At 39.9% G+C, this 144,179-nt stretch overlaps 4 protein-coding genes and 3 long non-coding RNA genes across 7 annotated transcripts in view; 3 read left to right on the plus strand and 4 right to left on the minus strand.

Annotated features, from left to right (window-relative positions):
- The first annotated feature begins 6,135 nt into the window (after positions 1–6,135).
- Positions 6,136–25,038, plus strand: LOC148350153 (guanine nucleotide-binding protein subunit alpha-14-like). The gene is made up of 7 exons (XM_088320114.1): positions 6,136–6,317; positions 12,760–12,944; positions 15,387–15,541; positions 15,621–15,749; positions 18,181–18,310; positions 20,347–20,500; positions 24,253–25,038. Exons 1-7 carry the CDS (start codon positions 6,185–6,187, stop codon positions 24,444–24,446), a joined length of 1,080 nt encoding a protein of 359 aa, XP_088176240.1. The 5' UTR covers positions 6,136–6,184; the 3' UTR covers positions 24,447–25,038.
- Positions 25,039–32,009: 6,971 nt separating this feature from the next.
- On the plus strand, positions 32,010–55,265 carry prune2 (prune homolog 2 with BCH domain). Its single transcript, XM_088320132.1, has 11 exons — positions 32,010–32,177; positions 32,314–32,348; positions 39,628–39,828; positions 41,304–41,441; positions 41,522–41,624; positions 44,710–44,841; positions 44,918–45,004; positions 46,474–46,572; positions 46,637–46,675; positions 48,993–49,028; positions 51,757–55,265. The coding sequence occupies exons 2-11, from the start codon at positions 32,318–32,320 to the stop codon at positions 51,785–51,787; spliced, it is 897 nt and encodes a 298-aa protein (XP_088176258.1). The 5' UTR covers positions 32,010–32,177; positions 32,314–32,317; the 3' UTR covers positions 51,788–55,265.
- On the plus strand, positions 33,787–35,260 carry LOC148350155 (uncharacterized). Its single transcript, XR_015847116.1, has 2 exons — positions 33,787–34,167; positions 34,885–35,260. It is a non-coding gene; the product is annotated as an uncharacterized LOC148350155 (long non-coding RNA).
- On the minus strand, positions 35,344–36,757 carry LOC148350156 (uncharacterized). Its single transcript, XR_015847115.1, has 2 exons — positions 36,521–36,757; positions 35,344–35,811 (listed from the first exon to the last, which is right to left on the minus strand). It is a non-coding gene; the product is annotated as an uncharacterized LOC148350156 (long non-coding RNA).
- Positions 55,266–55,986: 721 nt separating the features above from the next.
- Positions 55,987–91,331, minus strand: LOC148350157 (proprotein convertase subtilisin/kexin type 5-like). Its single transcript, XM_088319993.1, has 8 exons — positions 91,235–91,331; positions 90,934–91,176; positions 89,489–89,569; positions 87,764–87,917; positions 67,623–67,852; positions 65,052–65,149; positions 59,037–59,214; positions 55,987–56,648 (listed from the first exon to the last, which is right to left on the minus strand). Exons 1-8 carry the CDS (start codon positions 91,329–91,331, stop codon positions 56,233–56,235), a joined length of 1,497 nt encoding a protein of 498 aa, XP_088176119.1. The 3' UTR covers positions 55,987–56,232.
- A 1,664-nt stretch (positions 91,332–92,995) lies between these two features.
- LOC148350158 (uncharacterized) lies at positions 92,996–99,214 on the minus strand. Its single transcript, XR_015847117.1, has 3 exons — positions 99,025–99,214; positions 98,235–98,318; positions 92,996–93,172 (listed from the first exon to the last, which is right to left on the minus strand). It is a non-coding gene; the product is annotated as an uncharacterized LOC148350158 (long non-coding RNA).
- A 358-nt stretch (positions 99,215–99,572) lies between these two features.
- Positions 99,573–144,179, minus strand: part of LOC148350159 (proprotein convertase subtilisin/kexin type 5-like) — a 75,207-nt gene continuing 30,600 nt past the window's right edge. Inside the window, exons 9-28 of the mRNA XM_088319994.1 lie at positions 141,601–141,721; positions 135,118–135,309; positions 134,569–134,672; positions 131,765–132,042; positions 131,576–131,663; positions 129,607–129,729; positions 124,597–124,699; positions 123,443–123,633; positions 119,750–119,834; positions 117,091–117,194; positions 113,840–113,972; positions 111,592–111,707; positions 108,997–109,099; positions 107,031–107,167; positions 104,876–105,076; positions 104,730–104,798; positions 101,510–101,552; positions 101,295–101,437; positions 101,107–101,183; positions 99,573–99,602 (exon numbers count right to left, since the gene is read on the minus strand). Of these exons, the coding sequence (XP_088176120.1) occupies positions 99,573–99,602; positions 101,107–101,183; positions 101,295–101,437; positions 101,510–101,552; positions 104,730–104,798; positions 104,876–105,076; positions 107,031–107,167; positions 108,997–109,099; positions 111,592–111,707; positions 113,840–113,972; positions 117,091–117,194; positions 119,750–119,834; positions 123,443–123,633; positions 124,597–124,699; positions 129,607–129,729; positions 131,576–131,663; positions 131,765–132,042; positions 134,569–134,672; positions 135,118–135,309; positions 141,601–141,721 (2,441 nt within the window). The remainder of the gene's footprint in view (positions 99,603–101,106; positions 101,184–101,294; positions 101,438–101,509; positions 101,553–104,729; positions 104,799–104,875; positions 105,077–107,030; positions 107,168–108,996; positions 109,100–111,591; positions 111,708–113,839; positions 113,973–117,090; positions 117,195–119,749; positions 119,835–123,442; positions 123,634–124,596; positions 124,700–129,606; positions 129,730–131,575; positions 131,664–131,764; positions 132,043–134,568; positions 134,673–135,117; positions 135,310–141,600; positions 141,722–144,179) is intronic.

Raw genomic sequence — 144,179 nt, forward strand, 5'->3', positions numbered from 1 at the left:
TTATATGTGATCTGGGATAATGGATTGCAGCCGCATGAGTGCAGTTCACTTTTAGGTAGACAGAACTCCCCCAAAATGCCACGAGGCCTGACAAAGGGGCTGTTTTCTGGTCCTCTCTTGCAGCCATATGCGAACGGGGAAATGGATCGCGGCCGCACAGGTGCAGTTCAGTTTTTTTAAAAGGCCGAAATATCGGTCAGGAAAGCCGCCAGGCCCATAAAACGTGCGATCTGCCAGTCCCTCTAGAAGTTACATGTAATCTGGGATAATGGATTGCGGCCGCACAGGTGCAGTTCACTTTTTGGTGCACATAACTCCAAATTAGAGCTATCAAAGCTAATAGGTAAAGCACTCTACTGGCCCCTCCTCGCAGCGATATGCACTCTGGGATAATGGACTGCAGAATATTATTTTCATCATGCGCAGAGAGCGAAGTCGTGAGGGATTACAGTATTATCACACGGTTATTTTGAAACTACTATACTTTTTTATAATCCGTTTTTGTGTTTCATTTTTTGGTCTCAACTTTGACATATATTCCCGTGAAACGGGGTGGCCAATCTTTTTGGTTTGCGAGCTACATTTAAAATTTGGGCAGAGGCGCGAGGAGGGAAAAAATATTTGATTGATTTTATTGTATTTAGGGTCAGTTCGGGTGCATGAAACTCTTGAAAAGTGCTTGATTTTCGGGTGAAGTGCTTGTAAATGCTTGAAATCGTTGCCATGTTTCTCAACAAAGCTACTAAAAAAAAATGTCACTGACACTGCTCTCTGGTGGTTTCGTCTGCCATTGTGTTTCTTGCCTTGTGATTAACTGCAGCTGGCATTAGTTTGTACGGTATTGTCCTGTGAAGCATCATCGCTTCCTTACGGGGACAGGTGTATACTCCACTTAAATAAATTTGACATTTGTTATGGGCCATGCCAAAAATGAACGTAGCGTTTCCCAGTGCTAAATGGTAATAGATATATGATTTGCAATTTACATAACAGCTAAAAATCATCTCTTCATAAATGCAAACTTAACAATCGCATATGTAAATCGCAGAAACGTTGAAACAAAATGAATTGGAACATTTTCAGAAACAGAATAAAAAAAAAAATCACACTAAGAATAAGCCTACTAGAATATTTTCTGCACTATAACGCGCACTAGGTTATAAGGCAAACCCCTAAAATAGTGTTTCATGTATTTTCCGTACATAAGGCGCACCAGACTATAAGGTGCTACAGGAGGAACTTCAACAAAAATCAGATAAGTCAGTCAAACTTTATTAACCCCTTAATGTTGAGAAGTAAATAGGTTTCTCAGACACTTACAAATACGAAGCTCAAACTCTTGGGGTTCAAGATATGCTGACCATCTAAAAATATATTCACAGAATCACTACGATCTGTCTGATAGTTTGCCATTGAAGCCATTGCATTCGATGATGATCCTCAACCATGGTGAGTACAGTGAATCCAACTGTGTAAAATATTGACCTAATCCAAAGTACGCAATAATGCCGACAAAGTTAAAAAAAAATCCGCCAAAAAGCATCTCTGCATCAATGGAGGTTGATTGTTGCGAGCTGTCTGTTAAACCCCATAATTCTGGACTAGTAAAATTATTTTCTTTCGGCCGTAGACTGAACTAACTTGTGATCCACAGTTTTTTTCGTCCAATCGCAGGCTTTTTTTTTTTTTTTAACCCGCTTTAGCCTATTATAAGAGCCTGTAAATGCAAATAATGACCGGCTTTTTTTTTTACCTCCAATAGTGACCAATTCAAATGACGATTGGCACATTGGTTTGGACAGGGGTGTCAAACTCTATTTAACTCGGGGGCCACACAATAGAACAAACATTCTGTTGGGGGCCGGACTAGTAGATTGAAGAGAAATAAAGAAATAAGGGAAAGAGGGAGGGAAAGGGAGAGAGGGCGGGACAAAGACAGAAAAAGAGGGAGAGAGCTTGAGAAACAAAAGATAAAAAGTCGTGAGAGAGGGGGAAAAAGGGAGAGGAAGACAGAAATCCAAAGAGAAATAGAAAGACAGGAGAGAAAAGAAAAGCAAGCATGAAGGGTAGAAAGAGAGAAAGAGAAAAGAGAGAAAAGGAAAAAATGAAGTTAGGGCAAAATAAGTTGAAAAGACACAGAGAAAGAGACAAAGAGCAACAAAGGAAGAGAAAAAGAGACACAGAAAGTGACTGAGACAGAGAGTGGGAGAGAAGGTGAGAGAGGATGGAAAAGAAAGAGAGAGGGTGTAAAAAAGTAAGAGAGAGAGGGTGGAAAAGAAAGAGAGAGGGAGGGTGGAAAAGAAAGAGAGCGAGTGAGAAAAGGGATGGAAAATAGAGAGAGAGAGAAAGAGAAAAGGGGTGGAAAAGAAAGAAAGAGAGAGAGAGAGAGAGAGTAAATTTGATTCTGATATTTTGTGAGTTCACATTTCCAACTCAAGGCGAATTCTATGTGATCTCCTGTGGCTTCTATGCATCTCCTGTGTGAACACCAGACACTCATTGTTTGCGGAAGTACTCATGGATGCTAACGGCATAGCAATTTGAAAGTTATTGTGCTAGCAGTCTGCACCGAATATTAAAAATGTACTTCTATAAAACGCGTTTCAAAGGGAATCTTGTAACATGCGCATTTCTCTTTTTTTTTCTTTTTGTTTTTCTTTTTTTGTGTTTGGTAATAAAAAGCTAATTGGAGCAGATCGGCGGCGCCGCCTCTCGTCTTCTTATTAAAAATGCTCGAATTTCATGACCTTGTAATTCACGTTTTATGCGGCGTACGTGAGAGTGTGCTCCAGGTATGAATAAAGTAAAAAAATAAGAAAAAAAACCAAAGTTGTTCACCATTTGTGCCTTTTTTGTGGTTGCGAGGTTTAGCCTGCAGGGGGTGACGATGCGCAAGGATGGATTTAATGCCTTGGATGGATTTATTTTTATTTTCGTCACTCAAAATGGACATCACCCTTTTTTTTTTCTACCATCGTTTCCTTCTCTAGCCACTCATGTAAGCCACTTCGCTGGAGACTATGGCTCGCCACTAGGGATTATTATTGGTCACCAGAAGCAGGATTTTATCATTTATTAATAAGGGGGGGAAAAACGGTTTTGTGTATTTTCATGTTTTTACAATAGTAGTTTAATTTCATAATCATATTTTTGTTGTACCTGAAATTAAGGTAAAATTGAGTTAAAAAAAAAATAAAATAAATATATATATATATATATATATATATATATATATATATATTTATTTATTTATTTTCTGCTCAGCAATTTGTTAAGTTGGCAAACACACATTATATCTGTTTGAAATGGACCTGACCTTTTTCTTTCACTGTTTCCCTCTCAAGCCACCTGCCTGCAGGCTTGCCACTGCGCAGTATTGTTATCACCATGAGCAGGATTCTATCGGTTATCGGTTAGGAAAACGATAAAAACGTTTTTGTGCATCCCTTAAAGGTATTTTCATGTTTTGAAAATAGTTGATAACTTTTGTGATAGATTTTTTTTTGAACCCGGAATTTAGATACATTTATCGTGTTTTTTTTTTTTTTTTTTTTTTTTGACATATTTTTGATGCTCCAAAATTTAAGATGGCGTCAGTTTTTTTGCAGCACCAATGATCTCTGTTTGAAATGGACAGGACCTTCTTCTTCCACTGTTTCCTTCTCAAGCCACTCGCCTGCAGGATTGCCACTACGCAGTACTATTATCCGTCACCATAAGCAGGATTTTATCGGTTAACAGGTAGGAAAAATACACAAAATTTTTGTGCATCACTAAAAAGGTATTTCGATGTTTTTAAAACAGAAATTTGAATAAAGTATAGAAAAAGATTGTTTGTTTGTAAGCTTCAACTTTTCTTGATTTTTGTGCACTGAAGTTTAGCCTGCAGGAGGCGCCGATGCGCAAGGACGGATTTAATGCCGGGGATAGAATTCCAAACCCTCCACGCCCGCTTGGGATTGTTTGCCTTGCAGGCGACTAATCCTGCCGCATGAGTAGGTAGGGACACGGCAGAGGTATTTCACGATTTGCTTCTAAACAGAAAGGATTGCATTTTGTGTTTTGAAAACTGCAATTAAATGGGGAAAAAAACTCTTGTTAAGTACTTTAAACAGGCACATAGTATATGACAGTATTTTTAATTTGGAAAAGAAAAATAAATACTACACTATCCAAATCATACAATAGAAATACTACAGTAATAGTACAGAAATACAGCAGAAAACTAAATATCAAATGAATTAAAATAGCAACTTGATATATTATTTTGCTTTAATCTGAGTGTCTCAAAACCGATACTAATCCATCTAAAACAAATATTAAAAATAAATAAAACACGTAGATGTATGTATGTACTGTAAATTATTTCTCGACGCAAATGAGAAAAATTGGATATACCGTGCAGTAGTCACTCGCTGTATCGCGGTTTCGAAACTTAGCCGATTTTCATCATTGTGCATTGTGTTGTGCAGCAGACAACATACAGCGCATGCTACCACAGGGGCAGGTTGTATATTATTTCTCAACGCAAATTAGAAAAATTGGATATACAGTACAGTAGTCACTCACTGTATCGCGGTTTCGATACTTAGCTGATTTTCATTATTGTGCATTGTGTTGTGCAGCAGACAACACACAGCACATGCTACCACGAGGGCAGGTTGTATATTATTTCTCAACGTAAATGAGGAAAATTGGATATACAGTGCAGTAATCAGTCGCTGTATCGCGGGTTTTGATACTTAGCCGACTGTCATCGTTGTGCATTGTGTTGTGCAGCAGACAACACACAGCAAATGCTACCACGAGGTCAGGTTGTATATTAATTCCCAACGCAAATGAGGGAAATTGCAAATACAGGACAAAAGTCACTCGCTGCATCGCGGTTTTCGATACTTAGCCGATTGTCATCATTGTGTTGTGCAGCAGACAACACACAGCAAATGCTACCACGGGGGCAGGTTGTATATTATTTCTCAAGGCAAATAAGAAAAATTGGATAGACAGGACGGTAATCACTCGCTGTATCGCAGTTTCGATACTTAGCTGATTTTCATTATTGTGCATTGTGTTGTGCAGCAGACAACACACATCAAATGCTACCACAGGGGCAGGTTGTATATTATTTCTCAACGCAAATTAGAAAAATTGGATATACAGTACAGTAGTCACTCACTGTATCGCAGTTTCGATACTTAGCTGATTTTCATTATTGTGCATTGTGTTTTGCAGCAGACAACACACAGCAAATGCTACCACGAGGGCAGGTTGTATATTATTTCTTTACGCAAATAAGAAAAATTGGATATACAGTGCAGTAATCACTCGCTGTATCGCGGGTTTTGATACTTAGCCGACTGTCATCGTTGTGCAGCAGACAACACACAGCAAATGCTACCACGAGGTCAGGTTGTATATTAATTCCCAACGCAAATGAGGGAAATTGCAAATACAGGACAAAAGTCACTCGCTGCATCGCGGTTTTCGATACTTAGCCGATTGTCATCATTGTGTTGTGCAGCAGACAACACACAGCAAATGCTACCACGAGGGCAGGTTGTATATTCATTCTCAACGCAAATGAGAAAAATTGGATGTACAGGACCGCTGCGCGCGCATTGTTAAAGCAGATTGGCAGAGTTCAGTCAGTTTATAGCAGCCTTTTCACACAAAAAGATGGGAACAGCTTGAAAAAGCATGAAGTATGCCCTAGCAGCAACATAACTTCATTTTAGTCATCAAAGTCGTTCTTTTTATCGGCACTGGATTTCTTCCTTTGAAGGTACTGTAAAAATTGGCAAATTGGTCTTGAAATTACTTGAAAAGTGCTTGAATTTGGGAAAGGTGTGCGAACCCCTGTTATTTGTTTTTATAGCAAAGTATTTTACCGATTTCTAAGAAGCGTTTCTACTTTGAGTTTGGACTGTACTTTATATAATGTCCCATTTTTTTTCAAATAATAAGGTACTACAAGGATTTCTTCCTCCTGCGTACCAACAATGAGGAAGTAGTGCCAGGAAAATGAGAGTAAACGGGCCCCACCCTTGGCCACGCCTCCTGCATTCTCCAGGAAGCCCCTGTTCCTGGAGGCGGGCCAATCACCAAGCAGCGCCTTAAATACAAACCTTCCGACAGCCCGGTGGATTCGGGGTCCCTCCCGGAGCTGTAATCGGGCCCCTTCGACATGGACCGCTGCCCTTGTCCCTGCTTCCTCAGCCCCGAAGAGGCCGAAAGCCGGCGGATCAACCAGGCCATCGATCGGCAACTGGAACTCGACCGGAGACAGTACTCTAAATCCATCAAGCTCCTCTTTTTAGGTCAGTAGTTTTTTAATTAGGGTTCGTACGGGTGCTTGAAATCCTTAAACGCTTCGATTTTCAAAATCGTTTCAAAATGTTTTTGCTTCTTTAATGCCGTCGATCGGCAACTGGAACTCGACAAGAGACGGTACTCTAAATCCATCGAGCTCCTCTTTTTAGGTCAGTAGTTTTTCAATTAGGGTTCGTACGGGTGCTTGAAATCCTTAAACGCTTCGATTTTCAAAATCGTTTCAAAATGTTTTTGCTTCTTTAATGCCGTCGATCGGGAACTGGAACTCGACAAGAGACAGTACTCTAAATCCATCGAGCTCCTCTTTTTAGGTCAGTAGTTTTTCAATTAGGGTTCGTACGGGTGCTTGAAATCCTTAAACGCTTCGATTTTCAAAATCGTTTCAAAATGTTTTTGCTTCTTTAATGCCGTCGATCGGCAACTGGAACTCGACAAGAGACAGTACTCTAAATCCATCAAGCTCCTCTTTTTAGGTCAGTAGTTTTTTAATTAGGGTTCGTACGGGTGCTTGAAATCCTCAAACGCTTCCATTTTCAAAATCGTTTCAAAATGTTTTTGCTTCTTTAATGCCGTCGATCGGCAACTGGAACTCGACAAGAGACAGTACTTTAAATCCATCGAGCTCCTCTTTTTAGGTCAGTAGTTCTTCAATTAGGGTTCGTATGGGTGCTTGAAATCCTTAAACGCTTCGATTTTCAAAAAGTGCTTTCGACTGTTTGACTCTATAATGCTGCCAAGATGCCTGCTGTAGATAATTTTTAGAAAAGAATATACCTTTATTGTCATTGTTACACAATGGGTTGAACATATTGTGACCAATGTTCCCTCTAAGCTGCGTGTGCGCGTAATCGCGCACTACCCAGAGCTTTTCCGCGCATGAGAAAAATCTAGCCGGCTCCAAATTGTTAATTAAGAAGCGAATTAAGTCAAAGTTACAGTGCGTGAAGGTAAAAATACACGGGTTTCCCTGACGCTGTGTTTTAAATGCGGTATTTTGAAGTCGAGTCGAAGTAGAACGAAGTTGAGTAAAGTCAGTAGAGTTTTTCGAGAACCGGCTTCTTCGGCTCGGCTCACTAAAAGGAACTGGCTCTTTCGGGTCCTAAACGGCTCTTCAGGTTATTTTTGCTTCTTTCATCCCTATATGACCAAATATTATGTAAAATTATGCACAAAATGACTTAAAGGAAGGGAGGGAAATAGAACAAAAAAAAAATGAAAAAGTACTGAAACGCTGAGAAAAAAAGAAACAAAAGGAAGAGAAAAAAGAAGGAAAAATGTAGAAAAAAAAGCCAGAAAAAAAGAAAAGAAAGAAAAATGTAGGAAAAAAAGTAAATAGAGAACAAAAATAAAAAAGTTACAGCTAGGAAAAATAAACACAATGAGATTTTTTTTAAAGGAATGAGAAAAATTGGAAAAAAAACAGGGAAAAAGAAGAAAAAGTTTGTGTTGCATTCAAATAATTTCCAATAATTCCAAGTCAATCTTGTTGCTAACATTCTACTTCCACTAGAAATGTGATTAAATACAGTTCTCTATCGTTGCCATACTTGGGATTTCCGTTGCTCACTGTTGTTTCAAGCGTTGCTCCCCGACTTTGTGTGAGCGCTCAGACCCGTGGAAAATTACAGGCAACATTGATTGTGACAACGAAATTGGACGTGGCACTCCAGTTTCACATTTCACAGTGAGGATAAAAGAAAACAAAGAAGATGTTTGTATTGTCAAGTGGTTCATGTTTTTTCGGGTTTTAAGTCTTCTTATTTTCTTCATGCTGAGGTTTGAGTTTTTCCTTGCCCGCATGTTGGTTTTAGATCAGTGGATAGTTGCAATGTCAAGAACTAGAACAGAAACAGGACCCAATCGCGTGACGTTCTCACACATGCCTTTTATTTTACGGGAATTGGAGTCATGCATTTAGGAAGCCGGTCTGACTCGGAAGGACAGGAAGCCAGAGACCGACGATACCGATTCCAATTGCCCGAGTTGATATCGGACCGATGGGATCGATACCGGACAGGAAGGGACAGACGGGATTGACAACAAATCAGGATATCGATAACAGAAACCGAAGTAACAAACAAACAGGACAAAAACAGACGGAAACAAAACTGGAACCCGAAATTAAACGGTACAAAAATAAACTGGAACAATACCGGACTGGAGATATCACAGGAAAACAGAACCGAGACAGGCGGGGCCAATTGGGCACCATGGCAACCGTGACACACACGGGCGGGGCCAATTGATAACCATGACATGTAACCTGTGCAGTCAAATAATGGGGTTTGACTTCAGGGATTTTTTTTTTTTAATAACCTTCCCAAAATAAATGTAATTGCACCTCCAGTACTGTAGGGGGAAGTGTCGTTCTTTGTTTACATTTAGCCTCCACGCAGTTCATATAGCGTACAGCAGGGGTGTCAAACTCATTTTAACCCGGGGGCCACACGATAGAACAAACATTCTCTCAGGGGCCAGACTAGTAGATTAAAGAGAAAAAAAAGGGAGAAAGACATAAGAGAAAAATAGGGAGGGAGAGAGAAGTAGAGAGGGCAGGACAAAAAAAAGAGAAAGGGAGAAAGAGAGAGAGAGAGAAAAGAGAGAGAAAGAGGGAAAGAGAGAGAGAGAAAGAGGGAAAGAGAGAAACAAAATAGATGAAATGAGAAATAGAGAAGGGGTTAAAAGAGAGAAAGTATGAAATCCAAAGAGAAATACAAAGAGAGAAGAAGAAAAAGAGAAAGAGAGAAGGAGAAAGCAAGTGAGATGGAAAGAGAGAAAAATGAAAAAGGAAGAGAACAAAAGAAGGTAAAAAGACACAGAGAGGAAGAGGAACAAAGAAAGAGAAAAAGAGAGACAGCGAGAGTGAAAGAGAGATAGAGAGTGAGAGAAAAAGGAAGGAAGAGAGAGGGTGAGAGAAATCCAAGTACAGCGTTTTTGGCAACATGTGGATATATTTCAACCTGCGGCTCGTTTTTCTCTTGTGCTTCTCTAAGCGCTGTCTCGCGGGCCGGATTCAATCCCTTAGCGGGCCTGATTTGGCCCGCGGGCCGCCTGTTTGACAACTGTGGCGTACAGGCATGAGTATGAAGCGTAGACACAAAGTTCAAATGAAAAAAATATTTCACATGGATTCAGATACAGGCGACGAAAGATAGGGTAAAGAAATAAACAAAAGTCTCCTTCCGTCGCTCTTCACTGCGACCTTGAAGGGATACGAGCCTAATGTTGGCAGCGGACAGCATGAGGCCAAATGAATTAAGCATTACATTACAACCCAATCACGCTGAGGAAGAGGATTTCTTCTTCTGAGTGGGGACAGAAAATAACTGGTACTGTTGGTGGGATCACTGATAATGATAATGAATCGGTAATTATTATTCATTCGTTTTTATTGAACTGGAGAAATTGGAAAATTGGCATTGAAAGTCCTTGGAAAAGTGCTTGAATTTGGCCATATCAATATAAATGATCCAAGTTTACATTTTTTTTTACATCTACAAGCAAAAATGCATTTATTTTTTGTGTATAACTCACATTTTTAAAAAACAAATTAAAAAGTACTCGAATTTTGGGTGCATGTTATTTTAGTGTAAAATATCACTGACCTCAATCGCAAAACACCGGACGCAATGGGAATCGAGCCCGGGTTGCAGCTGCGAAAGTGCTGATGATCAAACACTAGACAGTTTGTGATATAAATGACGTATGAAAAGGCATTACTTTTATCTCAGTTATCACACTATTTTTATGCATGGTACCAGATACAACTGTTAGCAAATGGAGAACACATTTCTTTTCATCTCTTTTGTTTCTTATGTTTGTTTCTCTTTCTCTTTTTCTTTTTTTTCTCTTTCTCTCTCTTTCTCTTTCTCTTTGTTTTTTCTCTTTCTCTTTCTTTTTTCTCTTTCTCTTTATTTTTTCTCTATTTTCTCTCTTTTATTGTTCCACCCTCTACTTTTATTCTTTCTCTTTTTCTCTTTCTCTCTCTCTCTCTCTCTCTCTCTTTCCTTTTCTCTTTTTTTCTCTCTCTTTTCCTCCCTCACTATTTCTCTTTCATCTCTTTTGTTTCTTATGTTTTTTTCTTTCTCTTTCTCTTTTCTTTTCTCTCTCTCTCTTTTCTCTCTTTCTTAGTCCCACCCCCTACTTTTATCTCTTTCTCTCTCTCTCTCTCTCTCTCTCTCTCTCTCTCTTTCCTTTTCTCTTTTTCTCCCTCACTATTTCTCTTTCATCTCTTTTGTTTCTTATGTTTTTTTCTCTTTCTCTTTTTTTTTCTCTCTTTGCACTCTTTCTTTGTCCCACCCTCTCTTTCTCTTTTTTCTTTCTCCCTTTTTTCTTTCTCTCTAATCTACTAGTCCGGCCCCCGAAAGAATGTTTGTTCTATCATTTGGTCCCCGAGTTGAAATGAGTTTGACACCCCTGGTTTACGTTGCTAACATAATATATAGATATGTATATAGACATAGATGTGTAGATATATAGATAAATGTGTATACATACATAGATGTGTATATATAGATATATAGATGCTAATAGATCTATATAGATATAGGAATGCAATATCTCCTAAAGGAACTCAATTGTTGTCGTTTTTCAGGTAATTTCAGGTCCATTTCTAACTGGAAACGGTGGTTCAAATCATATTATTTCGTATGATTTTTCCGCCATACTGATTTAATGACTTCCCTGTTTTAGGAGCCCTAAACAAACACCGACGCGCCGCTTTCGTTTTCATCCCTCTCCAGAACTTTCTGGAAGGTCCTCCTCCGCTTTTCCAGCGCCAAACCGGTTGAAGCGGTTCCCAAAAAGAAAGAATTTGTTTCGCCGCCTCGGCTAATTAGTCCGTAACGAAAGTAGGGCGTGGACCGGGGCTGTCAAACGGGCGGCCAGACAACGCTCGGAGAAGCGCAAGAGAAAAACGAGCTGCAGCTTGAAATATATCCACTTGATGTTGCCAAAGCCAGGTGCCTCTCACTTAGACACTGTACTTGTATTTATTTATTTATTTATTCTCCTCTCTTTCTTTTGCTCTTTCTTTCTCTTTCTTTCTTTCTCTCTTTCTTTCTCTTTCTTTCTTTCTCACTTCCTTTCTCTTTCTCTTTCTCTCTTTCTCTCTTTCTTTGTCTTTCTTTCTCTTTCGCTCTTTTTTCTCTTTTGCTCTTTCGCTCTTTCTTTCTCTTTTGCTCTTTCTTTCTCTTTCGCTCTTTCTTTATCTTTCTTTCTCTCTTTTTTTCTCTTTCTTTCTCTCTTTCTTTCTTTCTTTCGCTCTGTCTTTCGCTCTTTCTTTCGCTCTTTCTTTCTCTCTTTCTTTCTCCCTTTCTTTCTTTCTCTCTTTCTTTCTTTCTTTCTTTCTCTTTCGCTCTTTTTTCTCTTTTGCTCTTTCGCTCTTTTGCTCTTTCTTTCTCTTTCGCTCTTTCTTTATCTTTCTTTCTCTCTTTCTTTCTTTCTTTCGCTCTTTCTTTCTTTCTTTCGCTCTTTCTTTCTTTCTCTCTTTCTTTTGCTCTTTCTTTCTCTTTCGCTCTTTCTTTTTTGCTCTTTCTTTCTTTCTCTATTTCTTTCTCTCTCTTTCTTTTGCTCTTTCTTTCTCTTTTGCTCTTTCTTTCTTTCTCTTTCTTTCTTTCTCTATTTCTTTCTCTTTCTTTCTTTCTCACTTCCTTTCTCTTTCTTTCTTTCTCTCTTTCTTTGTCTTTCTTTCTCTTTCGCTCTTTTTTCTCTTTTGCTCTTTCGCTCTTTCTTTCTCTTTTGCTCTTTCTTTCTTTCTCTCTTTCTTTCGCTCTTTCTTTCTTTCTCTCTTTCTTTCTCTCTTTCTTTCTTTCTCTCTTTCTCTCTTTGTCTTTCTTTCTCTTTCGCTCTTTTTTCTCTTTTGCTCTTTCGCTCTTTCTTTCTCTTTTGCTCTTTCTTTCTCTTTCGCTCTTTCTTTCTCTTTCTTTCTCTCTTTCTTTTTCTTTCTCTCTTTCTTTCTTTCTTTCGCTCTTTCTTTCTTTCTCTTTCTTTTGCTCTTTCTTTCTTTCTCTTTTGCTCTTTCTTTCTCTTTTGCTCTTTCTTTCTCTTTCTTTCTCTTTCGCTCTTTCTCTCTTTCTTTCTTTCTCTTTCTCTCTTTCTTTCGCTCTTTCTCTCTTTCTTTCGCTCTTTCTTTCTCTTTTGCTCTTTCTTTCTCTTTCGCTCTTTCTCTCTTTCTCTTTCTTTCTCTTTTTCTCTTTCTTTCTTTCTTTCTCTCTTTCTTTCTCTCTATCTTTCTTTCTTGCTCTTTCTTTCTCTCTTTCTCTCTAATCTAACAGTCCGGCCCCCGACAGAATGTTTGTTCTCTCGTGTGGCCCCCGGGTTAAAATGAGTTTGACACCCCTGGCGTTGACAAAACCGGCGTTGACAAAAACCGGCCTATCCACTCCTAAAGAGGTTTCTTTGTGTGTGTGTTCCCCTCCCGGCCACTAGGGACAGCGGAGAGCGGCAAGAGTACCTTCCTCAAGCAGATCCGCATCCTGCACGGCAACGGTTACTCGGAGGCTCAGCGAAAGACCTTCGTCCGGTTGGTGTGCCAGAATACCGTGACCTTCATTCAGACCCTGATCCAGGCCATGACGGTCCTCAAGGTCAACTACGAAAACAGCGGGAACATTGTGAGTTATATGCCACCGGTGGAATATTCAGGCTCAGATGCAGCCGAGCCTCTCTCCCCCTTTCTTACGTCCCTCTGTCCCAAACACTACCCACCTCGCACCTTCTGATTGGATAACCAGGTTCTGCAGGTTGTATACAATTTTAAAAAAAATGGATATACAGAAAAGTAATCACTTGCTGAATCGTGGTTTTGATACCTAGCCGACTGTCATCATTGTGTTGTGCAGCAGACAACACGCAGGAAATGCTACCATGGGGGCAGGTTGTAAATTATTTCTCAACGCAAATGAGAAAAATTGGATATACAAGGAAAACTAAGCCTAGTTCGATACTTCTGGCCGGTTTAATTTGTCACTTTTTTCCTTCTCTAGCCACTTTTATCAGCCAGTTGGTTGCAGTTTAAGGCTCGCTGCTACAGTGATTTTTAGCTGCTTCCTTTTCTTTCTTTAGTGTCACCCGCATTTTACGGCTGGTAAGTTATTTTTAGAGCTGCTTTTCTTTTTGTTTAGTGTTACTCGACTTTTACAGCTTGTCATGTAAGCGAACGAAGCCAAGTCCGATGATTTCGGCCTGTTTAATTGTTTCCACTTTTTCCTTCTCTAGCCACCTGTATCAGCCAGTTGGTTGCAATTAAGGCTCGCTGCTACAGTGATTTTTAGCTGCTTCCTTTTTATTCTTTGGTGTCACTCGCCTTTTACAGTTGGACATGTAAGCGAATTTAGCTTAGTCCAATGATTCCGGCCTGTTTAATTTTTTCCACTTTTTCCTTCTCTAGCCACCTATATTAGCCAGTTGGTTGCAGTTTAAGGCTCGCTGCTAGTTATTTTTAGCTGCTTCCTTTTTATTCTTTGGTGTCACTCGCCTTTTACAGTTGGTCATGTAAGCGAATTTAGCTTAGTCCAATGATTTCGGCCTGTTTAATTTTTTCCACTTTTTCCTTCTCTAGCCACCTATATCAGCCAGTTGGTTGCAGTTTAAGGCTCGCTGCTAGTTATTTTTAGCTGCTTTTCTTTTTGTTTAGTGTCACTCGCCTTTTACAGTTGGTCATGTAAGCGAATTTAGCTTAGTCCAATGATTCCGGCCTGTTTAATTTTTTCCACTTTTTCCTTCTCTAGCCACCTATATCAGCCAGTTGGTTGCAGTTTAAGGCTCGCTGCTAGTTATTTTTAGCTGCTTTTCTTTTTGTTTAGTGTCACTCGCCTTTTACAGTTGGTCATGTAAGCGAATTTAGCTTAGTCCAATGATTCCGGCCTGTTTAATTTTTTCCACTTTTTCCTTCTCTAGCCACCTATATCAGCCAGTTGGTTGCAGTTTAAGGCTCGCTGCTAGTTATTTTTAGCTGCTTTTCTTTTTGTTTAGTGTCACTCGCCTTTTACAGTTGGTCATGTAAGCGAATTTAGCTTAGTCCAATGATTCCGGCCTGTTTAATTTTTTCCACTTTTTCCTTCTCTAGCCACCTATATCAGCCAGTTGGTTGCAGTTTAAGGCTCGCTGCTAGTTATTTTTAGCTGCTTTTCTTTTTGTTTAGTGTCACTCGCCTTTTACAGTTGGTCATGTAAGCGAATTTAGCTTAGTCCAATGATTTCGGCCTGTTTAATTTTTTCCACTTTTTCCTTCTCTAGCCACCTATATCAGCCAGTTGGTTGCAGTTTAAGGCTCGCTGCTAGTTATTTTTAGCTGCTTTTCTTTTTGTTTAGTGTCACTCGCCTTTTACAGTTGGTCATGTAAGCGAATTTAGCTTAGTCCAATGATTCCTGCCTGTTTATTTTTTTCCACTTTTTCCTTCTCTAGCCACCTATATCAACCAGTTGGTTGCAGTTTAAGGCTCGCTGCTAGTTATTTTTAGCTGCCACCTTTTTGTCCTTTAGTGTCACTCGCCTTTTACAGATGGTCATGTAAGCGAATTTAGCTCACTCCAATGATTCTGGCCTGTTTCATTTTTTTTCCACCTTTTCCTTCTCTAGCCACCTATTTGGTTGCAGTTTAAGGCTCGCTGCTACAGTTATTTTTAGCTGCTTTTCTTTTTGTTCTTTAGTATCACTCGCCTTTTACAGCTGGTCATGTAAGCAAACTAAGCCTAGTCTGATAACTCCGTCTGGTTAAATTTTTCACGTTTTCCTTCTCTAGCCACCTATATCAGCCAGTCTGTTGCAATTAAGGCTCGCTGCTTCCTTTTTATTCTTTGGTGTCACTCGCCTTTTACAGTTGGTCATGTAAGTGAACGAAGCCAAGTCCGATGATTTCGGCCTGTTTAATTGTTTCCACTTTTTCCTTCTCTAGCCACCTGTACCAGCCAGTCGGTTGCAGTTTAAGGCTCGCCGCCACAGTTGTTTTTAGCCGCTATTCGAAACCGTAAAGTGAAAACTCGGCGAGGCGGGTGGCACGGTATCCCAGAGGTCTCCTGTAAAGTTAACACTAGCGCCCCCTTGTGGCCGTTACAGGATCTGGCCGAGCGCATCAGCCAAGTGGAGGCGGAGAAGGTCAACAGGTTGGAGGGATGGCAAGTCAAAGCCATCAAACTTCTGTGGAGCGATCGAGGCCTTCAGAGATGCTACGAGCGAAGACGGGAGTTCCATCTCTCCGACTCTGCAAACTAGTAGGGTTTTTATTTTGGGGCGTAAAAAAAAAAAAGAAATAAAAACCAAAAGTGCTTATTGACTCCACCGCCGTTTCAGTTTCTTGGATGACGTGGACCGGATCAGCGCCCAGAGTTACGTCCCCAGCTTGCAGGACATCTTGAGGGTCCGCGTCCCCACCACGGGGATCATCGAGTACCCCTTTCGAATCAAGGGAGCCCAATTCAGGTGAATCTTCAGAGATTTTTGTTTTGTTCTAGGGCTTTTTCATATTCCACCTTTTTATTTAAACATCGAGTGAATTTTCATTCATCGAACCAAAAACGGATTTTCCTATTTCTCCATTTTTATTTTACGCTTTGAGACACGTTTCGAATTTTTTACTCGTCATTTATTATATTTTGGCGGGAAAATATGACGACAAAATTAAATTGACTGTTTATTCTATCTATCTATCTCTCTATCTCTAGATCTATCTATGTATATATATCTACCTATATATCTATCTATATATGTATCTCTATCTATCTATATATCTATCTCTATCTATATATCTATCTATATCCATCTATAAATCTATCTATATATCTATCTCTATCTGTATGTCTCATCTCATCTCATTAGCTGCACCGCTTATCCTCAGTAGGGTCGCAGGGGTGCTGGAGCCCATCCCAGCAATCATCGGGCAGTGGGCAGGGGACATATATAATATCTATATCTATATCTCTATCTATCTATCTCTATCTATATATCTTCTATCTATGTCTATCTCTAAATCTGGCTATCGCGATATCTATATCAGTCTATTGCTATCTCTATCTCTATGTATCTATCACTATATCTATCTTTATTTATGTCTATCTCTATATCTGTCTATCGCTATCTCTATATCTATCTCTATCTCTATCTTTCTGTATCTATCTATGTCTATATCTGCCTATCTTTATCTCTATATCTGTCTATTGCTTTCTCTATTTCTACCTATGTATCTGTCTCTATATCTATCTCTATACATATCTATATCTCTTTTGCTTTATCTATATCTGTCTATCGCTTTCGCTATATCTGTCTATCGCTATCTCTATATCTATCTCTATATATACATATTTCTATATCTATATCTATTTCAATATCTATCTAACTCTATCTATATCTATCTCTATATATATCTATGGCTATCTCTATATCTTTCTATGGCTATGTCTATTTCTATATCTATCTATCTCTATCTCTATATCAATCTATCTCTATCAATATTGGTCTGCCTGTCTCCCCCCTCTCACACTATCTATCTATCTCTATCTATCTATCTAGACGTCTATCTATCTAACTATCTAGACGTCTATCTAACTAGACATCTATCCATCTATCTATCTAGACAACTATCTCTATCTAGACGTCTATCTAGATTTCTATCTGTCTATCTAGACGTCTAAGTATCTATCTAGACGTCTATCTATCAATCTCTATCTATCTAGACGTCTATCTAGACGTCTATCTAACTAGACATCTATCCATCTATCTATCTAGACGTCTATCTATCTAGACGTCTATCAATCTCTATCTATCTAGACGTCTATCTATCTCTATCTATCTAGACGTCTATCTAACTAGACATCTATCCATCTATCTATCTAGACGTCTATCTCTATCTAGACGTCTATCTCTATCTAGACGTCTATCTAGATTTCTATCTGTCTATCTAGACGTCTATCTATCAAACTCTATCTTTCTAGACGTCTATCTATCTCTATCTAGACGTCTATCTAGACGTCTATCTAACTAGACATCTATCTATCTAGACGTCTATATCTAGACGTCTATCTAGATTTCTATCTGTCTATCTAGACGTCTAAGTATCTATCTAGACGTCTATCTATCAATCTCTATCTATCTAGACGTCTATCTCTATCTAGACGTCTATCTAGATTTCTATCTGTCTATCTAGACGTCTATCTATCAATCTCTATCTTTCTAGACGTCTATCTATCTCTATCTAGACGTCTATCTAGACGTCTATCTAACTAGACATCTATCCATCTATCTATCTAGACGTCTATATCTAGACGTCTATCTAGATTTCTATCTGTCTATCTAGACGTCTAAGTATCTATCTAGACGTCTATCTATCAATCTCTATCTATCTAGACGTCTATCTAGACGTCTATCTAACTAGACATCTATCCATCTATCTATCTAGACGTCTATATCTAGACGTCTATCTAGATTTCTATCTGTCTATCTAGACGTCTAAGTATCTATCTATCTATCTAAGAAAGCCCTTTTAGAAAGAATCTCATAAAAGGCCTGTTCGGCATTTGCGAAAAGCCACAAATAGCAAGTGGAACAAGGTGGTCTGGTCAGATGAGACCAACATCGAAATTTTTGGGCTGAATGCAAAGTTTGGCATACGGGTAACACCGCACATCTCCCTGAAAACACAGTCCCCACTGTCAAGCATGGTGGTGGCAGCATCGTGCTCTAGGGTGGGCTTTCTTCACGGGGACTGGGAAGATGCTTAGAGGTGATAGGAAGATGTACGGAGCTAAAAACAGGGCGGTTCTGGCAGAATATCTGTTGGGAGTCTGCAAGAGAGTGGCTAGAAAATGAAACCGTGGTAAGTGAGTTCATTCTTTTAACATGTGCCTTGTAAAAACAGGATGGTGGACGTGGGCGGTCAACGCGCGGAAAGGAGGAAGTGGATCCACTGCATGGACAACGTGGTCTCCATCATCTTCCTGGCCGCCCTCAACGAGTACGACAGCGTCATGCTCGATAACCCGGACCATGTAAGCCAGGGGTGTCCGACTCGTTTGAACTCGGGGGGCCACACCATAGAACAAACATTCTGTCGGGGGCCGGACTAGAAGATCAAAGAGAAGGAAAAAGAGAGATAAAGAAATTAGAAAAAGAGGGAGGGAAGAGAAGAAACAAGAGAGAAAACAAAAGAGATTAAAAGAGAAGTCGTGAGAGAGGGGGAAAGAAAGGGAGAGGAAGAAAGAAATCCAAAGAGAAAAAGAAAGACAGAAGGAGATAAAAGAGCAAAGAAAGTGTGAAGGGTAGGGAGAGAAAGAGAGTGAGAGAGGAGAGAGAGAGAGAAAATAAGTGTGTGAGAGAGAGAGAGAGAGACAGAGAGAGAAAATAAGTGTGAGAGAGAGACAGAGAGAGAAAAAAAATAAGTGTGAGAGAGAGAGAAAATAAATGTGTGTGAGAGAGAGAAAATAAATGTGTGTGAGAGAGAGAGAGAGAGAGAGAAAATAAGTGTGTGAGAGAGAGGGAGAAAATAAGTGTGTGAGAGAGAGAGAGAGAGAAAATAAGTGTGAAAGAGAGAGAGGGAGAAAATAAGTGTGTGAGAGAGAGGGAGAAAATAAGTGTGAAAGAGAGAGAGAGAGAGAAAATAAGTGTGTGAGAGAGAGGGAGAAAATAAGTGTGAAAGAGAGAGAGAGAGAGAAAATAAGTATGTGAAAGAGAGAGAAAATAAGTGTGTGAGAGAGAGAGAGAGAGCAATTAAGTGTGTGAGAGAGAAAATAAGTGTGTGAGAAAGAGAAAATAAGTGTGTGAGAGAGCGCAAATAAGTGTGTGAGAGGGAGAGAGTGAGAAAATAAGTGTGTGAGAGAGAGAGAGAAAATAAGTGTGTGAGAGAGAGAGAAAATAAGTGTGTGAGAGAGAGAGAGAGAGAGAGAAAAAAAGTGTGTGAGAGAGAGGGAGAAAATAAGTGTGAAAGAGAGAGAGAGAGAGAAAATAAGTATGTGAAAGAGAGAAAATAAGTGTGTGAGAGAGAGAGAGAGAGAGAGAGAGAGAGAGAGAGAAAATAAGTATGTGAAAGAGAGAGAAAATAAGTGTGTGAGAGAGAGAGAGCAATTAAGTGTGTGAGAGAGCGCAAATAAGTGTGTGAGAGGGAGAGAGGGAGAAAATAAGTGTGTGAGAGAGAGAGAGAGAGAGAAAATAAGTGAGTGAGAGAGAGAGAGATTTGAAAGTCCTTAAAACGTTGGATTTGGCTGTGAAAAAGGTGTACAAACCCTGACTTAAATCCATTGTCTCCACCCACCCTTTGCATCCGCTCGTTACTCCACTGAACCAGCTCAAGTCACATCACACCATAATTCAATACAAATTTCATTTCCCCTTACTGTATATGACACATAAGTAGTACTTTGTATTTTGTTCTTTTACTGTCTTGGGGTGCTGAGGGTTCAGAACGCATAGCCAAAAGATGGAGAAGAGACCGGCATTTCCACACGGGGGCAGATTTCATTTCTTCAATAATTTAGCGAAGTGAACCGCATCGAATATATAGCCGAATTAGTGTCGCTCGAGTCTGTCAAGCCTCCTCTCTCGATCTTCTGCTTTCATCTACAAGTTTTTTTCCCGCAAGCCGGTGTGCCGGCTCCTCCCATGGGCGTGCCAGGAAAGCCCCCACGTGGGGTCCACTCCCTCGCCTCGATGTCTGGAGAAACTCAAAACAGCAGAGCGTTTATCAAAAACAATGCCTGCCGTCCTTCGTCAGAGTCCTGTTATCAAAATTCCCCAGCCAAAACATTTTGCATTTGGACCTGAAGCCCACTCCGTGAAAATCTTCATTGCGCTCGATAAATGTAACTTGTATTTCATCGTATAAAATCCTTTATAGTCAAATCCTTCAGCAGGGGAACATGAAAAAGACAAGCAACGATCCGACGGCTTTTGCTGGTGGCACTGTCCTTAATCACCCCTCTCCTAATTAGCGACGCTATCCCTCACTATACAACAATTCACGTCGTATCCCGGGGTTCTATCGTACGTTTTATGATTGAATCCTGAAAATTATTTTTCTTGTTTTCTTCAGAACCGCTTACAAGAAAGCCTGGCTATGTTCGAGATTATTGTCAAGTACCCGTGGTTTAGCCAGACCTCCTTCATCCTCTTCCTGAACAAGAAAGATCTCCTGGAGGAGAAGGTCCAGCGTTCCAACGTGGCCGATTACTTCCCCGAGTACAAGGGTACGTGAGCCTTTCTGCTTTGTACCGTCAATTCCGCACCTGATTATAAGCCGCACCCACCACATTTGAAGAGGATAACCGCTTTTTGTACTTACACAAGCCGCGCCTGTATACAAGCCGCATGCGCCCACATGAAAACACAATCACAAAATTAACCCAAACCCGACTTTGAGTCCCGCGATTGTAACTGAATATAAAGTACACAGTCCAAAAACCGCAGCCGGCAAAATGAACGGAAAATGATACCGGTACTTAAGGTTTGAGGCAGACCTGCAGAGTCTGGGTTGAATGTTGTGTTTTCAAGGACAAAAGATACTTAAATTGCACTCTATATCTCTCTCTCTATCTCTCTCTATCTACATCTACCTTTCTCTATCTACATCTCTATACCTCTATCTCTATCTACCTCTCTCTATCTCTGTCTCTTTCTCTACCTCTCTCTCTCTCTCTCTATCTCTCTATCTCTCTATCTATCTATCTATCTATCTACATCTACCTCTTTCTATCTACATCTACATCTTTATCTCTCTAGCTCTCTATCTCTCTCTATCTACATCTCTATCTCTCTAGCTCTCTATCTCTCTCTATCTACATCTCTATCTCTCTAGCTCTCTATCTCTCTCTATCTACATCTCTATCTCTCTAGCTCTCTATCTCTCTCTATCTACATCTCTATCTCTCTAGCTCTCTATCTCTCTCTATCTACATCTCTATCTCTCTAGCTCTCTATCTCTCTCTATCTACATCTCTCTACCTCTATCTACCTCTCTATCTACATCTCTATATCTATCTGTCTATCTACATCTACCTCTCTCTATCTACATCTACCTCTCTCTATCTACATCTTTCTACCTCTATCTACCTCTCTATCTACATCTACCTCTCTCTGTATTTCTCTATTTCTGTAACTGAATATAAAGTACACAGTCCAAAAACCGCAGCCGGCAAAATGAACGGAAAATGATACCGGTACTTAAGGTTTGATGCAGACCTGCAGAGTCCGGGTCCCGTTGAAAATAATCCAAGGGAAAAAAAGTATATTTCCAAAGGTAAGGGTGGGAAAAATATATATCCACTATTGTCCGCCGTGTCCACAAACAGGTCTCACCTTTACTCCACTTCCCATCAGCCTGCGTTTGCTCCACCCCTTCTTTTTGATTCGCACGTGGAAAACATATCAGAATAAGTCTCTCAAATATATACATTACAAAAATATACAGTTGCAGTTACATATTATACACGGTTACACATATTCACAAAGAAAGACGGTACACCGAGAGAGTTTTCAAAGCTTTATTAATCATAATATAACTTTCATCCCAAACCGTGCCTGTGACAGGTAGCAATACGCTACTAGCAACACGCTCTCAACACAGTGGGTCTGTTAAAAAAAAAACATACCGTACTTGTAAAAATCACGGTAAACCTCTTCCTCTTTATAACTGTCTTCCCCAATATCGGACAGAAACCTTGTCGTATAGACAATTTGTGCACAAGCTAAGAAGTTGCAGTCTTCCTCGGCGCATATATTCCACCGGTCTAAATCTTACCTTTTGTACTCGAGCGCCGAAAAATGACATAAATTGGCCGCATCACTGAATAAGTCGCAGGGTTGAACGTTTGGGAAAAAAAGTAGCGGCTTATAGTCCGGAATTTACGGTAATTGTATTTGAATGTGGAGGCGTTCCACCAGGTTGGATTCTCCGCCCACTGATGTTTTCATGGCATCTGTTATTCAGTGAGAATATGGATGGTAAAGATAAAGAAAGATAAAGAAAGTACAATGATGATCAGATGATTTTGTTACACTTTAGAAGTCATATTTAGGATTTACTTTGCAAAATTAGACATTTTGGAAATTTAGAATACTGTTTTTCCACATTTGGATTTTTTTTTATTGAAATAAAAAAAGAACTTTCTCGCGAGGAGTCTCTTTCTGTCTCTTTTCTGTTCTCTTTTCTCTTTCTTTCTCTCCATTTCTCTTTCTCCTTTCTTCTCATGCCTTTTTCTTTTTCTCCCTTTTCTCTTGCGCTCGTTCCCCTTTGCTGTCTTTCTTTCTTTTTTTGGTCTTTTTTTTTTTTCCTTGTTTTTTTTCCTTCTTTCTTTTTCTTTATCTTTCTTTCTTTCCCTGTTTCTCTGTCTCTTTCTTTCTGTAATTCTTTCTCTTTCCATTCCTATCTGTGTTTATTTTTGTCTTTATTTTTGCTGTAGTTCCCCTTTGCTCTTTTTTTCTTTCTTTGTTTTCTTAGTTTTTTTTCTTTATTTTCCTTTTTCTTTTTTTCTTTTTCTTTCTTTTTTTCTTTCCCTGTTTCTCTGTCTCTTTCTTTTTATAATTCTTTCTTTTTTCATTCCTATCTGTTTATTTTTGTCTTTCTCCCTTTATTTTTGCTTGCTGTAGTTCCCCTTTGCTCTTTTTTTCTTTGTTTGTTTTCTTTAGTTTTTTTTCTTTATTTTCCTTTTTCTTTTTTTCTTTTTCTTTCTTTTTTTCTTTCCCTGTTTCTCTGCCTCTTTCTTTCTATAATTCTTTCTCTTTTCATTCCTATCTGTGTTTATTTTTGTCTTTCTCCCTTGATATTTGCTTGCTGTAGTTCCCCTTTGCTCTTTTTTTCTTTGTTTTTATTCTTTATTTTCTTTTTTTCTTTTTTTCCTTTTCTTTCTGTTTTTCTGTCTCCTTTTCTCTCTGTATTTCTTTTTTCATTCATATCTCTTTATTTTTGTCTTTCTCCCTTTTTCTCGCTCTAGTTCCCCTTAGCTCTTTCTTTTTTTCCTTTTTTTTTCTTTCTCAGTCTATTCTCTTTCTCTCTCTGTAGTTCTGTCTTTCTCTTTCTTTACTTCTTTCTTTTCCTCTCTCTTTCTATTGAATTGTCTCTTCTTTCTCCTTATTTCTTTCTCTTGTACTTTCTCTTTTCTATCTTTCTCTCCATCTATCTTTTTGCCTCTCATACTCTTTCTCTTTCTTCACTTTTATCTCTCTCTCTCTTGCTCTTACTCTCTTTCTATTTATTTCTCTCTCTCTCTCTCCTCCTTGCTCTCTTTCTCCTTACTTTTTTCTCCCGTTCTTTCTCTTTCTCCCTTTATTTTTGCTTGCTGTAGTTCCCCTTTGCTCTTTCTTTTCTTTGTTTGTTTTCTTAGTTTTTTTCTTTATTTTCTTTTTTCTTTTTTTCCTTTTCTTTCTGTTTTTCTGTCTCCTTTTCTCTCTGTATTTCTTTTTTCATTCATATCTCTTTATTTTTGTCTTTCTCCCTTTTTCTCGCTCTAGTTCCCCTTAGCTCTTTCTTTTTTCCTTTTTTTTCTCTTTCTCTCTCTGTATTTCCGTCTTTCTCTTTCTTTACTTCTTTCTTCCCCTCTCTCTTACTATTGATTTGTCTCTTCTTTCTCCTTATCGCTTTCTCTTGTACTTTCTCTTTTCTATCTGTCTCTCCATCTATCTTTTTGCCTCTCATACTCTTTCTCTTTCTTCACTTTTATCTCTCTCTCTCTTGCTCTTACTCTCTTTCTATTTACATATCTCTCTCTCTCTCTCTCCTCCTTGCTCTCTTTCCCTCTCTTGGTCTCTTTCTCTTTCCTTTTTTTCTCCCGTTCTTTCTCTTCTCCTTTCTCCCTCTCGTGCTCTCTCTTTCCCTTCTTTCCCGGCCCCCGTGAATTCTCCTTTATCTCAGTCGGACGCTAGTACACCAATGCCGACTGGTCTTTCTCAGCACCCTTGTAACGTCAACTCTTGGATTGAACCCGGGGACTTTTTTCGCCGGCAGGGCCCCCGAGGGACGCCAAACGCGCCCGAGAATTCTTCCTGGAGCTTTACAAGGCCCCTCACAAGGGCCACAACAAGCCCCTTTTCATGCACTACACCTGCGCCACCGACACCACCAACGCCAGGGTGGTCTTCAAATGCGTGGAGAACACGCTCTTCCAGGAAATCCTCAGCTTCAGCTACGATCAAGTTTAGCTAACCAAAACCGCACTCGGCTCAGGTGACGGACTCTAGAACAGGGGTGTCGGACTCATTTTAACCCGGGGGGCCACACCATAGAACAAACATTCTGTCGGGGGCCGGACGAGTAGATTAAAGAGAAAGAAAAAGAGAGATCAAGAAATAAGAGAAAGAGGGAGGGAAAAGGAGAGAGGGCGGGATAAAGGAAGAAAAGAGAGGGAGAGAGCGTGAGAAACAAAAGATGAAAAGTCGTGAGAGAGGGGGAAAAGAAAGAGGAAGAAAGAAATCCAAAGAGAAATAGAAAGACGGAGGGAGAGAAAAGAGAAAAGAAAGCGTTGAAGGGTAGGGAGAGAAAAGAGAGAAAAGGAAAAAAGGAAGTTACAGCAAAAGAAGTTAAAAAGACACAGAGAGAGAAAGAGACAAAGAGCAACAAAGGAAGAGAAAAAGAGAGACACAGAGAGTGAAAGAGACAGAGTGGGAGAGAAGGGGTGGAAAAAAAGAGGGAGGAAGAAAGAAATCCAAAGAGAAATAGAAAGACAGAAGGAGAGAAATGAGAAAAGAAAGCACGAAGGGTAGGAAGAGAAAAGAGAGAAAAGGAAAAAATGAAGTTAGAGCAAAATAAGTTAAAAAGACACAGAGAGAGAAAGAGACCAAGAGCAACAAAGGAAGAGAAAAAGAGACACAGAGAGTGAAAGAGGCAGAGTGGGAGAAAAGGGGTGGGAAAGAAAGAGAGAGGAAGATAGAAATCCAGAGAGAAATAGAAGAAGGAGAGAAAAGAAAGGCTAGGAAGAGGGAAAGAGAAAAGAGGGAAAAGGAAAAAAGGGAAGTTAGAGCAAAAGAAGTTAAAAAGACACACAGAGAGAAAGAGACAAAGAGCAACAAAGGACGAGAAAAAGAGAGACACAGAGAGTGAAAGACAGTGGGAGAAAAGGGGTGGAAAAGAAAGAGAGAGGAAGAAAGAAATCCAAAGAGAAATAGAAAGACAGAAGGAGAGAAAAGAGAAAAGAAAGCGTGAAGGGTAGGAAGAGAAAAGGAAAAAAGGAAGTTAGAGCAAAAGAAGTTACAAAGACACAGAGAGAGAAAGAGACAAAGAGCAACAAAGGAAGAGAAAAAGAGAGACACAGAGCGTGAATGAACAGAGTGGGGGAAAAGAAAGGGAGGAAGAAAGAAATCCTAAGAGAAATAGAAAGACAGAAGGAGAGAAAAGAAAGCGTGAAAGGTAGGAAGAGAAAAAGAGAAAAGAGAGAAAAGGAACAAAGGAAGTTAGAGCAAAAGATGTTAAAAGACACAGAGAAAGAGACAAAGCGCAACAAAGGAAGAGAAAAAGAGAGAGAGAGGGAGAGCGAAAGAGAGAATATAAAAACCAAAGATAAAAAGAGAAATAGTGAAAGAGTGGGAAAGAAAGAGAGAAAGAGAAAGAAATCCAAAGATAAATAGAAAGAAAGAGAAAAGGAGAGAAAGAGAGACAGGGCAAGCAAGAGAGAAAGTGAGCAAAGAGAGGAAAAAGGAAGGAGAGCAAAATAAGGTCAAAAGACACAGGGAGAAAGAGACAGAGGAACAAAGAAAGAGAAAAAGAGAGTGAAAGAGAGTGAGAGAATAAGTGAGGAAGAGAGAGAAAGAGCCTCCACATTCCAAAAATCCCTTTTCTATATTTTTATATGCGTGGTTAGTGCAACTGTGGCGCAGTTCTGAGGTCATGGGTTCAAATCCAGCGACCAACTTTCCTGTGTGGAGTTTGCATGTTCTCCCTGTGCTTGCGTGGGTTTCTTCCGGGCACTGCGGTTTCCTCCACATTCCAAAAATCCCTTTTTTATATTTTTATATGAGGTTAGTGCAACTGTGGAGCAGTTCTGAGGCCATGGGTTCAAATCCAGCTACCTGCTTTTCTGTGCGGAGTTTGCATGCTCTCCCCGTGCTTGCGTGGGTTTCCCCCGGGCACTGCAGTTTCCTCCACATTCCAAAAATCCCTTTTTTATATTTTTATATGAGTGGTTAGTGCAACTGTGGCACAGACTTGAGGTCATGGGTTCAAATCCAGCGACCAACTTTCCTGTGTGGAGTTTGCATGTTCTCCCTGTGCTTGCGTGGGTTTCTTCCAGGCACTGCGGTTTCCTCCACATTCCAAAAATCCCTTTTTATATTTTTATATGAGGTTAGTGCAACTGTGGCACAGAACTGAGGTCATGGGTTCAAATCCAGCGACCAACTTTCCTGTGTGGAGTTTGCATGTTCTCCCTGTGCTTGCGTGGGTTTCTTCCAGTCACTGCGGTTTCCTCCACATTCCAAAAATCCCTTTTTTATATTTGTATATGAGTGGTTAGTGCAACTGTGGCACAGACTTGAGGTCATGGGTTCAAATCCAGCGACCAACTTTCCTGTGTGGAGTTTGCATGTTCTCCCTGTGCTTGCATGGGTTTCTTCCGGGCACTCCGGTTTCCTCAACATTCCAAAAACATGCATGTCAGGTTAAATTGCCGGTCCAAATTGTCCCTAGGTGTGAACGAGCGAGCGAATTGTCCGTCCCTGTGTGCCTGGCAACCAGTTCAGGGTGTCCCCTACCCACAGCCCTAGGATGACTGGGATGGGCTCCAGCACCCCCCCCGACCCTACTGAGGATAAGCGGTGCAAATAATGGACGGATAGACGTTTGGTGTAAAAGTAGCAATGGAGTTTCAGCACCTTGAAAAAACCTTCCCCTCTGTCAAACATGGGGGTGGCAGCATCATCCTCTGAGGTTGTTTTTTTCAGCAGGGACTCAGAAGATAGTCGAAAGGAAAATGTACGGAGCCAAATACAAGAAGTTTCTGGTAGAATATCTGTTGGTCACGAAAATGAAATAGGATAGAGGAAGAAACGCGACTAGGTCTACGTGCTGCTGTGTGATAATGGATCTCCTCTAGATAATGGATCTCATCTAGAATATATTCTCTTTGCTGTGTGCTGTGAGAACTGACCAAAATAAAAATCTTATTTTCAAGAAATCTTCTCTTTGTTATCCAATTTTTTTACTCGTTTTACAGGGTTCGGACGGGTGCTTGAAATCCTTAAATGTTCAGATTTCAGTGTTGTGTTTTCAAGGTTTGAAAAGTCCTCGGATCTTCGGGGAAGGGATTGTAAACGCTTGAAATGGTTGCCATGTTTCTCGGCAGTCCGACTACGCATTAAATGAAGAAGAACAACAAATAATGTAAAAGAGATTTCTCCTTAGTGTTGGTGGGATCAATAATAATAATGACAATCAATCAATAACCATTATCTCATGTATTTCTTCTTCGAATGGTACTGGAGAAGTTGAATTAGTAGGTTTGAAGGGCCTTAAAAATGCTTGAATTTGGTCATGGAAAAGGTGTAGAAACCCTGAGAGGAGCTTGAATTTCAATGTTGGGTTTTCAAGGACAAACGATACTTAAATTGCACTCTATATCTCTCTCTCTCTTTCTCTATCTACATCTACCTCTCTCTATCTCTCTACCTCTCTATCTATATCTCTCTCTCTATTTCTCTCTACATCTACCTCTCTCTATCTACATCTCTATTCCTTTATATCTCTGTCTATCTACCTCTCTCTATCTCTCTCTCTTTCTCTACCCCCCTCTCTCTCTATCTATCTCGCTATCTCTCTCTCTCTCTGTCTCTCTTTCTCTACCTCTCTCTCTCTATCTATCTCGCTATTTACATATACCTCTCTCCATCCCTGTCTATCTACCTCTCTTTCTCTGTCTCTCTCTACCTCTCTCTATCTATCTCTCTACCTCTCTATCCATCTATCTACATCTATCTCTCTCCATCTTCATCTCTCTCTCTATCTATCTATATCTATCTCTATCTACATCTACCTCTCTATCTGCATCTCTATATCTCTATATCTACCTCTCTCTATCCCTGTCTATCTCTCTCTCTCTCTCTACCTCTACCTCTTTCTCTACCTTTACATCTACCTCTCTCTCTCTCTACCTCTCTCTCTACATCTACCTCTCTCTCTCTCTCTCTCTCTCTCTCTCTACATCTACCTCTCTCTCGCTCTGCATCTCTCTACCTGTCTCTATCTCTCTATCTATCTCTGTCTGTCTCTATCTTTCTATCTATCTCTGTCTGTCTATCTACCTCTCTCTCTATATCTCTATCTCTACCTCTCTCTCTACATCTACCTCTCGCTCTCTACCTTTCTATCTACATCTACCTCTCTCTCTCTTCATCTACCTCTACATCTACCTCTCTCACTCTCTACATCTACCTCTCTCTCTATATCTCTATCTACCTCTCTATCTCTGTCTCTCTCTCTCTTCCTCTATCTCTCTGTCTATCTCTGTCTGTCTATCTACCTCTCTCTCTATATCTACCTCTCTCCACATCTACCTCTCTCTCTATATCTCTATCTCTACCTCTCTCTCTACATCTACCTCTACATCCTCCTCTCTCTCTCTCTCTCTCTCTTCATCTACATCTACCGCTCTCTCTCTCTCTCTACATCTATCTCTACATCTACCTCTCTCTCTCTACATCTATCTTTACCTCTCTATCTACATCTACCTCTCTCTATATATATCTACCTCTCTCTCTCTTTCTATCTAGCTCTCAGCCATCAATATTATTGAAATGGGTCCTAATTTGGCTCATTTTTCCCTTTTTTTTTTTTATACATGCCGTACTTTTTTGTGAGTCTCCCGTATTAAACTCAATATTTACTGAACACTTGTAGAGCTGAGCTGTGCGTGCATTGAGGCAGAATTCATGTCCGTTTACAGCAGGCCATTGAAACAAAAAGATCAGAGATAGGAAATAGAACAAAGTATGTGCTAGCAGCAAGATACACTATATTTCTTTTCATCAACAACAACAGAAAAACTTCATCAGCGCTGTATTTTTTCCTTTGAAAGGACTGGGGTTTTTTTTTTTTTGGGGATGGCCTGGAAAGTGCTTGAAAGTGCTTGAATTTGGCATTGGCACTGTGAAATAAATGCAAAAAATATAAGTAGTGTTTCCCAGTATTAAACGGATGAAAATGTATGGAGAGAGATGTTATTTACACACATATCGGTCATATCCACAAACTATATTTGCAGCTGACTTGAAATCTAAGAATGCACAAGATTGGACATTGCAGGTGCATACCAAGCGGATTCCTTCTTTCAATAGTACTGGAGAAATTTTAGGTCCTTAAAAAAGTGCTGGAATTTAGCCAGGGTATTTGGATTTGATTGTTAATCTATTTTAAACAGGAGGTTCATTTTTGTCTTTTCCTTTTGGTGTCCTTTGCTTTACTCTTCTCTTTTTATCTATCTTTCTTCCTTTCGCTGTCTCTTTCTCCATCTTTTTCTTTCCTTCTTGTCTCCTTTTACTCCTTTCTTCTTTTTTCTCGCTCGTTCTTTTTTTTTTTATCTCGTTCTTTTGTTCTTGTTTTTGATCTCGTTATTTATTTATCTCGGTCTTTCATTTTTCCTTATCTCGTTCTTTCGTTCTTAATCATTCATTTGTTCTTTTGTTCTTGTTCTTTTTCTCTTGTACTTTCCTTCGTTCTTTTTTCTCACGTACTTTCTTTCTCTCTTATTTTCTCGCATTCTTTATTTCTCTCATACTTTCTTTCTTTCTCTCATTCTCTCTCTCGCACTTTATTCCTCTCGTACTTTCTCACGTACTTTCCTTCTCTCGTACTTTGTTCCTTTTGTACTTTGTCCCTCCCATACTTTCTTTTTCTCGGACTTTCTTCCTCTCGTACTTTCTTTTGTACTTTCTTTCTCCCGTACTTTCTTTCTCTGGTATTTTCTTACTCTTACTTTCTTCTTCTTGTACTTACTCTCTACTTTCTTTCTCTCGTACTTTCCTTCTCTCGTACTTTGTTCCTTGTGTACTTTGTCCCTCCCATACTTTCTTTTTCTTGTACTGTCTCCCTCTCGTACTTTCTCTTGTACTTTCTCCCTCTCGTACTTTCTCTCGTACTTTCTCTCTCTCATACTTTCTTTTTCTCGTACTTTCTTCCTCTCGTACTTTCTCTTGTACTTTCTTTCTCTGGTATTTTCTTACTCTCGTACTTTGTTCTTCTCGTACTTCCTCTCGTACTTTCTTTCTCTCGTACTTTCCTTCTCTCGTACTTAGTTCCTTGTGTACTTTGTCCCTCCCATACTTTCTTTTTCTCGTACTTTCTCTTGTACTTTCTCCCTCTCATACTTTCTTTTTCACGTACTTTCATCCTCTTGCACTTTCTCTTGTACTTTCCCTCTCTCATACTTTCTTTTTCTCATACTTTATTCCTCTTGTACTTTCTCTTGTACTTTCTTACGTACTTTGTCGTTCTTTCTTCCTCTCGTACTTTCTTTCTGTTGTACTTTATGTCGTTCTTCCTTTCTCTCGTACTTTCTTCCTCTCGTACTTTCTTTCTTTCTCTTGTACTTTATGTCGTACTTTCTTTCTCTCGTACTTTCTGTCTCTTGTACTTTACCTGGTTCTTTCTTTCTTTCTCTTGTATTTTATGTCGTTCTTCCTTTCTCTCGTACTTTCTTCCTCTCGTACTTTCTCTCGTATTTCCTTTATATCTCTTGTACTTTATGTCGTTCTTCCTTTCTCTCGTACTTTCTTTCTCTCGTACTGTACCTGGTTCTTTCTTTCTTTCTCTTGTACTTTGTCAATCTTCCTTTCTCTCGTACTTTCTTCCTCTCGTACTTTCTCTCGTTCTTTCTTTCTTTCTCTTGTACTTGCTGTCGTCCTTTCTTTCTCTCGTACTGTAGCCGGTTCTTTCTTTCTTTCTCTTGTACTTTGTCGTTCTTCCTCTCGTACTTTCTCTTGTTCTTTCTTTCTTTTTCTCGTACTTGATGTCGTCCTTTCTTTCTCTCATACTGTACCTGGTTCTTTCTTTCTTTCTCTTGTACTTTGTCATTCTTCTTTTCTCTCGTACTTTCTTCCTCTTGTACTTTCTCTCGTACTTTCTTTCTTTCTCTTGTACTTCATGTCGTACTTTCTTTCTCTTGTACTTTGTCATTCTTCTTTTCTCTCGTACTTTCTTCCTCTTGTACTTTCTCTCGTACTTTCTTTCTTTCTCTTGTACTTCATGTCGTACTTTCTTTCTCTTGTACTTTCTCTCTCTCATACTTTCTTTTTCCTCATACTTTCTTCTTCTCGTACTTTCTCTTGTACTTTGTCGTTCTTTCTTTCTCTCGTACTTTCTTTGTCTCGTACTTTACCTGTTTTTTTCTTTCTCTTGTATTTTGTTGGTCTTCCTTTCTCTTGTACTATCTTCCTCTCGTACTTTCTCTCTCTCATACTTTCTTTTTCTCATACTTTCTTCTTCTCGTACTTTCTGTCGTACTTTCTTTCTCTTGTACTTTATGTCGTTCTTCCTTTCTCTCGTACTTCCTTTCTCTCGTACTCTGTCGTCCTTTCTCTCGTTCCGTCTTTCTCCCTCTGCCTCACTCGAGGAACGAGTTAACGGCAGGCCCACTACACGAACCGCACTCACACACAGACACACTCGCAGCGCCTCGGAGGCGCTCGGTCACGTGAACAGGGACATGTCGGAAGTCGCCATTATCTCCCGAAGAGAAGGAGGAGGAGGGACCCCCCCCCCCCCACGAAGCAGGAAGTGAGCCACGGAATCGCCGTCTCCTCCCCCGGTGAACGGTGAGTCTCTCGAAATCCAGAAAGCAAACGACGGACAAAGCATCTCCGAGGATGTCGAGCTGCTAGCATGTGCTCTCCTCTTCTCTTGCAGCGCGGCTAGCGTTTGACGGGAGCTGCGGCAGGTTTTCATTCCACGTAGGCTTTCTTGATGACGCGGCCATCATTGTCCCGGTTGTACGGATGATGAAAGCGACCCCCCCTCGTTGTTTTCTATCCCGTTTGATTTTGGATTTTTCTCATTTCTCCTCCTCTTCCTGGTGTGAAAACGCAGCAAAATGAACTCTGACGGTGGCGATGGCAGACCTGGTAAGTCTACTAGACAAAGACTGAATGGGTTTTTTACAAGATTGTATGTATTTTCCACACTATAAGCCGCACCCTCCAAAAATAGTCTGATATTTTATTCATATATAAGGCGCACTGGACGATAGGGCGCATGGAATTAAAACTACAATAAGAACTACCCTATTTATTCATATATTTTAACAAGATTATATGTATTATGGATTTATTTATTGCTCTATAAGCCGCACCCCTCAAAACTAGTCGTTTGTCACATATGTTTCATGTACTGTATTCTGTGCACTGGACTATAAAAAACTACTTCAAAAATTACCATATTCATTTATTTTTACAAGACAATGCGTACTATGCGCGTATTATCGACACTATAAGGCACACTGGACTATAAGGCGCATGGAATTAAAACTACAATAAGAACTACCCTATTTATTCATATATTTTTACAAGATTATATGTATTATGTATTTATTTATTGCTCTATAAGCCGCACCCCTAAAAGTAAGCGTTTGCCATATATGTTTCATGTACTGTATTAGGCGCACTGGACTATAAGGCGCATGTAATTGAAACTACAATAAGAACTACATATATTTTTTTACAAGATTATATGTATTATGTATTCATTTATTGCTCTATAAGCCGCACCCCTCAAAACTAGTCGTTTGTCATATATGTTTCATGTACTGTATTCTGTAATATATCATATATTTTTTCTTATATAAGGCGCACTGGATTATAAGCCGCACCCTCCAAAAATAGTTTGATATTTTATATATAAGGCGCACTGGACGATAGGGCGCACGGAATTAAAACTACAATAAGGACTACCGTATTTATTCATATATTTTTACAAGATTATATGTATTATGGATTTATTTATTGCTCTATAAGCCGCACCCCTCAAAACTAGTCGTTTGTCACATATGTTTCATGTACTGTATTCTGTGCACTGGACTATAAAAAACTACTTCAAAAATGACCATATTCATGTATTTTTACAAGACAATGTGTACTATGCGCGTATTATCGACACTATAAGGCACACTGGACTATAAGGCGCATGGAATTAAAACTACAATAAGAACTACCGTATTTATTCATATATTTTTACAAGATTATATGTATTATGTATTTATTTATTGCTCTATAAGCCGCACCCCTAAAAGTAAGCGTTTGCCATATATGTTTCATGTACTGTATTAGGCGCACTGGACTATAAGGCGCATGTAATTGAAACTACAATAAGAACTACGTATATTTTTTTACAAGATTATATGTATTATGTATTGATTTATTGCTCTATAAGCCGCACCCCTCAAAACTAGTCGCTTGTCATATATGTCTCATGTACTGTATTCTGTGCACTGGATTATAAAGCGCATGGACTTAAAACTACTTCAAGAATTACCATATTCATGTATTTTTACAAGACAATGGCCCAATCCCATTTCTCTCACTCGGCCCTGAGAACCCTCCAGTGAGGTCCCTCGATAGAGGAGTGCCCTCCGCGAGTTGAGTGCAAAGTGGAGACGGTTTGGACAAGACTTGCAAGGTTCCACCCCTGTCCAGGAGATGGCGGTAATATTAATTGGCTGTAGACCTCAGTGACGTATTGGTCTACGTCACATGTAAACAACTTGAGTCTCAGCCTGTGGTGTGTCAGTTGGAGAGTTCGTGCAACGTTAAAAATGCCCGCTACAGCTGTGTTATTACCGATTGCCTGAAAGCTCATCATCTTTTCCGTGTCTCCAATCAACGGGGGAGAAATGTGCTATACTGAAGACAGCTTCGGCGCTATGTAGTGCTGATTCACCTTTACAAGGTACGTACACTCAGTAAAAAAATGACCCGTTCGGTCAAATACAGTAAGAGTTAACATACAATGCACGTTCACATAATACCCTATGTTTGTGTAGACATAAATGGCAATCTACTTATTAGTATCTTAATGCCATTTTATGACACATAGTAGGGGTCTTGAATGTGTGACATGACGAAAAGTAAACAAACACAAGAACAGTCCACCTGACCCTTAAGCTGACATAATATCGTCACCAAACTTCCCTGTACGACCCAAAAACCTTAGTTCATAAGGAATTTAATTCAAAAGAGTTGTCATTGGATATAAAAAAGGTGCTTGATTGCTGTTGTTTGGTCATGATTGTTTTCTGTTGTTGGTGTCAAGGGATTTGTTCAGACCAAAAAAGACAATCGACTTTGGCTTGGACAGATCTATTGACACTAACAAAGATATCATATAATGAAATTGTGAATATGCTTGATTGCAAATAGGATTTTCGAGAAGGGTTGTTCAAACCCTCACATTGTGTTTGCTGTTAATAACATCATATTGGAATATAATATTGTGAATGTGCTTGATTGCTGTTGTGATTGTCATGATTGTTTTTTTTTGTTATTAGTGTTCAAACCAAAAAAATTTCAACATTTTTTCATGATGCTTACATCACAGTTAAAGCGGTCTTTTTCTTTTCTATGCCCACATTTATGTCTAAAATGTTTGTTTTCTATTGTGTTCCAGAGTGGCTGTCCCATAAGCATGGACAGGTTGGACAGGAATGTTCCCATCCTGTGCTTATGGTTGGATGTGGAGTCAGAACTCATTCAGGACTTAAGGTTGAGCAAGAAGGTTATGTGGGCCCTGCAGGAGCTGCTAAAGAGGGAACAGGGCCATGGCTGGAGGTCCTGATCTACGTGTACTGGCTGGCCCACGCTCTGTCCTACCGTGTGGTGTCACGGGTCTTCAGGGTTCCCAGGTCCACCGTACAAAGAATTGTCCACAGTTAATATGGAATAAATTGCCCAAAAGCCATATTTTAGGCTCTTTAAGTCAGACCCACATTTGCATTATGTGCTTTTCTGCATTACTATTCAATAAACATCTTCATTTTGAGTAACACCTTGGTGGTTTATTTCATAATGATGTGAGATACTGCGTGTGAACTATGTGACTGTTGGACAGAAAACAACTACAAATCACTCCAGCTTAAATAATACTTTACTTTCAGAAAAACAAACTCACATTGGGCCAAAATACATAATAGTAAATAAATAATGTGTCACAAATTTTAACAAAAATATACCAATACTTCCATGAAGCTGGAAAACACAAACTGGAACTTCATTGAGTTCTTAATAAAAAAAAATATTTTCCTTTTATAAAACAAAGGGAAACATTGCAGAGATGTCACTGTTCTGGAAATTTGTCCACGAGCTTCCCAAAAAGGACGGGAACCGCTCAGTTTTGGCCACAGTTTCTTCGAGACTTTTCCTCACTCCGGCAGACTCCACTTTCAAAAAGTCAAGGAGTGTATCGTGCTTCCTTTTTTTTTCTGGGTGATTTGGGGTTTGGCGCCGGATTAGAAGGTGCCAACGACGTGCCCGGTGGTGTGGATGGCGTGGTAGCTGTGATGGTGACCAGCTCTTCCACGGGACGTTCTACAATGGCCTTTAGGTTGGGTGGAAAAAACAAGAATTACTTAATGCTGATGTATTGTACAAAAACAACTGTGTATACGATGGTCAACTAGTTGATGTGAGACATGAAATTGACATGTTATTCTTATGGCTGTATGAGCCTTCTATTGGCCAGCATCACATATGCTTTAGAATTGTCTCCACATTTGGACAACATTTTGAGAAGGTAATTCGTTCACTTAATATGTGTTTACAGAGAAGACAGTGAACTATGTGATAGTAGTTTGTTTCAACTGTATTTCCACGTGAAATTCGGAGACATTACTCGTAATGCATGATGAAAACTAATGCATTCTGATCTCACATGAAAGAATCATATTGTAAATAAAACACGACACCCGAAATTGTGTGCAGTAAACAAGCGCTTATGTCCAGAACGGTATTCTGACTATGCTCCTTTAGCGACTGGCCATGTACATGAAAAGCACGACTCGTTTAAGATAAAAACAGGGATGGGCTGAACCGTGATTTTCTGCACAGTTATCCTACTTTACAGTTTGTAGCGTGAAGGTTTTTTTTTTGCCAGCTCCCTTGGTAGATTAGTGCACTTCGTAAAGTAGCGATTTTGCAATGTTCGTGTTTTAACGCGAAAATACGATTTTCTATTGCATTTACGTCTAACTAAGATATCTCAATACATTTCGTTGCAAATAGATGCGCGGTTGTGGAAAACTACTTACATTTGTGCGGTTCCTTTCCGGGCATGTTTGTTGATATTGAGAATTCGCAAAGCCTTCTGGGTAGTCACTTCGCTGCCAAGTGAGGTCGAGAGCCCCCTCGGTCTTGAAGTGGTTACGACATGGTTTGAGGGCACTTCTGCCTCGGTCTTGAGAGTATCGGGACACACCCCATTTTCACGTGAACGCGCAAACCGAGTGACTAGGGCACATAGCGAGTGAAAGTGCGAAGAATGGGACTCAGCCAATGTGTACTATGCGCGTATTATCAACACTATAAGGCACACTGGACTATAAGGCGCATGGAATTAAAACTACAATAAGAACTACCGTATTTATTCATATATTTTTACAAGATTATATGTATTATGTATTCATTTATTGCTCTATAAGGCGCACCCCTCAAAACTAGTCGTTTGTCACATATGTTTCATGTACTGTATTCTGTGCACTGGACTATAAAAAACTACTTCAAAAATGACCATATTCATGTATTTTTACAAGACAATGTGTACTATGCGCGTATTATCGACACTATAAGGCACACTGGACTATAAGGCGCATGGAATTAAAACTACAATAAGAACTACCGTATTTATTCATATATTTTTACAAGATTATATGTATTATGTATTTATTTATTGCTCTATAAGCCGCACCCCTAAAAGTAAGCGTTTGCCATATATGTTTCATGTACTGTATTAGGCGCACTGGACTATAAGGCGCATGTAATTGAAACTACAATAAGAACTACATATATTTTTTTACAAGATTATATGTATTATGTATTCATTTATTGCTCTATAAGCCGCACCCCTCAAAACTAGTCGCTTGTCATATATGTCTCATGTACTGTATTCTGTGCACTGGATTATAAGGCGCATGGACTTAAAACGACTTCAAGAATTACCATATTCATGTATTTTTACAAGACAATGTGTACTATGTGCGTATTATCGACACTATAAGGCACACTGGACTATAAGGCGCATGGAATTAAAACTACAATAAGAACTACCGTATTTATTCATATATTTTTACAAGATTATATGTATTATGTATTCATTTATTGCTCTATAAGCCGCACCCCTCAAAACTAGTCGTTTGTCACATATGTTTCATGTACTGTATTCTGTGCACTGGACTATAAGGCGCATGGACTTAAAACTACTTCAAGAATTACCATATTCATGTATTTTTACAAGACAATGTGTACTATGCGCGTATTATCGACACTATAAGGCACACTGGATAATAAGGCGCACCCTTCAAAACTAGTCTTTTGTTTCGTGGACTGTACTAGGCGCACTGGACTATAAGGTGCATGTAATTGAAACTACAATAAGGACTACCGTATTTATTCATATATTTTTACAAGATTACATGTATTATGGATTTATTTATTGCTCTATAAGCCGCACCCCTCAAAACTAGTCGTTTGTCATATATGTTTCATGTACTGTATTCTGTGCACTGGACTATAAGGCGCATGGAATTAAAACTACTACAAGAACTACTGTATTTTTCACATAGTTTTACAAGACAAGGTGTAATATGCGCGTATTATCGACACTATAAGGCGCACTGGATTATAAGGCGCAGCCTTCAAAACTAGTCTTTTGCCATATTTTTTTCATGGACTGTATTAGGCGCACTGGATTATAAGACGCATCCTTCAAAACTAGTCTTTGTCATATATGTTTCTTGTACTGTATTAGGCGCACTGGACTATAAGGCGCATGGAATTAAAACTACTACAAGAACTACCGTATTCATGTATTTTTACAAGACAATGTGTACTCTGTGCATATTATCGTCACTCTAAGGCGCACTGGATTATAAGGCGCATCCTTCAAAACTAGTCTTTGTCATATATGTTTCTTGTACTGTATTAGGTGCACTGGACTATAAGGCGCATGGAATTAAAACTACAATAAGAACTACCATATTCTTGTATTTTTACCAGACAATGTGTACTAGGTGCGTATTATCGACACTATAAGGTGTACTGGTTTATAAGGCGCACCCTTCAAAACTAGTCATATGTCATATATGTTTCCTGGACTGTATTAGCCGCACTGGACTATAAGGCGCATGGAATGAAAACTACGACAAGAATCACCGTATTTATTCATGTATTTTTACAAAGTTATGTGTATCATGTGCTTATTTATTGCACTATAAGGCGCACCCCTCAAAACTAGTCTTTTGTCATATATTTTTCGTGTACTGTATTAGGCGCACTGGACTATAAGGCGCATGGAATTAAAACTACGACAAGAACTACCGTATCCATATATTTTTACGAAATTATATGTATTATTTACTTATTTATTGCTCTATAAGCCGCACCCCTCAAAACTAGTCATTTGTCATATATTTTTCGCATACTGTTTTAGGCGCACTAGACTATAAGGCGCATGGAATTAAAACTACAATAAGAACTACCGTATTCGTGTATTTTTACGAGACACTTTGTACTCATTTTCCGTACTATAAGGCGCACTGGATTATAAAGCGCACCCCTCAAAACAGTGTTTTGGGATATATTTTCATGCGCTGCATTAGGCGCACTGGACTATAAGACGCATCGGATCGAAACTACAATAAGAAAAATCATACTTATTTTTGCTAGAAAAGAGAAAGCAAACGTGAGAGAGAAAAAATGGGTGAATAAGAGTGAGAAAAGAGAGAAAAGAGGGTGAGCTTGAAAAACAGGAATGAAGAAAAGGAAGGAAGAAAGAAAATAAGAAAGAAGCTAAATAGAGAGGAAGAGAGAGAAAAGGGTAAACAAGAGGAAGAAAAAAGAGTAAGGAAGAGTGAAAGAAAGAGTAAGAAGGGAAAAGGAAAGAGTGAAAGAAGGAGAGAAAGGGAAAGAAGAGACAGAAAGAGAGAGAGAATGAGAGGATAAGAGAAAGAGAGAAGAAAAGAGAGAAAGAAAGCAAGAGATCAAGAGAAAAATGAAGACAAAACGAGAGAAATGTAAGGTTAAATTGACTCAGTCCACCACTAAAGAAAACATTTGACTTGAAAATCTTTAGGAACTTTCACTTTAGGGTCCACTCACTTTTGTTACAAAGGGGTTTACTTATGGAGGATCTATTGTGCAGTTCCGCCCAGCTCGCTCCCCCTCCAGGGAGGCGGGGCCCCCAAGAAGAAACTTTCGGCCCCTCGCATCAGCCTGTCCCTGGACCAGAGCGAGGACGACCTTGGAGAGACGCCCGACGACCTTGATATCGACGTGGACGACCTTGACACGCCCGAGGACGGAGACTACCTGGACTACACGGATCAGGAGATGGAGGCCGACGGTACAAGATTCTTTATTCTTTCCTTTTCCTTCCTCTGTCCATCTCCCTTTCTTTGCATTTACTCTTTTTCTTCCTTACCTTCCTTTTCTTTCTCTCTCTCTTCTTCTCTTTCTTCTTTCTTCTATGCTTTGTCTTTTCTTCTTTTTCCTGGATTTCCTTTCATTTTATTTCCCTTCTGTTTTCTGTCTTCGTGCCTTTTTTTTCTTTCTCTTTGAGTCATTTTGTTTCCTTTCTTTTCTTTCTTCTTTCCTTACTTTTTTTCTCTATCTTTCCTTCCTTTTCTTTTGTGTTTCCAACTTTTTCCCCCTTTTATTTTCTTGTCTTCCTCTTTCAGGCTCTCTGTCTCTTTCTTTCCCTCCTTTTCATCTTTCTTTATTTCATTTTCTTTGTTCTTTCTACCTCTTTCCCTTTTCCTCTCTTTCATTATTTTTCTCGTTGCCTTCCTTTTAATGTTTCTTTCCTTCATTTTCTCTGTCTTTCTTTCCCCTTTTCTCCTTTCTTTCACTCCTTTTTAATTGCCTTCTATTCTAATACCTTTCTCTCTCCCTTTCCTTCCTTTACAACTTCCTTTCTTCCACTCTGTCTCTCTCTTTCTGTTTTGCCAGTTTCTTCTTTCTTTCTTTGTTTCTTTCTTTTTTTCTCATTTTCTGTTTCCTTTTCTTTTTCTTTCTTTTCTCTCTTTCTCTTTTTCTCTGTCTCCTTTTTTTCTCAGTTTCTTATTTTTTTGTTTGTTTCTTTTTTTCCCTCATTTTCTGTTTCTTTTTCTCTTTCTTTCTTTTTCTCTGTATTGTTTTCTCTGTATTGCCCCTTTCTTTCCCTCATTTTCTTTTTCTCTTTCTTTCTCTTTCTTTTTCTTATCCCCTCTCTCTTTTCCTCTGTCTCTTTCTCTTCACCCTACGTTCTAACTTTAATTCTGCCTTTTTTTTCATTTTTTTGTTGGACCTTTCCTTTTTTGTTCATTCGTACTGCCTTTCTTTTGTTCTACCTTACCTTCTTTCTTGCGTTCTGCCTTTTTTTCAACCTTTCTTTCCCTTTCTTTCCTTTACACCTTACTTTCCTTCCTATTATTTTTGCCCTTTTTTGCCTCAGTTTCTTCTTTCTTTGTTTCTTTCTTTTTATCCTTTTCTGTTTCTTTTTCACTTTCTATTTATTATTCTCTTTCTTTCTCTTTTTCTCTCTCTCTTTCTCTCTGTTTTGCCCTTTTTTTGCCTCAGTTTCTTCTTTCTTTGTTTCTTTCTTTTTATCCTTTTCTGTTTCTTATTCACTCTCTTTCTATTTATTTTTCTCTTTCTTTCTCTTTTTCTCTCTCTCTTTCTCTTCACCCTTCGTTCCAATTTTAATTCTGCCTTTTTTCATTCTTCTTCTTCGGCCTTTCCTTTCTTTTGTTCTACCTTCTTTCTTTCGTTCTTCCTTTCTCTCTTTTTTTCGTTGTTCCTTTCTTTCTGGCTAATTTACCGGGTTTGGTTTTTGCCCAGACCCAAAATGGGAGAGCAGGAGCGGGCCGGACGAGGGTCAGGACGTGAAACTGTGGCGCACGGTGGTCATCGGCGAGCAGGAACATCGCATTCACATGAAGGCCATCCAGCCTTACATGCGGGTCATCTCCCACGGGGGTGCGTCTTCTGTATTGACAAAATGGATAGCTAGCATGCTAGCTAGCTAGCTAGATAAACAAACAAAAAAAACTTTTTAGGTTACTACGGCAACGGTGGCAACGCCATCATCGTTTTTGCCGCCTGTTTCCTGCCCGACAGCGACAAAGACGACTACCACCACATCATGGAGAATCTTTTCCTGTGAGTGTCACGTTAGCGCATGCTAACAAGGTAGCAAGGGCGCCTTAGGTTAGCATAACCTGTTTGAATCTCGTCGTTAGCATGTAGTCGTTCGCATTGGCTCGTTTATACGCAGTGGCTAGCATGCAGTCGTTAGCTTATGGTTGCTAGCATCGATGACTTAACATCATCCTGTTAGCATTTGGACGTTAGCATCTAGTTGTTAGCATCGAATCGTTTGCACGCAGTATCTAGCATTCAGTCGTTAGCGTATGGTTGCTAGCATCGACGACTTAACATCATCCTGTTAGCGTTTAGTCGTTAGCATCTAGTCGTTAGCATCTATTCGTTAGCATCGAATCGTTTGCACGCAGTATCTAGCATTTAGTCGTTAGCGTATGGTTGCCCGCATCGACGACTTAACATCATCCTTTTAGCATTTAGACATTAGCATCTAGTCGTTAGCATCTACTCGTTTGCAAGCAGTGGCTAGCATGCAGTTGTTAAAGTATAGTTGTTAGCATCTACTCGTTAACATCATCCTTTTAGTATTTAGACGTTAGCATCTAGTTGTTAGCATCTAGACGTTTGCACGCATTGGCTAGCATGCAGTTTTTAAAGTAAAGTTGTCATCATCTTCTCGTTAACATCATCCTTTTAGCATTTAGACGTTGACTAGATGCTAACGACTATATGTTGTTTGCACGCAGTAGCTAGCATGCAGTTGTTAAAGGATAGTTGTTAGCATCTACCCGTTAACATCATCCTTTTAGCATTTAGACGTTAGCATCTAGTCGTTAGCATCTAGACGTTTGCACGCATTGGCTAGCATGCAGTTTTTAAAGTATAGTTGTCAGCATCTTCTCGTTAACATCATCCTTTTAGCATTTAGACGTTAACATCTAGTCGTTAGCATTTAGCCGTTTGCACGCAGTAGCTAGCATGCAGTTGTTAAAGGATAGTTGCTAGCATCTACTCGTTAACATCATCCTTTTAGCATTTAGACGTTGGCATCTAGTCGTTAGCATCTAGACATTTGCACGCATTGGCTAGCATGCAGTCGTTGGCGTATAGTTGTTAGCGTATAGTTTTTAGCATCTACTCGTTAACATCATTCTGTTAGCTTTTAGACATTAGTATCTCGTCGTTAGCATCTAGTCGTTTTGTATCTACTTGTTTGCATGCAATGGCTAGCATATAGTCTTGAAAATGTAGTCGTTAGCATCTACCTGTAATAATATACTCATTAGCATTGTGCTGTTAGCATTTTGTCATCAACATATAGTGGTTAGCATCTAGTACTTGGCATTTATCCTCCTTTTAATATTTTGTCAGCATGTTGTTGTTAGCATGTTTTTTGTATGAATTGGCTAGCATGCAGTTGTAAACTTAGTCATTAACATTTACTCTTTAGCATCATCCGGTTAGCATTAAGTCTTTAGCATGTATTATTTAGTATGTATTCGTTAACATCTAGTCGTTAGCATCTACTTGTTAGCATTTACTCATTGCATCCTCCTTTTAACATTTTGTTAGCATGTTGTCGTTAGCATTTTGTTTTTATTCAGTGGCTAGCATGCAGTCGTTAACATATACTCATTAGTATCTACTCCTTAGCATGTAGTGTTTAGCATCTAGTAGTTAGAATGTAATCATTAGCATGTCTTTTTTAGCATCTACCGTTAACATTTGCTCTTTAGCATCATCCGGTTAGCATTAAGTCTTTAGCATTTAGACTTTGGTATGTAATCGTTAAAACCTATCCGTTAGCAAGTCTACTCGTTAGCATGTAGTCGTTTGCATCTACTCGTTAGCATGTTGTTGTTACCATCTACTCATTAGCATGTAGTCGTTAGCATCATGCTGTTAGCATTGTGTCCTTAACATATAGTGGTTAGCATATAGTTCTTAGCATTTACTCGTTAGCATCCTCCTTTTAACATTTTGTCAGCATGCTGTCGTTAGCATGTTGTTTGTATGAAATGGCTAGCATGCAGTCGTAAGCACATAGTTATTAGCATATACTCGTTGGCATGTAGTGTTTAGCATCTAGTAGTTAGCATGTAATCATTAGCATGTCTTTTTCAGCATCTACTGTTAACATTTACTCTTTAGCATCATCCGGTTAGCATTAAGTCTTTAGCATATAACCTTTAGTATGTAGTTGTTGAAATCTGTTAGCAAGCCTTCGTTAGCAAGTCTACTCGTTAGCATGTTGTTGTTACCATCTACTCATTAGCATGTAGTCGCTAGCATCATGCTGTTAGCATTTTGTCGTCAACATATAGCGGTTAGCATTTAGTTCTTAGCATATACTCGTTAGCATCCTCCTTTTTACATTTTGTCAGCATGCTGTTGTTAGCATGTTGTTTGTATGCAGTGGCTAGCATGCGGTCGTAAGCATTTAGTCATTAGCATCTACCCGTTAGCATCTTGTGTTTAGCATTTAGTCGTTAGCATGTAATCATTAGCATGTCTTTTTCAGCATCTACCGTTAACATTTGCTCTTTAGCATCATCCGGTTAGCATTAAGTCTTTAGCATATATTATTTAGTATGTATTCGTTAACATCTATTCGTTAGCATGTTGTCGTTAGCATCTACTTGTTAGCATGTAGTCGTTTGCATCTACTCGTTAGCATCTACCTGTTAGCATGTTGTCGTTAGCGTCATCACGGTAGCATGGAGTTGCGAGCATCTACCTGTTAGCATGTTGTCGCTAGCGTCATCACGTTAGCATGTAGTTGCTTGCATCTACCTGTTAGCTTGTTGTCGTTAGCGTCATCACGTTAGCATGTAGTTGCTAGCATGCAGTCACAAGTGAATGGAATGAGACTTAGGGTCTTTGATGTTTCCTTACTTTGACCCTCGCTTGAAAATTTGGGCATCAATTCCATTCTATTTAATTGTGTTTTAGCCCTGAAAATATCTGCACGTCCACGTGTCTTAGGGCTGTCTTTGATGTTGTTGTTTTGAAAGTGTAGACAAGTGTAGCGTAGAAATCACGTTTTAAAATGTGTCTCTGATATTTATGGCATTTAGTTTTGCTCCCCCGGAAGGTGTTTTTGAGGCATTCGTTGATCGTCCTAACGTCTTTGATGTTTCAGGTACGTGATCAGCACCCTGGAGTTGATGGTGGCAGAAGACTACATGATCGTGTACCTGAACGGGGCCACGCCCCATCGAAGAATGCCGGGCTTGGGTTGGCTGAAGAAGTGCTACCAGATGATTGACAGGAGGTGATCATTTTTCAGCGCCTTTGAAGGTCAAAGGCGCCAGGGAACGCAATAGGAACATTGATGTTTGCTTTGACAGGCTCAGGAAGAACTTGAAGTCCTTTATCATCCTGCATCCGTCCTGGTTCATCAGGACCATCTTGGCCATCACTAAGCCGTTCATAAGGTAAGCGGGTGGTGTCTTTGATGATTTCGGGAAGGGGCTTATTCAGCATGGCTTTGAGTTGCAATTTATTTTCTGAAAAGTGCTGTACAAATGCATTTCAATGTCAAACTGTTATTGGTTTTGGTTTTGAAATTTTATTGGAGTTTCAAAGGTGTCTTTGAGGTTCGTCAATGTGAGGCTCTCAAACGTCCAGGTGTCTGGGTTGCATTTTGTTTTTCCTCTTTGAAATTTGAATATAATAAAAAATAAATCTGGAAATTTTATGGGTCAAAGCAGAACGTTTTAAAACGGTGAGTCACTTTGTTGGGACAACCTTTACACGGTGTCTTTGATCTTAGAATGGAGTTGTTTAACTTCGATGGTGAGGACTAAAATGTAGATATGACTAGTTAATTTTTCGAATGATTATTCTTCAATGAAGTGAATTTGATATTTTTTGGAGGTATTGAGGCTCAAAACTCTACGGATGTGTCTTTGAGATTTTCTCATTGTGCCATTTTTGTGTCTCATTTAGCGCAAAAAGAGTCGTTCCTGTTGTTCATCTGAGTTTTTGCTTTTAAAACGTGTCTTGGAAAGTTTTTTTATGATTTGTTAAACTGTGTCTTTGATGTCACGTTCGACACTTGTGAGGACCGCTCTCCGTTCCAGCCTCAAAGAAGTCAATCTGATGTTGTTAATTTGTTGGAAGTATTCAGGCATTGACGTGTCTTTGAGGAAGTCACACTCTTTAGTCTTTGTGTTTTTTGTTTGTAAGAAATCACGATATATTGGTAGCTTTGATTTTTTTTTGTGTGTGGGTAACTCGAGTGTGTTTCTGATGAATTGGAATTATCAAAGACACTGCAGTGTTTTTTTTTTAATTGCTCTATGCCTTTTGAATGTTTTTAAAGTTTCAATGAGTTTAAACGTTTTCTCTTTGAGGCATTGAGCTTCAAAGGTGTCTTTGAAGGTCTGCTGTTGGCGTCCGTGATGCCAGCGTCGGGTTCATCTGAGTCCGTGTTCTCGAAACGCCGAGTGTTTTGTCTGAGTGGCCGAACGGGGAGGTGTCTTTGATGTTGATATATTGTTGGAAGTATTGAGGCACTGACGTGTCTTTGAGGAAATCACACTCTTTAGTCTTTGTGTTTTTTGTTTGTAAGAAATCACGATATATTGGTCGCTTTGATTTTTTTTGTGTGGGTAACTCGAGTGTGTTTCTGAGGAATTGGAATTATCAAAGACACTGCAGTGTTTTTTTGTTGTTGCTCTATGCCTTTTGAGTGTTTTAAAAGTTTCAATGAGTTTAAACGTTTTCTCTTTAAAGCATTGAGCTTCAAAAAGGTGTCTTTGAAGGTCTGTCGCTTTTGTGATGCCAGCGTCGAGTTCATCCGAGTCCGTGTTTTCGAAACGCTCGAAACACTCGAGTGTTTTCGTCCGAGTGGCCGAACGGGGAGGTGTCTTTGATGATGTCTTTGACGCTTGCGTTCCAGCGCCAAGTTCAGCAGCAAGATCAAGTACGTGAGCAGCTTGGACGAGTTGCGGGAACTCATCCCCATGGAGAGCGTCCACATCCCAGAATGCATCATTAGGTGAGGCTCCGAGCGCCTTTGAGGAAAACCGCCAAAGGGCTTCATGCTCCTTTTCGCTTCTTAGACTGGACCAAGAGCTCAAAGATGCCGCTGAGAATTCCAAGTAAGTAAAACGCAAATTAAAAAGAAATTCTGTGTTACTATACTTTGTTTTAATTTCTCTTTGATCTCTTTGAAGTATTCTTATTTAATATACATGGATTCAATAGTACATTAGATAGACATAGATGTCTATTCTTCTTCTTTTACCTCTTTTGGTTCTTTCTTTCTTAGCTTCTCTATTATCTTTCTTTCTTTCAATTTCTCTTTCTTTTCTCTCCCTAGATCTTTGTTTTCTTTCCCTCTTCCTCATGTATTTCCTTGTTTCTTCTTTTTGTCTATTATTTTATTCTTTTCTTTCTCTTTTTTCCCCTTTCTCACTTATCCTTCTATCTTTAGTCTCCTTCCTTTCCATGGCTTGTATTTTTTTCTCGTGTTTTTCTCTGTATTTCTGTTTTTTTCTTTCCTTCTTTTTCATTCATTATTTGCCGTTTTTACCCATTTATTTCCTCCTCACCTTCTTCATCTCCTCATTTCCCTCCTCCTTTCTTTCCTTCCTCCTTTCTATGCTCATTTCCTTTTGTCCTCCCTTTTCCCCCTTTCCTTCCTCCATTCCTCCTTTCTTTTTTCCTTCCTTCTGTTCCTTTTTATTCCTTTCTTTCTTCCTTTCTTCTTTCCTCCTTTCATTCCTTACTCCATTCTTTCCCCATTCTTCTTTTCTTTTGTCCTTGTCTTCTCTTTTTACCCTACTTTCATTTTCTTTTTTCCTTGCTTCTGTCCCTTTTTATTCTTTTCTTTCTTCCTTCCTTTCTTTCCTTCCTTCCTCCTTTCATTCCTTCCACCATTCTTTTTCCCATTCGTCTTTTCTTTTGTCCTCTCTTTTGTCTGTGTCTTCTCTTTTTACCTCACTTTCATCCTATTTTGTCCTTCCCCCTTTCTTTCCTGCATTCATCCTTTCTTTTTTCCTTGCTTCTGTCCCTTTTATTCCTTCCTTTCATCTTTGCTCCTTTTATTCCTTACTCCATTCTTTTCCCATTCTTCTTTTCTTTTGTCCTCTCTTTTGTCCTTGTCTTCTCTTTTTACCTCACTTTCATTCTCTTTTGTCCCTTTTTCCCCTTTTCTTTCCTCCATTCCTCCTTTATTTTTTCCTTGCTTCTGTCTATTTTGATTCCTTTTCTTCTTTTCTCCTTTCATTCCTTCCTCCATTCTTTCCCCATTCCTTGCTTCTTTTGTCCTTTCTTTTGTCCTCTCTTGTTTTTCTTTTATTCTTTCTTCCTCCTTATTCTTCCTTCTTTCTGTCTTTCTTTCATTTCGTCCTGCTTTTATTCCTCCTTTCCTCCTTTCTTTTCTACTTTCTTTCTACCTTTCATTCCTTTCTCCATTCTTTTTCCCATTCTTCTTTTCTTTTGTCCTCTCTTTTGTCCTTGTCTTCCCTTTTTACCTCACTTTCATTCTCTTTTGTCCTTTTTTCCCCTTTTCTTTCCTCCATTCCTCCTTTATTTTTTCCTTGCTTCTGTCTATTTTGATTCCTTTTCTTCTTTTCTCCTTTCATTCCTTCCTCCATTCTTTCCCCATTCCTTGCTTCTTTTGTCCTTTCTTTTGTCCTCTCTTGTTTTTCTTTTATTCTTTCTTCCTCCTTATTCTTCCTTCTTTCTGTCTTCCTTTCATTTCGTCCTGCTTTTATTTCTCCTTTCTTTTCTACTTTCTTTCTACCTTTCATTCCTTCCTCCATTCTTTTTCCCATTCTTCTTTTCTTTTGTCCTCTCTTTTGTCCTTGTCTTCCCTTTTTACCTCACTTTCATTCTCTTTTGTCCTTTTTTCCCCTTTTCTTTCCTCCATTCCTCCTTTATTTTTTCCTTGCTTCTGTCTATTTTGATTCCTTTCTTCTTTTCTTTCCTTCTTTTCTCCTTTCATTCCTTCCTCCATTCTTTCCCCATTCCTTGTTTCTTTTGTCCTTTCTTCCTCCTTTTTCTTCCTTCTTTCTGTCTTTCTTTCATTTCTTCCTGCTTTCATTCCTCCTTTCTTTTCTACTTTCTTTCTTCTTTTTCTTCCTTTTTTTCCCTCTCTTTCCTTCCTTTCTAACTTTCAGATGAATAAATCCTTGAAAAATTAATGGTCAATCATGTATTCATCGGGAGGATTTGATATTTGATAAATACTAGGGCGGTCGGGGCAGCATTTCCGGTGGTGCGTCTTGGGCAAGTACAGCCCGGAGGCGCCCATCCCTCTCCGGGCCAACCTATGTTTCGAAACGCGCCCCCTAGTTCCATTTAGCGCCTCCAATAAAGAGAGAGGCGGCGGATGAAAATCCCCGTAAATCACCATTGCCTCCCTGCCGGAAGAAAGAAGCACGCCATTATCTTTTGTGTCTTTCCTTGCAGAGTGAATAGTTTTCTGCTGGGGACCGAGCCGACACGGTGAGAGTGTGAGAGTGGAAGTCTGTGTGAGTGAGATTTCTGTTTTGTGTGAGAGACAAACGGTACGAAAATGAGAGAGTCTGTGTCTGTGTGTATGTGAGTGAGGATGTGTGAGTAAAAATGTATGTTAAGGATTTTGTGTGAGAGACAAAAGGTGCGAAAATAAGCGAATGAGAGAATATGTGTGAGTGAGGATGTGTGAGTAAAAATGTATGTTAAGGATTTTGTGTGAGAGACAAACTACAAAAATGAGAGAGTATGTGAGTGAAAATGTGTGAATAAAAATGTATGTTAAGGATTTTGTGTGAGAGACAAAAGGTGCGAAAATAAGCGAATGAGAGAATATGTGTGAGTGAGGATGTGTGAGTAAAAATGTATGTTAAGTATTTTGTGTGAGAGACAAACTGTACAAAAATGAGAGAGTATGTGAGTGAAAATGTGTGTTAAGTATTTATGTGAGAGACAAATGTGCAAAAATGAGTTTCTGTGAGTGAGAATGTTAAGTATTATGCGTGAGAGACAAAATGTACAAAAATGAGAGAGTGTGTGTGTGTATGTGAGTGAGAATGTGTGAGTAAAAATGTATGTTAAGGATTTTGTGTGAGAGACAAAAGGTGCAAAAATAAGCGAATGAGAGAATCTGTGTGAGTGAGAATGTGTGAGTAAAAATGTATGTAAAGTATTTTGTATGAGAGACAAACTGTACAAAAAATGAGTCTGTGTGTGAGTGAGTGAGAATGTGTGTTAAGTATTATGTGGGAGACAAAATGAAATGAGTGAGAGTTTCTGTGAGTGAGAATGTTAAGTATTTTGTGTGAGAGACAAAATGTACAAAATGAGTCTGTGTGAGTGAGAATGCGTTGTAAGTATTCATGTGAGAGACAAAATGTGCAAAAATGAGTGAGTCACTGTGAGTGAGAACGTTTGTTGTTATTTTGTGTGAGAGACAAAACGTGCAAAAATGAGTGAGAGTTCCTTTGTGTGAGAATGTTTAAGTATTTTATGTGAGAGACAAACTGTACAAAATGAGAGAGTCTGTGTGTGTGTGTGTGTGTGTGTGTGTGTGTGTGTGTGTGTGTGTGTGTGTGTGTGTGTGTGTGTGTGTGTGTGTGTGTGTGTGTGTGTGTGTGTGTGTGTGTGTGTGTGTGTGTGTGTGTGTGTGTGTGTGTGTGTGTGTGTGTGTGTGTGTGTGTGTGTATGAGGATGTCTTAAGTCTTTATGTGAGAGACAAAATGTGCAAAAATGAGTGAGAGAGTCACTGTGAGTGAGAACGTTTGTTGTTATTTTGTGTGAGAGACAAAATGTCCAAAAATGAGTCTGTGAGTGAGAATGTGTGTTAAGTATTTATGTGAGAGTTCCTGTGAGTGAGAATGCTTGTTATTATTTTGTGTGAGAGACAAAATGTCCAAAAATGAGTCTGTGTGAGTGAGAATGTGTGTTAAGTATTTATGTGAGAGTTTCTGTGAGTGAGAATGCTTGTTATTATTTTGTGTGAGAGACAAAATGTACAACAATGAGAGTGTCTGTGCGAGTGAGAATGTGTTAAGTATTATGTGTGAAAGACAAAATGTTAAACAAGAGGGTGAGCCAGACTAGCGCAAGTCTTTGTTTGGGCGAGAATTTGTGTGAGAGCAAGAAGAAATGAGTAAAACTGCTAATGGGTGTGAGAGTTGATGAGAAAAGCAGGGATTTTGTGAAAAATCAAAGTCTATGAGAATATATCCGGAGTGCATATTGAGTGTGTGTAGTGTGAGAGAGGAAGAGTAAAGAGAATGTGTGAGAATATTTCAATGAGTTTGTGTAAAAGCACTGTGCGAAACACTCAGGAGTGCACAGTCGAGTGACCATGTACTGTATATATGAGAGCAAAAAAGTAAAAATGTTAGGGTGGTTGAGTAAATCATTGTGAAAATTAAGGCACGTGAGATAGCTTATTGGGAGTGCACGTTTGTGTGAGAATGTGAATGAGAGAGCGAGATAATACGTAAATGAGAGCTTAAGAGTCAGGAGTGCACATTTGAGTGACAATATACATGCGAGAGCATTAAAGCAAAAATACAAGTTTATGTGAGAGTGTGAGGGTTGGTGAGTAATTCTGTGTGAGAATTTGTGAGGTTTGGGAGAGAGCATATCGGGAGTGCATGTTTGTCTGAGAATGTTTGTGTGAGTGAGAGGATGAGTAAAACGAGAACGTGAGAGAATATATCAATAAGACTTTTTATGACACATTTGAGTGATGATGTACACGCGAGAGCAAGAACCTACAAGGCAAAGGTGTGTTTGAGAGAGTTGAGAGTGGCTGGAAAATGCATTTGGTGTGAGACAGTAATGTGAGAGATCGTTGTGTCTGAGCGCTTGTGATCAAACACATGAGAGTAAGAGGAAAAGTCAAAATGTTTGTGACTGTGTTAGGGCGAGAATATAGAGAGAATATGTCATAATGAGTGAGTGAGAACGTGTGAGAGGAATGATGAGGTTCAATATGTGAGAGGGACGGAATATAAGAGATTGTCAAAATCTGGGTATGAGAGAGTACACTTGAAATTGTATGCAAGTGAAAGCCGAAAGTGTGATTTTGTGTGAGACTGTACGGTACACGAGTCAAAAATGAGCAATTGCATGAGAGGAAAAAACAATCTAAACCAAATTTTGTGCGAGAGCTGCGCGCCTGTGAAATCGTGCGAGTGCACATCGTTTCACGCGAGATTCTTTTTGTCTTCCTCCGCAGAGCAAACGAGGCAGGAGGGAGCGCCCCCTAATCTCACACATCCTTTCTCCTGAGAGTGCGTGGCTCCTCTCACACACTGCAGGTGCTCAAGCGCCGGTTAGCGTCATCACGTGCCCGCCACAGGAAGTGAAGTCATCATCACGTAGCAGTCTTTCAAAGTAAAAGTGTCACGACTTTTACCCCAAAAAGTCACTCGCATATTCAAATATTTTGTATTTGTGTACCACAAAAAACTACGTAGAATACTTGATTGTAAACGTACATAAAATATTAGGAATGTCGTTTTATTTCTAAAGTAGGTCTCATGTATCGGTGTCTTTTATTTTGAAAGTAAACTTTAAAAAAGTACATTGTTCGAATATACCTCATCCAAAATATATATATACATATACTGTATTTTGAAAAAGTATCAAATATCACAGTAGAATTTTTTTTTAATTTAAAACACATTCCAGTTTTTTTACATTATAAAAATACTACGTATAAGTACGTATAAAAAATACTACGTACGTTTTCTAATATGTATTTATTATTTCTTTCTTGCATAATAGTAACATTAACAAAGTTTTCTTCTATTTAAGAGTACCCACAAATATTTTCTTCTTTCTAAATATTTATTATACAGTATATGGAAATAAAAATGAAGTTTTTTATAATTATTCTTATTTACTGCAGTATATTAAAGCCATTCCTCCAGCATTGAAAAATATTGATCCGTACTGCATATTCCATTCGTTTGATAACTAGAGTTAAAGCAATAACTTGTGAGTTAAAGCAAAGTTAAAACTTTAGTGTTCATTGACATTTATGCTGGTGTAACCCTCTAAGTAAATCCTCTGTGAAAGAGTTAACTCATTGGAACGGAGTTAAAGCTTTAATTCCGAGTTATTGCTTTAACCCATTCAGTTTGAACTATATACAATCTTGGTTTCCTTTTCAAAATGATTTGAAATGGGTCCCTCACAGATTGATAATCACTGTCGTTCATCATATACTTAACGTCCGAGTTAAAGCATTAACTCGTGTGTTAAATCCGTTCAAACTCTTGAGCTAAGGGTCAAAAGCAGTGCTCAGTTGACTTAAAGCTCATTTAACTCTTTTGCTGAGCAGGTTAAACACTTTTAAATTAGTCACATTTGAACCGAGTTAAAGCTTTAACTCAGTTATTGCTTTAACACGTTCATTTTTAACAGTTTACAATCTTGGTTTCCTTTTCAAAATGATTTGAAATGGGTCCCTCACTGATTGATAATCACTGTCGTTCATCATATGCTTATTATCGTCCGAGTTAAAGCATTAACTCGTGTGTTAAATCCGTTCAAACTCTTGAGCTAAGGGTCAAAAGCAGTGCTCAGTTGACTTAAAGCTCATTTAACTCTTTTGCTGAGCAGGTTAAACACTTTTAAATTAGTCACATTTGAACCGAGTTAAAGCTTTAACTCGGTTCAAATCGCTTTAACACATTCATTTTTAACAGTTTACAATCTTGGTTTCATTTTAAGAATGACAAAAAATGGTTCTCTCACCGATGAAGAATCACTGTTGTTCCTCATATAATGATTACTCTTAAAGTTAAAGCATTAACTCAAAATGATCAATGGTTCCTCTACCAATTAAGAATCACTGTTGTTCCTCCCATGATGAGTACTGTCGGAGTTAAAGCATTAACTCGTGTGTTAAATCTGTTTAAACTCTTGAGCTTGGAGCAACGCTCAGTTGATTTAACCTAAAGCTGATTTAACTCATGAGTCGAGCAGGTTCAAAACTTTTCAAGCAGTTACATTTGAACGGAGTTAAAGTTTTAACTCAGTTTTTACTTTAATACATTAATTTTTAACTGTTTGAAATCTTGATTTCATTTTCAAAATGATAAGTGGTTCTCTTACCAATTAAGAATCACTGTTGTTTCTCCCATGATGATTACTGTCTGAGTTAAAGCATTAACTCGTGTGTTAAATCTGTTTAAACTCTTGAGCTTGGAGCAATGCTCAGTTGATTTAACCTAAAGCTGATTTAACTCATGAGTCGAGAATGTTCAAAACTTTTCAAGCAGTTACATTTGAACAGAGTTAAAGCTTTAACTCAGTTTTTACTTTAATACATTAATTTTTAACCGTTTGAAATCTTGGTTTCATTTTCAAAATGATAAGTGGTTCTCTTACCAATTAAGAATCCCTGTTGTTCCTACCATAATGATTACTGTCTGAGTTAAAGCATTAACTCGTGTGTTAAATCTGTTTAAACTCTTGAGCTTGGAGCAATGCTCAGTTGATTTAACCTAAAGCTGATTTAACTCATGAGTCGAGAATGTTCAAAACTTTTCAAGCAGTTACATTTGAACAGAGTTAAAGCTTTAACTCAGTTTTTACTTTAATATATTAATTTTTAACCGTTTTAAATCTTGGTTTCATTTTCAAAATGATAAGTGGTTCTCTTACCAATTAAGAATCACTGTTGTTTCTCCCATAATCAGAACTGTCATAGTTAAAGCATTAACTCATGTGTTAAATCTGTTTAAACTCTTGAGCTAGGAGCAATGCTCACCTGATTTAACCTAAAGCTGATTTAACTCATGAGTCGAGCAGGTTCAAAACTTTTCAAGCAGTTACATTTGAACGGAGTTAAATCTTTAACTCAGTTTTTACTTCAATACATTAATTTTTAACTGTTTACAATCTTGGTTTCATTTTCTAAATGATAAATGGTATTCTTACCAATTAAGAATCGCTGTTGTTCCTACCATAATGATTACTGTCTGAGTTAAAGCATTAACTCGTGTGTTAAATCTGTTTAAACTCTTGCGCGAGGAGCAGTGCTCAGTTGATTTAACCTAAAGCTGATTTAACTCATGAGTCGAGAAGGTTCAAAACTTTTCAAGCAGTTACATTTGAACAGAGTTAAAGCTTTAACTCAGTTTTTACTTTAATACATTAATTTTTAACTGTTTACAATCTTGGTTTCATTTTCAAAATAATAAGTGGTTCTCTTACCAATTAAGAATCACTGTTGTTCTTCCCATAATTAGTACTCTCAGAGTTAAAGCATTAACTCATGTGTTAAATCTGTTTAAACTCTTGAGCTAGGAGCAATGCTCAGTTGATTAACTTAAAGCTGAATTAACTCCTCAGTCGAGCGGGTTCAAAACTTTCAAATCCGTTACATTTGAACCGAGTTAGAACTTTAACTCGGAGTTATCGCTTTAATGCATTAACTTTTCACAAGTATTTATTCTTTCAAATCTGAAGTGGTTCCCTTATTCATTTAGGAAAAACAATTCTGAACTATTAGCATAACAACACCATAAAGAATAGCTCAGGTGTATTCCGTCAAGTGAGTCGGGGTCATAGAGGACCCCAGCGATCGAGTTGCGATTAATTAATCAACGAATCGTCTTTTTGACGAGGAAGCACAATGTCTTTTAGCGTTCGAGTGCGTGTCTGTGCCTTTTTTGTCGCCTTCCCGGTTACACAAACACGTTTTGTGGTTGAATAAACGGCTGTCTGATCGATTGCTTCTGTCTGATTCATTGTGGTGCATATATTGGAGAGTTAACTCAGTCAGTGCCTTAGACGGGTTTTCACGTCATTTCCTTTTATTTTGAAGGCCACTGTGAAAAGTGATGGGTCCCAACAGAGATCTACGGGTCCCCAAATTTAGTGTTATCGGGGTTGAAATTGTAAATCGGCGACAAATATATAATTTAAATCTATATATTCATTCAGTTTAATCGGCAAACTTTATTGGTAATACAAATCAGTTATCACTTCGGATTTTTCAGTTCATATATTCTTCGTGGTTTGCTGTCCCGCCACAGTTGTAATGCCTTCTCAAGGTCCGATCCATTATCCTCCTCCTCATAGCGTCACCAGGAATATAATTGAGTCCTTTTCTTGCTAGGAGTTTTCTTTTGTTTATTTTCTTTCGTCGAATCGTTCGCTCCAACACGCGTGTTTTCCTTGCCTCCGCAGTCTTCTGAAGAATTTCTCCGCCGTTTTTTTCGTGCCGGAATTATTGCCGTTGTTATCACTTTCGGCATTATGTTTCGACTTATTACTGACACTGAAGAAATGACCAATTGTGTGTTGATTTTCATCTTAAATCGAAGACAACCACCACAACAATGACGTCATGAGATCGGCGTGTAGACGAAAACTCCAACCGCGAGACCAAAACAACAATGGCGGATCTGCCTGACGAAGAGTTTGGAGTGCGGTAAATCTTTGTTTAAAAAAAAAAAAAAAAGGTAATCGGGTAATAATGACAATTTTGTGTCAAAAAGTTGCGTCCCGGGGACGCACGTTGATTGGACACTATGCGTCCCCAGCAAAAATCATGCGTTTAGGACGCGGGCAAACTAGAACACTGCACTCTTATTCTCTATCTCAAAAGTTGATGAAAGAATATATTGAAAAAGTCGTACACGAGAAAATCGGATTCAAATCACATTATCTCGAGACGGAAAATGATACCGACGCTTCACCGATACGAGTAACTCTCGTCATCGTACTCCAAATCGTCGCTGTCGTCGCCCCCTAGTGGTCCGTAGCGGAACTTCCTGTACACCGTCCCGTCCTGGCTCATGTACACGACGTCCTCGTCCTCGTCTCCGTGCTTCGGTTTGCCCAAGTCCGACGTGGCCGTGTCTTTGTTATAAATCGAAGAGGAACCGGATCTGGACCCGGGACCAGAACCGAGCTTCCGGTACCCGAGTTGGGTCCCGTCCGAAGTCGGCCGTTTGGAGCGAGAACGCAAGATGAGGACGACTGCGGCGACCAAAGCGGCCACTAGGAGGACGCATGCGACGACGAAGACCACCGTGTTCCCCCTGACTTCCTCCTCCTCGTGATCGTCTTTGTTCCTGAACGCCAGGTCGGTACTGAGGACGCACTCACCTGAATTTAAAAAAATGGAGATTTTCTTGAGAATGACATGTAGTGTTCTAGGGCAGCTTGTGCGGCGCATGTCATGGGAACCTGTCGTGGCTTCAAATCCAGCTCCAGACTTCCTGTGCGGAGTTTGTATGTTCTCCCCGTGCTTGCGTGGGTTTCCTCCCACGTTCCAAAAACATGCATTTCAGGTGAATTGGCCGGTCCAAATTGTCCCTAGGTGTGACCGAGTGAGTGAGTTGTCTGTCCCCGTGTGCCCTGCGATTGGCTGGCAACCAGTTCAGGGTGTCCCCTGCCCACTGCCCGATGATTGCTGGGATGGGCTCCAACAACCCCGCGACCCTACTGAGGATAAGCGGTGTAGCTGATGAGATGAGATGTAGTGTTCTCGCGTACAACCCCAAAAATGAGCGTGAAAACTACCACCATTTTTCTTCAATTATTTTTGCCGGGTTTTTGTTTGTTTGGGCTGTAGCAGCAAGATGGCTGACAATGATGTCATCTTCGTCTAGATGAGGCTCATGTAAGATAAATAGAAATATATCCACCTTGAAGGATTTTATACATTTGACTATAAAGGATTTTATACAATCGAATACAAATTTAATTTAATGCTGTGGTGCCATGTCAGAGCACCCTGGTGGAAAATGTAGAAACGCTCGGTGTTGTTTTGAACATTCCAGACATCGCAACGAGGAGGTGGAGCCCACGTTGGGCTTCCTTGGCACGCACATGGGAGGAGCCGGCACACTATCTTGCGGGGAGAGCTAAAGGACTTCAGAAAAAGGCTTCACAGAGACGCCAACGTCACTAATTCGGCCGTTTTCGTTGGAGTACACTTAGATAAATTGTTAATGAAATTAAATCTGCCCCCGTGTGAAAATGTCGGCTTTCCTGTTCATCTTTTCCCTCAAGAAACAAGTGAGCATGTATTGTTGGGTGAATGTAGGATGTGTTTGGGTAATGGAGTCAGATAACTAATTCAAACAATTTGATAAATGGTAAATTTTGATATTTAATATTTTTTTTACCACTAGGAGGCACTGAATAATACACACTGTCCCTCTACATCACAGGTGTCAAACAGGCGGCCCGGGGGCCAGATCAGGCCCGCTTAGGGATTGAATCCGGCCCGCGAGACAACACTCAGCGAAGCGCAAGAGAAAAACAAGCGGCAGGTTGAAATATGTCAACTAGATGTTGCCAAAGCCAGGTGCCTCGAACAAAGACACTGTACTTGTATTTCTCTTTCTTTTTCTCTTTCTCTTTCTCTCTCTTTCTCTCTCTCTCGCTCTGTTTCTCTCTCTCTCTGTTTCTCTGTTTCTCTCTCTTTCTCTTTCACCCCTTTTCTCCCACTCTCTGTGTCTCTCTTTTTCTCTTCTTCTGTTGCCCTTTGTCTTTTTCTCTCTCTCTGTCTTTTGAAAGTCTTTTGCTCCCTCCCTCTTCCGTTTTTCCGTTTCTCTTTCTTTCTCTCTTCCTACCCTTTGCGCTTTCTTTTCTCTTTTCTCTCCTTCTGTCTTTCTCTTTGGATTTCTTTCTTCCTCCCTGTCTCTGTCTCTGTCTCTGTCTCTCTCTCTTTTATACCCCTTTTATCCCACTCTCTGTCTCTTTCACTCTCCGTGTCTCTTTTTCTCTTATTTTGCTCTAATTTCCTTTTTTTCCTTTTCTTTCCTTTCTCTTTCTCTCTTCCTACCCTTTGTGCTTTCTTTTCTCTCATTCTGTCTTTCTATTTCTCTTTGGATTTCTTTCTTCCTCTCCGTCTCTGTCTCTCTCTCTCTCTCTTTTATACCCCTTTTATCCCTCTCTCTGTCTCTTTCACTCTCAGTGTCTCTCTTTTTCTCTTATTTTGCTCTAATTTCCTTTTTTTTCCTTTTCTCTCTTTTCTCTTTCTCTCTTCCTACCCTTTGTGCTTTCTTTTCTCTTTTCTCTCCTTCCGTCTCTCTATTTCTCTTTGGCTTTCTTTCTTTCCCCCTCTCTCACGACTTCTCTTTTTATCTCTTTTGTTTCTCTCTCTCTATCTCTTTGTCCCGGCCTCTCTCTCTCCTTTTCCCTCCCTCTTTCTCTTATTTCTTGATCTCTCTTTTTCTTTCTCTTTAATCTACTAGTCCGGCCCCCGACAGAATGTTTGTTCTATCGTGTGGCCCCCGAGTTAAAATGACCCCCTTGCTCTACTCGAATCCCCTAGACATCATAGCCCTTAGGATCATTGGGAAACCGAAACTTCTCCACCATGATCAGATACAGAAAAGGGAATACTGTCGTAAAGTATGTCAATAACTAAATCCATATTCCGTAATAAAACAATAACGACATTTCAAAGTCTTGAATTAAATGTCTAATGAAACTAAACATTTCGTAACAAATGTAATCAGATTACACCAAAACTGAAAATACCTGTCGTTTCTGTGCAGTTGCAGCAATCCGGTGTGCGCGCTTCACTGCCGCAGCAGAGGAGACAGCGCCCCCCGGCTTCCAGGATGGCCTGCGGCCCGCAAGCGCTACAATTGGCCGGCCCGGGACCTCGGCACCGCCAGCAGGAGGCGTCGCAGTCCTCGCAGGAGTGATGTGAACCCTGAACCGGTTTGAATAAGATATAGTACATGTTTCTAGGAAATATTATCTATTATCTATTGTACTACTGTGCTATTGTTCTATCTATCTACCATGCCATTGGCCTATCCTATCTATATAACCAGGGTTGGGTAGGTTTACTTTAACTGGATTACTTTCAATGACTTTTGGATGACTCCAATACCAAATATGCTAATAAAAGACCAAAGAAACTAAAAATGATGACTCACAACACGTGGTAAGCTTTCTCTCCTGGCTTTGATCTCTTTGATCTCCGGCAAAACCAGGGTTGGGTAGGGTTACATTAACTGGATTACTTTCAATTACTTTTGGATGACTCCAATACCAAATATGCTAATAAAAGACAAAAGAAACTAAATATGAATAAAATGATGACTCACAACACATGGTAAGCTTTCTCTCCTGGCTTTGATCTCTGGCAAAACCAGGGTTGGGTAGGGTTACTTTAACTGGATTACTTTAAATTACTTTTGGATGACTCCAAAACCAAATGTGCTAATAAAAGACAAAAGAAACTAAATATGAAAAAAATGATGACTCACAACACGTGGTAAGCTTTCTCTCCTGGCTTTGATGTCTTTGATCTCCGGCAAAACCAGGGTTGGGTAGGGTTACTTTAACTGGATTACTTTCAATTACTTTTGGATGACTCCAATACCAAATATGCTAATAAAAGACAAAAGACACTAAAAATGATGACTCACAACACGTGGTAAGCTTTCTCTCCTGGCTTTGATCTCTTTGATCTCTGGCAAAACCAGGGTTGGGTAGGGTTACTTTAACTGGATTACTTTCAATTACTTTTGGATGACTCCAATACCAAATATGCTAATAAAAGACAAAAGAAACTAAAAATGATGACTCACAACACGTGGTAAGCTTTCTCTCCTGGCTTTGATCTCTTTGATCTCCGGCAAAACCAGGGTTGGGTAGGGTTACTTTAACTGGATTACTTTCAATTACTTTTGGATGACTCCAATACCAAATATGCTAATAAAAGACAAAAGAAACTAAATATGAATAAAATGATGACTCACAACACATGGTAAGCTTTCTCTCCTGGCTTTGATCTCTGGCAAAACCAGGGTTGGGTAGGGTTACTTTAACTGGATTACTTTAAATTACTTTTGGATGACTCCAAAACCAAATGTGCTAATAAAAGACAAAAGAAACTAAATATGAAAAAAATGATGACTCACAACACGTGGTAAGCTTTCTCTCCTGGCTTTGATGTCTTTGATCTCCGGCAAAACCAGGGTTGGGTAGGGTTACTTTAACTGGATTACTTTCAATTACTTTTGGATGACTCCAATACCAAATATGCTAATAAAAGACAAAAGACACTAAAAATGATGACTCACAACACGTGGTAAGCTTTCTCTCCTGGCTTTGATCTCTTTGATCTCTGGCAAAACCAGGGTTGGGTAGGGTTACTTTAACTGGATTACTTTCAATTACTTTTGGATGACTCCAATACCAAATATGCTAATAAAAGACAAAAGAAACTAAAAATGATGACTCACAACACGTGGTAAGCTTTCTCTCCTGGCTTTGATCTCTTTGATCTCCGGCAAAACCAGGGTTGGGTAGGGTTACTTTAACTGGATTACTTTCAATTACTTTTGGATGACTCCAATACCAAATATGCTAATAAAAGACAAAAGAAACTAAATATGAATAAAATGATGACTCACAACACATGGTAAGCTTTCTCTCCTGGCTTTGATCTCTGGCAAAACCAGGGTTGGGTAGGGTTACTTTAACTGGATTACTTTAAATTACTTTTGGATGACTCCAAAACCAAATGTGCTAATAAAAGACAAAAGAAACTAAATATGAAAAAAATGATGACTCACAACACGTGGTAAGCTTTCTCTCCTGGCTTTGATGTCTTTGATCTCCGGCAAAACCAGGGTTGGGTAGGGTTACTTTAACTGGATTACTTTCAATTACTTTTGGATGACTCCAATACCAAATATGCTAATAAAAGACAAAAGACACTAAAAATGATGACTCACAACACGTGGTAAGCTTTCTCTCCTGGCTTTGATCTCTTTGATCTCTGGCAAAACCAGGGTTGGGTAGGGTTACTTTAACTGGATTACTTTCAATTACTTTTGGATGACTCCAATACCAAATATGCTAATAAAAGACAAAAGAAACTAAAAATGATGACTCACAACACGTGGTAAGCTTTCTCTCCTGGCTTTGATCTCTTTGATCTCCGGCAAAACCAGGGTTGGGTAGGGTTACTTTAACTGGATTACTTTCAATTACTTTTGGATGACTCCAATACCAAATATGCTAATAAAAGACAAAAGAAACTAAAAATGATGACTCACAACACGTGGTAAGCTTTCTCTCCTGGCTTTGATCTCTTTGATCTCCGGCAAAACCAGGGTTGGGTAGGGTTACTTTAACTGGATTACTTTCAATTACTTTTGGATGACTCCAATACCAAATATGCTAATAAAAGACAAAAGAAACTAAATATGATGACTCACAACACGTGGTAAGCTTTCTCTCCTGGCTTTGATCTCTTTGATCTCCGGCAAAACCAGGGTTGGGTAGGGTTACTTTAACTGGATTACTTTCAATGACTTTTGGATGACTCCAATACCAAATGTGCTAATAAAAGACAAAAGAAACTAAAAATGATGACTCACAACACGTGGTAAGCTTTCTCTCCTGGCTTTGATCTGCGGCAAAACGAACATAACATGCGACAGAAACAAAATGAAAATAAACCCTACCCAACCCTATCTAACATATATTCTGTAAATATAAATATGTATATATTTTTAGGGCCAGTGGCGCATTTTTGCCACTCTGTCCAACAAAAAGTGAACTGCACTTGTGCAGCCGTGATCCACCTCTAAAAATTTATGAATTAGGTCTTGCGACTCCTTTTTAATTATTCATCCATCCATCCATTATCTGTATCGCTTATCCTCAATAGGGTCGCGGGGGTGCCGCAGCCCATCTCAGCCGTCTTCGGGCAGTGGGCAGGGGACACCCTGAACTGGTTGCCAGCCAATCGCAGGGCACACAGGGACAGACAACTCATTCGCTCATTCACACCTAGGGACAATTTGGACCGGCCATTTCACTTGAAATGCATGTTTTTGGAACGTGGGAGGAAACTGGAGGGCCTGGAGGAAACCCATGCAAGCACAGGGAGAACATGCAAACTCTGCACAGGAAGGTTGGTAGCTGGATTTGAACCCATGACCTCAGAACTCTGCCGCACACGCGCTAACCACAGCGCCGCCGTGCTGCCCCCTTCTTAATTATTTCTGCCTAAAATGAACTACACTTTTACGACCACTATCCATTATCCCTGACCACATGTGCCCTGCAAGCAGGGGTTCTCAGAGCTCACTTTAGTCGAACCTGGCGTATATTTTTATGGCATTATTTTATTAAATGAACTGTACTCCAACTGTACTATTATCATCGCCAATCCCATATAACTGCGAGCAGAGAGGTATGCCTAAAAAGAACTGCACTGTTTTGACCACGGTCCATTATCCGCAGTTAACTTTTAGCCATCAAAGCTTGTTTTTTAATGTTCTGGCCACAGAAGAGCGCTAATACAGCCTGCCTGAAATGAACTTCACTGTTTTGACCAAGCTCCATTATCCCCAGTTGGCTATTGCAGTGAGCAGTGGCCATCAAACTGCTTTTTTTATGTCAAGGCCACTGAAGAGTGCTTGTGTAGCCCGTCTAAAATGAACTGCACTGTTTTGACCAAGATCCATTATCCTTAGTTGGCTCTTGCAGTGAGCATGGGCCATCAAAGAGCGTTTTTTTTTAATGTTTTGGACATTGACGAGAGCTAATTCAGCCCGTCTAAAATGAACTGCACTGTTTTGACCAAGATCCATTATCCCTAGTTGGCTCTTGCAGTGAGCATGGGCCATCAAAGAGCGTTTTTTTTTTAATGTTTTGGACATTGACGAGAGCTAATTCAGCCCGTCTAAAATGAACTGCACTGTTTTGACCAAGATCCATTATCCCTATTTGGCTCTTGCAGTGAGCATGGGCCATCAAAGAGCGTTTTTTTAATGTTTTGGCCATTGACGAGAGCTAATTCAGCCCGCCTAAAAAGAACTGCACTGTTTTGACCACGGTCCATTATCCGCAGTTAACTTTTAGCCATCAAAGCTTGTTTTTTAATGTTCTGGCCACAGAAGAGTGCTAATACAGCCTGCTTGAAATGAACTTCACTGTTTTGACCAAGCTCCATTATCCCCAGTTGGCTATTGCAGTGAGCAGTGGCCATCAAACTGCTTTTTTTGATGTCACGGCCACTGAAGAGTGCTTGTGTAGCCCGTCTAAAATGAACTGCACTGTTTTGACCAAGATCCATTATCCCTAGTTGGCTCTTGCAGTGAGCATGGGCCATCAAAGAGCGTTTTTTTAATGTTTTGGACATTGACGAGAGCTAATTCAGCCCGTCTAAAATGAACTGCACTGTTTTGACCAAGATCCATTATCCCTAGTTGGCTCTTGCAGTGAGCATGGGCCATCAAAGAGCGTTTTTTTTAATGTTTTGGACATTGACGAGAGCTAATTCAGCCCGTCTAAAATGAACTGCACCGTTTTGACCAAGATCCATTATCCCTAGTTGGCTCTTGCAGTGAGCATGGGCCATCAAAGAGCGTTTTTTTAATGTTTTGGCCATTGACGAGAGCTAATTCAGCCCGCGTAAAATGAACAGCACTGTTTTGACCAAGACCCATTAGCCGCGGTTGACTTTTGCAGTGAGCATGGGCCATCACAGCGCATTTTTATTATTTTGGCCATGGAAGAGCACTAACACAACCCTCCTAAAATGAACGGCACTGTTTTGACCACAATCCATTATCTGCGGTTGACTTTTGCAGTGAGCGTGGGCCATCAAAGTGTGTTTTTCATTGTTTTGGCCACAGAAGAGCCATTACAGCCCGTCTAAAATGACCTGCACTGTTTTGATTAAGATCCATTATCCCCAGTTGGCTATTGCAGTGAGCAGTGGCCATCAAATCGCTCTTTTTTAAAAAAAAGTTATGGCCGCTGAAGAGCGCTAATGTAGCCCACCTAAAATGAACTGCACTGTTTTGGCCGCGATTATTATCCCCAGTCAACCATTTCTCAGAGTGGAGGCTTGAGAGTGTAAATTTGTGGTATATGTAATTGCTCTTTTCTTTTTGTTTGTTTCTGCCTAAAATGAACAGCACATGTGCGGATGCGATCCATTATCCCTGGTCGACTTATTCCGCGGGGGCCGGCAGAGCGCATGTTAAAATATAGGGGGGCGTTATTTCATGGATTTTTCACATTTCGCTGCTACCCTTGTTGTGGAAAATAGACTTGCATTTGTAGAATAGAGTTGCATACATTTAGAAATGTAGAAAGACTTGCTTACAGTAGTGAGGGAATGTTGACATCATTTCGAGAAGGTCCTTGGCAAGACAGTTGAGTTTCCCTAAAAGGGCATGAGACCTGCAAGGTCCCTCTGAGCAAACTGAGGCGAACAACATGTCCTAATAAGGGTACGACAACATCTTCCTTGTTGAGACGTCAGATCTCCGTCGCCTCTTGGGTTGTACTCAAATTGAAGCTATAAAAGCATTGTTATGTCTGGAGTTCTCTGAGTTCTTTGGGATGACGAAATAAAGAGCTCCCCCTCATGGCAAGCCTCTGTGTACTTGATTAAATCACGTAAGAAGACTTAAAAGATATCGAACCTGCATTTTCAGTATATATACATCTATTCTTTCTTTTTTTCCATTATCCTTGCTACACATAACCAAAATCATGATACATGTTTACCTTGAGCAGCAGGTACTTGTCCGGGTCACACACGGACACACAGGCGCCACCCGACAGGAGGTAACCGGGCCCACACGATAGGCAGGAGTGAGAATTTTCTGCAAAAAAATATCCATTTTAAATATTTTTCAACTCGTTTATCCTTTTTTTTCCTTTTCGTTAAGTCACTGTATCATTTTGGGCTCTTAAATTCTGTGCTGTGGCCTATAGGGGGCAGTATAACCCAGACTGCAGAGGATAAAACCATATGACAGGCAGTTTTGTTATGTTGCACCCTGTATTAGCAAGGCAAAGATACCGTAATTTTTGGATATAAGGCGCAGTCAAAATTGGAAATGTGCTGCATTTGGTCAGTTGATAAATTTTAAACACATTTGCATAATAATAATATTAGCGACCCTGATAGCGACAGTATGAGCGCCGCATGCTAACTACCAGGGTATTAGGGACATAGATGACGTAGGAAAAGGCAAAAGGTCTTATCTCATGATCACACTATTTTTAGAGAAATGAGACAACAAAATGAAAATAGTTTGATGAGATGAAACCCAATGCCTTTTCATGTGTCAGCTGTATCCCTAGTGGATGGTCCCGTGCTGCGATCCAGGTTTCATTCCGATGTTATGGTAAATGGTATTTCTACTGCGCTTTTTAAGTCTCTGAAGCTCTCCCAAAGCACTTTACAATGTGCTTCACACTTACCTGCGCTCTACCTCCTGAGCTACTGTCAAGCCTGGGGGGAACAGTGATATATTCCAACACTTTTTATTGCAACTCCAGTCCTCAATATAATCTAGGGCTGCAACAACGAATCGATAAACCCGATTAAAGTCGCGGATTAAAAGCTAGCTGTCGCGCATTTTATGCCTCACTGAGGCGCTATTTTTAAAAGGTTTCGGTCAGTTCAACTCATGGAACATGATGGAGACGGAGAAAACAGTTTGACCCGAGTCTGCCAAACAAAAAATGTGCCACTTGCAAGATTTGCAATCGTGATATGGCGCGGGAGCACCACAATAGTGAGGCAGCAATCAAAACCAAAACATGGAGTCACCGACGAGGATGAAGGGAGCTCGGTAGAAGGGTCTATCTCTGACTATCTAGACATCTATCTATTTATCTAGACATCTATTCCTATATATCTATCTACCTAGAAATCTGTCTAGACATCTATCTATCTATCTAGACATCTATCTATCTCTATCTAGCTATCTAGACATCTATTTATCTATCTCTATCTATCTAGACATCTTGACATCTATTTATCTATCTATCTCTATCTATCCATCTTGTCATCTATCTATCTAGACATTATGGGCGGCAGTAGCTCAGGAGGTAGAGCGCTCGTCTTGGGATCAAGGGATCCCAGTTCGAATCCCGGCTCGTCCGTGTTACATGTCGAAGTGTCCTTGGGTAAGACACTGAACCCCTAATACCCCCAATAAGCAGGTTAGCGCCTTACATGGCTGCAAGGCCGCTATTGGGAAATGTGGAGCACATTGTAAAGCGCTTTGGGAAGTCCTTGACTTGAAAAGCGCTATATAAATGCAGATCATTTCATTTCATCTATCTAGACATCTATCTCTATCCATCTATCTCTATATCTATCTAGACATCTATTTATCTATCTCTATCTATCTAGACATCCATTTATCTATCTCTATCTATCTAGACATCTAGACATCTATTTATCTATCTTTATCTAGCTTGACATCTAGACATCTATCTATCTATCTATCTCTATCTATCTATCTAGACATCTATCTAGACATCTATCTATCTATCTCTATATTTATCTAGACATCTATCTCTATCTATCTAGACATCTATCTATCTATCTATCTAGACATCTATTTATCTCTATCTATCTATCTAGACATCTATTTATCTCTATCTATCTATCTATCTAGACATCTATTTATCTCTATCTATCTATCTAGACATCTATTCATCTCTATCTATCTATCTATCTAGACATCCATTTATCTATCTTTATCTAGTTTGACATCTAGACATCTATCTATCCATCTAGACATCTATCTATCTAGACATCTATCCAGACATCTATCCATCTATCTATCTAGACATCTATCTATCTATCTCTATATTTATCTAGACATCTATCTCTATCTATCTAGACATCTATCTATCTCTATCTATCTATCTAGACATCTATTCATCTCTATCTATCTATCTATCTAGACATCCATTTATCTATCTTTATCTAGTTTGACATCTAGACATCTATCTATCCATCTAGACATCTATCTATCTAGACATCTATCCAGACATCTATCCATCTATCTATCTAGACATCTATCTATCTATCTCTATATTTATCTAGACATCTATCTCTATCTATCTAGACATCTATCTATCTCTATCTATCTAGACATCTATCCATCTATGTAGACATCAATCTATCTAGACATCTATCAATCTATCTAGTCATCTATCTCTCTCAATCTCTATCTCTATCTGTCTTTAAACAACAAAAATACCTATTTTTTGTGTGAATTTTTGTAAGAAAATCCTATACGGTCATTTCTTTGTTCCTGTTTCTTAATAGACCTGAGCAGGTTGCACAGTTGCCGCCGCAACGTCGGCAGGTGACATAGACCCCGTCCCGGTCTTGGTCCCGGTGGCGGTAGAACCCGAGAGGGCACTCTCCGAGGCAGCGCCCGTCCTCGGGGACAAGAAGGAACCCCGGCGCGCAGCTCAGGCAACGCCCGTCCTCCGTACAGCCGCCACAAACGGGATCGCAGGGCCGGCAAGTCCCGGAGGGTCGCTCGCCGTCTCGACTGGAGAGGAAAGGAAGGAAAGACGACTCTCGGGTGAACCGTAAAGTTCAGCCTGTAAACCGCTTTGGATTTAATTGCAATTTAACGCTACATGAATTTCATTTTCTCAGCCCGGCAATTAAACATCGGCAGTGATTAGCATTTTATAACCGATATGACACAGGGGAAGGGCCTCTATCTAGACATCCATCTATCTATACATCTATCTATCTAGACATCCATCTATCTATACATCTATCTATCTAGACATCCATCTATCTATACATCTATCTATCTGTCTAGACATCTATCTATCTAGATAGATAGATAGATACTTTATTCATCCCCGCAGGGAAATTCACATTTCCAGCAGCATCCCTGAGCTGAGAACAATACTAGAGATCTATCTATCTATCTAGACGTCTATCAATCTATCTAGACATCTATAACTGATATGACACCAGGGAAGAGCCTCTATCTAGACATCTATCTATCTATCTAGACATCCATTTATCTATCTATACATCTATCTAGACATCTATAACCGATATGACCCCAGGGAAGGGCCTCTATCTACACAACTATTTATCCATCTATCTATCTATAATCTATCTATTTTAAAACCGATATGACACCAAGGGGGCGCCTCTATCTAGACATCTATCTATCTAGACATCTATCTATCTATCTATCTATCTAGGATTCTATTTAGACATCTATCTATCTATCTAGGATTCTATTTAGACATCTATCTAGACATCTATGTATCTCTCTAGACATCTATGTATCTATCTAGACAGCTATCTATCTATCTATTTATCTAGACATATATCTACCAATATATCTAGACATCTATCTATCTATCTATGTAGACACCTATCTATAACCGATATGACACCAGGGAAGCGCCTCTAACTAGACATCTATCTATCTATCTAGGATTCTATCTATACATCTATCTAGACATCTATAACCGATATGACCCCAGGGAAGGGCCTCTATCTACACAACTATTTATCCATCTATCTATCTATAATCTATCTATTTTAAAACCGATATGACACCAAGGGGGCGCCTCTATCTAGACATCTATCTATCTAGACATCTATCTATCTATCTATCTATCTAGGATTCTATCTAGACATCTATCTATCTATCTAGGATTCTATCTAGACATCTATCTATCTATCTATCTAGGATTCTATTTAGACATCTATCTAGACATCTATCTAGACATCTATCTATCTAGGATTCTATCTAGACATCTATCTATCTAGGATTCTATCTAGACATCTATCTATCTATCTAGGATTCTATTTAGACATCTATCTAGACATCTATCTAGACATCTATCTATCTAGGATTCTATCTAGACATCTATTTAGACATCTATCTATCTATCTAGGATTCTATTTAGACATCTATCTATCTATCTAGGATTCTATCTAGACATCTATCTATCCATCTATCTATCTAGGATTCTATTTAGACATCTATCTATCTATCTAGGATTCTATCTAGACATCTATCTATCTATCTATCTAGGATTCTATCTAGACATCTATCTATCTATCTAGGATTCTATCTAGACATCTATCTATCTATCTATCTAGGATTCTATTTAGACATCTATCTAGACATCTATCTAGACATCTATCTATCTAGGATTCTATCTAGACATCTATCTATCTAGGATTCTATCTAGACATCTATCTATCTATCTAGGATTCTATTTAGACATCTATCTAGACATCTATCTAGACATCTATCTATCTAGGATTCTATCTAGACATCTATTTAGACATCTATCTATCTATCTAGGATTCTATTTAGACATCTATCTATCTATCTAGGATTCTATCTAGACATCTATCTATCCATCTATCTATCTAGGATTCTATTTAGACATCTATCTATCTATCTAGGATTCTATTTAGACATCTATCTAGACATCTATCTAGACATCTATCTATCTATCTAGGATTCTATCTAGGCATCTATCTATCTATCTAGGATTCTATCTAGACATCTATCTAGGATTCTGTTTAGACATCTATCTATCTATCTAGGATTCTATTTAGACATCTATCTAGACATCTATCTAGACATCTAGGATTCTATCTAGACATCTATCTATCCATCTAGGATTCTATTTAGACATCTATCTATCCAGCTAGGATTCTATCTAGACATCTATCTAGGATTCTGTTTAGACATCTATCTATCTATCTAGGATTCTATTTAGACATCTATCTAGACATCTATCTATCTATCTAGGATTCTATCTAGACATCTATCTATCTATCTAGGATTCTATTTAGACATCTATCTATCTATCTAGGATTCTATCTAGACATCTATCTATCTAGAATTCTATTTAGACATCTATCTAGACATCTATCTAGACATCTAGGATTCTATCTAGACATCTATCTATCTATCTATCTAGGATTCTATTTAGACATCTATCTAGACATCTATCTAGACATCTATCTATCTATCTAGGATTCTATTTAGACATCTATCTAGACATCTATCTATCTATCTAGGATTCTATCTAGACATCTATCTATCTATCTAGGATTCTATCTAGACATCTATCTATCTATCTAGGATTCTATCTAGACATCTATCTATCTATCTATCTAGGATTCTATTTAGACATCTATCTAGACATCTATCTAGACATCTATCTATCTAGGATTCTATCTAGACATCTATCTATCTATCTAGGATTCTATCTAGACATCTATCTATCTATCTATCTAGGATTCTATCTAGACATCTATCTATCTAGGATTCTATCTAGACATCTATCTATCTATCTAGGATTCTATCTAGACATCTATCTATCTATCTAGGATTCTATCTAGACATCTATCTATCTATCTATCTAGGATTCTATTTAGACATCTATCTAGACATCTATCTAGACATCTATCTATCTAGGATTCTATCTAGACATCTATCTATCTAGGATTCTATCTAGACATCTATCTATCTATCTAGGATTCTATTTAGACATCTATCTAGACATCTATCTAGACATCTATCTATCTAGGATTCTATCTAGACATCTATTTAGACATCTATCTATCTATCTAGGATTCTATTTAGACATCTATCTATCTATCTAGGATTCTATCTAGACATCTATCTACCTATCTATCTATCTAGGATTCTATTTAGACATCTATCTATCTATCTAGGATTCTATTTAGACATCTATCTAGACATCTATCTAGACATCTATCTATCTATCTAGGATTCTATCTAGGCATCTATCTATCTATCTAGGATTCTATCTAGACATCTATCTAGGATTCTGTTTAGACATCTATCTATCTATCTAGGATTCTATTTAGACATCTATCTAGACATCTATCTAGACATCTAGGATTCTATCTAGACATCTATCTATCCATCTAGGATTCTATTTAGACATCTATCTATCTATCTAGGATTCTATCTAGGCATCTATCTATCCATCTATCTATCTAGGATTCTATTTAGACATCTATCTAGACATCTATCTAGACATCTATCTATCTATCTAGGATTCTATCTAGACATCTATCTATCCATCTATCTATCTAGGATTCTATTTAGACATCTATCTATCTATCTAGGATTCTATTTAGACATCTATCTAGACATCTATCTAGACATCTATCTATCTATCTAGGATTCTATCTAGACATCTATCTATCTAGACATCTATCTATCTATCTATCTATCTATCTATCTAGGATTCTATCTAGACATCTATCTATCTATCTAGGATTCTATCTAGACATCTATCTATCTATCTAGGATTCTATCTAGACATCTATCTATCCATCTATCTATCTAGGATTCTATTTAGACATCTATCTAGACATCTATCTAGACATCTATCTATCTATCTAGGATTCTATCTAGACATCTATCTATCCATCTATCTATCTAGGATTCTATTTAGACATCTATCTATCTATCTAGGATTCTATTTAGACATCTATCTAGACATCTATCTAGACATCTATCTATCTATCTAGGATTCTATCTAGACATCTATCTATCTAGACATCTATCTATCTATCTATCTATCTATCTATCTATCTAGGATTCTATCTAGACATCTATCTATCTATCTAGGATTCTATCTAGACATCTATCTATCTATCTAGGATTCTATCTAGACATCTATCTATCTATCTAGGATTCTATCTAGACATCTATCTATCTATCTATCTAGGATTCTATTTAGACATCTATCTAGACATCTATCTAGACATCTATCTATCTAGGATTCTATCTAGACATCTATCTATCTAGGATTCTATCTAGACATCTATCTATCTATCTAGGATTCTATTTAGACATCTATCTAGACATCTATCTAGACATCTATCTATCTAGGATTCTATCTAGACATCTATTTAGACATCTATCTATCTATCTAGGATTCTATTTAGACATCTATCTATCTATCTAGGATTCTATCTAGACATCTATCTATCCATCTATCTATCTAGGATTCTATTTAGACATCTATCTATCTATCTAGGATTCTATTTAGACATCTATCTAGACATCCATCTAGACATCTATCTATCTATCTAGGATTCTATCTAGACATCTATCTATCTAGGATTCTATCTAGACATCTATCTATCTATCTAGGATTCTATTTAGACATCTATCTAGACATCTATCTAGACATCTATCTACCTAGGATTCTATCTAGACATCTATTTAGACATCTATCTATCTATCTAGGATTCTATTTAGACATCTATCTATCTATCTAGGATTCTATCTAGACATCTATCTATCCATCTATCTATCTAGGATTCTATTTAGACATCTATCTATCTATCTAGGATTCTATTTAGACATCTATCTAGACATCTATCTATCTATCTAGGATTCTATCTAGGCATCTATCTATCTATCTAGGATTCTATCTAGACATCTATCTAGGATTCTGTTTAGACATCTATCTATCTATCTAGGATTCTATTTAGACATCTATCTAGACATCTATCTAGACATCTAGGATTCTATCTAGACATCTATCTATCCATCTAGGATTCTATTTAGACATCTATCTATCCAGCTAGGATTCTATCTAGACATCTATCTAGGATTCTGTTTAGACATCTATCTATCTATCTAGGATTCTATTTAGACATCTATCTAGACATCTATCTATCTATCTAGGATTCTATCTAGACATCTATCTATCTATCTAGGATTCTATTTAGACATCTATCTATCTATCTAGGATTCTATCTAGACATCTATCTATCTAGAATTCTATTTAGACATCTATCTAGACATCTATCTAGACATCTAGGATTCTATCTAGACATCTATCTATCTATCTAGGATTCTATCTAGACATCTATCTATCCATCTATCTATCTAGGATTCTATTTAGACATCTATCTATCTATCTAGGATTCTATTTAGACATCTATCTAGACATCTATCTAGACATCTATCTATCTATCTAGGATTCTATCTAGACATCTATCTATCTAGACATCTATCTATCTATCTATCTATCTATCTATCTATCTAGGATTCTATCTAGACATCTATCTATCTATCTAGGATTCTATCTAGACATCTATCTATCTATCTAGGATTCTATCTAGACATCTATCTATCTATCTAGGATTCTATCTAGACATCTATCTATCTATCTATCTAGGATTCTATTTAGACATCTATCTAGACATCTATCTAGACATCTATCTATCTAGGATTCTATCTAGACATCTATCTATCTAGGATTCTATCTAGACATCTATCTATCTATCTAGGATTCTATTTAGACATCTATCTAGACATCTATCTAGACATCTATCTATCTAGGATTCTATCTAGACATCTATTTAGACATCTATCTATCTATCTAGGATTCTATTTAGACATCTATCTATCTATCTAGGATTCTATCTAGACATCTATCTATCCATCTATCTATCTAGGATTCTATTTAGACATCTATCTATCTATCTAGGATTCTATTTAGACATCTATCTAGACATCCATCTAGACATCTATCTATCTATCTAGGATTCTATCTAGACATCTATCTATCTAGGATTCTATCTAGACATCTATCTATCTATCTAGGATTCTATTTAGACATCTATCTAGACATCTATCTAGACATCTATCTACCTAGGATTCTATCTAGACATCTATTTAGACATCTATCTATCTATCTAGGATTCTATTTAGACATCTATCTATCTATCTAGGATTCTATCTAGACATCTATCTATCCATCTATCTATCTAGGATTCTATTTAGACATCTATCTATCTATCTAGGATTCTATTTAGACATCTATCTAGACATCTATCTATCTATCTAGGATTCTATCTAGGCATCTATCTATCTATCTAGGATTCTATCTAGACATCTATCTAGGATTCTGTTTAGACATCTATCTATCTATCTAGGATTCTATTTAGACATCTATCTAGACATCTATCTAGACATCTAGGATTCTATCTAGACATCTATCTATCCATCTAGGATTCTATTTAGACATCTATCTATCCAGCTAGGATTCTATCTAGACATCTATCTAGGATTCTGTTTAGACATCTATCTATCTATCTAGGATTCTATTTAGACATCTATCTAGACATCTATCTATCTATCTAGGATTCTATCTAGACATCTATCTATCTATCTAGGATTCTATTTAGACATCTATCTATCTATCTAGGATTCTATCTAGACATCTATCTATCTAGAATTCTATTTAGACATCTATCTAGACATCTATCTAGACATCTAGGATTCTATCTAGACATCTATCTATCTATCTATCTAGGATTCTATTTAGACATCTATCTAGACATCTATCTAGACATCTATCTATCTATCTAGGATTCTATTTAGACATCTATCTAGACATCTATCTATCTATCTAGGATTCTATCTAGACATCTATCTATCTATCTAGGATTCTATCTAGACATCTATCTATCTATCTAGGATTCTATCTAGACATCTATCTATCTATCTATCTAGGATTCTATTTAGACATCTATCTAGACATCTATCTAGACATCTATCTATCTAGGATTCTATCTAGACATCTATCTATCTATCTAGGATTCTATCTAGACATCTATCTATCTATCTATCTATCTAGGATTCTATCTAGACATCTATCTATCTATCTAGGATTCTATCTAGACATCTATCTATCTATCTAGGATTCTATCTAGACATCTATCTATCTATCTAGGATTCTATCTAGACATCTATCTATCTATCTATCTAGGATTCTATTTAGACATCTATCTAGACATCTATCTAGACATCTATCTATCTAGGATTCTATCTAGACATTTATCTATCTATCTAGGATTCTATCTAGACATCTATCTATCTATCTAGGATTCTATTTAGACATCTATCTAGACATCTATCTAGACATCTATCTATCTAGGATTCTATCTAGACATCTATTTAGACATCTATCTATCTATCTAGGATTCTATTTAGACATCTATCTATCTATCTAGGATTCTATCTAGACATCTATCTATCTATCTATCTATCTAGGATTCTATTTAGACATCTATCTATCTATCTAGGATTCTATTTAGACATCTATCTAGACATCTATCTAGACATCTATCTATCTATCTAGGATTCTATCTAGGCATCTATCTATCTATCTAGGATTCTATCTAGACATCTATCTAGGATTCTATTTAGACATCTATCTAGACATCTATCTATCTATCTAGGATTCTATCTAGACATCTATCTATCTAGGATTCTATTTAGACATCTATCTATCTATCTAGGATTCTATCTAGACATCTATCTATCTAGAATTCTATTTAGACATCTATCTAGACATCTAGGATTCTATCTAGACATCTATCTATCTATCTAGGATTCTATCTAGACATCTATCTATCTATCTAGGATTCTATTTAGACATCTATCTAGACATCTATCTAGACATCTATCTATCTATCTAGGATTCTATTTAGACATCTATCTAGACATCTATCTATCTAGGATTCTATCTAGACATCTATCTATCTATCTAGGATTCTATCTAGACATCTATCTATCTATCTAGGATTCTATCTAGACATCTATCTATCTACTAGGATTCTATCTAGACATCTATCTAGGATTCTATTTAGACATCTATCTATCTATCTAGGATTCTATTTAGACATCTATCTATCTATCTAGGATTCTATTTAGACATCTATCTAGACATCTATCTAGACATCTAGGATTCTATCTAGACATCTATCTATCTATCTAGGATTCTATCTAGACATCTATCTATCTATCTAGGATTCTATTTAGACATCTATCTATCTATCTAGGATTCTATCTAGACATCTATCTATCTAGGATTCTATTTAGACATCTATCTAGACATCTATCTAGACATCTATCTATCTAGGATTCTATCTAGACATCTATCTATCTATCTAGGATTCTATCTAGACATCTATCTATCTATCTAGGATTCTATTTAGACATCTATCTAGACATCTAGGATTCTATCTAGACATCTATCTATATATCTAGGATTCTATCTAGACATCTATCTATCTATCTAGGATTCTATCTAGACATCTATCTATCTATCTAGGATTCTATCTAGACATCTATCTATCTATCTAGGATTCTATCTAGACATCTATCTATCTATCTATCTAGGATTCTATTTAGACATCTATCTAGACATCTATCTAGACATCTATTTAGACATCTATCTAGACATCTATCTAGACATCTATCTATCTATCTAGGATTCTATCTAGACATCTATCTATCTATCTAGGATTCTATCTAGACATCTATCTAGGATTCTGTTTAGACATCTATCTATCTATCTAGGATTCTATTTAGACATCTATCTAGACATCTATCTATCTATCTAGGATTCTATCTAGACATCTATCTATCTATCTAGGATTCTATCTAGACATCTATCTATCCATCTATCTATCTAGGATTCTATTTAGACATCTATCTATCTATCTAGGATTCTATTTAGACATCTATCTAGACATCCATCTAGACATCTATCTATCTATCTAGGATTCTATCTAGACATCTATCTATCTAGGATTCTATCTAGACATCTATCTATCTATCTAGGATTCTATTTAGACATCTATCTAGACATCTATCTAGACATCTATCTACCTAGGATTCTATCTAGACATCTATTTAGACATCTATCTATCTATCTAGGATTCTATTTAGACATCTATCTATCTATCTAGGATTCTATCTAGACATCTATCTATCCATCTATCTATCTAGGATTCTATTTAGACATCTATCTATCTATCTATCTAGACATCTAGGATTCTATCTAGACATCTATCTATCCATCTAGGATTCTATTTAGACATCTATCTATCCAGCTAGGATTCTATCTAGACATCTATCTAGGATTCTGTTTAGACATCTATCTATCTATCTAGGATTCTATTTAGACATCTATCTAGACATCTATCTATCTATCTAGGATTCTATCTAGACATCTATCTATCTATCTAGGATTCTATTTAGACATCTATCTATCTATCTAGGATTCTATCTAGACATCTATCTATCTAGAATTCTATTTAGACATCTATCTAGACATCTATCTAGACATCTAGGATTCTATCTAGACATCTATCTATCTATCTAGGATTCTATCTAGACATCTATCTATCTATCTAGGATTCTATTTAGACATCTATCTAGACATCTATCTAGACATCTATCTATCTATCTAGGATTCTATTTAGACATCTATCTAGACATCTATCTATCTATCTAGGATTCTATCTAGACATCTATCTATCTATCTAGGATTCTATCTAGACATCTATCTATCTATCTAGGATTCTATCTAGACATCTATCTATCTAGGATTCTATTTAGACATCTATCTAGACATCTAGGATTCTATCTAGACATCTATCTATCTATTCCAGGATTCTATCTAGACATCTATCTATCTATCTAGGATTCTGTTTAGACATCTATCTATCTATCTAGGATTCTATCTAGACATCTATCTATCTAGGATTCTATCTAGACATCTATCTATCTAGGATTCTATTTAGACATCTATCTAGACATCTATCTAGACATCTATCTATCTAGGATTCTATCTAGACATCTATCTATCTATCTAGGATTCTATTTAGACATCTATCTATCTATCTAGGATTCTATTTAGACATCTATCTAGACATCTATGTATCTCTCTAGACATCTATGTATCTATCTAGACAGCTATCTATCTATCTATTTATCTAGACATATATCTACCAATATATCTAGACATCTATCTATCTATCTATGTAGACACCTATCTATAACCGATATGACACCAGGGAAGCGCCTCTAACTAGACATCTATCTATCTATCTAGGATTCTATCTAGACATCTATCTATCTATCTATCTAGGATTCTATTTAGACATCTATCTAGACATCTATCTAGACATCTATCTATCTATCTAGGATTCTATCTAGACATCCATCTATCTAGGATTCTGTTTAGACATCTATCTAGGATTCTATTTAGACATCTATCTAGACATCTATCTATCTATCTAGGATTCTATTTAGACATCTATCTAGACATCTATCTAGACATCTATCTATCTAGGATTCTATCTAGACATCTATCTATCTATCTAGGATTCTATCTAGACATCTATCTAGACATCTATCTATCTATCTAGGATTCTATCTAGACATCTATCTATCCATCTATCTATCTAGGATTCTATTTAGACATCTATCTATCTATCTAGGATTCTATTTAGACATCTATCTAGACATCTATCTAGACATCTATCTATCTATCTAGGATTCTATCTAGGCATCTATCTATCTATCTAGGATTCTATCTAGACATCTATCTAGGATTCTGTTTAGACATCTATCTATCTATCTAGGATTGTATTTAGACATCTATCTAGACATCTATCTAGACATCTAGGATTCTATCTAGACATCTATCTATCCATCTAGGATTCTATTTAGACATCTATCTATCCAGCTAGGATTCTATCTAGACATCTATCTAGGATTCTGTTTAGACATCTATCTATCTATCTAGGATTCTATTTAGACATCTATCTAGACATCTATCTATCTATCTAGGATTCTATCTAGACATCTATCTATCTATCTAGGATTCTATTTAGACATCTATCTATCTATCTAGGATTCTATCTAGACATCTATCTATCTAGAATTCTATTTAGACATCTATCTAGACATCTATCTAGACATCTAGGATTCTATCTAGACATCTATCTATCTATCTATCTAGGATTCTATTTAGACATCTATCTAGACATCTATCTAGACATCTATCTATCTATCTAGGATTCTATTTAGACATCTATCTAGACATCTATCTATCTATCTAGGATTCTATCTAGACATCTATCTATCTATCTAGGATTCTATCTAGACATCTATCTATCTATCTAGGATTCTATCTAGACATCTATCTATCTATCTATCTAGGATTCTATTTAGACATCTATCTAGACATCTATCTAGACATCTATCTATCTAGGATTCTATCTAGACATCTATCTATCTATCTAGGATTCTATCTAGACATCTATCTATCTATCTATCTAGGATTCTATCTAGACATCTATCTATCTATCTAGGATTCTATCTAGACATCTATCTATCTATCTAGGATTCTATCTAGACATCTATCTATCTATCTAGGATTCTATCTAGACATCTATCTATCTATCTATCTAGGATTCTATTTAGACATCTATCTAGACATCTATCTAGACATCTATCTATCTAGGATTCTATCTAGACATCTATCTATCTAGGATTCTATCTAGACATCTATCTATCTATCTAGGATTCTATTTAGACATCTATCTAGACATCTATCTAGACATCTATCTATCTAGGATTCTATCTAGACATCTATTTAGACATCTATCTATCTATCTAGGATTCTATTTAGACATCTATCTATCTATCTAGGATTCTATCTAGACATCTATCTACCTATCTATCTATCTAGGATTCTATTTAGACATCTATCTATCTATCTAGGATTCTATTTAGACATCTATCTAGACATCTATCTAGACATCTATCTATCTATCTAGGATTCTATCTAGGCATCTATCTATCTATCTAGGATTCTATCTAGACATCTATCTAGGATTCTGTTTAGACATCTATCTATCTATCTAGGATTCTATTTAGACATCTATCTAGACATCTATCTAGACATCTAGGATTCTATCTAGACATCTATCTATCCATCTAGGATTCTATTTAGACATCTATCTATCTATCTAGGATTCTATCTAGGCATCTATCTATCCATCTATCTATCTAGGATTCTATTTAGACATCTATCTAGACATCTATCTAGACATCTATCTATCTATCTAGGATTCTATCTAGACATCTATCTATCCATCTATCTATCTAGGATTCTATTTAGACATCTATCTATCTATCTAGGATTCTATTTAGACATCTATCTAGACATCTATCTAGACATCTATCTATCTATCTAGGATTCTATCTAGACATCTATCTATCTAGACATCTATCTATCTATCTATCTATCTATCTATCTATCTAGGATTCTATCTAGACATCTATCTATCTATCTAGGATTCTATCTAGACATCTATCTATCTATCTAGGATTCTATCTAGACATCTATCTATCCATCTATCTATCTAGGATTCTATTTAGACATCTATCTAGACATCTATCTAGACATCTATCTATCTATCTAGGATTCTATCTAGACATCTATCTATCCATCTATCTATCTAGGATTCTATTTAGACATCTATCTATCTATCTAGGATTCTATTTAGACATCTATCTAGACATCTATCTAGACATCTATCTATCTATCTAGGATTCTATCTAGACATCTATCTATCTAGACATCTATCTATCTATCTATCTATCTATCTAGGATTCTATCTAGACATCTATCTATCTATCTAGGATTCTATCTAGACATCTATCTATCTATCTAGGATTCTATCTAGACATCTATCTATCTATCTAGGATTCTATCTAGACATCTATCTATCTATCTATCTAGGATTCTATTTAGACATCTATCTAGACATCTATCTAGACATCTATCTATCTAGGATTCTATCTAGACATCTATCTATCTAGGATTCTATCTAGACATCTATCTATCTATCTAGGATTCTATTTAGACATCTATCTAGACATCTATCTAGACATCTATCTATCTAGGATTCTATCTAGACATCTATTTAGACATCTATCTATCTATCTAGGATTCTATTTAGACATCTATCTATCTATCTAGGATTCTATCTAGACATCTATCTATCCATCTATCTATCTAGGATTCTATTTAGACATCTATCTATCTATCTAGGATTCTATTTAGACATCTATCTAGACATCCATCTAGACATCTATCTATCTATCTAGGATTCTATCTAGACATCTATCTATCTAGGATTCTATCTAGACATCTATCTATCTATCTAGGATTCTATTTAGACATCTATCTAGACATCTATCTAGACATCTATCTACCTAGGATTCTATCTAGACATCTATTTAGACATCTATCTATCTATCTAGGATTCTATTTAGACATCTATCTATCTATCTAGGATTCTATCTAGACATCTATCTATCCATCTATCTATCTAGGATTCTATTTAGACATCTATCTATCTATCTAGGATTCTATTTAGACATCTATCTAGACATCTATCTATCTATCTAGGATTCTATCTAGGCATCTATCTATCTATCTAGGATTCTATCTAGACATCTATCTAGGATTCTGTTTAGACATCTATCTATCTATCTAGGATTCTATTTAGACATCTATCTAGACATCTATCTAGACATCTAGGATTCTATCTAGACATCTATCTATCCATCTAGGATTCTATTTAGACATCTATCTATCCAGCTAGGATTCTATCTAGACATCTATCTAGGATTCTGTTTAGACATCTATCTATCTATCTAGGATTCTATTTAGACATCTATCTAGACATCTATCTATCTATCTAGGATTCTATCTAGACATCTATCTATCTATCTAGGATTCTATTTAGACATCTATCTATCTATCTAGGATTCTATCTAGACATCTATCTATCTAGAATTCTATTTAGACATCTATCTAGACATCTATCTAGACATCTAGGATTCTATCTAGACATCTATCTATCTATCTATCTAGGATTCTATTTAGACATCTATCTAGACATCTATCTAGACATCTATCTATCTATCTAGGATTCTATTTAGACATCTATCTAGACATCTATCTATCTATCTAGGATTCTATCTAGACATCTATCTATCTATCTAGGATTCTATCTAGACATCTATCTATCTATCTAGGATTCTATCTAGACATCTATCTATCTATCTATCTAGGATTCTATTTAGACATCTATCTAGACATCTATCTAGACATCTATCTATCTAGGATTCTATCTAGACATCTATCTATCTATCTAGGATTCTATCTAGACATCTATCTATCTATCTATCTATCTAGGATTCTATCTAGACATCTATCTATCTATCTAGGATTCTATCTAGACATCTATCTATCTATCTAGGATTCTATCTAGACATCTATCTATCTATCTAGGATTCTATCTAGACATCTATCTATCTATCTATCTAGGATTCTATTTAGACATCTATCTAGACATCTATCTAGACATCTATCTATCTAGGATTCTATCTAGACATTTATCTATCTATCTAGGATTCTATCTAGACATCTATCTATCTATCTAGGATTCTATTTAGACATCTATCTAGACATCTATCTAGACATCTATCTATCTAGGATTCTATCTAGACATCTATTTAGACATCTATCTATCTATCTAGGATTCTATTTAGACATCTATCTATCTATCTAGGATTCTATCTAGACATCTATCTATCTATCTATCTATCTAGGATTCTATTTAGACATCTATCTATCTATCTAGGATTCTATTTAGACATCTATCTAGACATCTATCTAGACATCTATCTATCTATCTAGGATTCTATCTAGGCATCTATCTATCTATCTAGGATTCTATCTAGACATCTATCTAGGATTCTATTTAGACATCTATCTAGACATCTATCTATCTATCTAGGATTCTATCTAGACATCTATCTATCTAGGATTCTATTTAGACATCTATCTATCTATCTAGGATTCTATCTAGACATCTATCTATCTAGAATTCTATTTAGACATCTATCTAGACATCTAGGATTCTATCTAGACATCTATCTATCTATCTAGGATTCTATCTAGACATCTATCTATCTATCTAGGATTCTATTTAGACATCTATCTAGACATCTATCTAGACATCTATCTATCTATCTAGGATTCTATTTAGACATCTATCTAGACATCTATCTATCTAGGATTCTATCTAGACATCTATCTATCTATCTAGGATTCTATCTAGACATCTATCTATCTATCTAGGATTCTATCTAGACATCTATCTATCTACTAGGATTCTATCTAGACATCTATCTAGGATTCTATTTAGACATCTATCTATCTATCTAGGATTCTATTTAGACATCTATCTATCTATCTAGGATTCTATTTAGACATCTATCTAGACATCTATCTAGACATCTAGGATTCTATCTAGACATCTATCTATCTATCTAGGATTCTATCTAGACATCTATCTATCTATCTAGGATTCTATTTAGACATCTATCTATCTATCTAGGATTCTATCTAGACATCTATCTATCTAGGATTCTATTTAGACATCTATCTAGACATCTATCTAGACATCTATCTATCTAGGATTCTATCTAGACATCTATCTATCTATCTAGGATTCTATCTAGACATCTATCTATCTATCTAGGATTCTATTTAGACATCTATCTAGACATCTAGGATTCTATCTAGACATCTATCTATATATCTAGGATTCTATCTAGACATCTATCTATCTATCTAGGATTCTATCTAGACATCTATCTATCTATCTAGGATTCTATCTAGACATCTATCTATCTATCTAGGATTCTATCTAGACATCTATCTATCTATCTATCTAGGATTCTATTTAGACATCTATCTAGACATCTATCTAGACATCTATTTAGACATCTATCTAGACATCTATCTAGACATCTATCTATCTATCTAGGATTCTATCTAGACATCTATCTATCTATCTAGGATTCTATCTAGACATCTATCTAGGATTCTGTTTAGACATCTATCTATCTATCTAGGATTCTATTTAGACATCTATCTAGACATCTATCTATCTATCTAGGATTCTATCTAGACATCTATCTATCTATCTAGGATTCTATCTAGACATCTATCTATCCATCTATCTATCTAGGATTCTATTTAGACATCTATCTATCTATCTAGGATTCTATTTAGACATCTATCTAGACATCCATCTAGACATCTATCTATCTATCTAGGATTCTATCTAGACATCTATCTATCTAGGATTCTATCTAGACATCTATCTATCTATCTAGGATTCTATTTAGACATCTATCTAGACATCTATCTAGACATCTATCTACCTAGGATTCTATCTAGACATCTATTTAGACATCTATCTATCTATCTAGGATTCTATTTAGACATCTATCTATCTATCTAGGATTCTATCTAGACATCTATCTATCCATCTATCTATCTAGGATTCTATTTAGACATCTATCTATCTATCTAGGATTCTATTTAGACATCTATCTAGACATCTATCTATCTATCTAGGATTCTATCTAGGCATCTATCTATCTATCTAGGATTCTATCTAGACATCTATCTAGGATTCTGTTTAGACATCTATCTATCTATCTAGGATTCTATTTAGACATCTATCTAGACATCTATCTAGACATCTAGGATTCTATCTAGACATCTATCTATCCATCTAGGATTCTATTTAGACATCTATCTATCCAGCTAGGATTCTATCTAGACATCTATCTAGGATTCTGTTTAGACATCTATCTATCTATCTAGGATTCTATTTAGACATCTATCTAGACATCTATCTATCTATCTAGGATTCTATCTAGACATCTATCTATCTATCTAGGATTCTATTTAGACATCTATCTATCTATCTAGGATTCTATCTAGACATCTATCTATCTAGAATTCTATTTAGACATCTATCTAGACATCTATCTAGACATCTAGGATTCTATCTAGACATCTATCTATCTATCTAGGATTCTATCTAGACATCTATCTATCTATCTAGGATTCTATTTAGACATCTATCTAGACATCTATCTAGACATCTATCTATCTATCTAGGATTCTATTTAGACATCTATCTAGACATCTATCTATCTATCTAGGATTCTATCTAGACATCTATCTATCTATCTAGGATTCTATCTAGACATCTATCTATCTATCTAGGATTCTATCTAGACATCTATCTATCTAGGATTCTATTTAGACATCTATCTAGACATCTAGGATTCTATCTAGACATCTATCTATCTATTCCAGGATTCTATCTAGACATCTATCTATCTATCTAGGATTCTGTTTAGACATCTATCTATCTATCTAGGATTCTATCTAGACATCTATCTATCTAGGATTCTATCTAGACATCTATCTATCTAGGATTCTATTTAGACATCTATCTAGACATCTATCTAGACATCTATCTATCTAGGATTCTATCTAGACATCTATCTATCTATCTAGGATTCTATTTAGACATCTATCTATCTATCTAGGATTCTATTTAGACATCTATCTAGACATCTATGTATCTCTCTAGACATCTATGTATCTATCTAGACAGCTATCTATCTATCTATTTATCTAGACATATATCTACCAATATATCTAGACATCTATCTATCTATCTATGTAGACACCTATCTATAACCGATATGACACCAGGGAAGCGCCTCTAACTAGACATCTATCTATCTATCTAGGATTCTATCTAGACATCTATCTATCTATCTATCTAGGATTCTATTTAGACATCTATCTAGACATCTATCTAGACATCTATCTATCTATCTAGGATTCTATCTAGACATCCATCTATCTAGGATTCTGTTTAGACATCTATCTAGGATTCTATTTAGACATCTATCTAGACATCTATCTATCTATCTAGGATTCTATTTAGACATCTATCTAGACATCTATCTAGACATCTATCTATCTAGGATTCTATCTAGACATCTATCTATCTATCTAGGATTCTATCTAGACATCTATCTAGACATCTATCTATCTATCTAGGATTCTATCTAGACATCTATCTATCTATCTAGGATTCTATCTAGACATCTATCTAGGATTCTATTTAGACATCTATCTATCTATCTAGGATTCTATTTAGACATCTATCTATCTATCTAGGATTCTATCTAGACATCTATCTAGGATTCTGTTTAGACATCTATCTATCTATCTAGGATTCTATTTAGACATCTATCTATCTATCTAGGATTCTATTTAGACATCTATCTAGACATCTATCTATCTATCTAGGATTCTATCTAGACATCTATCTATCTATCTAGGATTCTATTTAGACATCTATCTATCTATCTAGGATTCTATCTAGACATCTATCTAGACATCTATCTAGACATCTATCTAGACATCTATCTAGACATCTATCTAGACATCTAGGATTCTATCTAGACATCTATCTATCTATCTATCTATCTAGGATTCTATCTAGACATCTATCTATCTATCTAGGATTCTATCTAGACATCTATCTATCTATCTAGGATTCTATCTAGACATCTATCTATCTATCTATCTAGGATTCTATTTAGACATCTATCTAGACATCTATCTAGACATCTATCTATCTATCTAGGATTCTATCTAGACATCCATCTATCTAGGATTCTGTTTAGACATCTATCTATCTATCTAGGATTCTATTTAGACATCTATCTAGACATCTATCTATCTATCTAGGATTCTATTTAGACATCTATCTAGACATCTATCTAGACATCTATCTATCTAGGATTCTATCTAGACATCTATCTATCTATCTAGGATTCTATCTAGACATCTATCTAGACATCTATCTATCTATCTAGGATTCTATCTAGACATCTATCTATCTATCTAGGATTCTATCTAGACATCTATCTAGGATTCTATTTAGACATCTATCTATCTATCTAGGATTCTATTTAGACATCTATCTATCTATCTAGGATTCTATTTAGACATCTATCTAGACATCTAGGATTCTATCTAGACATCTATCTATCTATCTAGGATTCTATCTAGACATCTATCTATCTATCTAGGATTCTGTTTAGACATCTATCTATCTATCTAGGATTCTATCTAGACATCTATCTATCTAGGATTCTATCTAGACATCTATCTATCTAGGATTCTATTTAGACATCTATCTAGACATCTATCTAGACATCTATCTATCTAGGATTCTATCTAGACATCTATCTATCTATCTAGGATTCTATTTAGACATCTATCTATCTATCTAGGATTCTATTTAGACATCTATCTAGACATCTATGTATCTCTCTAGACATCTATGTATCTATCTAGACAGCTATCTATCTATCTATTTATCTAGACATATATCTACCAATATATCTAGACATCTATCTATCTATCTATGTAGACACCTATCTATAACCGATATGACACCAGGGAAGCGCCTCTAACTAGACATCTATCTATCTATCTAGGATTCTATCTAGACATCTATCTAGACATCTATCTATAACCGATATGACACCAGGGAAGGGCCTCTAACTAGACATCTACATTCACTCACTTCCGGGCAAAATCGCTTCCGTCGAAATCGCAAAACGGTTTCCACCTACCGGTTGCCGTGGCGATAGAGTCCCTTTTTGCAGGTCAAACACTGGTGGTCGTGACTCCCCACGCAGGATTGGCAGTCGGGGTGGCAGGCTTGGCATTTCTGAAGCCATTCTTCGGGGTAGAAGCCCGGCGGGCATCGGTCTACGCAGCTGCCATCTGCTTACGGAAATTTCCGTCAGTTAAATGAAATCGGAATTGCTTTTCCAGTCAAAAATACGTTTTGGCTTATCTCTGAAGGTAAAATCGGGCCTAAATAAAGGAAAATCCCACCAGGAAGGACCGAACCTGAAGTAAACCCAATTTTCATTATTATTTGTGAGGAATCGGGAGGAGGAGGGGTGATTTTTGCCCATTGTGCGAGAAAGGGATGGAATCCACCGCGCTGATCCTCCACAGAGAAAAAGAAACAAAGAACCATGACAGGTGGATAATCTGTCAGGACCAGAACGGAAGGAGGACCCACTCGCGTAACGTTTCTCACAGTTTTATTGGGAAGAGAGGGAAAGGGTTGCGCCCACGATCCGGGGATTGCTGGACGCGGGAAGCAGGTCGCTCTGAACGCAGAAGTGGGACTTTCGTGGCGAGCGATGGCGGTGTCAAGAATGGAAAAAAACGGGTCAGTAGCCGGGATAGAAGAGCCAAAAACGTGGTCTGGATCGGAAACAAGTCGAAAGCCAGGAGATGAGAGTAGATGTGGTCGAGATAAAAAACGGATCGTTATTCGGGACAGGAGAACAGACGTGGTCGAGATCAAATCGGGTCGTAATTCGGGACAGGAGAGCAGACGTGGTTGAGATAAAAAAACGGATCGATATTCAGGACAGGAGAACAGACGTGGTCGAGATCAAAACGGGTCGTAATTCGGGACAGGAGAGCAGACGTGGTTGAGATCAAAACAGGTCGCAATTCGGGACGGAAGAGCAGACGTGGTCGAGATCAAACAGATCGTAGCGGGAGACAAACAGGAGCAAAAACACTGGGATACGCAAAAAAGGGCTTGCCGTGTAAAAACAGAGGATATTCGCAGACGGACCGACAACAGGGGATTGACAGGACAGGATTTAAATAGTGGGGAAGCCAATCTGTCAACAAGCTGCAGCTGGCGCCACACGGGTTGGGCCAAATGGGCGCCACGGCAACCCTGACATAATCCAAAAAAGGAAAGTCAGCGAGAGTGAAGCTTGGCCCAAACCTGAATATAATTGATTGAACGGCCGAACCAGAATTTCTGTTCGGGCTTGACCCAAGAAAAGGGAAAAAAACTGTTATAGTGGAATCAAATAAAAAAGAAAATGACAGAAACCTGAAAAATTAAAACAAACTTAACCTAGAACACTGCTTCTCACCCTAATGCGGGCTGCGACAAATCTAAAAAAAATTTCTTTCTCAAATGTATCCAAAAAAAGGAATGTGCGGTTTACGCAGATTTTCGTATTTGTTTCCTTTTTCCGACCCTGTTTTCTACTTTTTCTTCCCCTGATCGCTAACTTTCTTCAGACCTATTAAAATTGGCACAAAAGGGAAATAAAACCAATAAAACGACAGTAAAATGAGACGTGATCCCTCCTAAATGCGCAAATTGACTGAACAGGTAGAAGGGCTTCGTTGCATTCTATACTATTGAGTTTTTTTTCCAAGGAAAAATCCAAAGACCCTCTTAAAATGTTTCCGTGACCCACTTTTGAGACCCCGCCCCACTGGTTGAGAAACACTGACCCCGAACTTACCGATTAATAGATGTTTCTGCTTGCAGCTCACACAGTGATTCTTTCCAGACCCTACGCAGGTCAGGCACGAGTCGTCGCAGTCTGTGGACAAAACAAAATGAACTAAAGCGATTAATTGGAGTTAAAGCTTTAAATCGTCTTGAACTCTGATTTGAAGTCAAAAATAAATGTAGCTTTCACAATCTAACTCAAGTATTAACGACACTATTCAAGAGTTAAAGCCGTTCTAAAATTAACTCAAGAGTTAAAGCTTTAACTCGAGTGTTAAAGCAACTTTAGAGCCTTGACTCAAGAGTTCCAGCAGCTAGAAAGTTCCAACTCAAAATATAAAGCTTTCTGGGGGCCACATGCGAGACAAAAAAATCTCTCCGGGGCCCAAACGAGTAAATTAAAGAGAAAGAGAGAAATAGAGAGAGAGAAAGAACAAGGGAGGATGAGTAAGAGAGAGACAAGGAAAGAGAGAGAAAAAAGGGAGAAATAATAGAGCATAATAGAGAAAGGGAGCATAAAGGAGGGAGGAAGAGAAAGAAGGAAAGAAAAAGATAGAGAGAAAGAAGTGAGCGTGAGAAAGCGAGAAAGAATGTGAAAAGGTGAGAAAAAGAGAGGGATGGTGAACAAAAACGAGAAAAGAAGAGGAGAAAAAGAAACTCAAAGAGACTGAAAAGAGAGAGAAAGAGTGAATACGAGAGGAAAGAGAAAAATAAATAAATCAAGGTAGAGAAAAGGGAAAAGATAGACAGTGAGAGGAAAAATTGAAAAAATGAGAGAGAGAGAAAGAGAGAGAACTAGTTTGGATAAGGAAGAGAGAGAGAGAGAGAGAGAGAACTAGTTTGGATAAGGAAGAGAGAGAGAGAGAGAGAGAGAGAGAACTAGTTTGGATAAGGAAGAGAGAGAGAAAGTGAGAGAACTAGTTTGGATAAGGAATAGAGAGATAGAGAGAGAGAGAGAGAGAGAACTAGTTAGGATAAGGAAGAGAGAGAGAGAGAGAAAGTGAGATAACTAGTTTGGATAAGGAAGAGAGAGAGAGAGAACTAGTTTGGATAAGGAAGAGAGAGAGAGAGAGAGAAAGTGAGAGAACTAGTTTGGATAAGGAAGAGAGAGAGAGAGAGAGAGAGAACTAGTTTGGATAAGGAAGAGAGAGAGAGAGAGAGAGAGAGAACTAGTTTGGATAAGGAAGAGAGAGAGAGAGAAAGAGAACTTGTTTGGATAAGGAAGAGAGAGAGAGAGAGAGAGAGAACTAGTTTGAATAAGGAAGAGAGAGAGAGAGAGAGAAAGTGAGAGAACTAGTTTGGATAAGGAAGAGAGAGAGAGAGAGAGAACTAGTTTGGATAAGGAAGAGAGAGAGAGAGAGAGAGAGAGAGCAAGCAAGCATCTGGCATGCTAATGCTAGTTCAAGACAAAATATCTCATGTAAAATAACTGAAAATAAGCATGTACTCGAGTACCCTGACATTCTCCCGTCACGTGGTCCATAAAGGTCGCAGAAGAACACGCCTCCAGGCACCGGCCGTCGCGTAGCGTAGCTAGCGCGTCCTCGCAAGCGTCGCACCGGTCTCTCCCGGGTCCGTCGCAGGCACGGCAGTCAAAATGGCACGGCGAACACTCCCCGCGTACGGTATCGGCGAAAAAACGCTCCGGGCAGTCCAGCAGGCAGCCGCCTCGGTGCAGGAAATGGTATTCCTCGCAAACTGTGAAGAAAAACCTTCAGCTTATCGGAACACCACTGATATTGTCTATACTATCTACCTGTGCATTCTCCGAGCGGGCTGCATTGTTGGCACGAGGGAGAACAGCTACGACACTCCCCGTCGACCGGGTATCCCCTGTCGGGATCGGTGAACATGGTTAATAGTAGTGTCTGAGAAAATAGGGTGTGAAGCGTGCGGAACGCGGGCCGGATCGGGGCCCACCGAGGGATGGAAACAGTACAGTAGTGAGGAGTAGAGAAAAATGACCTGCAGTTTTGAATATGTCCACTGGATGTCGCCAAAACCAGGCCAAGCCGATTGCAAAGTTAGCTCTCTTTTCGGTTTCTTTCTCTCTCTTCTTTCTCCTTTTCCCTCTCCCTCTCAATTCTTCTCTCTTTCCCCTCTTTCTTCTTTTCTAACTTCTCTCTCTTTTGTCTCGCTTTTTCCTCTCCTCTCTCCTTCTCTGTCCTCTGTCCTTCTACGTCCCTCTCTTCTCTCTTTCTCCTCTTTCTCTCTATTTCTTTATGCTTCTCTATTTCCTTATTTTTCTTCTTCTCTTTTTTGCTTATCTTTCTCCTTTTCTAGATCCTTCTCCTCTCTCCCTCTCTCTTCTCTTTCTGTCTTTCTGCTTCTCTATCCCTGTCTCAATCCTCCTCTCTTTTGCCTCTCTTTGTCCTTCTCTACATCCTTCTCTCTCCCCTTATCACTCTCTCTCCTCCTCCCTCTGTTTTTTCCCTCCCTCTTCTCTCTGTCTGCCATTCTGCTTCTTTATCTCACTCTCTATCCTCCTCTCTCTTTTGCCCCTCTTTCTCCCTCTCTATCCTCCTCTCTCCTTTGCCTCTCTTAATGCTCTCTTTCTCCTTATCTCTTTCTCTCTCCTTCTCCTTCTGCCTTTCTATCTCTCTCTCCTCTTTCTCCTTTTGTCTTTCTTCTTCTCTATCTTCCTCTCTATCCTCCTCTATTTTGAGTCTCTTCTCTCTCATTCCTTTCCTCATATTACTCTCTCTCCTTCTCCTACCTCTCTCCTCTCACTCTCTGTCTTTCTACTTCTCTAGCTCTCTCTCTATCCTCCTCCTCTCTTTTGCCTCTCTTAATCCTCTTTCTCCTTCTCCCCCCTCTGCCTTTCTCCCTAGCTCTTCTCTCTCTCTCTCTTATATTTCTCTTTTTGTCTCTCTTCTTCTCTATCTTCATCTCTATCCTCCTCTATTTTGCCTATCTTCTCTCTTTCTCCTTCTCTTTCCCCATATCACTCTCTCTTTTTCTCACCTCCCTCCTTTCACTCTCCCCCTCTCTTATTGTCTCTCCCTCTATCCTTCTCTCTTTCTCTTTCTTCTCTTTCTCCTTCTCTCCCTCCTTTTATCTCCCTCTGACTCCCTCATTCCCCCTCTCCTTCTCTCCCTCTTCTCCTCTTTCTCTGTCCCTCTTATTTCTCTTTCCTTCTCCTCTCTCTCCCGCTCCCTCGCTCCTTCTTTCCCCCTCCCTGCCCACCCTTCTACTGCCTCCCTCTCCCCTCCCCCTCTCTCTCCAAACAATGGTCTTCATTGCAGCACAATGTGTTACTTTTCTGTACTAGACATGACCCCCCTGAATTTTTTTTTTTAAACGTTTTGCATCATAACAAAGGCAAAGCCGACATTGTGGCTTTACTTTGTCATTGCATTTGGTCTCTTGTGATCAACTGCAGCTGGCATGAGTTTGTATGGCATTGTCCCATTTCAGACCTTATCGGCAATATATATATTTTTACGCCAAACAAATCATATGTCAATGTTGCCTTAAAGGAGCAAGTGCTGAGCATCCCACCTGACACACTGATGCACGCATAGTCCATCCTGCAGAAAGAATGGGGCCCCGGGGCCACTCTGGCAGCGGGTGCAGCGTTCCGGGTCCTGGCAGGACCAGCAGCCGGGGGGGCACGCCTGGCACCGCCCGCCCCGGCCCGACCAACCCGGCGGGCATTTGGACACGCACGTTTGTTGCGGGCTCAGGAAACGACCTGTGAAAACCAAAGCGGGTGAAATGCTTGTAGATGCTTGAAATTGTTGCCATGTTTCTCATCAAGTCTGCTTACAAACGACGCCGACATTGTGTGTTTACTTTGCCATTGCGTTTCGTCTTTTGTGATTAACTGCAGATGGCATTAGTTTGTATGGCAACCTCACCCCCTACAGGTCACGCCCAAGAAGACAGGTGCACCTGAACGTGTTCTTCCCCTTCTCCAAAAGATGGCAGAATTACCCAATTTCCCAGTCTTCTTCTCAACTCCTCCCAGGTTCTCCCAATAATAATAATAATAATAATAATTTCCTTGTATTGTCATTCTGTGTAACAATGTACACAGAACGAAATGTCGATTGCATCTGACCCGATGCAGCCGCAGCCAAGAGAGGGGGCGCCGACCACTTTTTAAGTCTTAGGAATGACTCGGCCGGGGCGCGAACCCGAACCTCCCAGTCTCAAAGCGGGCGCCTTACCATCTAGGCTACTGAGCTGGTTGTAGCGAGCCGATGCAGCCGCAGCCAACAGAGGGCGCCGCCGACCACTTTTTAAGTCTTAGGAATGACTCGGCCGGGGCGCGAACCCGAACCTCCCAGTCTCAATCAGCCAACCCTTACTATAAATACTTGAGTCTCCGGTTCCACATTGCTGAGTCGTCTTTCCTGACGACAAGCTTCTCTTCCCAAGAGCTTCTTCATCAGCCGTCTTCTTCAAGATACTCTCAAATCTTCTTCACAAAACATTCGCCACCCCAAGACTCCCTCTCAGGTTTCCCTCTAAATGTTCTCCTCCTCAGAAGTCCTGGACTTGCTTCTTCAGTTCCATCCTCGTCCTAGACCTTCTTCACCTGGCGTTTTCTTCAAGGTATTCTCAAATCATCTTTTCAAGACCTTCACTACCCCAGAACCATCTTCCCAAGTTTATCTCCCAAGTCTTTCCTCTTTGTGCCAAGACCTTCCTCAACAGGCATCTTCTTCAAGATACTCTCAAATCCTCTTCACAAAACATTCGCCACCCCAAGACCCCCTTTCAGGTTTTCCTCTACATGTCCCCCTTCTCAGTAGTCCTGGACTTGCTTCTTCAGTTCCATCCTCGTCCAAGACCTTCTTCACCAGGCGTTTTCTTCAAGGTACTCTCAAATCATCTTTTCAAGACCTTCACCACCCCAGGACCATCTTCCCAAGTTTATCTCCCAAGTCTTTCCTCTGTGTGCCAAGAACTTCCTCAACAGGCATCTTCTTCAAGGTACTCCCAAATAATTTTAGAGAGACCTCCTCTCAAGTCTCCCTCTAAATTTTCCACTTCTCAGTAGACTTTATTCTTCAGTTCCATCCTCGTCCCAAGACCTTCTTCACCAGGTGTTTTCTTCAAGGTCCTCTTAAATCTTCCCTTCAAGAAAGACCTTCACCACCCCAAACCACCTTTCCAAGTTTCTCTCCCAAGTCTCCCCTCCTAAGGAGTCCCCTCCTCATCCCAAGACCCTCTTCACCAGGCATTTTCTTCAAGGTAGTCCCAAATCTTCTTTTCAAGGTCTTCACCACCCCATACCACCTTCCCAAGTTTCTCTCCCAAGTCTCCCCTCCTCAGAAGTCCCTTCCTCGTCCCAAGACCCTCTTCACCAGGGGTTTTCTTCAAGGTAGTCCCAAATCTTCTTTTCAAGGTCTTCACCACCCCCAAACCACCTTTCCCGGTTTCTCTCCCAAGTCTCCCCTCCTCAGAAGTCCCTTCCTCGTCCCAAGACCCTCTTCACCAGGGGTTTTCTTCAAGGTAGTCCCAAATCTTCTTTTCAAGGTCTTCACCACCCCCAAAACCACCTTCCCAGGTTTCTCTCCCAAGTCTCCCCTCCTCAGAAGTCCCTTCCTCGTCCCAAGACCCTCTTCAACAGGGCTTTTCTTCAAGGTAGTCCCGAATCTTCTTTTCAAGGTCTTCACCACTCCAAGACCACCTTCCCAAGTTTCTATCCTAAGTCTCCCCTCCTAAGGAGTCCCCTCCTCATCCCAAGACCCTCTTCACCAGGCATTTTCTTCAAGGTAGTCCCAAATCTTCTTTTCAAAGCCTTCACCACCCCAAGACCACCTTTCCCGGTTTCTCTCCCAAGTCTCCCCTCCTCAGAAGTCCATTCCTCGTCCCAAGACCCTCTTCACCAGGGGTTTTCTTCAAGGTAGTCCCAAATCTTCTTTTCAAGGTCTTCACCACCCCTAAACCACCTTCCCAGCTTTCTCTCCCAAGTCTCCCCTCCTAAGGAGTCCCCTCCTCATCCCAAGACCCTCTTCACCAGGCATTTTCTTCAAGGTAGTCCCAAATCTTCTTTTCAAGGTCTTTACCACCCCAAAACCACCTTTCCCGGTTTCTCTTCCAAGCCTCCCCTCAGTGTCCCAAGACCTTCCTTAACCGGCATCTTCTTCAAGGTACTCCCAAATCTTCTTTTCAAGTCTCTCGCCAACCCCAAGACCCCTTAAAACTAAGGAGGGGTCCTTAGCAGTCCCGGTTTCAGTCTCCCTTCTCTTAAGTCATTTTATTTTTGTTGTTGTTGTTGTCGGGGTTCGATCACATCCCTTTTTAGATCCTGCGGGTCCTGCGTTTGGGTCCGTCCGACAAAACTATGAAATGTGTAATAATTACTGAATCAATTATGAACATATATCATGGGCCACACAAAAAAGGAGTGCTAAATTGTAATGAGAAGAACTTCCTGCAACTGAAAATTTAAGCTACCGTAAATTCCGGACTATAGAGCGCACCTGATTATAAGCCGCACCCGCCACATTTTAAGAGGAAAACCGATTTTGTACTTACACAAGCCGCACCTGTATATAAGCCGCATGCGCCCACATTAAAAAAATGTAACACAAACAGAAAATTAACCCAAACCCGACATTAAGTCCCGCGATTGAAACTAAATGTCCTTCATTAAAGTACACAGTCCAAAAATCACAGCCGGCAAAATGAAAGGAAAATGATACCAGTACTTAAGGTTTGATGCAGACCTGCAGAGTCCAGGTCCCGTTGAAAGTAACCCAAGGAAAAAAGTGCATATTTCCAAAGGTAAGGGTGGGAAAAATATATATCCACTATTGTCCGCCGCGTCCACAAATAGGTCTCACCTTTACCCCACTTCCCGTCACCCCGCGTTTGTTCCGCCCCTCCTTTTTCATTCGCCCGTGCAAAACATATCAGAATAAGTGTCTCAAATGAATACATTACAAAAATATACAGTTGCCAATACATATTATACATGGTTACACGTATTTACAAAGAAAGACGGTACACCGAGAGAGTTTTCAAAGCTTTAATAATACCGTAAATTCCGGACTACAAGCCGCTAGTTTTTTCCCAAACCTTCAACTCTGCGGCTTATTCAGTGATGCGGCCAATTTATGTCATTTTTCTAACAGCCGCCAGCGGCGCTCGAGTACAAAAGGTAAGATTTAGACGGGTGGAATATATGCGCCGAGGAAGACTGCAACTTCTTAGCTTGTGCACAAATTAATTTAGCGCAGACATATCCTCATCATGCGACGTAGCTTTCAAGCTAAAATCAAACGAGCAGGAAACAGAGCTATTGCATGTAAACTTCACTTTGAGAGCGTGTTGCTAGCGTGTATTTGAATAAGGGAGCGTGGGACGACGTCTATATGGCAAAGTCTCTTTCCCATACTGGGGAAGACGACTTTGATGACGTCAGTTATAAGGAGGAAGATGAGGACGGTTTACCGTGGTTTCTACATGTACGGTATGATTTTTTTAGCAGACCGTTTACAGTGTTGCGAGCGTGTTGCTAGTAGCGTGTTGCTACCCTTCACAGGCACGGTTTGGGATGAAAGTTATATTATTATTATTAAAGCTTTGAAAACTCTCTCGGTGTACCGTCTTTCTTTGTAAATATGTGTAACCATGTATAATATGTATTTGCACCAGTATATTTTTGTAAAGTGTTTATTTGAGACACTTATTCTGATATGTTTTGCAAATTAAAAAAGAGGGGCGGAGCAAACGCGGGCTGACGGGAAGTGGGGTAAAGGTGAGTGAGACCTGTTGTCGCGGCGAACAATAGTGGATATATATTTTTCCCCACCCTTACCTTTGGAAATATGGACTTTTTTTCCTTGGATTAGTTTCAACGGGTACCCGGACTCTGCAGGTTTGCATCAAACCTTAAGAACCGGTATCATTTTCTGTTCATTTCGCCGGCTGTGGCTTTTTGGACTTTGTACTTTATTTTCAGTTACAATCGCGGGACTCAAATTCGGGATTGGGTTAATTTTGTGATTGTGTTACATATCTAAATGTGGGCGCATGTGGCTTATATACAGGTGCAGCTTGTGTATGTACAAAATCGGTTTTCCTCTTAAAATGTGGTGGGTGTGGCTTATAATCAGGTGCGCTCTATAGCCTGGAATTTACGGTAATAATATAACTTTCATCCCAAATGATACCTGTGACAGGGCAGTTAATAGTAGCAACACGCTCGCAACACAGTAAACGGGTCTGTTCTAAAAACATACCCTACTTGTAAAAATCCTTCTTTATCGGACTGCTCGATTGCTTTTAGCTTGAAAGTTGCGTCATGTGCCTTTCTTTTTGCATTTTGCATGATGAGGATATGTTTATGCTAATTTAATTTATGCACAAGCCAAGAAGTTGCAGTCTTCTTCTGCACATATATTCCAGCGGTCTAAATCTTACCTTTTGTTACCGAGCGCGAAAATGACATAAATTGGCCGCATCACTGAATAAGCCGCAGGGTTGAAAGTTTAGGAAAAAAGTAGCGGCTTATAGTCCGGAATTTACAGTACATATTACTGTCATTATTACCTGAATACCTATAGGGGGAGACATTTGTCTCAAAAACTAATTTATTGGAGATTAACTCAGGATCTTAAAATTATATGTCTTGATAAATGCACATGCAAGATAAAAAAATCGGATATATTTGTGGATCTGGAAAGTACAGGATTGGCAACTTTTAAAGGTACTGGAAAAATTGGAAATTTTTTCTTTAAAAGTCCTTAAAAAGTGCTTGAATTCAGGCCTGGAAAAGGGTCTTAAAAGTCTGTTACCTTTTGTACATTTTGTACACTGGTCCTTGTTTTTCCCGGAGCAGGATTCGCAGGATGGATGGCAAGCCGCACACTGGCCGTCATCTGCCAAAGCAAAAAATATTTAAAGGTACAGTGTGTATTATATAGCGACCCCTAGTGGTGTAGAAATACTTCTTTTAAATAAGGGGTGTCATTTTAGCTCAGGGGCCACCCATGTTAGCCGCTAGCTAGTTTTAATACTAGTTGCTGCGGGTTCGTCCTTCCACAGCGACTCATGCCAGGAAACATCGACGAGTGCAGAAATTAAGGTGGTTTTTTTCCGCTTTTTTCTTCTCTAGCCACTTAGGTTAGCCACTTAGCGTCAGGCTATGGATTATTTATAGCTAATTTTAGCTACTCCTGCGTTTTTCTTCAGTGTCACTCGCCTTCCACAGCTCGTAATGCAAGAAGACGACACCAAATCCTGTGATTTCGAAAGATTGCACTTTCCCCCCCTGTTTCCTTCTCTAGCCACTTCGGTTAGCCACTTAGCGACAGGCTATGGATTATCTCTGGCTAATTTTAGCTACTCCTGCGTTTTTCTTCAGTGTCACTCGCCTTCCACAGCTCGTAATGCAAGAAGACGACACCAAATCCTGTGATTTCGACAGTTTCCACTTTCCCCCCTGTTTCCTTCTCTAGCCACTTGGCTGCAGGCTATTGCTCGCAGCTAGCCTTGACTTGACCTATAATTTCTTATAATTCGAAGACTTTGGAAAGAGCACCCAATGCTAAATTCGTCCAGGATCCGTGCAATGGCTCCTCTCACCGTCACGAAACGTCGACAGGGGGCAGAAGTCGATGTCTGTGACGCATTTTCCGTCTTTTAGCGCTTTCCCGTCCGCGCACGATACGCAATCTCGGTCCCCGGGCCCGTCGCATCGAGAGCAGTCGGCGTAGCATTCCTCGCAGTCGTTGGTGTCCTCGTCGGCGTAGGATCCCTCGGGGCATTCAGAGACACACTTTCCCTCTGGGGGAATGGAAATGAAATAGGTGACATTCGCATGCCAGGCCACTAGGGGGAGCTGTCAGTTTCTTAACGCTTATTTTGCCTTTCTCAGGTAAAAATAAGCGTCTGGAGCTTACAATATTTTGTTGTGGGATACAATGTATTTTCAGCCCCTGGTTAAGGCATTTTCCCATTATTTTTTTTATATAAACAACAAATTATGTCGCATAACCAAAAAACGTCCAAAACTTGTGTTTTAGTACTTAAAACTTTGCAAGTTACGTCTCTTAAATGCTCATCTACTATTGGTCGACGTCACAGCCTTTTCTCCCTTTGTTTTGTTACGAATTTTCTGAAAAGAACTCAATTTATCGACCAAAAGGGTCCCAAAAGTGATGCTAAAGGGAGAAGCAAAAACGTGATAACCATGGAAACAGAGCTCGAGATAATGAACAGGAAGAAAACACATCGTTATCCAACAACTTGCCAATGGTAGCAGGCACCCCAGTGACATGAGCTAATTGTGTTAGCTACCAGAATTTGTGGATTGAATTAGTAATCCATTATTTCAGAACACATATTGCTGCAAATGGGGACCGTCGATCTATTCTCCTTTCTCCCTCCTGCTTTCTCCCTCTGTCTCTCCCTCTTTCTCCCCTTCTTTCTCTCTCTCTCTCTGTCCCTCTATTTTTCTTTTTATCTCTTTCTCTGTCTCTCTCTTTCTTTCTCATTCTGTGTGCCCCATTCACGCTCTGTGAGTTCTTTATAACCCCACCCTCTTCTCTCTCCATATTTCTCCCCTTCCTTCTCTTTCTTAGTACCTCCCTCTTTCTCTCTCTGTCTCCTTTTCTTTTTCTGTCTCCCTCTCTTTCTCTCTCTCCCTCTTTCCCTCTTTCTACCTTCTTTCTCTTTCTGTTTCCCTTTTTCTCTCTCTTTCTCCCTCTCTTTCTCTCTCCCTCCCTCGCTCTCACTCTCTCTGTCTGCCCGATTTTAAGAAGCTTGTCCTCTCTTCTCCCTCTCTTTCTCTCTCCCTCTCTTTCTTTCTCTCTTTCTCCCTCCTTCTCACACTCTCTGTCCGCCCAGTTCAGTCTATGAGAAATCTCAAGAACCCTACCCTCCTCTCTCTCCATCTCTTCCTTTTTCTCCCCTACTTTCTCTCTCTCTTTTTCCCTCCCCCTCTTTCTCATTTTCTCTTTCTCCCTCTCATTTTTCCTCACCCTCCTGCTTTACTTTTCTTTTTCCCACTTATCCCCTTCATTCTTTGACTATCTCCCATCCTTTCTTTCTTTCTTCCTCTCTTTCTCTTTATTTCTCCATCTTTTTATCTGTCTTTCCTGCTTACACTCTTTCTATCCGCCCAGTTCACTCCCTGGGAAATCTCACAAACCCTGTCCTCCTCTCCCTCTCACTCTCTTTCTCCATCTTTCTCTCTCTCCCTCACTCTCTCACTTTATCCCCCCTTTTTTCCTCTTTATTTCTCTCTCCCCACTCACTCTCTCTCTCTGTCCGCCCTTGCCCTGTTGACTCCCTGGGAAATCTCACGAACCCTGTCCTCCTCTCCCTCTCCCTCTCTTTCTCCATCTTTCTCTCTCTCCCTCACTCTCTCACTTTATCCCCCCCTTTTTCCTCTTTATTTCTCTCTCTCTTTCCCTCTTTCCCCACTCACTCTCTCTCTCTGTCCGCCCTTGCCCTGTTGACTCCCTGGGAAATCTCACGAACCCTGTCCTCCTCTCCCTCTTTCACTTCTCTTTCCCTCCCGCTTTCTCCCTCTCATTTTTTTCTCACCCTTCTGCTTTACCTTTCTCTTTCCCTAATTACCCCCTTCTTTCTCTCACTTTATTCCCCCCCTCTTTTTCTCTTTATTTCTCTCTCTCTCTCTCTCTCTCTCTCTCCCACACTCACACTCTCTCTGTCCGCCCAGTTCACTCTCTGAGAAATCTCCAGAACCCACACACCCTCAAACCATTTTCCCCTCGGATCTACACAATTCACACAGGTCAGCCATTTTTAACTCCAAAACGGAGAATTCCTCCAGCAGGGGGCAGCTTTTCCCGCTCTAATTAGAAAATGGACGAGAGAGGGCCGTTTACCAGAGAGGAAGAGATCGCTCTCGCACCAGTAGCACTCGTGTTGGTCGCAACTAACGCAGTTGTCTTCGCACGGGACGCAGGACATTTCTTCGTCCACGTTATACGTTTTGGCCGGGCAGTTTTTGTAGCAGCCGTCCTGGAAGCTGCGCACAAAATGGAGGCCGCTCAAAAAAAGCTTAAAAACCGAGAAGAAAGTGAAATGGTGCGAGGCTTACTTGTAAAACCCTTCTTTGCAGGACAGGCAATGTCTGGGGTTATCTGTTGGAAGCAGAGAAGCTAGCTCGGTTTTCATTTTTAAAGAGAAGGGGAACAAAATGGAGAGCGGCCACTTCGGTATGGATCAGAAAATAATTTTAGCAATGCTCGCTGGAGAAAAAAGAAAAAAAAAGGAAAAAAAGAAAAAGGAGTGTGCCTTTGCAGCGAAAAATGGAGTAAAAGAATAAGTAACTACACAATACCACAATCCCGGTGCTGGATCCGGAAGATTTCGCATCAAACTGGTAGCATTGAGTTGTTAGCATGTATCAAGTAAGATGGATTTGTTATTTTGAACCTGGTTTTAGTAATAACATAGTAATAACACTGTTATTACACTGTGTCATAACATTTTGAAGGGCTCGTTCGTTTCATTGGGTCACCACGGGATCCAGGGAAGTTTAGCCAAGGGATGCTAACGAGTGGATAACTTGTTATTATGTAAGTGTTAACGAAACACGTTAGCATGTATTTGTTAGCATATTTTTTAGCATAATTTGTTAGCATGTAACTGTTAGCAGAAATTGTTAACATGTAGCCATTAGCATATTCCGTTAGCCGTTAGCTTAAATCGTTAACATGAAGCTGTTGGCATGACTCTTTAGCATGTAACGGATAACATGATTTGTTAGCATGAAGCAGTTAGCAACATGCGTAAGTATGTAGCCGTTGGCATGTAGCTGTTATCATGAGTTGTTAACGTGACACGTTAGCATGTATTCGTTAGCATATTATTTTTAGCATAATTTGTTAGCATGTAGCTGTTAGCATGTATTCATTAGCATATTTTGTTAGCATGTAGCTGTTAGAGTGTTGCCGTTAGCTTAAATCGTTAGCATGAAGCTGTTGGCATGACTCTTTAGCATGTAATGGATAACATGATTTGTTAGCATGAAGCAGTTAGCAACATGCGTAAGTATGTAGCCGTTGGCATGTAGCTGTTAGCATGAGTTGTTAACGTGACACATTAGCTTGTATTCGTTAGCATATTATTTTTAGCATAATTTGTTAGCATGTAGCTGTTAGCATGTATTCATTAGCATATTTTGTTAGCATGTAGCTGTTAGAGTGTAGCCGTTAGCTTAAATCGTTAGCATGAAGCTGTTGGCATGACTCTTTAGTATGTAATGGTTAACATGATTTGTTAGCATAAAGCAGTTAGCAACATGCGTTAGTATGTAGCCGTTGGCATGTAGCTGTTAGCATGAGTGTTTAACGTGACACGTTAGCATGTATTCGTTAGCATATTATTTTTAGCATAATTTGTTAGCATGTAGCTGTTAGCATGTATGGATTAGCATATTTTGTTAGCATGTAGCTGTTAGAATGTAGCCGTTAGCTTAAATCGTTAGCATGAAGCTGTTGGCATGACTCTTTAGCATGTAATGGATAACATGATTTGTTAGCATGAAGCAGTTAGCATCATGCGTTAGTATGTAGCCGTTGGCATGTAGCTGTTAGCATGAGTTGTTAACGTGACACGTTACCATGTATTTGTTAGCATTTTTTTTAGCATAATTTGTTAGCATGTAGCTGTTAGCATGTATTCATTAGCATATTTTGTTAGCATGTAGCCGTTGCATGTAGCCGTTAACTTAAATCGTTAGCATAAAACTGTTGGCATGACTCTTTAGCATGTAATGGATAACATGATTTGTTAGCATGAAGCAGTTAGCAACATGCGTTAGTATGTAGCCGTTGGCATGTAGCTGTTAGCATGAGTTGTTAACGTGACACGTTAGCATGTATTTGTGAGCATAATTTGTTATACTTTTGTTGTATTCTGAAAGTAGATTGTTTGTTGTATATCTGTAGTATTTTCATAGTATTATTGTATCATTACAGTAGTTTTATGCAGGTAGGCGCTATTGGTGTGTGAGTGTGTGTGTGAATGGGTAAGTGTGAAGCACATTGTAAAGCGCTTTAGGAGGTCTTCGTTGACTTGAAAAGCGCTATATAAATGCAGACCATTTACCATTTATCCTAATTTGTTAGCATGTAGCTGTTAGCACATTTCGTTCCCATAAAGCCGTTATTTTAAATCGTTAGCATGAAGCTGTTAGCATGACTCGTAAACATGTAGCAGTTGGCATAATTAAATATGTAGCTGTTAGCATGTAGCCGTTAGCATCAATATTTAGCATGTAATGTTAGCATAATTCTTAGCATGAAGCAGTCAGCATTGAGCCGTTAGCATGACTTGTTAGCACGTTGCCGTTAGCACAACGCGTTAGTATGCAGATGTTGGCCTGTAGCTGTTAGCATGACTTGTTTACGTGACACATTAGCATGTATTTGTTAGCATAATTTGTTATCATAATTCGTTAGCATGTAGCTGTTAACTCGTAAACATGTAGCAGTTAGCATAATTACTTATGTAGCGGTTAGCATGTACCCGTTAGCATAACTTTTTTAGCAGATCGTGGTTAGCATTATTTGTTAGCATGAATAATAAAATATAGATACTGAGTTAAATAAAATTGTAAAAGGAAAAAAACGTTGTTATTCTAAATGATGAGACATGTAATAATAGCTAAAATATAAAATCAGTAGCATTATTTTGGTAGAAAAAGTAAAAAAAAAGAAATAAAATGTATTATTCCCATTAAAAACTAGTAAATTTGGAATAATAGTAAGTTTAATGTTTTTAAGAATAAGTAAACAAAAAATAAAGATAATCGTTTGACTTGGAATAATAACTAAAATTATTTAAAAAGAAAAAGTTTTGTTCTTATTCAAATATAAACAATAATGACATTTGGAATAACGACTAAATATACAAAATATCCCAAAATTTTAGTAATAATTAAAACATTTAAAAAAATATTTAGAAAATAATAGATTGCGTTTTTACTAAAAATAATCACGAAATTTGGAATTATAGCTAAGTTATAAATAAAATGCTATAAAATAATTCAGTATAAAAGTAAATAAAAATACCATTTAAAATTTAAAAATATGATTTTGTTTTGGAGAAATAGGTAAATTATAAATAAAGCGAGCAATTGTTTGAATAATTAAAATAAAATGAAAACTATGTATGTGTTTTATCGTAGTATAGAAAAGAGCTAACATATTTTAATTGAAAATAATGTAAACGTGCGGTTTTGTTGTTCTTTAAAAATAAAAGCAGTCCATCATAACGTTTGGTGTGATCGCTAAAAACGCGTTAACTCTCACATAGAACACACTTCCTGCAGCCCTCCTCGCACGCCTGGCAGTCGCTGTAATCCGGATCCTCCACTTCCCCTGAAAAAAAACCCGAACCGGAAATGGTTTTATTTTGTAAGCAGGAAGCCGATCGACGTTTCCGCGACTCCTCTTACCTTCTCCGCACTCCAGCTTTACACAAACGCCGTCTTCTACGTAGTAGGAGTCGTTGCAGGCGAGGCAGTGGGCGGAGCTTGTGCAGATCCTGCAAGGGGGCGGGCATGCCTCGCAGCGCCCCCCCTCGGCGTGGAAGAAGAATTCCGGGCAGGCGTCCACGCAGCGGCCTTGGTGGAGGTAACGCTCCATCGAGAATTTATCTGCCGGGATTGCGGTGGTTTGCAGGGGCGTAACGAGCCCGTTTCGGCACCCCCCAGAAATGATAGCGTTTCAAAAACTCTACAGAAATACTACAAAAATACTACTATAGAAATGCTACAAAAATACTACTGCAGAAATACTGCGAAGTATTACAAAAGTACGACTACAGTAGTACTATTAATACATAAATACTAGAGGAATAGCACTATTGGAATACTACAGAAATAATACCACTGACATACTAAAACAAAAATACTACAAAAATACAACTGCAGACATACTAGAGAAATACTACAAAAATACTACAGAAATACTACTGCAGAAATACTACAATGTAGTACAAACATACTACTACAGCATTATAGGAATACAACAAAAACACGTTAAAAGTACTGCAGAAATACCAAGAAAATCATACAGAAATACTTCAAAAATAGGACTGCAAAAATATTACGAAATACTACGACAGAAGTACTACAAAACTACTACAGAAATACTACAAAGTAGTTCAAAAGTATTACTACAGTAGTACTATGATATATAAATACTCGAGGAATAGCACTGTTGGAATACTACAGGAATAATGCCACTCACATACTGCAACAAAAAAATGACAGAAATACTCCTGCAGACATACTAGAGAAATACTATAAAAGTACTGCAGAATTACCCGAAAAAAATCATACAGAAATACTGCTGAAATACTACAAAATGCTACTACAGAAATACTACAAAGTAGTACTACAGTAGTACTATAATACATAAATACTAGAGGAACTATTGGAATACTCCAGAATAATACCACTGAAATACTACAGAAACACAACTGCAGACATACTAGAGAAATACTACAAAAATACTAGATAAATACTACAAAAATACTACTACAGAAGTACTACAAAAATTCTACGATAGAAGTACTACAAAAATACTACTGCGGGAACACTACAATGTAGTACAAAAGTACTTCTATAGTATTATAGGAATGCTACAGAAATAATACCACTGACATACTACAAAGAATATACTACTGCAGACATACTAGAGAGATACTTTAAAAGTACTCCCAAAATACTACTGCAGAAATACTACAAAATACACTTACAGAAATACTACAAAAATACTACTGCAGAAACACTACAAAGTAGTACAAAAGTACTACTACAGTAGTACTATAATACATAGATACTAGAGGAATGGCACTATTGGAATACTACATAAATAATACCACTGACATACTACAACAAAAATACTACAGAAATACTACTGCAGACATACTAGAAAAATATGATAAAAGTACTGCAGAAATACGACAAAAATCATACAGAAATACTACAAAATACTACTACAGAAGTACTACAAAAATACTACTGCAGAAACACTACAAGATAGGACAAAAGTACTACTACAGTAGGACTATAATACATAGATACTAGAGGAATAGCACTCTTGGAATACTACATAAATAATACCACTGACATAGTACAACAAAAATACTACAGAAATATTACTGCAGACATACTAGAAAAATATTATAAAAGTAGTACTATTGTAGAAATACTACAAGAGTAATACTACAGAAGTAGTACAATAGTACTATAATACATCAATACTATTACAGACGTACTACAAAAATACTACTATGGAAATATTACAAAAATAAATACCACTAAAACACTACAAAAGACTACTGAATACATACTACAGAAATACTATAAATGTCCTGCAGAAATACTAAAAAAGAACACTATTGAAAAACTGCAAAATTCCTAGAATGCAAATACTCAAACACAAATATAATAATACTAAAAAACGAAATCGCTAATTTAGTACTTGAAATAAAAACCTTATGTATTCTTTTGTTTTAATTCGTATCGTTTCGAAACACAGAGCCCTCTGCTGGCTGTAGTGAGCAGCGCACCCGCGAAATACAGCAAAAAGAGGAGGGCTCACCTTTATCGCAAGTAGTGCAGTTGTTAGGCCCCGCCTCCACGCAGGTAGCACAGGTGTGGTCACACAGGTGGCACCGCCCACCTGAGCCATATTTTCCCCGGGCGCACTCGGACAGGCAGCGGCCCTCGTCCAGAACTCTGTAACCAGGAGTAAAAGCGATTCAGACACTTCCTTTTTTCTACTGTCTTCTTCTCTAGCCACTCATTTGAGCTACTTGGCAGCAGGCCATGGCTGGAAAATAGGGACTGTTTGCTGCTCCTGCTTTGTCCTTTGGGTTCACTCGCAACTGCTCATGCAAGCCAATGTTTCAGAGTCCCAAGATTCAAGCATCAGGCTTTTTTCTCCACTTTTTCCTTCTCTAGCCACTTATTTTAGCCCCTTAACAGCAGGCTATGGCTCGCCTTCTACTTTGTCCTTTGGGGCCACTTCTCTTCCCCTGCTGCTCATGCAAGCGAATGTTTCAGAGTCCCAAGATTCAGGCATCTGTTTTTTGCCCCCACTCTTTCCTTCTCTAGCCACTTATTTTAGCCCCTTAGCTGCAGGCTATGGCTTGCCCCGAGCCGCCATAGTTATTGTTCGCTGCTTCTACTTTGTCCTTTGGGATCACTTCTCTTGCCCTGCTGCTCATGCAAGTGAATGTTGCAGAGTCCCGAGGATTTAGTAATCGGGCTATTTATCCCCACTGTTTCCTTCTCTAGCCACTCATTTTAGCCACCTATCATCAGGCTATGCCTCGCCACAAGCCGCTACGGTTATTATTCGCTGCTTCTACTCTGTCCTTCTCTTGCCCTGCTGCTCATGCAAGTGAATGTTACAGAGTCCTGAAGATTCAGGCATCAGTTTTTTCCACCACTGTTTCCTTATCTAGCCACACGTTTTAGCCACCTATCAGCAGGCTATGGCTTGCCACTAGCCGCTATCGTTATTGTCTGCTGCCTTACTTCGTTCTTTGAGGTCACTTCTCTTCCCCTGCTGCTCATGCAAGCAAATGTTGCAGAGAGTTTTTTTTCTCCCACTCTTTCCTTCTCTAGCCACTCACTTTGGCCACTTAGCAGAAGGCTATGACTCGCTGCTAGCTGTTTTAAATTATTGTTAGCTGCTACGGCGTTATTCTTCAGGGTCATTCCCTTTACGTGCTGGTCTTGCAAAAGAATGTCGCCAAGTCAAGTAATTTAAACATCTTCCACTTTTGTCTTTTGTTTCCTGCTCTAGCCACTCATGTTAGCAACTTAGCTGCAGGCAATGGTTCGCCACTAGCTACTATTATTATTGTCCTCTGCTTCGTCCTTGGGTGTGACTTGCCTTTGCCAGCGAGTAAACGTCACCCAGTTGGAATCGGGTATTTTTTTCACGTGGTTTCTATCTCTAGCCACTCTTCCACGGTTGGTCATGCAAACAGACATCCCAGAGTTCCAGGATTCAGGGTCCTGACCCGAATCAAATTCTGCTTTGCTCTTATAATCTTTCATTGGGGTTTTTAGTAGCTCCTCCTGCTAGCTGCTATGCTAAAGTTAGCCACCTACACCAGCTCTGACTAACTCCAGCTCTTTGCTCTTTTCAGCCGCTCCGGGTGTGTCCAGGATGCTTGGTCCTGAACCTAATGCAAGAAGATAAAGAAATGGGTTTGCTAATTTTGCCAAGTGGTATGTTTCGGACTCCCGGACTGTGTCTTCCTCCAATGCACTCGCTCCAGCTCCATTATAAGCTGCAATGCCCTCTAGTGGTGAGTTATTATACACGGTGACAAAAAACAAATGTTTGGAAGGTGAAAATTCCCACTTAATTGTCAAGACACTGTAACCCTAAAGAACTTAATTTAAACAGAAACTTACAATGAGTTTTTTTTTTGCACAATCATCACTTTTAAGCGCTTTTCAGCACTTTTAGCGTATCGATCCGAATCGGAGAGTCGAAGGTGGGGACAATGTTGTGCGTCTCAGCGTTTTCTGCAGTGATTCCGACTTACTGTGAGGTGCCGCAAGCCATGCAGTCCTGATGCCGGGGTCCGGCGCACTTGGAGCACGTCGGGTGGCACGGTAGGCAATTCCCGTCCTCCGCCTGGTATTCCCCTGTCATGCAAGGACCAAAAATGAATCATAATTTACATATTTTATTACCGTATAAGGCGCACCAGGTTATAGAGCGCACCCCCAAAAATAGCTTTTGGTCCTATATCTTCCGTACATAAGGCGCACCGGATTATAAGGCGCTACAATGGGAACGTGGACAAAACAGTCAGATGATTCAGTCCAACTGATTACCCCCTTAACATTCCCAAAGCTTGCAAAGAAGCAAATACGTGTCGTAGACACGTGCGGATGCGGTGTCCGTACGATGTCACTCAAATGCATCGTTCCAAATATCATTCAGAAGGTTAAAGTCTTGGGATTCAAGAAATGCCAACCATTCCTTAGTTTCTATTTTCTTTTTCGCTCGCAACTTTACTGTGCATATGACAATAAACACTTGGATTTGAGTTGAATTTAAAAAAAGACCCATCACAGAAACATCGATATCACTCTGAAACAAGATACTGGGAAAATATATAGCCGGAGTAGCTCACGGAAGTCGTTGCGTTCAATAATTATGTGCAACCATGGTCCTCTTTTATCCGTGAGTGTAATAAATCCAGGAGAGTAAAATATTTACAAATACAGAATGGTAAAACACGTTTTCTCCGTAGACAACCAAACTTGCTATTCACATTCATCTTTTTCGGCCAATCGCAGGCTTTGTTTTGCCCCTTTAGCCTATGCGAGCCTGTAAATGATAAAAAGGATCCGCCTCCTTTACCTCCGAATAACTTTAGCCAATAGTGATCGATTCAAATGATGATTGACACATTGGCTGGGAAATGAAACGCCGGCATATGTATCCCAGCATACATCGCGGACGACTTCGGGGGAAAATCGAGTCGGCGGCTGCTTGCCTTAGTTGCAAGACTTTGCGACTTAATATTGATCCATATATAAGGCGCACTGTATTATAAGGCGCATGGTCAGCTTTTGAAAAAAAATAAAGGCTTTTAGGTGCGCCTTATAGTGCGGAAAATATGGTAAAAGGACGATTACACGACGATTAATCATTAAATCATAAATTCATTTTCTGCATCAAATTGTTGTTGGTAATATACGGATTAAAGGGATAACCACAAACCTGTCTTTTTTCATTTTCTCCTTTTATACTTCCTTTTTTTCTTAACTTCTTTATACAACATCATCATTCGTCATATAATGCATCAAAGCAAGTGAGACGTTTGAGAGCCGGCTCTCTTTAATGAGTTGAGCCGAAAAATCCGGTTCTCTAAAAAAAGACGGACTTTTCACCACACAACTCGAGATCGGCGTGCAGATCAAAACTCGAACCGCGAGACCAAAACAACTATGGCGGACATGCCTGACGAAAAGTTTGGAGTGCGGTAAATCTTTGTTTAAAAAAAAATATAATAGGTTAATACAGTGGAACCTCGCAAGTTCGCGGTTCCACTTTTGCGGGTTCAGAGCTTTACGGGTCTAAAAAATATACCTTACCTTCTCAATAAAAGCATTTATTGACTTGAGCAAGCGCGAGCTTATGTCAACTGAGGACACGGTGTGGACACTCTTATTGTGAAGGGGAGGAGGAGGCCCTGACACAATGCTTAGTCATGGTGAGTTACCGCTTCGCTCACCCCCCTCCTTTAACTCCTCCCACCTCACCCCCTTCTTCTGTGGCGCTGTTTATCATGGAGGAACTCGGCGACGCGGCGTAAGTATATTCTCTTCTGTCACATTTCATCTCAAGTTTGACTTTATTATACCAAAAGCGAGCGGTTGTTTGTACTACCTAAACACTGCTAATTGTGTGTAATTTCGTGTATTTGTTTTAAAAGCTGATGCCGCTGGCTAAAGTATGTCGTTATTGTCAGAAGGTAGCTCTTTCGCTTTCATTCAAATGAACACAGACCATTTTTTGAACTGTTGTTTCCCAAAACGCTTCACAAACACTCATCAAATATCACATTTTCACTGTTTTTATTTTCAATATGTAACCGGTAGTGTTAACAAGCGAAATAAACTGCGATGGCTGCATGTGGTTGAGAGCGGTTAATACAATTATAGTTCGTAGTTCGTTCGTAGTGGTTTCGCCGCAGTCCCATTCCGTGTACATACAACATATTTTACAGTTTTTTTTTTGTTATAACTTGAATTTCACTCTCTCTACCCGTATTGTATATGGTGTACCGTATACAGGGGGGTATACTGTATACCCGTACACGTTTTTTTAAGCATTTTTGAAGGGGCGCCGCTACTTCGCGGATTTTCAGTTTTTGTGGGTGGTCTCGGTCCACATTACACGTGATAACCGAGGGATTACTGTAATAACCATTTTGTGTCAAAAAAGTTCTGTCCCGGGGACGCACGTCGATTTGAGGCTATGCATCCCCAGCAAAAAAATGCGTCTAGGACGCAGGGACGCCGGCAAACCAGAACACTGAACTAGCTAAACGTGTGCCCCCTGCCTCCTGTTGTGTTGATTTACAGCAGGAGACGCGAGCCAATCAAAACATGCAGACGCTGACCATCTGTGCAGGCCGTAGGGAGAACACATTCGCCCTCCTCCAGATCGCGGCTGCCCGAACAGCTGCTGCAGTTGGCCCGCTCCGGCCCAACACAGGTGAGACAGCTGGCGTCGCACCTGTAGGAGCACAAGAATGTAGATCTTAATGCCCGTTTATCGTAATTGGGACAACATCCGCCGGTGAAATAGGAAAATCTGCCAAGTAGCAGGCAAAAAAAGCAATCAGTGATCCAGCAGCTTTTGCTGTCTGCACTGTCCTTAAAGATCACACTCGAGGCGGCAGTGGCTCAGGAGGTAGAGCGCTCGTCTTGGGATCAAGAGATCGCAGTTCGAATCCCGGCTCCTCCGTGTTACATGTCGAAGTGTCCTTGGGTAAGACCCTGAACCCCTAATATACCCCCAATAAGCAGGTTAGCGCCTTACATGGCTGCACGGCCGCTATTGGGAAATGTGAAGCACATTGTAAAGCGCTTTGGGAAGTCTTGACTTGAAAAGCACTATATAAATGCAGACCATTTCCATCTTCTGCTGTTGGCACAGTCCTTAAAGATCCCACTCCTGATGAGAGTCAGTTGGGGTGATGGTCAAAGGGTGTAGGGTCCTCATGTCTATTAGCACCCTCTGGAGGATGGTGTCGTGCTGGAACAGTTTTTTTTAGGTGTTCCACAAGGTTCCATTCTGCACTGTTTGATGTTTTTATTGCATTTGCTATTAAATTCTCTAGAACATAAAAGTTCAGCTGGAAAAATGAAGGGAAAATGTAGGAAAGAAAGTACAATAATAATTGTAGGTTTGGATAACCCTAACTTAGGCAATCATTTGTCAGCTTTTGCTGTAGGCACAGTCCTTGAAGTCCCCACTCATTTGCTATTGGATTCTGCAGAACAAAAGGTTCAGATAGAAATTTGAAGGTTACTGTAAATGTAGTAAAGAAAGTAAAATAATCATTGTAGGTTAAGGTAACCCTAACCCAGGCAAGATTTAAGATCTTCTGCTGTTGGCACAGTCTTTAAAGTTCCCACTCCTGATGAGAGTCAGCTGGGGTAATGATCAACAGGTCCTTCAATCTGTCTGTATGTTAGCACCCTCTGGAGGACGGTGGCATGCTGGCTCTTAACGTTTTTTTTTGTGTTCTACAAGGTTCCATTCTGCACTCTTTGATGTTTTTATTGCAGTTGCTATTAAATTCTCCAGAACATAAAAGTTCAGCTAGAAAAATGAAGGAAAAATGTCGTAATGAAAGTACAATAATAACCCTAACTCAGGCAACACTTTGACAGCTTCTGCTGTAGGCACAGTCCTGAAAGTACCCACTCCTGGTTAAGGTCAGCAGGGGTAATCATCGACAGCTATGGGGTTTTCCAGTCTGTCTTCTGGAGGACAGTAGCGTGCTAGAACTTAACAGTTTTTTTTCAGGTGTTCCACAAGGTTCCATTCTCCGACCTCTAATGTTTTTATTTCTTTAGAACAAATTGTTCAGCTAGAAAATGACAGGGAAAATGTAGTAAAGAAAGTACAATAATAATTGTAGGTTTGGATAACCCTAACCAGGGTTGGGTAGGGTTACTTTACCTTGATTACTTTCAATTACTTTTGAATGACTCCAACCAAATATGCTAATAAAAGACAAAAGAAACTAAATATGAATAAAATGACTAAATTTTGTGCGGGCTTGGGGAGTAACGGAATACATGGAACGGCAAAAATGATGTTGGCAAGCTGTTTGGATTTATTTTCATTTTGTTCCTGTCGCATTTTATGTTCGTTTTGCCGAAGATCAAAGAGATCAAAGCCAGGAGAGAAAGTTTACCACGTGTTGTGAGTCATAATTTGTTTCATATCTAGTTTCTTTTGTCTTTTTTTAGCATATTTGGTATTGGAGTCATCCAAAAGTCATTGAAAGTAATCCAGTTAAAGTAACCCTGACCCTAACCCAGTTATCAAAGGGGTCAAGAATTATGCATGCAAGCAACGATTTGACGGCTTCTGCTGTTGGCACAGTCCTAAAATAACACTTCTCCTTATTAGTCAGGTGTGGGTCTACTGAGCCATCTGACTGTTGGCACCTTCTTGTTATAAATTATATGAATATGGTCACGTTAGTTTATAATTACGAAAAATGAGCACACGTTTTTTTAGCCAGTAAAATAAACCATTATCTTCGATACTCTTTAGGTACCGTGCTGTTTTCCTCCCAAAAGTCAGGGGAGTGCTGGGCTTAAATGTATCGCCCACGGCCAATCGCTTACCTCCTGCACGTCCCGCGCCCGTCGGCAATGTCCGGGTAATCGGCGAAAAAGCCCTCGCTGCAGGAGGAAACGCACCTCCACTCCTCGGCCAGGTAGCCGTCGGCACACTCGGTGCACGCCTCCACGCCGGCGCCTGATGAGGCAGAAAATTGAAAGATAAGAACCTGTTTCCCCAACGCTGGCCAACTTCCTTGCTCTTCAAAGTGGAACTTGAGGATCTGTGAAATTATTGGCAGGAACCGGATCAAAAAATGAAATTCTTAACTGTTGACTGCTACAGCTAGGCTAACAGCCCCCGAGGCATAGAATAAGTCACAATAAAACTGTTGGTTTAGCCAGATTCCGAGCAGGCAAACCAGGGCCTGCTAGAAGGCCTTGGGAAACGACACCAGTTTCGCAGACTATATTCGGCGGTCAGGGTTGGGTAGGGTTACTTTAACTGGATTACCGTATTTTCCGCACTATAAGGCGCACCGTGTTATAAGGCGCACCTTCAATGAATGATATATTTTTAAACTTTTTCCATACATAAGGCGCACCCCATTATAAGGCGCTATAAGTGCATGCTGGTTTAAGATCAGGCAATTTTGTAATTGTAATCCTGTGCAGTCCTTCGAGACATTTTTGTGATTAAGGGCGTCATAAATAAATGTGACTTAACTTGATGGTACCGCGCTAAAGGGAATGTCAACAAAACAGTCAGATAGGTCAGTCAAACTTTATTAATAGATAACAAACAAGCTTTCCACAACTCCATTCACTCCCAAAATGAATAAACAGCCGTTTTATTATTTTCTCTGAGGTAAAGCATTTTCGTGACACATCTTTAACATCTTTGAACAACAGCAAGGCATAACATTTTACTTTTCCTCCATTTAGTCAACACGCAAAAAAACGTCTGATACTGTCACGGTAAATTAAACGTTAGTGCAATCGCAATATAGTGACACTCGTAATGTGCAAAAACAACAAGTGCAAAACAATAACAGTAAAGCAATAACATAATAACTGTAAAATGTAAAACGTTGTAGTGGGTTTTACATAATTCACCCATGGAACCATTGTTCAGTTAGCGAGTTCCTAGGGGGACTCTTAATTCTGCCGGCTCGAGCCGCTCTCATGTTCGATTCATTAATGTCGAACTCTCTCGCTGCTGCTCTATTCCCGTGTTCTACTGCGTGACTGATCGCCTTGAGTTTAAACTTTGCGTTGTAAGCGTGTCTCTTAATAAGGAGCCATTTCAGGGTCTTTATACAAACGCACAAATAAAAGAGAATCGTTGTTTAATATTTCCCAGTATGCACAGCGCACTTCTTCTTCTACGTGAAAAATGGAGTCGGTGGCTTGCGAGACCTTGTAATTCAATATTGATCCATATATAAGGCGCACCGGATTATAAGGCGCATAGTCAGCTTTATAAAAAAAAAAATCAGATTTTATGTGCGCCTTATAGTGCGGAAAATACAGTACTTTCAGTTACTTTTGGATTACTCGGCCAACGAGATCTCGTTGCTTTGAGGTGACGTCATTGTTGTGGTGCTTGTCGGCGAGGGAAGGTTAAGTATGCATACCTGTCAACCTGTAGGTTTTTGCCGTACAAAGTACGTTTAGTATGCATTTTAAGACGTGTACGACGAACAAGAAACACAAGTCAATCATGGGTACCATCCGGTAAACACCGACTATCACGAAAACGGCAAATCAATCAAGCCAGACGAGTTTGAGTTGTGTAGTGAAAGTCCGTCTCTTTTTAGAGAACCGGCTTTTTCGGCTCAACTTATTAAAGAGAGCCGGTTCTCAAACGGCTCACTTGCTTTGATGCATTATATTACGAATGATGATGTTGTATAAAGAAGTTAAAAAAAAAACCTGAAGTATAAAAGGAGAAAATGAAAAGACAGGTTTGAGGTTATCCCTTGAATCAGTATATTACCAACAATAATTTAATGCAGAAAATGAATTCATAATTTGAATAAGAAAATGTATTATTCTACTTAATTATATTTGCATGTATTTTTTCCTTCTACAGTGAACGTCCAAGCTACTTCAAGACAAAAGAAACTACCGTATTTTCCGCACTATAAGGCGCACCTAAAAGTCTTAATTTTTTTCAAAAGCTGACTATGCGCCTTATAATCTAGTGCGCCTTATATATGGCTCAACATTAAATCGCAAGGTCTCGCAACTTACGCAACAGCCGCCGACTCGATTTTCCCCCGAACGCGGAGTAGTCCGCGGTGTATGCTGGGATTTATATACCGGCGTTTCATTGGCTAACCAATGTGTCAATCATCATTTGAATCGATCGCTATTGGCTAAAGTTATTCGGAGCCTCGGATAGGCTAGAGGGCCGAAACAAACCCTGCAATTGGCCGAAAAAGATGTGTCAATCATCAGTTAAATCGATCGCTATCGGCTGAAGTTATTCGGAGCCTCGGATAGGCTAGAGGGCCAAAACAAACCCTGCAATTGGCCGAAAAAGATGACTGAATAGCATGCTTGCTAAACTACGCCATAAAGAAACATGTTTCATTAGTCTGTATTTGTAAATATTTTATTCTCCTAGATTTACTACACTCACGGTTGTAAGAAGACCATGGTTACGTATCATTATTGAACGTGATGGCTGCAAGAGAACTTAGGTGAGCTATGCGGCTTTATATTTTCCCGGTATCTTGTTTTAGAACGATCTTGATGTTGCTGTGATGAGTTGAGTGAATTCAACTCAATTCCAAGTGTTTATTGTCATATGCACAGTAAAGTTGGGAGCGAAAAAGAAAATAGAAACTAAGGAATGGTTGGCATTTCTTGAATCCCAAGACTTTAACCTTCCGAATGATATTTGGAACGATGCATTTGAGTGACATCGTACGGACACCGCATCCGCACGTGTCTACGACACGTATTTGCGTCTTTGCAAGCTTCGGGAATGTTAAGGGGGTAATAAGTTGGACTGAACCATCTGACTGTTTTGTCGACGTACCCATTGTAGCGCCTTATAATCCGGTGCGCCTTATGTATGGAAAATATAGGACCAAAAACTATTTTTTGGGGGTGCGCCCTATAACCCGGTGCGCCGTATAGTGCGGGAAATACGGGAAATATGAATAAAATGATGACTCCCAACACGTGGTAAGCTTTCTCTCCCGGCTTTGATCCCTTTGATCTCCGGCAAAACTAAATCGGACCTAGCACTACTGAAGGCCTAGGTGTGAAATGCACAGCCCGCTACTGCTACAATGTGATCTTACCTGCGCAGGCGGCACAAACGCGGTGGCAATTCTTGCAGAGGCCTTCGTCCTCATCGTGGTACATTCCAGGACTGCAACTGGGCTGGCACCGGTTCCCACGCAGACTGGGTCCAGGACGGGACAAGAAGGAAAAACCCCGGAGGGAGTAAGGTACAAAATGAAAAACCAAAATTGCAGTACAGGAAATGCATGAAAAGCTTGAAACCTCAGATTCAGACCTCAAAGGCAGTGACAGCCCTTAAGTCACAGGTGTCAAAGAGGCGGCCCGCGGGCCGGATCAGGCCCGCTGAGGGATTGAATCGTGAGACAACATTTAGAGAAGCGCAAGAGAAAAACGAGCTGCAGGTTGAAATATGTCCACTTGATGTTGCCAAAGCCAGGTGCCTCTCACATAGACAATATACTTGTATTTATTTATTTATCTCTCTCTTTCTCTCTTCCTCTCTCTCTTTTTCTCTCTCTCTATCTCTCTCTCTCTCTCCCTTTCTTTTCCACCCCTTTTCTCCCACTCTGTCTCTGTCTCATTCACTTTCTGTGTCTCTCTTTTTCCTAAACGGCTCTTCAGGTTGTTTTTGCTTCTTTCATCCCATATATGACCAAATATGATGTAAAATTATGCACAAAATGACTTCAAGGAAAGGGGGGAATAGAACAAAAAAGAAAAAAAATGCCAAAATGAAAAAGTAGTTAAAAGCTGAGAAAAAAGAAACAAAAGGAAGAGAAAAAGAAGGAAAAATAAAAAAAAAAAAGCCAGAAAAAAAGGCAAGAAAGAAACAAAGGAAAAAATATAAGTCAAGTAAGTATAAGTTTTGGACTTAGTTGCCACATTTGGGATTATGGTTGCTCACTGTTGTTTCAAGCGTTGCTCACGGACTTTGTGTGAACGCTCAGGCCCGTGGCAAATTACAGGGAACATTACTTGTGACAAAAATACTACGAAAATACCACAGATATACAACAACAAAAATCTACTTTCAAAATACAACAAAAGTACTACAAAAATACTAAAAAATACTACTATGGAAATACTACATAAAAATGACTACTAAACATAGTACAGAAAACAAAACTTCAATAAAAGCAGACTTCAGAAAAACTACAAAAATACTAGTTTTTTAGTAGGTTTTTTTTAGTTTTTACTAGAAAAATACTTTTCCTCATGTTGAGGTTTTTGAGTTTTTCCTTGCCCTCATGTTGGTTCCAGATCAGGGGATGGTGTAATAATAGTCTGAAAAAATAGTCTGTGCAATAACCTGTGCAGCCCTTTGAGACTCTTTGTGATTAAGGGCTATACAAATAAAAATGACTTGACTTGACTAGTAGTACTAAATACAAATGAAGTGTTTAAAACAGGTACTCCATCTACTATTTTACTCTTATTGTTTCTAAACCAATTTGATGAAACAAATCAATTTCAGAAGAAGTACATGAAGTATAGTATTGCCAACCCCTGGAGTAGAACATGGAATGAGTACTAGCATGGATCAAGTAACAGGGGGCCCCAAATCGAATTTTGCTTAGGGCCCCACGAAGGCTCGGGCCGGTCCTACTTCAAATACCGTAAATTCTGGACTATAAGCCGCTATTATTTTCCCAAACGTTCAACCCTGCGGCTTATTCAGTGATGCGGCCGATTTATGTAATTTTTTTTACGGCCGCCAGCGGCGCTCGAGTAAAATAGTTAAATGTTAGACCGGTGGAATATATGCGCCGAGGAAGACTGCAACTTCTTGGCTTGTGCATAAATTAAATTAGCGTAAACATACCGTCATCATGAAAAATGCCAAAAGAAAGGCACATGAGGAAAATGAGGACGGTTTACCGTGATTTTTACAAGTACGGTATGTTTTTTTCTACCAGACCCGTTTACTGTGTTGCTAGCGTGTTGCTAGCGTGTTGCTACCATTAACTGCCCTGTCACAGGCACCGTTTGGGATGAAAGTTATATTATTATTATTAAAGCTTTGAAAACTCTCTCGGTGTACCGTCTTTCTTTGTAAATATGTGTAACCATGTATAATATGTATTTGCAACTGTATATTTTTGTAATGTATCTATTTGAGACACTTATTCTGATATGTTTTGCACGGGCGAATGAGAAAGAGGGGACGGAACAAACGCGGGGTGACGGGAAGTGGGGTAAAGGTGAGACCTGTTTGTGGACGCGGCGGACAATAGTGGATATATATTTTTCCCACCCTTACCTTTGGAAATATACCCTTTTTTTCCTTGTATTACTTTCAAGGGGCCCTGGACCCTGCAGGTCTGCATCAAACCTTAAGTACCGGTATCATTTTCCGTTCATTTTGCCGGCTGTGACTTTTGGACTGTGTACTTTAATGTAGGACACTCAGTTTCAATCGCGGGATGTAAAGTCGGGTTTGGGTTAATTTTGTGTTTGTGTTACATTTTTTAATGTGGGTGCATGCGGCTTATATACAGGTGCGGCTTGTGTAAGTACAAAATTGGTTTTCCTCTTAAAATGTGGTGGGTGCGGCTTACGGTAGTCAAACTTATCTCACAACACGGGCAAAAACAGTTCTTCTGGCTATCTAAAACGAATTTTCTCGACTCACAACAATATATTATGATTTGTTCCGTGCAAAAAATGTAAATATTTCCGAGAGCAGGGTTATTTACTAGGCATTGGAGGACTCACCCGGCGTCTTCTCTGCATTCCGTGCAGATGCTTCGGGACGTGCACCTCCGACACATCTCGCCGCATTTCCTGCACATATTCCCGTCTGCCGGCGGGAAGGATTAGAAAAAAAACATCAACAATCGGAGTTGTACACACGTACTCACACAATCCTACGCTGCGAAAAGTAAGTATTACCCTATGGCAGAAAAGTTTGCTCATTATAAGTCTACCTTTTCTTATTTGTGTGTATTATACAGTGGCTCTGATTTCACTGGCAAAATAATGCTTAAAGAATACACACAGTACATTTTCATGGGCAAATTCAAGCACTTTTCAAGCACTTTCAAGGATAATTTTTCAATGTTTCCAGTACCTTCTGACGGATTTTATACATTTGATTATAAAGGATTTTATACGATTGAATACAAGTTAGATTTATTGAGTGCAATGAAGATTTTCTCCGAGTAGGCTTAAGTTCAATGACAGGTCACGCTGATCCGAATGCAGAATATTTTGTCTAGTTCTGTTGATAACAGGACTCTGACGGAGGACGGCAGGCATTGTTTGGAGAAACGCTCTCCGAGTTTTCCAGACATCGTAATAAGGTGAAGGGTTAGTGGAATCCAGTGACATCAATTGAGTCGATAAAGGGAACATTGATATGTTTTTTGATCATATCAAGTAGTATGACATTTTTATATGAATAATCAGATAAATAAAACAGACCAATCTTGTCTTGGCCATTTCTGAGCTATTATGGATCGTCTCGGTCTCCGGTAGCAACTGACATCATTGGAGATTGTTAATATTGTCGGGGTATTCTACATGGTCTGTCTTGCTGTGAGTAAGTAGGTGCCGCGTTGCGTTGTAAGGTCCTACTTCAGTGGATTCAAGTTTCAGTTCCAAACCACCCAGTTTACCACCCAGTGGCAAGACTTGGAGAAGGGGATCGTCACGGGGTGCACCATCTCCCCCATCCTGTTTGTTATGGGCATGAAACTACTCATCACTGCCGGGGTGAAGGAGACCAGAGGGCCAATGACGAGGTCTGGCATATGCCAACCTCCGTTAAGATGCTTTATGGACGACCTCACTATTACAACAGTGACCCATGCGCAAGCAAGATGGATCCTGAAGGCACTTGACGAGGTAGCAACTTGGGCTCGGATGAGATACAAGTCTAGAAAGTCAAGAAGCATGGTGATCAGGAGCGGGAAGGTCATAAGCAGGTTTCAACTTCGAATCCAAGGAGAAAACATACCATCTATCAAAGATAACCCAATAAAATGCCTCGGAAAGTGGTACGATTCATCTCTGGGCGAGAGGGGCAGCGTTCTCAGGACAGTGGAGCAGGCTAATGAGTGGCTGCAAAGGATTGAGCGATCAGGACTACCAGGCAAGTTCAAGACTTGGTTGTTCCAGTACGGTCTGCTACCAAGACTGCTGTGGCTGCTGACGATCTATGAAATCTCTATGACGGCGGTCGAAGGAATAGAGAGGAGGGCAAATAAACATCTCCGCAGGTGGCTTGGTGTTCCACCAAGCTTCACATCATTAGGAGTTTACATCAGGTCGGGGCAGCTGCAGTTTCCCCTGTCTTCGGTAGTGGAAGAGTTCAAGGTGGCCAAGTGTAGGGCGGTCATGATGCTCAAAGATTCTAGCGACGAGATGGTTAGGGGCGCGGGCGTGATTACAAGATCGGGGCGTAAATGGGCAGCAGACAGCTAAGTACATCAGGCAGAAGGCAGGCTGAGGTTGAAAGATCTCATCGGAAATGCATGCGTAGGGCGTCGGGGATTAGGGTCTACTCATTTCCAGCAATGGTCAAAAACTGATCCAAGGCAGAGGAGAGACATGGTGCAGGCCGAGGTCCGTCAACTGGAGGAGGAAGGCAGGTGGTCAGGGCGGTGGAGCTTGGAGTCCAAGGAGCCTGGACAAAGTGGGACCTACCAAAGCGAAGGATCACCTGGCCAGAACTCATGGAGGTTGGAACCGCTTATAGTGCGGACCTCAATTTTCCCGTTTTACTATCAAATTGGATTTTAGATTTCCATCTCAATAGAGAACAGTCCATTCGCATTGGTGAGAAAGATTCATGTTCTATTGTCCTCAACACTGGTACGCCTCAGGGCTGTCCATTTTCTCCAACTTTGTTTTCCCTATTTACACATGATTGTCAACCCAATTCTGACCATTCACTATTCGCTAAATATGCAGACGACACCACGGTTACTGGCTTTATTTCAAATGGAGACGAAACCGAATACCGAGCAGAAATTGATTCACTTTCCACCTGGTGTCATGAGAGTAATCTGTTATTGAATGTAGGTAAAACTAAGGAGATAATAGATTTCCGTACTAAGCCTCCCCCGCATGTGCCACTGTCAATTAATGGTCATGAGGTGGAACTGGTCCATTCATTCAATTTTCTGGGTACTTACTTGTCAGCTGACCTCACATGGACTGTCAATGCTACTGATATTCCAAAGTCAGCCAGACGAAGGCTCTACTTCCTTCATCAACTCAAATCATTCGAAGTCCGTCAATCCATTCTATTCAATTTTTATCGCGCTATCATTGAATCCGTTTTAACTAGGTCAATCAGAGTTTGGTTTGGTCGCGTCAATCAGAAAGAATTGTCAAAGATGGAATCAGTAGTGAAGACGGCAGAGGAAATAATAGGTACTGGCCTCCCGTCCCTGCAAAGTATCTACATCGATCGAACTAGAAAACGGACACAAAAAATCATAGATGATCTCAGTCACCCTGCTCGCAGGTACTTCGATTACCTGCCATTAGGTCGCCATCTTCGCTCCATCGCGAGCAAGACTTCACGTCTTAAAGAGAGTATGTTCAACGGGAATTGATTTAGGTTATTGTGTACAGTATTATTATGCCAACGGCGTTCCTCCGACCTATTCCACTCTAGTCTTGTCATTTACATATTCTTTCTTTTTAAACTATCCTATATAATTACCTTGTATTATACACTACAATATCTTTTTTACTCTATTCTTTTTATTCTTTTAAATCTATTATTTTATCATTTTATCATTATTGAGTGTTTGCGTGTCAAATGATTTCTTGTATATATCATGTTTATGGTTTATACTGGCTGAATAAATAAATATAATAAAAATACAGTACACGGCGGAGCAATGGTTAGCGCGTGTGCGGCACAGTTCTGAGGTTGTGGAAACCTCCTGAGTGGGTTCACATCCCGGCCTTACTGTGCGGAGTTTGTATGTTCTCCCCGTGCTTGCGTGGGTTTCCTCCGGGCACTCCGGTTTCCTCCCACATTCCAAAAACATGCATTTCAGGTGAATTGGCCGGTCCAAATTGTCCCGAGGTGTGACTGAGCGAGTGAGTTGTCTGTCCCCGTGTGCCCTGCGATTGGCTGGCAACCAGTTCAGGGTGTCCCCTGCCCACTGCCCGATGATTGCTGGGATGGGCTCCAGCATCCCCGCGACCCTACTGAGGATAAGCGGTGCAGCTGATGAGATGTGAGATGAAAAATACAGTATTTACAATTAGCTAAATCCTGTGCCAATGGGCTAAGAATTATAGAATTGTTACAACATAGGTTGAATATATTGTGACAACGAAATTGGACGTGGCACTCCAGTTCCACGTTTTACAATGAGGATAAGGAAAACAAAGAAGATAAAGGAACATGTTTTTGCTGTGTAAACATGACGAAAGAAAACCCACCGTGGTCCAGGAAGTAACCCTCCTCGCAGAAGGCCGTGCAAGTATCGCCCCCCTCCGTTAAATGATACCCGGGTCGACAGGACGTGCACTGATCGCTTCGGCTTCCGGTGCAACTCCCGCAGGCGGCAAAGCATCGCTTGCATCGCCGTTTGTCGCCCCAGAATCCTCGGGGACACTCCGAAACGCACATTCTGTCCAGAGGGAGTGAGAATCGCTTGAAACATCAGTGAGCAACGGCAATCCCAAGTGTGGCAACTAAGTCATTATCAAACAGGTCCAAAACTTGACATCAAGTTACATTTTGCTGAGTTCCCGGCAATGCTAAATATTTTTTTCACTTCTGAATGAATTGACTCATGTACGATGGCAAAGGTTGCAGGGCCTACTAACGTCATTTGTTTTTACAATTCTTTCACAAGATTTCCTTTTTTTTTTTCCTAGTATCTATTGTCGCATAAGTGTCCTTGGGTAAGACACTGAACCCCTAATATGCAGGCTTACATGGCTGCACGGCCGTTATTGGGAAATGTGAAGCAGACTGTAAAGCGCTTTGGGAAGTCTTGCCTTGAAAAGCGCTATATAAATGCAGATCATTTCATTTCATTCTTTTTTTCTGTTTTTTTTTTAATTTTCCCTTCTTTTTCTCTTCCTTTTGTTTCCTTTTTTCTCAGCTTTTCACTACTTTTTCATTTTGGTATTTTTTTCTTTTTTGTTCTATCCCCCCTTCCTTTAAGTCATTTTGTGCATCATTTTACATAATATTTGGTCATATAGGGATGAAAGAAGCAAAAACAACCCGAAGAGCCGTTTAGGACTCTAAAGAGCCGGTTCCTTTTAGTGAGCCGAGCCGAAGAAGCCGGTTCTCGAAAAACTCTACCGACTTTACTCAACTTTGTTCTACTTTGACCTTGACTTCGAAATACCGCATTTAGAACACAGCGTCAGGGGAACCCTTGTATTTTTACCTTCATCCACTGTACCTTTGACTTAATTCGCTTCTTAATTAGCAAGTTCGAGCCCTGATTTTTGTGAGCTGGCTAGATTTTCTTGTGCGCAATCACGCACGTGCACAGCTTAGAGGGAACATTGGTAGAGACCATTATTGGAACATTTGTGGGGCATGTGTGCCGTATAAAGGATAAAATGTTTCCTACCTTGTGTTGTTTTTGAACTTTAGGAAAAAGTGGGCGCATGTGACGCACTGCCACGGGCCGGGACCCTCACAGCCGTCCTCACTGCATTCCTGGTCGCAGGGTCCTGGAAGAAAAAACGTACGAGAATATTTGCACTGAATGCCCTGGGCAATCGTTTTCGAACCGATACCGGATAAATATGTCGTCCCAGTTATCGACCCTGCCTGGTAAGGTCTATCTACTGGAGGGGAGGGTCTGCAAAGAAGCTGATATAGTGCTGGCATGTATAAAACCGTAAATTCCGGACTATAGAGCGCACCTGATTATAAGCCGCACCCACCACATTTTAAGAGGATAACCGCTTTTGTACTTACACAAGCCGCACCTGTGTATAAGCCGCACGAAACTTGTAACACAAACACAAAATTAACCCAAACCCGATCTTGAGTTCCGCGATTGTAACTGAATATAAAATACACAGTTCAAAGACCACAGCCGGCAAAATGAACGGAAAATGATACCAGTACTTAAGGTTTGATGCAGACCTGCAGAGTCCGGGTCATCTTGAAAATAATCCAAGAAAAAAAAATGTATATTTCCAAAGGTAAGGGTGGGAAAAATATATATCCACTATTGTCCGCTGCGTCCACAAACACGTCTCACCTTTACTCCACTTCCCGTCAGCCCCCGTTGTATTCGCCCCTTCTTTTTGATTCGCCCGTGAAAAACATATCAGAATAAGTCTCTAAAATAAATACATTACAAAAATTCACAGTTGCAAATACATATTATACATGGTTACACATATTTACAAAGAAAGACGGTACACCGAGAGAGTTTTCAAAGCTTTAATAATAATATTATAACTTTCATCCCAAACCGTGTCTGTGAAGGGTAGCAAAACGCTACTAGGAACACGCTCGCAACACAGTAAACGGGTCTGTTAAAAAAAAATACGGTACTTGTAAAAATCATGGTAAACCGTGCTCATCTTCCTCCTTATGACTGAGGACATTAAAGTTGTCTTCCCCAGTATGGGAAAGAGACTTTGTCATATAGACGTCGTCCTTTATTCAAAAACACGGCAGCTACACACTCGCGTATGTTCCACCGGTATAAATCTTACCTTTTGTACTCGAGCGCCGCTGGCGGCCGTTAGAAAAATTACATAAATTGGCCGCATCACTGAACAAGCCGCAGGGTTGAAGGTTTGGGAAAAAAGTAGCGGCTTATAGTCCGGAATTTACGGTATGTAGTAGCAATCCTTGGTCTCCTCTCGATCACTTTGTCATATGCGCAAAGGATGGGAGAGCTTAAGATTAGTCGCATGGCATAGCACCCGTACAGGCTATTGTGATTGTACAGGCTTCTGAATTTGAGTCAGTACAAATCATTGAATTTTGTTTCGAGAATGTTTTTGTCGCACTCCTGTGTATATGTTAACACCAATTTAATAAAAAATGACTCCTGCGCTAATTATAGATTGACAGGAGGGGACGCAGTTCGAATATGAGTATCTTAATCGCGTCACAATGTGTTACTTTTCAGTACCAGACGTTTCCCTGACGGGGAGATCCATAGGAAAGGCCCAGTGACACTTTCCCAACCATCCTTTGTCATGTCCTGCGCGGTTGCCATGGCGCCCAGCTGGCCCCGCCCCTTGACACCGGCTGACCTGCATTTTTCTGATTACTCCTATGGGTACTTATGGAACTGCCCTTTGCCAGATCATTGTTTACCCTTGTTGAAAACCTGTTCATGCCTGTTCGATACCTGTTTATTCTTGTTGTGCTTGTTGGACTTTGTTGCACTTCTGAGAGATTCCTGCAAGTTCTGTCTAATCCCGTTAAATTCCTAGCCTGTAGTTTTCCCTGCATTTGAGCCTGCTTTGTTTTGTTTTTGGTCGGTTTGTGTGTTGGACATCTGTTCTTTCTCAATTAAAGTGACAGATCGTCTACGCAAATGAGTTCCTACTTCCTGCTTCCCGACCCGCTTCGTGACATCCTTCTTGCAAAAAATAAAATAAAAATTAGAATAAGCCGCAATGTATTGTAAGCAGTAGTGTTTATTGTAGAAAAGGGAGAAGCTTGTATTTCGGAATTTATGGTGGCTAAAATTCATGCATTTATCTCTAGCAGGTTAATCTACTTTCTGACTGGACTTTCTAAACAAGCTGTAAGACAGCTGCAGGACATCCAGAACGCTGCTGCTCGGGGCCTGACTAGAACCAGGAAGTAGGACCATATTAGTCCTGTGCTCAGGTCTCTGCACTGACTTCCTGTCGCTCAGAGAATAGACTTTAAAACAGCTCTGCTGGTGTAAGAGTCTCTTCATCGTCTAGCACCAAAGTACATCTGTGACATGTTGGTCCCATATGAACCATCTCGGACCCTGAGAACCTCAGGGACAGGCCTTCTGCTGGTGCCCAGAGCCAGGACTAAACAGGGTGAAGCTGCGTTTCAGTTCCATGCAGTTAAACTCTGGAATAGTCTTCCTGATGACGTCAGGCGTCTACTAACGTTAGCATAGCGCTAAATCTCCTGCCCGCTGCTATCAATAAATAGCAGCTTGCACACCCGACGGAGCTTTTATCGTCGCTGGCGACTTTAATCGGGCATGTTTAAGGACTGTACTTCCCAAATCCATTCAACACGTGGACTGAGCAACCAGGGGAAAAAACACTGGACCGTGTGTACAGTAAGATCAAACATCTAGTTGGATCTGCCCAACCAGGTCTGTCCCTCACCCACTCATACACCCCCCTCCAGAGGAAACAAAGCCTATACAACAAAGACAATTAAAACATCTTCTTTGTTCCTTTATCTCTTTGTTTTCCTTATCCTCACTGTAAAATGTGGAACTGGAGTCGTCCAATTTCGTTGTCACAATATATCCCATGTTGTAACAATGACAATAAAGGTATATTCTATTCTATTCTATTCTACTCTGACAGTGTTTAAGTCCAGGCTGAAAACAGCTCTGTTCAACTGTGCATACAACTGACTGCACTCTTCACTTTTACTTTATTTTAATTCATTGATTTTATTAGATAGATAGATAGATAGATAGATACTTTATTCATCCCCGTAGGGAAATTCACACTTCCAGCAGTCTACCCCGTTGTTTAATAACAGATGAACATGATGCCCTAGGGGTGCTTGTAACGGAGTGGATGACGTCACGCTAGTCCAAAAGTTCGACATCCCTGCGGCAGATGGAAAACTTTTCTTTGTGAAAATCCAGGGATACACCACCTCGTGTTAGCAAGTCCGCCTCCTCTCCGATTCCCCCCGGCTTTCGTGTCTCTGTTTAGCGGCGTTGAAGCCGGATTGCTCCGGGTGGCTACACGTTAGCGTCCGGAATGCTAAACGTGAGCCACGTTTCCGCAAAACACAGCAACTGCGCTCCCTGTGCGCTTCGATGTTTTCCACCAGCACTCGATGACCTTATTTGGTCGTGAGTTCGCATTTACCATGATTACGGATGGTACCGAAGACTTATAACGCCGCTAGCCGCTTCGCTAGCTCCGGCTCTTCTTCCACGACAGGCCCCTTCATCACGCCGGCATGAGAATTCTTCAGGGCAAGGAGTTGAAATTCCTTGAATACACGCATTTTTGTGCGCTAAAACCCATGTCCATAGGATAGAAGTAATCCATAGTGTAGTTGTCAAAACGGGAAGAAAAAACACCGAAGATAAGCAATAAAACAATAGGGCAGCTGCTGGAAAAGGCAGCCGCTCGTGGCAGCGCCGCTTATACGTTTTATCTGTGGTTTTAATGCATTTTAAAAACCACATTTTACATTTTCAATGTCTTTTCTTCTATGTTTTAACTGTAATTGTGTGTTTTTAACCTGTCTCTTTTCCATTTTCTGTAATTGCCTTGTGTATGAATTGTGCTATACAAATAAACTTGCCTTGCCTTGCCTAAAAAGATTTATTAGCCCTCTAGTGGCGACCAGTGTTCCCTCTAAGCTGCGCGCGTGCGCAATTGCGCACTGCTCGCACATTCTCAGCGCACAAGAAAATCGAGCCAGCGCACAAAAATGAGGGCTCAAAATTGCTAATTAAGAAGCGACTTAAGTCAAAGTTACAGTGCACAAAGGTAAAAATACACGGGTTTTCCTGAGGTTGTGTCCTAAATGCGGTATTTTGAAGTCAAACGAAGTTGAGTAAAGTTAGTAGAGTTTTTCGAGAACCGGCTTCTTCGGCTCGGCTCACTAAAAGGAACTGGCTCTTTCGGGTCCTAAACAGCTCTTCAGATTGTTTTTGCTTCTTTAATCCCAACATGACCAAATATTAAGTAAAATTATGCACAAAATGACTTAAAGGAAGGGGCGAATAGAACAAAAAAGAGAAAAAATACCAAAATGAAAAAGTAGTGAAAAGCTGAGGAAAAAAAGAAACAAAAGGAAGAGAAAAAAAGAAGGAAAATTTTAGGAAAAAGCCAGAAAAAAAGAAAAGAAAGAAATGTAGGAAAAAAGTAAATAGAGAACAAAAAGAAAAAAGTAACAGCTCGGAAAAAAAACACAATGAGATTTTTTTTAAAGGAATTTAAAAAAAAAAGTAGAAAAAAACACTGAAAAAAAGAATAAAAAGTTTGTGTTGCATTCAAATAATTTCCAATGATATCAAGTGAATCTTGTTGCCAACATTGTACTTCCCCTAAAAAAGGTGATTAAGTACAGTTCTGTATCCTACAACCGACTCAATAAGCCCCCAAAAATGTTAATATTATGCGACAAAATATATCAGGAAATAAAAAGAAATGGATATCTTGTGAAAGAATTGTAAGAACCGTACAACTTTTGCAATAGTACATGCGTCAATTCATTCCAAAGAGAAAAATCATTTTGCATTGCCGGAAACTCAGCAAAATGTAACGTGATGTCAAGTTTTGGACCTGTTTGATAATGAATTATCTTGCCACACTTGGGATTCTGGTTGCTCACTGTTGTTTCAAGCGTTGCTTTGTGTGAACGCGCAGACCCGGGGAAAATGACAGGGAACATTGGTGGCGACAGTACGCACCCACGTATTCTTCCGCGAAGTCCGCGCCATCCGATATTTCGGCCGACCGCGACGTTCTGCGTCGAGTGCCGTTTGGCGACCATTCAGTACCGTAAATAACCAGCGACCACTCCACCAGCGCGCCTGTTCAACAGGAAACAGAAGCGGAAATAAATGAAAATCCGTGGAAAAGTCTCAGAGAGCCTGTTTTAGAAGTAGATTAGACTCACATTTAACATCATATTTTCATACAGGCGCAAATTCTATCATACTCTCTCATATACTATTATACTCTCACTACACTAGTAGTCTCTTTAACACATACAGTGGAACCTCGGTTTTCGAACGCCTCTCAGTTCGAACAAATCGGAGTCCGACCAAAAATTTTGAGAAATTCTTGCTTTGCTTTTCGTTCAAAAAATCGGAGCTCGAACGCCGGTACGCTAGGGGCGATGCTGAGCGTCGTACGGGTGTAGATTGCCCCCACCCCTCGTGAAGAACTGTTGTACGTGAGCGCGCCCTCCTTTTTGCTTTCGTTATTAATATCGGTGAACGGAGTGTTTTAACCCCTAATGATGCCTCGGAAGAAGGTCGGTGCAAGCAGCAAAGTTGCTACAGGTGAAAAAAGAAGAGTAGTGCGTACAACTATTGCATTTAAGAAAGAAATAATAGCAAAATATGAAGAAAGTGTGCGAGTTTCCCTTCTTTCGAGGGAATAGAGCATGGCTTCTGCAGACCACCACAAAGGTAAGAAATCCTATTCATAAATCTTTTCTTTATCCTTTAACCGCTCACCACTTGTTGTGGAGACCCGGGTGCTAAATGACGTGTAAACGACCTGATTTTTTTATCTTTACACGTTCATGTTAGCGTAATCTTTCGTACGGAAGATTACGCTAACGCGAACGTACGATTAGCCTGGGTTAGCTTCATGTTTACGTTCTTGGTAGACATCTAGGGTGTTGGAACGGATTAAAACGATTTTACATTACTTTTAATGGGAAAAACGATTTTCCGTGATCGACCAAATCGGTTTTCGAACAGGGTTCTGGAACGGATTATGGTCGAGAACCAAGTTCCACTGTACTACAATACTCTGGCCTCAGAAACATCACACTGTACGGGAGGAAAAACAAATTGACTCTGCCCTGTAGCAGTCCGATGGAGGAGTTATGGTTACCCTATCTGCTGTGTAAATGTAAATAGTCTGCATTTATACAGTGCATTTCAAGTCAATGAAGACCGAAAGCTCTTTACAATGTGTTTCACACAAGGCAACTACCCGCTATCGGGGGGAATTAGGGATTCAGTGTCTTGCCCAAGGACACTTCGACATATAACACGGAGGAGCTGGGAATCAAACCTGCGATCTCTTGATCCCAAGACGAGCGCTTTACCACCTGAGCCAATGCCGCCCCATACAAGGACTCAAGTGACTGCAGAGTCTCCTTGGCTGGCATATAGGTTAGGACCGGCGGTAAGTGGTGCACTGAAGAGGCAGTCAACCAGGCTGAGTCCCGCCTGCGGTGCAGTGAGCTGTGGGAGCAGGGACAAGCAGGAATTGGGAAAATCCCAAGACCTTCCTAAAACAAGGCACAGGGGAAGGAAAAGTGCCTGCTTATCCAGAAAGAAGTTCGGACAGGGGTGGAGGAAGTATGCTGCAGTAGGTCAGTAGGAATAAGGGAGCAGGGGGCGCGGACACCTTAGGAAGAGGCAGCTGGCCAGGAGATTTCGTGGACAGAGCTATGGCGATCGGAGCCACACCGGCTCAAGTTCCTCATCCAGTCTTACCAAGCCCGTTCAACCTCCCCTAGGGTCTGGCAGAGAACCTACTATGCCCACTCTGCCAAAAGGGTCGGATCGCTGGAGCACATCCTGAGCTGCTGACCACCAGCACTGGGAGAGGGATGCTATCGCTGGCATCATGATCAAGTGCTGCGAATGATTGCTGAAGCCATCAGCAGAGGGGTTTCCACCAGCAGTCCATCACCTTTGTCAGAGCTTGGGACAAACAGTAGCACCCGGGTGAAGTAGGTGGTCTTCTGGCACCAGCCCAGGACTGTCAATTTAAAGTCGACCTAGGGAAACAGTTCCTAGAGAACATCGCGGTGACCACATTCAGGCCTGACATCGTCCGTGTCTCAGAAACAACAAGGCAAGTGGACCTGCTGGAATGGACCATTTCTTGGGAAGACAGGATGGAGGAAGCTTTTGAAAGGATAGAGCCAAGTATGAGGAACTGGCAGGCGATGGAAGACCCATAGAGGTCGGGTGCAGAGGATTTGCTGGTCAGTCTCTCATCGGGGCACTCAAGATTCTGGGAGCAAAGGGACTGCACAGCAGGCGAGACATTGAGAACATCAGCAGAGAAGGCGTCCAGATGGATCAAGCAGGACGACAAGTGGGCACAGGCTCTTAAGGCCCAAGGCGGGACTTGAGCAACCCTTACTGGGTCTTCTGGGCAAGGGTGTCAGTTGTGAGACCTGAAACACCCAGTGAACCCAACTGTCAACACCGATGATGTCTCTTAAGTTGCACCAAAAGTGTATATTAGATCTACTCTCACACACTTTTATGCTTTCCCATACATACTAGTGTGTGTGTGTGTGTGTGTGTGTGATCATAGTACACACACAAAAATACTGTCACACACATGCTACTACGTGTACTATACTCTTATAGGCATTGTCTCACACATATACTGTACTACTTTACACTCTCACACATACTGCTATACTCTAATGCACACATTACATTACGCTCTCACACTTAATATTTTACTCTCATACACGCACTACAATACTCTCACACACATGCTACTGTACTGTATATGTTTCTGTTTTCAGACTCGTACTACTAACTCAGATATACGATTACCCTCTCTCACACTATCACACACTCATTCACACAGGTTATATCCCTTAGCAAGTGCATGAGAAAGTATAGTGGTGTGTGTATGAGAGTGTAGTAGTATGTATGAGAGAATAGTAGACTTTGCGCATGGATATGACTGTGTCTGTATTGTTGCGTAAGTGTGAGAGTACAATGTTATATGTGAGAGCAAGTATGATTCCTCGTTCAGTTCCGCCCATCTCACTTCACTGATAACAAGCGCACCCGATTGAGAATTTCCTCTCAGTCCATGATAAGAGTCACGCATGTCCAAGGTCCATTTCCCGAGAGCTTGTTCTCCCCAGCAGTGAGTCGTCATGAATTCCCAGTGGTGAAAACCCTCCGTGGAATTGTCATGTGGCCTAAATGAGAAATTGTCATGGAAGAGTTCAAACACCTTCAACAACATGAAAATGTACACAATACCTTTTTTCTGGAGGGACCCAAATGCAGAAAAACTAAACAAACAGCAAAAATAACAAAACTAGCTAAATAACATTGTTTCAATGGAGAATGGTACCGTCGTTTTGCATTTGTTTGTTGCTGTGTTCTGAAACCAGCTTTATTGACTATGTGTCATACAAGCTGCTTGGATTTTTTGGGGTTATTTTCACCATGAAAGTCAGAAATCATGTTATGAGTGATTACTTTTGGCCCCCTTTTTTCCAGGAACAACCCAAACTGGCAACTTCTACCATAAATATGTGTTAAGACAATGTAATAACAGTTCAAAATGAAAAACAAAACAATAGACTTGGATTTTTCAGGATTATAATGAAGCAGGGACTGGAACTAAACAAAAATAAGTTTTTGAGTCTTGCTCTCAGTTGTCACCATGAGCTTATAGACCTGTGTGGTACATGTCGAAGCAATTCCTGGAAACAGAAACCCAACATGACCCATCACTACCCTAATCTATTATCCTTTTGACAATCAAAACTAAAAAAATAATGTTCAAAGGATTCAAACGTTAAAATGCATTTGTATGTGTCATTTCTTGCCTGTGGTTAGTCTGTTGCCACACGTGGATTCCTGTGAGATACGATTGTGGCAAGTGGCTGCCACCTTGCAGCTTTTTTTTGGAGAACTACATTAATTCAATTTGATTTTTTATGTCGGTGACGTTAATTTAAATAGCGTGTGTAGAACGGGAGCGCCGGTGACCCCGTGGTAAATAGGAAGATTTAACACTAAAACGAGTGTCAGCTTCGCCTGCGCAACGGTGTAGTTTTCCGTGTCGAAAACTATCATCATCATCTTTGTTCCAAGCTAGCATTGTTTTATTTTGTGTCCTAAATAAGCATCATTTCCTACACATGAAAATAAAAATATATGTGAGAAGAGGAAAAAAGCTAGCTTGTTCTCACGCAAAAAAAAAACGTTTTTTGGTGTTCTGAAAACTGGCATTTTCTCAATAATCTTCTGTGCAATATTGTGTAATTTCGTGCCGAAAACTAGTAGCATATTCATAGCTTCAAGCTAGCATTGTTTTCAATACATAGTATATTATAATAATAATAATAATACATATGATATAATCATACAGTACATAAATACCCTTTCTTTCTATGCAGAAAACGACTATTATTTCTATTTTCTGTTCTAAACACACTTCTTAAACCCCCAAAATTAGCGTCTCTTTTGGTTCTAGCTAGCATAGTCTGGTTTCGTCCCCAAATTTAGAATTGTCTTTTTTTTAGCGCTATGTAACACCACCAGCACAACAAACTACTAGCAAACAATTTCATGCGTTTTTTTCTGTCAACTAGCTAGCTACACTGAATACTAGCATCATCTTCTTTTGCTTTAAGCTAACACTGTCTTCTTTTGTGCCTCAAATTTGTATTTTCTTTTTTATTTTCTGCACCATTAGGCACACCGGATTATAAAAATTTGTTGTTTTTTTTTTGGTCATATATTCTTATATAAGGCGCACTGGATTATAAGGCGCATAGAATTAAAACTATAGTAAGCGATACCGTATAGCGTATATCAGAGCAATAATTGATCAGTGCAAAAAAATGTCACAAGCAACAGGAATCAAACCTGGGTCGCGGCAATGAAAGAGCCGAAACATACACACTAGATCACCGGTGATGCAGATAACATATGAAAAGTGTTTTTCAGGTGCCAACTTCACGTCCTCCTCGCCGGAAGACGCCGCCACGTCTAGACCGGTCAAAACATTCCCGCCACTGTTTTTACGGTGCCAGACACGAATATTAGAGAATGGAGAAAACAGAAAATCGTCCTGAAAGGTATGAGAAAAAAACGAGGGTAACAAATCGGACAGTGGGTCCATTTGTATCTTTCAGGACGACTTTCTGTATTCTCCATTCTCTCACTTTAGTGTTTGGTACTGTGAGTAAAAAAGTGTGATCATGAGCTAATTTCAAATGCCTTTTCATATGTCATCATTATTAGTGGTCCAGTGGATAGGATTTAGCACTCTCACTGGTTACATACGATGTTTTGCGGTTTTCATTTGACTCTCCAAAGGTCGTTTTCTTTAAGCTACGTACGAAAGGGAAATATGAGGAGCACAGTAAATTGTTTTCCCTCAAATTGAAGGGTTTATCACAGCGGGGCTCATTGCTGCAGGACGGCGGTAATGGGCGACGCAGCGTGAGGTGATGCTACCTTTCGCGGAGGAGCTGCGACACAGTGCCAGAGGGCGACGTTAGCGCGATGGAAAGGTCGCCACGGCGACGGCAAGCCACCGTTACTCGCACTACCACGTGTTCTACCGTGCGTAGACCATGTCCGGGTGAGGCGCGGCAGACGGACGCCTCCAGCACCGATGTCAGGGTGCCGCCTACCTCGAGGGTTTGCCTGGGTTGGGGAGAATGGAGGTAAGTTAAGGTTATTGTAGGTCCGTTTTCGAAAGAGTAATTACATCTGAGTGATTGTGCAGCAAAATCAACATTCTACTTCAAATAGGCACAACGTAAAACACAGATGAGATAACTTCAAAACAAAGAGTAGTAAGGTCAAACAAAAAAAGAAAAACGTATGCTTAAAAAATTGTAAGACTATATAAGGTTTCAAAAGTGCAAGGTGTAGCCACAATCCAGTTGAAAGAAGCTGTCCTTGAGCCTGCTGGTTTTTGTTCCAAGACACCGCAATCCTTTCCCTTACGGCAGCAGTTTAAAGTAGGCTTAAACGTATATGCTCAAAAGTGTGTATTTCAAATAAGTTTCTGGACCTTTTTAGCATCTCCTAGTCTTCCTGTCTTTGTTTCTCCCCACCCCCACGGCTATCCAGGGGGGATGGTCTGTGGTCTCTCCTCTTTGTCTACTTCAATAAAACAGAGGGGGGAGGTTTTAAGAAGGGGTGCGGCCGGCAAGACGAAAGGACCCTTCTCCAACTGCAGCAGTGTAAAGTAGGCTTAAAGGTATTTGCTCAAAAGTGTGTATTTCAAATCAGTTGGCCCTTTTTAGCATCTCCTAGTCTTCCTGTCTTTGTTTCTCCCTACCCCCACGGTTATCCAGGGGGGATGGTCTCTGGTCTTCCTCTTTGTCTACTTCAATAAAACAGAGGGGGAAGGTTTTCAGAAGGGGTGCGGCCGGCAAGACGAAAGGACCCTTCTCCAACTGCAGTTGTGTAAAGTAGGCTTAAACGTATTTGCTCAAAAGTGTGTATTTCAAATCAATTGGCCCTTTTTAGCATCTCCTAGTCTTCCTGTCTTTGTTTCTCCTTACCCCCACGGTTATCCAGGGGGGATGGTCTCTGGTCTTCCTCTTTATCTACTTCAATAAAACAGAGGGGGAAGGTTTTCAGAAGGGGTGCGGCCGGCAAGACGAAAGGACCCTTCTCCAACTGCAGTTGTGTAAAGTAGGCTTAAACGTATTTGCTCAAAAGTGTGTATTTCAAATCAATTGGCCCTTTTTAGCATCTCCTAGTCTTCCTGTCTTTGTTTCTCCCTACCCCCACGGTTATCCAGGGGGGATGGTCTCTGGTCTTCCTCTTTGTCTACTTCAATAAAACAGAGGGGGAAGGTTTTCAGAAGGGGTGCGGCCGGCAAGACGAAAGGACCCTTCTCCAACTGCAGTTGTGTAAAGTAGGCTTAAACGTATTTGCTCAAAAGTGTGTATTTCAAATCAGTTGGCCCTTTTTAGCATCTCCTAGTCTTCCTGTCTTTGTTTCTCCCTACCCCCACGGCTGTCCAGGGGTGATGGTCTGTGGTCTCTCCTCTATGTCTACTTCAATAAAACAGATGTGGAAGGTTTTCAGAAGGGGTGCGGCCCGCAACACGAAAGGACCCTTCTCCAAAAGTCTTTGCCTGAATTTCCTTCTACGATTAGTCAATATTTTTTTAGCTCTCCCACACGTAAGTGGTCGCTTTAGACCCGACAAGCTGGTTAGAGGTGGTGAGATGGGTGGGCGGGGTCACCTGCATTCCTAGTGGCTTTGCAGGTGAGGCTGGAGTCGTACGGCTAGCAGAATTAGCCCTAATAGCTAATCACCAAAAATCCTGGGTTTACAAAACAATGCATCAAAACCGGGGTGCGTCGTTTGAGGTGTCCTTAAAGTAAAATATTTTCTCTAATAAGTAGACGTTAACACCCAATTGAGTTCAAAGAGCATTTATAAAAGAAATTCCCACCTCCACCTATTGTTTTTAGCTTACATTTAGCAAAGCAGTTCCAGGACAGGCAAAATCTTAGGAAGCAAGAAAGAGGGCGGTTGGGTGGGAAGTGATTTCATGCTCGTTTTTGTTAGTGTAGCACGAAAATGGTAAAAGTAAGAAACGGACGGTTTCAAATATAGTCCAAACCCCCAAAAAGGTAAAAAATACAAGTTTATTTGAGCACGTTTAAGAAATGCACGTACAAAACTTGAGCTGACTGGGGCTGCAATCAGGAGATGGCCACAAGAGGGCGGTAGAGAGTAACAAAGCCTGAAATTCCGGCCACTACCTTTAAATTTGCATTTATATAAATTAATTCGGTCAAACAAATGTAAATTTCTGGACCTATGAGTATTAAAAATATGCATGTTGTCTTTTGTGATTAATGATGTTTTTATAGCACTAGGGGGCGCTAGACAATAATTCAAATTAAACATAGCTACAGCCTGAACCTGAAAATATATGTGGGTCGATTTAAAACCTGATAATTGCGTCATGATGCAAAAATGTCCCTGTATCAATAAAACCTGACCTGTGAATAGCGAACACCGTCCTGAGAACGCTTGATCATTTTGCGCACGCTCTACTGCAACAGCACTGACTGTACCCCCCCAGTACAATTGGTGAAAATGAGTTTCCAGATAAATAAATTGAAGAAATATTAAATAAAAGTCGGGCGTATCGGTAATGTCCAGGGTTTGTACATCTTTTGCATTGCCAAATTCAAGCACTTTATAAGCCAAGTTTCTAATTTCTCCTGTACCATTCTGGAGTGAATCAGGTATTCTGCAGAGCCACAGTGTCAGGAACAGAACAGAGACAAGACCCACTTGCGTTACGTTTCACTCAGTTTTAGTAGAAGAAAGGAAAGGTTTGCACCCACGATCTGGGGATCGCTGGACCCGGGAAGCACGTCGCTCTGAACACGGAAGTGGGACTTTCGTGGCGAGCGATGTCGGGAACAGAAAAAACGGGTCAGTAGCCGGGACAGGAGAGCAAAAAACGTGGTCAGGATCCAAAAACGGGTCGAAGCCGGGGAACAGACGGGAGCAAAAACAGGTTGGAGTCAGGGGAACGGAAAAAACAGGTCAGTAGCCGGGACAGTAGAGCAAAAAACGTGGTCAGGATCATAAAACGGGTCGAAGCTGGGGAACAGACGGGAGCAAAAACAGGTTGGAGTCAGGGGAACGGAAAAAACAGGTCAGTAGTCGGGACAGGAGAGCAAAAAACGTGGTCAGGATAAAAAAAACGGTCGAAGCCGGGGAACAGACGGGAGCAAAAACAGTTTGGAGTCAGGGGAACGGAAAAAACAGGTCAGTAGCCGTGACAGTAGAGCAAAAAACGTGGTCAGGATCAAAAAACCGGTCGAAGCCGGGGAACAGACGGGAGCAAAAACAGTTTGGAGTCAGGGGAACGGAAAAAACAGGTCAGTAGCCGGGACAGTAGAGCAAAAAACGTGGTCAGGATCATAAAACGGGTCGAAGCTGGGGAACAGACGGGAGCAAAAACAGTTTGGAGTCAGGGGAACGGAAAAAACAGGTCAGTAGCCGGGACAGTAGAGCAAAAAACGTGGTCAGGATCATAAAACGGGTCGAAGCTGGGGAACAGACGGGAGCAAAAACAGTTTGGAGTCAGGGGAACGGAAAAAACAGGTCAGTAGCCGGGACAGTAGAGCAAAAAACGTGGTCAGGATCAAAAAACCGGTCGAAGCCGGGGAACAGACGGGAGCAAAAACAGGTTGGAGTCAGGGGAACGGAAAAAACAGGTCAGTAGCCGGGACAGTAGAGCAAAAAACGTGGTCAGGATAAAAAAAACGGGTCGAAGCCGGGGAACAGACGGGAGCAAAAACAGGTTGGAGTCAGGGGAACGGAAAAAACAGGTCAGTAGCCGGGACAGTAGAGCAAAAAACGCGGTCAGGATCAAAAAACGGGTCGAAGCCGGGGAACAGACGGGAGCAAAAACAGGTTGGAGTCAGGGGAACGGAAAAATCAGGTCAGTAGCTGGGACAGTAGAGCAAAAAACATGGTCAGGATCAAAAAACGGGTCGAAGCCGGGGAACAGACCAGAGCAAAAACAGGTTGGAGTCAGGGGAACGGAAAAAACAGGTCAGTAGCCGGGACAGTAGAGCAAAAAACGTGGTCAGGATAAAAAAAAAAAACAGTCGGAGCCGCGGAACAGACGGGAGCAAAACAGGTTGGAGTCAGGGGAACGGAAAAAACAGGTCAGTAGCCGGGACAGTAGAGCAAAAAACGTGGTCAGGATCAAAAAACCGGTCGAAGCCGGGGAACAGACGGGAGCAAAAACAGGTTGGAGTCAGGGGAACGGAAAAAACAGGTCAGTAGCCGGGACAGTAGAGCAAAAAACGCGGTCAGGATCAAAAAACGGGTCGAAGCCGGGGAACAGACGGGAGCAAAAACAGGTTGGAGTCAGGGGAACGGAAAAAACAGGTCAGTAGCTGGGACAGTAGAGCAAAAAACATGGTCAGGATCAAAAAACGGGTCGAAGCCGGGGAACAGACCAGAGCAAAAACAGGTTGGAGTCAGGGGAACGGAAAAAACAGGTCAGTAGCCGGGACAGTAGAGCAAAAAACGTGGTCAGGATCAAAAAAACGGTCGAAGCCGGGGAACAGACGGGAGCAAAAACAGGTTGGAGTCAGGGGAACGGAAAAAACAGGTCAGTAGCCGGGACAGTAGAGCAAAAAACGCAGTCAGGATCAAAAAAACGGTCGAAGCCGGGGAACAGACAAGAGCGAAAACAGGTGGGAGTCAGGGTCGAAAAGAGCTTGCCAAGAGTAAACCGAGGTTCGCAGACGGACTGACAACAGGTTACAGATAGACGTGGGTTTAAATAGTGACAGGGAGCCAATCAAAGTCCGAGGCTGTTGGCGCCTTGATATAGGTGTTAGGTAAACATAACAGTAATACTTAGCATATATTTTTTGTTGCAGGAAGTACTTAGTTACAATTTACCACCGGGAAATACTACCCACATTTCATAGTGCCCTGTTAAAGTATAACATGCATCTGTCCTTCATAATACAATGCCGCACAAACTAATGCCAACTGCCGTGAATCACGAGGAAAGAATAGCAATGGCAAAGCAAAGCCACTAGAGAGCACATTCCAATCCTTTGAAGGATTTTTAAATTTTAATTAATTTCATATAATACAAATTAAATTTTGTCGAATGCAGTGGGGATTTTTCACAAAAGGTCGGGTGGCGCCGTTCCGAATGCGAATGTTTTGTTTAGTTCTGTTGATAACAGAGTTTTTGATGCAGGTGGTAGGCGTTGTTTGGAGAGCGGGAATGTTTTGACCGGTCTAGACGTGGTGGCGTCTTCCGGCGAGGAGGACGTGAAGTTGGCACCTGACCTGCCCCATTGGGGGGTGTGTGTTTCGTGACGCACCGGTCAGCACGCCCAGGGGAGGAGTCGGCACGCCCAGGGTGAGTGGCCGATGCCCCGACGCGTCAAAAACACAGAACACAGAGACAAGACGGACAGACAGGAGCGGAGAACGGGAGATGGGAAAGAGAAATAATTTAAGAAAATAAATTATTTTCTTAATTCTGAAAACTAGAAGATGCTAGTTTTCAGAATTAAGGAAACTGTTCTAAGGTCTTGGGAACCTCCTGTGTGGGTTCAAATCTAGCTACTGGACTTTCTGTGCGGAGTTTGTATGTTCTCCCTGTGCTTGCGTGGGTTTCCTCCGGGCACTCCGGTTTCCTCCCACATTCCAAAGACATGCATTTCAGGTGGATTGGCCGGTCCAAATTGTCCCTAGGTGTGAATGAGCGAGCGAGTTGTCTGTCCCGGTGTGCCCTGCGATTGGCTGGCAACCAGTTCAGGGTGTCCCCTGCCCACTGCCCGGTGATGGCTGGGATAGGCTCCAGCAACCCCGCGACCCTACTGAGGATAAACGGTGCAGCTAATGAGATGAGATGAGAAATCTGCCCCTGTGTGGAAAAGCCTGTCTCGTGTCAATATCTCATCTCATCTCATCTCATCAGCCATACCGCTTATCCTCATTAGGGTCGCGGGGGGGCTGGAGCCCATCCCAGCCATCTCCGGGCAGTGGGCAGGGGACACCCTGAACTGGTTGCCGGCCAATCGTAGGGCACACAGGGACAGACAACTCATTCGCTCATTCACACCTAGGGACAATTTGGACCGGGCAATTCACCTGAAATGCATGTTTTTGGAACGTGGGAGGAAACCGGAGTGCCCGGAGGAAACCCACACAAGCACGGGGAGAACATACAAACTCCGCACAGGAAGTCTGGAGCTGGATTTGAACCCACGACAGGTTCCCATGACATGAACTGTGCCGCACAAGCGCTAACCACTGCGCCGCCGTGCTGCCTTCGTGTCAATATGTTTCCCTAAATTAAGAAACTCTAAATTTATAACATAGTTTTAACTCCTAACACCTTGGAAACACATTCAAGAATCCGAGGATTTCGAGCACCCGTACCAACCCCTGGTGTTGTCATACCTCCCGAACGGTTTAAGCGGCTCCACTTTGCAGGCGTGCTGCGGGGGAACCCTCCGCCATCGCTCGGCCTTTCGTACCATCCTCTCCGCATCCAGCAGCCCGAATCCGTGCAGGTGGCTCACTGAAAAACACCAGAACTCATTAGGCCACGCGAAAAGCTCTTCCCGTTACACTCGCGGGAGTCTGTAGGCGTTTAGCGCTCGTGTGCACACACACACGGCCTCATTAGTGCGTACGTATCCCGTTTTTTGTTTCCCTTAATACAGGAGAGTTAAAGTCGAATAGACAAAATTTGGATCACAAACTAATGCTGCATACAGTGTAAAGAAGCTACCCTATTTTTCCATGTACAACACGTTTTTTTTGTTACCTAAAACTCAAAGTTTTGGTTATATACGAGGTCTTAGTAGTTTTAGAAGTATAATAGGTAGTATTTTATTGTATTCATCACTGCCCACATTAAACGCACGGGAATCAAACCCGGCTGCCAAATACAAAACACTACACCACCGTTGATATAGATGGCATAGTGTTGGGTCTGAAGAGACCACTGATGTATGGGAGAACACTGAAAATGAGCTAACTCTAAAACAGGGGTGTCAAACTCATTTGAACTCGGGGGCCACACGATAGAACAAACATTCTGTCGAGGGGCCGGACTAGTAGATTAAAGAGAAAGAAAAAGAGAAATAAAGAAATAAGAGAAAGAGGGGGGAAAGGAGAGAGGGTGGGACAAAGAAAGAGAGAGAGGGAGAGAGCGTGAGAAACAAAAGATATAAAGTTGTGAGAGAGGGGGAAAAGAAAGGGAGAGGAAGAAAGAAATCCAAAGAGAAATAGAAAGACAGAAAGGAGAGAAAAGAGAAAAGAAAGCGCAAAGGGTAGGAAGAGAGAAGAGAGAAAAGGAAGTTAGAGCAAAAGAGTTTAAAAGACACAGAGAAGAAGAGACCAAGAGCAGCAAAGGAAGAGAAAAAGACAGACACAGAGAGTGAAAGAGAGACAGACAGAGTGGGAGAAAAGGGGTGGAAAAGAAAGAGATAAAAAGAGAGAGAGAGAGAAATAAATATACAATAAGTACAGTGTCGAGGCACCTGGCTTTGGTAACATCAAGTGGACATATTTCAACCTGCAGCTTGTTTTTCTCTTGCGCTTCTCTGAGTGTTGTCTGGCGGGCCGGATTCAATCCCTTAGCGGGCCTGATCTGGCCCGCGGGCCGCCTCTTTGACACCTGTGCTCTAAAAGGAAATTCAGGCAAAGACTTGTGAGAACCCTTCTCGAGGTTTCTTGTTTTCCTCGTGCTTTTTTGAGTTTTTCCTTGCCCGCCTGTTGGTTTAAGATCATGGGATGGTGAAATTGTAACCTGTGCATTCCTTTGAGACATTTTGTGATTGACTTGAACTGGGCAGCACGGCGGCGCAGTGGTTAGCGCTTGTGCGGCACAGTTCATGTCATGGGAGCCTCCTGCGTGGGTTCAAATCCAGCTCCAGACTTCCTGTGCGGAGTTTGTATGTTCTCCCCCGTGCTTGCATGGGTTTCCTCCCACATTCCAAAAATATGCATTTCAGGTGAATTGGCCGGTCCAAATTGTCCCTAGGTGTGAATGAGCGATTGAGTTGTCTGTCCCCGTGTGCCCTGCGATTGGCTGGCAACCAGTTCAGGGTGTCCCCTGCCCACTGCCCGGAGATGGTTGGGATGGGCTCCAGCCCCCCCGCGACCCTAATGAGGATAAGCGGTACGGCTGATGAGATGAGGAGAGATGACTTGAACTGCTGAGGAGAGGAAACTTGAGGTAGAAGCTCGTCTTGGGGTGGCAAAGGTCCTGAAAAGAAGATTTGGGAGTACCTTGAAGAAGATGGTGAAGGGTTTTGGACGAGGAGGGAACTAAAAAAACAAATTTTGGCCAGTGAATGTCTGGAGCAGGGTTCAAAGACGACTCAGCAACATAAAGCGGGAGCCCGGAGTATTTTTGGTAAAGGTCGGCAAATTAGTTGATTGGGAGCACATGGACAGGGGAGTTCCGAGTTCCGAGACGTGAAAACAGGGTAATGATGCCATCTTGTGGAGTAAAAGAGGGACTCCAGGCGCTAAACCATGACACACATTGTATGTTATAAGAAACTAAAAGAAACTAAATATGAATAAAATGACTAAATTTTGCGCAGGCTTGGGGAGTAACTGAATACATGGAACGGCAAAAATGATGTTTGGATGTATTTTCATTTTGTTTCTGTCGCATTTGATGTTCGTTTTGCCGGAGATCAAAGAGATCAAAGCCAGGAGAGAAAGCTTACCACGTGTTGTGAGTCATCATTTGATTCATATTTAGTGTCTTTTGTCTTTTATTAGCATATTTGGTATTGGAGTCATCCAAAAGTCATTGAAAGTAATCCAGTTAAAGTAACCCTACCCAACCCTGGTTTTGCCGGAGATCAAAGAAATCAAAGCCAGGAGAGAAAGCTTACCACGTGTTGTGAGTCATCATTTGATTCATATTTAGTGTCTTTTGTCTTTTATTAGCATATTTGGTATTGGAGTCATCCAAAAGTCATTGAAAGTAATCCAGTTAAAGTAACCCTACCCAA

The sequence above is a fragment of the Urocampus carinirostris genome, chromosome 16 (genome assembly GCF_059441175.1).
Source record: "Urocampus carinirostris isolate Australia breed hairy pipefish chromosome 16, RoL_Ucar_1.0, whole genome shotgun sequence".
Taxonomy (NCBI): Eukaryota; Metazoa; Chordata; class Actinopteri; order Syngnathiformes; family Syngnathidae; genus Urocampus; species Urocampus carinirostris.

What these genes read in the sequence shown, in the direction of transcription:
- LOC148350153 (XM_088320114.1), top strand. Translation starts at nt 6,185, where the DNA reads ATGGACCGCTGCCCTTGTCCCTGCTTCCTCAGCCCCGAAGAGGCCGAA. An exon ending in ACGAAAACAGCGGGAACATT is followed by an intron (nt 12,945 to 15,386) that starts GTGAGTTATATG and finishes TGGCCGTTACAG; the next exon opens with GATCTGGCCGAGCGCATCAG. An exon ending in CTCTCCGACTCTGCAAACTA is followed by an intron (nt 15,542 to 15,620) that starts GTAGGGTTTTTA and finishes CCGCCGTTTCAG; the next exon opens with TTTCTTGGATGACGTGGACC.
- prune2 (XM_088320132.1), top strand. Translation starts at nt 32,318, where the DNA reads ATGAACTCTGACGGTGGCGATGGCAGACCTG. An exon ending in CGGTGGCGATGGCAGACCTG is followed by an intron (nt 32,349 to 39,627) that starts GTAAGTCTACTA and finishes TCTATTGTGCAG; the next exon opens with TTCCGCCCAGCTCGCTCCCC. An exon ending in GCGGGTCATCTCCCACGGGG is followed by an intron (nt 41,442 to 41,521) that starts GTGCGTCTTCTG and finishes AAAACTTTTTAG; the next exon opens with GTTACTACGGCAACGGTGGC.
- LOC148350157 (XM_088319993.1), bottom strand. Translation starts at nt 91,331, where the DNA reads ATGTTCACCGATCCCGACAGGGGATACCCGGTCGACGGGGAGTGTCGT. An exon ending in CCCGCTCGGAGAATGCACAG is followed by an intron (nt 91,177 to 91,234) that starts GTAGATAGTATA and finishes TTTTCTTCACAG; the next exon opens with TTTGCGAGGAATACCATTTC. An exon ending in CTCTATCGCCACGGCAACCG is followed by an intron (nt 67,853 to 87,763) that starts GTAGGTGGAAAC and finishes TTTCCTCTCCAG; the next exon opens with TCGAGACGGCGAGCGACCCT.